This window comes from Protopterus annectens, chromosome 3.part1 (genome assembly GCF_019279795.1).
Source record: "Protopterus annectens isolate FY-2018-M chromosome 3.part1, PAN1.0, whole genome shotgun sequence".
In the NCBI taxonomy this organism is placed as follows: domain Eukaryota; kingdom Metazoa; phylum Chordata; order Ceratodontiformes; family Protopteridae; genus Protopterus; species Protopterus annectens.
In genome coordinates this window covers 96,358,530-96,502,708 of record NC_056732.1, presented here as the reverse complement: position 1 = coordinate 96,502,708, position 144,179 = coordinate 96,358,530, and positions in this window count along the sequence as shown.

Below are 144,179 nucleotides of genomic sequence, written 5' to 3'. Positions count from 1 at the left end.
ATAGGGGTGGGTTAAGTGAGTTAGGGTTAGGGAGCGATAGGGGTGGGTTAAGTGAGTTAGCGTTAGGGCGATAGGGCGGAGTTAAGTGAGTTAGGGTTAGGGGCGATAGGCGGGTTAAGTGAGTTAGGGTTAGAGCGGGTAGGTAAGTGTGCGATAGTGACGGACCTTAGGGTTAGGGTAAGGTTTAGTGTGGGCTTGTAAGGATTTTGGTGTGCTTGTGTTGTGTGTGTGGTTTGTGGAATGGGGATGTGTTTTGTTTTGTATGGGGTTTCGTGTTTGTGTACCGTCGGTTATTTCGTTGTCGGTTATGTGTGGTTTCGTGTTTATGGACTGTCGAATATGTGGTGTCGGTGATGTGGTTGTCGGTGTTGTGTGGTTTCGATTATGTCAGGTAGAACCATCTAGTTACATGTTAGAGAATAGTGTAGGCATGCAGGCACCACAGAAGAAGCCTGATATTCAAATAGCTTCAGTTCATTTGCAAAACAATGACCTCATCAGTGTGTTGAACCATACTTGAAGGCAGACGGTATAATGTTGTAATCATGTGCTCTTACTGATGCCACACAAAACATCTGCAATTTGAAGAATGGAAACATTCTCCCCCAACCCATTTAACAAATGTTTGCATCACTTTCCCTCTAAAACATTGAATGGCCATGTTCCAACCCATGACACTGATTTTTAAGCATTAATTTACACATTTGTGGACATAGTATTACCTAAAAAAGCAAACTTTTTTATGTCATTACATAGCAAACAGTGTGCATAGCTACACCCTTGTGTAGCAATGAAGTTGTGGTTGTGAAAGTTGGATGTAGAGGATGATGTAGTCATCTATGATTTTAAACATTTATCCAGAATACATGTTGATTGAGCACATGCTCACCTAACTGTAAACAACTTCAGATACACACACACGCACACACACACACACACACACACACACACACACACACACACACACACACACACACCTTCAGTTTAGATATTGAACCTCCTACCTATGTTAATCTAAAGAGCAATGCACTAGTCGCAAGCGTCACAGGAGAAGTCTGACTCTTCAAAGGAGAGAGTGCACTTTTGTCAAAATGACCTCATCAGTGTGATTCATACAGGATGCTTATGTAAAAGTTGGTATAAGGGTGCTGCATGCACATTTAAATGGATCCTCTTCAGGGGAAATAAAGGCAGTAACAAGTGTTGCACACACACAAGTTTGCCAGAGGAGTTATCAAACCTCCTACCGATCTAGGTTAAACAATCTAGTCAGTACTATACTAGGTGCAAGAAACACAGGAGAAGTTTGACTTTTAAAGAGAGAGATTGTTCTTTTGTTATGATGACCTCATCAGTGTGCTTCAGACAGGATATCTTTGTAAAGGAGTTGCTTGCACATTTAAATGTATCCTGTTTAGGGGAATGGTGAGAGCAATAAGCCTTGCGCACATACGTACAAGTCTTTCACTGGGGGTATAAATCTCCTGCCTATACATGTTATACAGTATAGAAACCACTGTACTAGCTGCAAGTTCCACATGAGAAGTCTGATTCTTATGGGGAGAGATTGCACTTTTGTCAGAATGACCTCATCAGTGTGTGTCACAGTGGATGTTTCTGTAAATATTGGGATACGGTAGCTCTGAGAACAGTTAAATGCATTATTCCATCAGAAGTGGGTATGCCACAAAGTGATGCACACAGTCACATATGCACAGACACACACACACACACACACACACACACACACACACACACACACACACACACACACACACACACACATCTTCCATTGTGGGTCTTGAACTCAACCTTCTATCTATTACTTTATACAATCTAGAGAGCAATGTACTAGTTGCAAGCACCACAGGAAAACACTGACAACACCTGTGTGAAATTGGACACTGGAATATTTACAAAACGCAGTGTTTGAAAGAGATGGTACTGTACATCACAGGTTATGCAAAAATTCATATGTGTGCAAAGGACAATGTAACATCACTATGGTTATCACATGTAATGACATTGTTTTATAATGAAATGCAGATACTGTCCTTACTGTACATTATGTTACTGTAGGGACACTGACATGTTCCACATACTGGGCTGACATATGCATCAGCTGTTGCACACCAGTGGATTACCAATCAAGCATTGTAATGACTTCATGCAGAGATGACTGCACAATTGTATTGTCTCTTACTTGCACTATGTGCATTGTCAAGACAAACATGCAAGACATACACTGGACAGTGCAGTGCAGAAAGACAATGATGGAGTTTGTGAGAATAGGTTAACCAAGCTGGTAACACAGTGAAAATGTAAACATTATATAGCAGGCATATTACTTTAAACCCATACATCCAACTCCTCATCTTGTTCAAAATTACATTAAATTGAATAAATATAGCTTAGCACAATGCCATGAAGTCAGACAGAGTAATGCAGATGAAGGCAATCAAATCCAAAGATTTTACCATAAGCTGTATATTTCCATATAGCCTTCTTTGCATATATTGCCTGGTGCCAGATATTGCGCATATGTCGAGGTGGAAGAATAATGATACAGAAGGGAGGAGCTACATCATTGGGGTGACATGGGGGCAGGGACAAAATACATTATTACTGAAGAAGATAATGGTGGTTGATAACAATATGTAGCCAGGGATACACCTAAATTAGTGAACCAAAAACACTAATTAACACAGCTAATGGCTGGATTAGGACTCTTGAAATTATTCAGACATGTTTTCACACATTTGAGCATTAGCTCATCATGCCACAAAGGAATCATTACTTTGCAGCATTAATATAACACTGCTTTAGTACACTGACATATTTTTGAAAAAGGAGGGATGAACAGAGAGAGTAAGAGACAGATGCAGAAAGAGCAACAATATGTTTTGTGGAATGTGTACGGACATATGTATGGTGTTTTAATCTTAATTATAAAATCCACTTTAATCTGTCAGGCATTGTACAGATTGTTAAGGTATAAATAAGTGCTGGTGGGGATGTAATAAATATGAATACCTAACCTGGATAAGGTCGACTTACTAAGTCTCCTTGTTGGGGCTGCATGGTTTATGACAATGATGTCTTGCTGCACTTTTCCAGTGTTATATTAAGAAAATGTGTTATACGTAGAGAAACACAGACATTTCCAAGTGAATGTATGCTAGGAATATGAACTGTCATGAAGTAATAAATTGACATTTATCTGTAACTGAACCCAAAGCACTGTAACAAAACATCAGGCTACAAGCAGATTAATTATATCAACAAACCACACAGGAACTCCTATTTTAATACAGACAGCAACCTAAGAATTGTTTAATTAACTTTAACATAGTACTGCCATTATTATGGCTTTACTCTGCTTTCCCATAGCACAGCAGATTTAAACACAATTGCTCATCTGTAACTGGGCCACTGTAAATTAAATAAAAGCCTCCAGCTTTTGTAATAAGTTAAACAGCATTCACCATCACTCAGCTGTACTATGCCAAACTCTATGCAAATGCTGAAAATATATGAAGACTTTTCCAGATGCCATTTCTGTCCATGTGTGTTGTGTATTAATATATTTTTTAAGCAGATTAATGTGTGAAAAAGTAGTGAATAGGACAGTGGTGAAAATGGGGTTGGCAAGCAGAGGGTAGCACACACGGAAAACCTTGCAGGAATTTGCAGGAGGGCTGTTGGAGAGCACTATAGCAAACCACTTCTTCACAATGTATATGTATAATTGTACACACAATTGTATGACTTTGCAATGTCACCACACCAGTGATGGGTAACAACAACAGAATAATGTTGTATAGCCATTTGGACCAAATCAGTTGTGTCAGGATGACACATAGGTGACGTGGACAGCTATGTATAGGGCATAATTCTTTTGTGGGATAGGTCCCCATTTTTTGGGTGGGGGTAAAGGAATGTTGGGAAAGGTGCTTAAGCATGAGAAGGTTCGGTAGGTTGGACAGGTTCGAAGGCATACACAGACATACAGGAAATACAAGACAAACAGGGATGGTGATGGAGAAAATAGGATGGGGGCACCATTAATAAGGTTAGGTAGGGAACATCAGATGCATACCCACATCCATCTTGAGGATAGTGAGAATCTAGTCCTCACCCTCAGAGCTGTCATCATTGTCTCCTGAAGCAGCTTCCTGGGTCAGTGCTGAACATGGCATCATCATTATTACAATGCAATGCAGGATCTTTAGAACCCTACTAATACCTGCACTGAGGCCTTCTACATTATATCCTCCACCAGCCCTGTCAGATCCTGCCTGGTGACCAAATGTCACTACCACCACTACTACTGTTCCCAGAGGGTACCACTGCTCTAACAGCCAGGATAGAACTATGTGATGCAGGTGGAGCAGGTAGAACAGAGATTGTTCAGGCTACTTTGACAGGTTGTCACCCTGAAGTGCTGGGTGTCTGTGTTGCCATCTGTGTAGGTATGGTGGGTTGAGCCAAAGTGGCTGATGTGCCTCAATATGCTATTGATTAATTTACATCAGCAAGTTATGCAAACAGCAGATTGTTAATAAATTATAACCCCCAAAAAAGTAAGAGAAGGGGTGGGGGAGACAAAATAGAACATAGATAATTACATACATAGCATATTACAGTACTGTATATTTTAAACAAACTTGGTTTGGCAATACATAAACAATTATGATAACTTACTATTGCTCAATTTTGCAATATCCATATATGATGAAAAGGGATTTGTGTATCATTTAATAAACACATTTTAGTGCTTTGAAGTAAGAAATGGCTCCCTTTACTTCACTATGATAGACTGGAATTATACATTCCAAATTAATAATTACAATTACCATAATGTATTTTTGTCTGACAGACAGCTGCTAAGATCTTACAAATAATTATCAATTAAAAAAATGCTTCTCCTGGGTAGTGAACACACACACAGTTAAGATGGTATTCTAATTACCTAATGCAAGTATCAGGAGTTATTGGTGAAGGAATGTATGCTTGAAATAAAGGATGACATACACCTGCTCAAAATGTTGGTTTTTGAGGGAATGAAAAAAACATTATGGCTTGAATTATTACATGAATCATACATACCATGTGCCTCGCTGAGACAAGTTAATCTCTCCTGGTGCACATTGTGGTTTGCAACTATCTCCTCTGCATCTGTAGCCATAAAATGAAAAAAAAATATATATATATCTATATATATATATATATATATATATATATATATATATATATATATATATATATATATATATAAATATATATATATCTATAAAAGCGTAATGAGTAACTGCTTTAGCCGGCAGGTTATAGGTTAGTATACCTCACAACTGGGGGTGTTTGCATTCCAGAATTCAGCCTGTCCTTGGCTTAGGAGGTCCTGATTTTGCTTTTTAAGGTCATTATAGTGGTGAGACATTGCTCTCTATGGTGGAGTCCTAGTTGCAGTGAAGACAGTCTTGGCTAAGCTATTTCAAACCTTAGCCTTACACTGAGACCCAATGTAACCCCCCTGCAGAAGCCTGTAGCTGTAGTACTTCATGAGGAGTGTCACAAATATCTTGAATTCCTCAACACCCCACCTTTGTGAGCTAAATTTAGCACCATTCTCTCCCTCTCCAGCCATGTCTGAAAAATTCAAGCTAACAAAACATGTCTGAACTGACATCTGTTTCAGATCTCTTGTGTCACTGGTATTGTGCAAAGATGCATGGCCTTCTCAACTGCATTTGCACAATTGAAATCAGACAGATTCCTTGGCAGACAGACTGGCACCACATATAGCACATACTGGTAAAGATATGAAACATGGTATTGAGCTGTGTTACATGCAATGCTCCACCCATTATAACAGGTTTCAGTGTTTAACAATAGACTGCTAATGGCATGCCTATTGAGTGCTGCACTTTGTAAAGTGAAATATGCTGAATGTTTACATATTGTCATGTTGGAACTTATCAAGTGTTAAAACTGTAATGTACCAAATGGAAATTAAATCCATGGGATAAATGATGCAAAAATCGGAACTTAATGTATTAACTGACATTGCCACATGAAAACTACCTTTTCAGCTTGGACGTTTGACATATAATGATTTCTGAATGAATGTAGAGCACTTTAGAGAGGCTTATATATGTGCAGTTTTAAATATGTCTTGGAATGCATTCCTATGTAAACATCATTCTTTCTGCAAGTAATTATGATTCAGGTGGATGCAGTTAAATATTATGATTAATATAGGTTGGTTTATGTTACATATCTTCTTTACAAGACATAAAAGTCTTACACATAGTTGGGTTATGTGAAGAGTTGTGATGATTACAACAAAAGTATTGATCATACATTTTCAAGTGAATTCTTTGTGAAATATATTCATTATTGTGTCTAGGAAAGTGAGCACACATTAGGTTAGGTTTATCTGTAAAACATTAATCATATATACTAAATAGCACAGTTTCATTATGCAAAGCTTACTGAAACATTGCAACAAACAGGTTAACATTATAAATTTTATGTAGTGTTACAGTCCTATTCAAAATGTGTGAAATGGGCTTCTAACAGCCTTTAAAATGTATCTTGTACCTGGATTTAAACTTTTCAGTTGTCTGTATTATTTACCTAAAGTCACTACCCTTACACCTTATGCTACAGGGATAGTTCCATGGCAGTTGGAATTTCTCTTGTCAGTACTGTCCAGTCTGCTGAGGAAAGCACACTGTTGCCAGGTGTGTTTGCACTGGTTTACTATCAAAATGTCACCAGTAAAAAAAATAAATAAATAAACCCGTTCATAACACAGACAAAAAAAAAGCAAAACAGTAAAAATATATAACAGATCACAATGTCGAATCTGCTGAATCAATTCAGCAGATTCAACATTGTCACCAAACAAATCACATGATGTCCATACACTTCACATCACATTTTTGCATGAGAGCAAGCCCCCCTGTGCCCCCCACACCACCTGTTAACTATGTACTCCAACTCCGTGATCGCACTATAGTGAGGAAAGGGATGAATGTTCCAAACCGTACTGTACTGCGATCTCTGTGCAGTACTGAGTTCATATCAGCAAATGCACTGTGCATTCACTGATATGAACTTTCGAACATAGAGATCTTCAGCAACATGGAAAAATCAAACATCTGTCTATTGATTTTCCATCTGCAGAGCATCTCCATTGGTCATTTTGATAATAAACCATTTGCAGTACCTAATACCAGCCTAAACTAAAATTTTCACATTTTCCTTAGATACTGGACCCTGTTTCTGCCCTGCCAAGTGGAGAGCAAATATACCTAAAATGGTAAAACAAAACTGGAAAAGTAAATATGAATAATTGCAATGTGATCTCTAAAGAGGATTTAAACAATGCTTCATGTGCCTTACTTATCTAGATTCCCCTCAGTTACACCTTGTGCCACAGAAATAGTTACCTGACAGGATTATTTTACTCAGTAATTACTATCCAGAGTTCTGCCAGCCATGCAATGCTGCCAGGTGTGTTTGAGCTACCTAAGGCAGCCTAAACTATTTTTTTTACTTTTTTCCTTAGGCAGTGAACTCTATTTGGTGCTGCCAAGTAGAGAGCAAATGGACTTTAAAATGGAAAAGAATTTGGAAAGTAAATATTGTGAATAATTGCAAAGTAATCTCTAAAGAGAATTTGAACAATGCTTCATGAGCCTTCTTTTCATTCACCTCAGTTACACCCTGTACCAAAGGGAAAGTTACTTGACAAGTGTGTTTACTTCAGTGCTTACTATCCAGAGTGCTAATGGCTTTACAATAACACCAGCCTTGTTTGAGCTACCTAAGGCAGCCTAAACTAAATTTTTAACTTTTTTTCCTTAGGCAGTGAACCCTGTTTGCAAACTGATAGGTGAAAAGAGCAAATGTACCTTAAAATGTAAAAAAAATTGGAAAAGTAAATATTGTGAATAATTACAAAGTGATCTCTAAAGAGGATTCAGTGAATGCTTCATATGCCTTATTTCTCTCATTTCACTTGTGTTACACCTTGTACCACAAAAAGTGACATCTGTCATGTGCATTTACTGAAGTAAGTGCTCTCCCTATTGTGGTGGGCGGCCAATGAGGTTAGCATGCTTGATCTACCTAAAGCAGCTAAAACTAATTTTTTCACTTTTTCTTTTAGATAAGTGATGCCTGCTTGTGGACTACAAAGAAGACAGCAAATGGAGAAGACATTAGAAGAGGAATATATGATAGAGAAATTACAGAAAATAACTGAAAATGCAATGCATGGGTATATGTAGCAATGACCATAGCAAGGGGTGCATTCAAGTGAAAAGTTCTTCCTTCTGACATCTTGCAACATCAGACATTTACTTTATGGAACACATTATCAGACTTGTAGTTAATGCTAAATAATATGAAAGTGGACAGACTAATGATATGTTATTAGCAATAGTGACACAAGTTGATTTTTATAGAAATAAATGGTATCACAGAATGTGATAAATATGTAGTCAGACAGTCATCTGTAAAAGTATCATATAAGTGGATTTGAACATTATATTAGATATCCTTTATCTATAAGCTCACTGCACTTATGCCTTGTGCCACAGAGAAAGTTAGTTACCTGTCAGGGGTATTTTATTTTACTTAGTACTATCCAGATTGCTGATTGCCACACAATGCCACTGGTCTGGTTTGCACTACTTATGGTAGCCTAAACAAAGTTTTATTTTACTTTTTTTCCTTAAACCATGAATGTGGTTTTCATGCTGCTGTGTGGCACATAAATGCTACAAGAAAAACATTATTGTAGAGCACTTACTTTACATGTATAAGTACATTTGATATGTTGCAACAGAGAACTGTATGGATTTGAATCCTCAAACAAGGGTATTGAAAACAATCATTTCACTCTATGTCATCATTTCACTCTATGTCCTAGAGTTGCCAAGACAAAGGCATATATTAGCAAGGTGATAAAGAGTTTAGGTGTAATGATGATGTGACATTGTATCAAGTCACATTGAAAGTGAAACAGAAACAAGTTATGAACATTGTAATTTCACGTATAACAGTGAATGTCTGAATGACTGAGATATTGTAAACAGTTAGCATAGGCATGTATTCACAGGATATAAAACAAAGACTGTAAAATCTGCATGTTTATCCCTTTCTTTCTGTGTGGTGCATCCTTTCATTATCTATGCTTTCATAATATTAATTCTATGTCTGTTTTATTGCAATATGTTCTCTTTAATAATGGTTATAGTACTCCATTTAATATGAACAACATTTTTACTAGGGTCCAGTAACTGTGGTCATTTAAGCCATCATTGAATGCTAGGACTGTCAATTTCCTACATTAGTCAGTGCACTTTCAGTTTTTTAATTCTCTTCTCCCAGCTACATCTTTACTAGGTGTATATCAAAGAAGGGAGACTATGAAAGCTGATTGCTCCCGCATTCCAGGTTATCAGCGACACCTGCAAGCCATTAATAGGGAACACTTCTTTTTTGCTCTTCCTTGCATAGTAGGGCATATACATGTAATAGTGTAGGTCCATCTACCATGTTTACATTCCCTACACTTAGTGCAGCTGTTGGTATTTGGGAATGCTAATGATTTTGCACCTCATTTACATACTCACACAATGCTCTCAGGGCTAACTATGCATATCTTTAAAGGCAATTGTGCAGATAACACCCTTGTATTGCACTGGGGAGAGTGTTTTAAATCACAGACCTCGGTCCTACTAGTAATACATGACTTTGGAGATTTATCTGTTTTATATAATGCTGTATTGTCAAGGTACATTGCTACTTCTTAACTAATGCTTTTACTTTAACATTAAAGAGGAAAGTGCATTGACTGCTGAATAGCATTTGTATAATTTTAGATTTACTTATTTTTATCCATTCCTTTTGCCACAGCCATGTTTGCATTTCTACAATTATGCTACTGAATGGTACATGACTAGTTTATTATTTTATTTTCTATGTCATGTATTCACAGTTATTGCAGATGATTATATTGTAAGTATATAAGAAAATCTGGAATTTTTATTTGTGTTAGCAAGAAAAGAGAAATTTATTCTATTTGTGTATTTCTACTAGACTGATCTCCGCAGTAGTGGATATGGCAGTCGTAACAGTTTGGTGTTACTGTTCTAATGCTGCATCTATAATTGTTATTGTTAATACAACAATATTATAAGGTTTAAACCTATATTATCTCCATTACAGAAATGTTATAAAATTATATTTTGTTGTGGGGGGCTAACTTGTATACAGTAATACTGAACATTTAACACATGGAAATTATTTGTGTGCACATTTGATGCATATAGTCACAAAGAACTGAGCTCACAGCCATCCTGTCTGTTTTTTTTTGTGTGCCTGTTTTCTGTTTCATCTCATACAGGGATATGGCAGCCAAGAAGACATTTGTATCATGTAAGTCACCATATAGTGATGTAGAAAATTCTGTCATTATCCAGGCCTTACATCACCATGGAGCTTTTCTGTTAGAGAAAGGTACAGGTGACAAATCTGCTTGAGACAGTAGATGCAGCAGGTGGTCAACAGCCTTAATGTTGTTTGAGGTCATGGGAAAACCTGCTCCCTGATAAGACATTGGGCAACTGACATGATAACCTTTTCTCACCATAGGCCTGATACATTTGTTCAGGAACACATCGATACAGGGATGGTCCTACTACTGAACCAACACTTACTGAAACTGAGGAGTTCCTGTCTATTATCAGTGACCAAGATACCTTGTCAGAGGGTTCCACCAGACTCCTTGACATTGGTGCAGATCTGGACAACAGACCCAGAGTGTCACAAGCAGACCTTCCTGTTATGAAAGATGGTATGAAAGATGCAAGTGTCATTGTTATGCCTTTATATGCATATATTTAACATGTTTGATATATGTGGGTGTGTGTGTGTGTGTGTGTGTGTGTGTGTGTGTGTGTGTGTGTATATATATATGTGTGAATATATATATATATATATATATATATATATATATATATAGAGAGAGAGAGAGAGAGAGACAGCAATTACTGTATGAGTCAGACTATAGTTATACAGAAAGAGTGGAGTTTGCTTCAGGTTTGGGGGAACCCAACTTTTCATTAACTTTTTATGAGAACCTTTTTAATCTGCACTTGAGAGGGGACTGTTTGCATTGTGATACATATATAAATATATATCCCAACAAACCAAAGACAATGGAGATAAGCCACAGCAGTCAAGCTTAATGATAAACTCTATGAAGACTTAATATAATTCACTAGTCTCACAAAAAGTCAATATGCCACAATGGACGGTAGAAGATAAGAATTTATTATAAAACGTTAGCGCTTTCAAGAAACAAGTTCTCTTCCTCAGACGTTATAATCAAACATAAATCACAGATCATTTATAGGTTCAAACAAAGCAAGTACTCACATCACTTCCTGTTCACTGTAGACAGACTTAAAGCGACAATACATCCCTAACCCTAAGATACAGACCAAAACAAATATATATACTTGAGAAATAATAATCATCTTATAAAGTCATAAAGGTCACCATATAAATCAAATAAACTTTTAAAACACTTGAGGAAGGGCATCAATTAATTAATTAATTAAAAACGACAAAACATTAATGCACAGGCACAAAACTAAAAACTAAAAATAATATATACATAGATGCAGGTGAAAGAAGGCTAGTTTCATAGAATTACAGAAAACAAGATATCATTATTTCAATGAACGTGCTTTCAAAATGGGTTTGAGGGGGACATGATCGTTAAGTCCTACCCCTCTATGAGCTGCCAGCCGGAGTATCCATTTAGTTTCCATTTGCTCCGTTAGGTTGACCAAATCTCCACCACGTACATCAGGTTTCATGACCTGTAGTGCTTGGAACCGGAAAATATGGCCCCCATGCCTAATCATATGTTTAGATACAGCGCTATATATCTCATTGCGTCCATATGCATACATATGGTCCCTTATTCGCTCTCTGAGGGACCTGTTAGTTTTTCCCACATAGAAGCTAAATATATATATATATATATATATATATATATATATATATATCATATATAAATATATATATATATATATATATATATATATATAGAGAGAGAGAGAGAGAGACACACGCACACACACACACACACACACACACACACACACACACACACACACACACACACACACACACACACACACACACACACAACTACAAATAACAAGTACCAAACAGAGATTAATATCCCAGTACAGGACAGGGCACATTACATTAAGCACCTTTGTTAAATTACCAGTTAAGACATAGGCAAGTATTCATTAACAGAAAAGAAAACAAACCATATTAAAGCTTCCTCCATTTACATACATTATTCATCCCATATCATTTCTTTATGACTATCATCAATCCATTACATAAATTGCTCACTTCCTGCCTTCCCTTACACCTCACTCCTTCTCCTCCTACTGAACATTATTCTGCATGTATTGCTTCCAGTTTTCATTTATTTCTATAGAATTTGATTCTTCCCTTTTCTGAAGAACTTTCTTCCAGTTCTTTTATTTTTTATAATATTCAATCCTTCAAATACAGTTGGCTTATACTTTGATCACCTTTTTCTAGTAATTGCTTTTCTGACAGCCAACAGTATTAAACTTAACAAGGTCTTACTTTAGATAATTCAGATCCTGGTTCCCAACTCAAAAATAATTACTTCCTTAGCTACAGCAATTTGGTTATCCAATACTTCTGACAGAGTATTCAGTAGGGAATTTATAAAAATCTGCCAAGTCATTACGCACCCAAAACATGTTTCTCCATTTACCTCTTTCTGCTTCATCACACCTCCAACATTTGCTATCCAACTAAGGAAAACATTCTTTGAAGTCTGCTTGGAGTATAAAAATACCTATGCAAACACTTCCAGATAACAAGCACCATAACCATTTGAGCTTTGTTTCATACTTGGGAGCCATATATATACCTTCCAATTGCTTTCTTATAAATTGCTTTTCCAGTCTCTCTTCCCAGTCTTTTGTAAAATTCTCTACTTTCTTCTTATAGTTATTGTGCAATGTTTTATATGTCCTACAAATTACCCATTTTTTTATTCTAGGTTAAACTAAAAACTCTACTAGAGCAGATCTGTCACTTAGGATTCTCCTGTCCCTTTCTGTTTGCCTATACTTTGAAATCAATCCCTGGTAGAGAAGGCAGTCTCTAGCCTGCAATCCAAGCATCTTTTTGGCCTCATTCTGCTCTAATACCCTTCCTTCTGTAGTTATTTGCTCCCAATACCTTGGTTCCTTTACCAGTTTTCTCCTGTAAATTCTAGCCTCCTCTTCCTACTTTCTGCACCCCTAATTGCAGTCATCTCTACTGACAAAATCTCTTTTCTCCATTCTTCATGTCGGTTTAGTTCTAATGTACTTTCTGTTACTTTATAAATGTAATATTCTGTGTGGTTGTTATTATTTCTTTAAGGAACTGCATCTAAAATCCCACTCTCTCTTTCTTTCTCTATGTCTTGAACTTCCTGATTGCATCATCATCATCATCCCTTTCCACTTTATTATGTTAATGAGCCTTAATTCTGTAGCTCTAAAATATCCCCTCAAATCAAGTAATCCTAAATCATCTTGTTCTATTAGAAGGATCACCTTAGCCCAATTTACTGTTGTCCTGTCCCCCAGATAAATTAATTCAACTCTTTATTAATTATTATCCACAACTTCTCTGGTTGATAAAAATATGCCTGACCTGTGTATAAAACTAAAGGGAACAAAACATTTTCATTGCTTGAATTTTACTGCCCATATCCATAAACAAGAGCTTCCGGATTCTCAGTTTTTGTATTGTTTCTTTAGTCTCTTCCCACATATTCTTAGCTGTCATAACAGAAGCCTTTTTAATACATACTCTTAAATACTTAATCTTATTGTTTTCCCATCAATATGGGCATTGTTGAACCAATTCATGCGTAGGTACATAATTTATGGCTATGGCCATTGTTTTATCATCAAGAATTTAATATCTCCAAAATACCTGAAACTGTTTCAAAATGTTTCACAACACTGAGATGTCTTTTTCTAGATTTATCAGGTGCAAAATTATATTATCTGCAAATAAAACCATATTACCATACCAATCACATCCTTGAATTTCTGAGTCCTTTATTTTCTATTCCTGAGGCTCTAAATATAAAACAAATAACAAAGGGGAAAGAGGACACCCTTGCCTGATCCCTCTGTTCAAATACAACTTCTCAGGAGACACCCTCCTACTTAAATTTATGCCTCTGATCCTTCATATATCCTCCTAATTAACCTTATTATTGTATCAGAAACTGCAAATACTTCCTTTGCACAACTCATAAAAATCTCAAGTTACTCTGTTGAATGCTTTCTCTGAATCAAGACCCACCAGCAGCATTAGTATTTTATTACATTCTACTTCCCTCTGGATCATCATTGTAATGTTAGAGCTATTTGGTTACTTATACCTTACCATTTTATGCTGCATTTATTAATTGGTATGTATGTTAGCTAAGAAGTCAGCCCCTAAAAATGTTAAGTTGCCATATCTGTTTTAGCAAAGGCATAAATCAATCTGATATAAGCTGATTACCTGAGGAGAAGAATTAATTGGAGAATTACACATTTTGTTTATTGATTTGATTTAAGCATGTGAAATCTGGTTTCTTTTTCAGTTTTTGTTAAATTAAAATAGGGCAAAGTAGTTTCTATCTGCCTCTGTCTCTGACTGTGTATCAGTCTCTCTCTCTCACTGTATGTCTTTTTCTCTCTATGGTGTCTGCAGTACAAAATATCTATTATTATTATTCAGACTTTGTTGTTAAGCATGTTTTACAGTTATAGACAGCTATAAACTAATTTCAACAGCATCCTTCTGTTTTCATAGTGAAAATGGGGCAGTGCTTACCCTGTGCATTCATGACAGAAGACTACTGACATATGACCAGACAGATATCATGAGCAGAACTAATCTGCCCATTGCTTCATAATCAGTAACAATAGCACTTTATAATGCTGTCTTATAGACTGTATGTATATGATGGAAGGAGGGTGACAGTTCAGCATTCAGACATATAACAAGTAAATAGGAAGTCATCCCTTACAGAATCTGTAAGAACAGTTATACCATGGGTCCCATTCAATATGAGTGGTAATGAATGAGTCCATCATAAGATCTTACAGAATGGGAACTAAACTGTAGCAAAGACATAGTGCTGAGAGTGAATTCACACTTACAGAGCAAGATCCTACCACTCCAGGTTAATATCTTCAAGGAGCATTTACTCCTTCATTTGGATAAGGTAGCATGACTAATGGAGGAGAAGAAGGAGCCATTACAGTACTTAATGGTAAGTGAAACCATATAAGTTTTGGGAGATTTCAATCACTCTCACATATGTAAACGTTTGGGTCTGTGCTGTAAATGGTGGAGAAGGAAGAACAACAAGAGTTCTGCTCCTAAGTATGGAGACAGTGCCTCCACTTGGTTAACAGTGCAAAACACTTCTTTGTACAAGGATATAAAAATCTGATGCAAGTGACAGGGGGGGGGTGACTAAGCTAGAGATCAGCCATATTTTAGTAATGACAAGCACATATGAGGTTTATGATGTATGATCTCATCCTTAATAAAAATAGTTTAAAGACCAAATCTTTTGCAATGTCTAGCTCTGGGGTCATACTGAATATAAGGGAGTGGGATGCTGGCAGAGAGAGATTATTATTGGTTTCTATTCCCACAGTGTGCAGGAGGTGGTAGAATGAGAGACAGAATCTGAAAGGATACCATAAGGAAGAATTAGCAGAAAAAAAGCACATATTTAGCATACTGAGTAGTGTATGGGCTTTGTTTTGTAACTTAGTGAGCAGGGAGGGATCTATGATGGCGAGGAGAACATGAGATAAAAGGGAGCACTTTCTACACACAGTTATCCATCACTCCATGCTTATGAGTCATAGCAGATAGCTACAGTAACCCAGTGAATAGCCATGAGGCAAGTAGGTGGGGAGTAGTTTGCCAGACCTTACTTCTGAATATGATATATGGACTATTTAGAAGTTGCCAGTCTACCTACCACATGTCTTTGGACTGTAGGAGGAAACTGGATCACCTGGAGCACATCGTAAAGACCCAAATAAACACAGGGAGAACATGCAGACTCTACACAGTGAGTACCTCAGCCAAAAACCCAACCAGGGAGCCTTCTACTGTGAGGCAGCAGTGCTACAGAGCGTGCCACTGTTCCACCCCCACACAGTTATACAGTTATGTGTGGCTGTATTTCACTATAGGTTTAATATACTACTGACTCCAAGCAGTAATATATACAGTCTACATGCATTCTTATGTATATGGCTTAATGCAACACAGAGGCAAGATTTCAAATAAATAAATAACAGAACTCAATAGATTAGACTCAACAACAAAACAAACACAATTTTCATTGTTCAGCAGAACAGCAAAAGCTAGTGTATAAATTTTTGTTAACATTAGTGTTATCTTAGTTTCTTCTATTATATTTGTAAGCTTATTGTCTAGTTAGGTAGTTTATTTACTGCAGTTTTTGTTTTATATCAGGGATGCTTAGATTTTAACCCATAGAACTGTAGATAACTCCTAGTACCAGGGAAAGAAAAAGCTAATTACTGAGTAGAAGTACAGTCTCAATGTCACAGAAGATAAAGTAAAAAAGCACAATCCACTTCAAGGAACAACACTCAATCAGGTTGGATTTCGGCAATAAAGGCTGTACGCAGCTTTCCTTAAAACCAGTTTATTGAATACAAGATGTCATTAAAATTCCAAGATAAAAGAAAACCACTTCATTTGCAAACAATGTTAAGCGCTTTCATCCGCCATCAGGCAGACTTCATCAGAACAATTTACTGTTGCTACTGCTCCCTTTTTATTTCAAATTCGGCGCCAAAATAGTATGACTAATCTTTAGTTAGTGAAATTTAAAGCCACAGACACTTACATGCATTTTGATAACTGCTATTCTATACTTCGTATTGATTGTCAAAACCTTGTATTATATAAAAAGAGATATATCTGTTTATACCCAAAAAACTCACTTATATTAACCCAGAAAGTTAATAACTCTATGAAACTAAATATATTATATAATTAATAACTTAAAATTATACTTATATTAGTGAATGAATGAATATACGATGTCATGTTCATAACCATAGGAATTCACTTCTAAATTCATCTGCATATAATGTATATAATTCTCACTATACTGTGTATCACATATTACAATATAATAATAATATAATAATCCATATGATTCAGATTCATAGTGCATATACTAATACTTACATATTCTTAATAATTGATTAAATATAATATAATAAATACAATTGAGTGTTGTTCCTTGAAGTGGATTGTGCTTTTTTACTTTACCTAGTTGGTGTACTCGAATATGGCTGGGAACGGTGAGGAAACGCAGGAGGTCCCGAATGGTGAGGAACTCAAACTGTTGAGAGCGGAAGTATCTGGGCTCTATACGGAAGTGAAGAAGCTTACGGAGATGTTTAACAGCTTAATGGAAGCATCAAAACAGACTGCAGGTATCGGAAACATCCCTCATGCTTCTTCCGGTAATCATTGCTGCTCCAAAAAAGAGATTATATTGTCTACAGACACTAGCATCGGCTTGGATATACCTAATGGTCAACGAGAAGTAGAGAACAGTGTACTGAACACTCGGCAAGCATCGCTGGAGATTTTACCTACGGAGGACAGATTTGTGCTTTCCCCCGATAAAGATTTTACATTTGATTTCAGCCTGTTGCACAACCGTGCTGAAACAGAGAGCCGTGGAGCTAAACCTAAGACATACCCTATCTTTAAAACTTACTCGAGTTTGAGTAAAAAGGACACATGCACAAACAAAGGTACTGTAAAAAATCAAATGACTAGTCCCATAAAGGACGCTTGTTGTGTTAAAGAGATACAATATAAAAAGAAAAAAGATAGAAAAACAGAGTATTCTAACAATGATGTATTTAACCAATTTATTAATGATGAATGTAATTTTGACAAAGTTTACCAAGTACCTTTATCTATTTCTAAGAATAAGGACAAGAATAGTATAAAGGATATGATATTTAATTTTGGAAAAAAACTTTCTTCTATAAAAAACATTAAAGTGGATAATGCTTATCTATCTAAATGTATAGATATACAAGTAGTACCTAAGGGTCTTCGATTCTTCAAATTACCTATGGGACTTACATACAGTGACAGTGTAAAATTTGAATTTAATAATTTGTTTGATGATTTTGGTTATAAATATATGAAATTAATAATGAAACATAATGATGAGAAACTGTCCATTCTCATCAATGAAGTAGAATTAATCAATGAAAGCATTTTATTACACAGTGATTTTCAGGCGTGGAAAGATTTATATGAGAAACAATTTTTTTCAGCAGATAAACAAGCATTCAATATACATAACAGGAAGAATGGTAAATTGGATCGTGATGTTGAAGCATATAGATTACAGAAAGCATATATCTGGCCACAGGAAAGGAAGATGGTATACATGGATAGGAGATTCAGTGAGAGAGAAGGGAGAGAGGGGAAAAAAGGAAATTTTCAAGGGGACAGATATCACCCAGAGTTCAGGAAGAACTATCACGACCAAAATCCTATATACAGGAAATATTAAACAAGAGTATATCTCAACCGACCCATACCACCACTGAATTATCCCAGATGCATATACTGAACACTAGTGGGGGGAACCACCAGGATGTTGATATAGAACATATATTAAGTACTTACAATGGTTTTAAGGTTTATAATTATTCCGATTATGTTATACAAACTGAGTTTTATAGTCTTTTAGCAAAAGGTATGAAGTTTATACCAAATTTTAAATTTTCACTGGTGGATACCATTAAACAAATCAAATTATTTTGTCGAAAATTAAATCTTGCGATACAATTTGATAAAACAGGGGATAAATCAGTTATACCCACATGTGAGATAAAGAAAAAAAGTGCATACATGCCTATAAACAATCCCAGTATATTGAATTATGAAAAGATAGTATGCAAGGAAATATATTGGTACAACAAAAACTACGTAAGAAATAAAGATAAGAATTATGAGTATGAGGACAACCTGACAGTAAAAGAAAGGAAATGCCTCAATGATTTAATCAAAAATAAAGATATCAGAATAATGAAACCCGATAAAGGGGGTGGAGTTGTTATATATCCTAGTTCAACATATAAAACAGCTATTTTGAATATTTTAGAGAAATCAGGAAATTATGATGGTATATCCATGAATGAAGTGATTACAGGATATAGATACATTGATTCAGCTATTGAAGAATATTACATAAATAATAGACTTACACAGGACATCTATGAATTTATTTGTGTTGAAAATCCTATTCTAGCCCATATAGTGGGTATACCGAAAATACACAAATCTATACACAATCCACCATTTAGACCGATTGTATCAGGGTCCAAATCAAAAACTTTTAATATAGGGCAAGTAATAGATAGATGGACCAAGCATGTATACAAAAACATTCCACATCTTACTATAGATTCATGGGATTTTTTAGGAAAATTGACTCCACTTTTATGGAATATGGACTACAAATTCATTACGATTGATGTTTGCGACCTATTTTCCAGTATCCCTAAGGAAGAAGGTTTGGAGAGTTTTAGTAACAGCCTTAGGAACCATTCAACATTAAGTTGGGATAGGATAGTCTTAATAGCAGATATGATGTCCTTAGTCCTGGATCACAACTACATAGTGTTTGAAGAAAACATATTCAAACAAAATAAAGGGGTAGCAATGGGTGCGTCCTGCGCACCTGTTTTTGCCAATTTGGTTATGCTGGATTGGGAAACTAAATATGTATTGAATAACAATGTGTACAGCTCCAATATTATGTTCTACACTAGATTTTTAGACGATATTTTTATTTTGTGGAAGGGATCAAATGATGAGATTGTCAAGTTTATGGAATACATAAATGGCACCACCAGTTATTTTAAATTTACATGTAACCACAGTGATAGGGGTATATCATTTTTAGATACATATATTTTTAAAACTAACGATAATGAATTTGCCTCTAAGGTATTTAGGAAAAGCACCTACTCCAATGATTATGTATATTATACTAGTAACCATCCTAGATATATTTTTAAGAATATTATAAAAGGACAATGCATAAGAGGGGCTAGGATGTCATCTACAAAAAAGGAAATGGAGGAAGAGATGCAATTAATCAAAAAACTTTTCCTTGATAGAGGATACCCCAGGTTGCTTATTGATGATACGATCAACTACGTATCTAAACAATGGAATGATAAGTATATTTCATTATTAGGGAAGTATGAACATAAGGTAAGGGAAGGATCTACCAATAGTTACCAAACAGGTAGAGTCTGTGTCCTTACATACACACCTTATGTTGACAGTATAAAGGAGATTTTAACAAGGCATTGGGACATAGTCACGGTTTCAAATACGGACATGGACAAGATAGGATCGCACCCGAAAATAGTATACAAGACAGCTCCTAATATAAAGAAATTATTGGAAAGAGCAGGGTACGAAGAGGTTCGTAAAGAGCTATCATGTAACCCCACTAAGAAATGTGGGAGATGTAAGCAGTGTTATTACATCAACACCCAGTCTTATATTAAATTGGAAAACATGAATGGGACAAAGATTAAAAGCTTGAATGGAAATTGTTACACAAAACAGGCGGTCTATTTAGCGAAGTGTATAGAATGCTCTGCATTCTATATAGGAAAAACAGAGAGACAATTGAGACAACGAATTTACGAACATTATTATAAGATTAAATGTAAAGATATGAATAATGCACTCTATAAACACATCAGTGAAGCAGGAGAACACCATCTGTTTTATTTTACAATTATAGACAAAGAGTACATTAACCCATGGGGAGGGGACTGGAAAATTAGACTTGCATGTAGAGAGAGCAATTGGCAAATTCTTACTGATGCCACAACGAAACCTGGTCTCAATGACTTTGTCAGCATAAAGCCTTTTTTATTAATGAGATAATAACTAGCATAATATTATATTCACAAGTGTTTATGTATTAGCTTAACAGACAATGAATGTAAACAATTTAAAATTCTATTTAAATTATTATTATAATTATTTTAAACCTTATGAGTTTTTAAGTAATAACCATAATGGATTTTTTTTATCAATATATATATTTTTTATGTATATATTTATAGAATTGTATTTATTATATTATATTTAATCAATTATTAAGAATATGTAAGTATTAGTATATGCACTATGAATCTGAATCATATGGATTATTATATTATTATTATATTGTAATATGTGATACACAGTATAGTGAGAATTATATACATTATATGCAGATGAATTTAGAAGTGAATTTCTATGGTTATGAACATGACATCGTATATTCATTCATTCACTAATATAAGTATAATTTTAAGTTATTAATTATATAATATATTTAGTTTCATAGAGTTATTAACTTTCTGGGTTAATATAAGTGAGTTTTTTGGGTATAAACAGATATATCTCTTTTTATAATACAAGGTTTTGACAATCAATACGAAGTATAGAATAGCAGTTATCAAAATGCATGTAAGTGTCTGTGGCTTTAAATTTCACTAACTAAAGATTAGTCATACTATTTTGGCGCCGAATTTGAAATAAAAAGGGAGCAGTAGCAACAGTAAATTGTTCTGATGAAGTCTGCCTGATGGCGGATGAAAGCGCTTAACATTGTTTGCAAATGAAGTGGTTTTCTTTTATCTTGGAATTTTAATGACATCTTGTATTCAATAAACTGGTTTTAAGGAAAGCTGCGTACAGCCTTTATTGCCGAAATCCAACCTGATTGAGTGTTGTTCCTTGAAATGTCACAGAAGAAACAGAACTTAAAGAACTGAATGGTAATGCAAGGTAACCTAATGTAATTATCTGAAATCATACTTATTACTGTTAATGGAAAGGAAAAAAAAATAGCAGCAAAACAAAAATAAATGTAATTGTTCAGTAGGAGAGCAAAACTGAGTATATAAATCACTGTTAACAGCAGTGCTATCTTGGTTTTTTATTAAAGGCCAAAACATGCATGTCCACAGCCAGTGGGGGTTGGCTTTATTGGCCTGAATGCAACAATAAAGACTTAAAAGTAAAAAAAAAAGTAATGGACATTCAGAAGCCATATAGCTGAAACACTTGATGTCCTGAAGGGGTCATTTACATATATTCCATGAGCCTCCATTACAGGAGGTTTAAGGTATCACACAGTGAAAATTCTAGCTTGTCTGGGTTTTCTTTGCAGTTTTTACTTAGTGGAAAGAAAAAAAAATAGTAGAAATAAGAGGATGGGATGAATGATGCAAAAAAATTGTCATAGTAAGTATGTGAGGTGAGCACAGACTGTTAAGCACTAATGCTAAGATTCAGAACGGTTTGCCACAATGGTCATACCTCCATAGGTTTCTATGTTGTGTAAGCCTGTGCAATTCATGGAGTGTTCTCTCACCACTGTTTTCCTCTGGCAGAGGCTATAGTGCAGAGAGTGGTCTTGTAGTAAAACTGCATGTAAATACAGCATTAGGGGAACTGCTAATGCAAAATTAGCCACAAGATCTCCCCCTGGAAATGGCATTGTCAGCTAATTAATGAGCTAGAGTGATAAAGAAAATTGCTTCATAAGAAGGAAAATGTGAAAGCCATCTTTTGATGGCATTTACCCAATTCACCCCATGAGGCTGGTTGTAACTTGTACCACAACTATAGGTAGGTATCCTAAAGTCATTGGAGTATGAATGTGTCCATTTCTGCATGTCTGAGGGCATGCAGTGCCTGTCTATAAGGCCATGAATGCAGTTGCATGTGTGTGTTTGTATGTATGCACATTTGGGTAGTCAGTCTGCATGAGATAAATATCAGAAGCCAGCTCTATATGTGTGTGTGTGTGTGTGTGTGTGTGTGTGTGTGTGTGTGTGTGTGTGTGTGTGTGTGTGTGTGTGAGAGTGTATGTGTGTGTGAGTGAGTGTGTATATGCGTGTATGCATGTATGTATATATGTTTGGTGTGCATGCGCGTGTATGTGTGTGTGTGTGTGTGTGTGTGTGTGTGTGTGTGTGTGTATGTTTGTATGAGTGCGTATGTTTGTGTGTGGAGGGGGCGTATATGAGAGTCTGCATGTATAGGGAAGTGCCTGTGCTACTGCTATGAATGGGAACTTGAGGAGAACACTTTCACTGTCAGTTTTGATAACACAGTGGCATGTTAATTAAGCCATTAATGAGGTGCTTCTCTGTGCAGCTTTACCTTGTCTCTGAATCCAAAATTCTCACAGTCATGCTAACTGACCAATCCATGTTAGCCAATAATCTCTGGCAGTAAGAATTTCTTTGAATTCCAGAGTTAGTACTTTGGTCTGCAGGACAATACTGGGGACAGTTTCAGTAAGCTGTGAAACTATAACATCACTGTAGTTTTTGCAACAGAGTACATTAATAGGGGCTACAAACAGATCTGGCAGCCAGACAAAGAAAATAAAATTGTCTTATAATTTTTACAAGTTAATCTTTAGAGCATTTCTGGACATACCCAAACTAGTGTAGAAGATTGCAACATTCTTTTAGCAGTTCCCTAATTACAGAAAGAACACCATTCAGCAGTGTCTGTTTTAAGAAATGAAGTTTTCTTTTCTGCTTTCCTGGAATAAAAAAAAATGTTTGCTGTTCACTCCTAGAAAAGCATTTATTTGTGAAAGACACATAGTACATAGATACATGTTGGTATTCATGGTGCTTTTCAGAAATAGTGAGTGCATTACTTCAACAAAATATGTATAGCCAGTGAAATATTTGAAACATTTCTTTGTCTTATATCACACAGTTTTTAGGCATGAAGCATAGAAAAGCAATGCACCTTGGAAGATTTGGAAGATCATATACCAAAAGCCAATAACTACTGTTTGACAGAGACTTTCTGCACATTACAGTTTTTACAAGTTTCACAACTTTAGAAGAGTGCAAATAAAGCAAGAGGGGAATGGGAGGTAAAGGCCGATCACATATACACATGGGAGGAGGGTTCTCTGGAGCTTCTTTAACAGTCAGACATATTGGCTTTAGTTACAAAATGTATGTGACTTTTGCAGTTTTCCCAATTATATTCATGTAGGAAAAAAACTTAATTTTTCCAGAACTTTCTTATGTTTCTCATACTAAAATCTTGGAAAACAAGTATGAAGGGTGAGTGATGAGTTTTGTTTCATACTTTCATAGAATTATTATACATTTCTGCGCTTTTTAATTTGTCATGAAGGAAATTGTACAATATGGCCAGTGAGGACATGGGTTCATTCGGAAACTCCTGATGTGCTATAGAAACCAAACTATGTTAGCCAGATTCCATAACATTTGTAGAACTCAGTAGGTTTGCGGCTAACTATTATGCAAATATGCCCCAGTCTATGGAGAATACCTCAGAACAAGGTAGACATAACAAGAAAGATAATGTTCTGTGCTGTAGCTAAAGTCTTGCCAAACCAAAATAGTCCAAATCTTATAGAAGAAAGATTGGCAAGACAAGGCTGTAAAATTAACACTGTTTTAATAAAAACAACAGCAAATACAAACTCCAAATAGTGGTAAGCGCTTTCGGGTTCACCAACCCTTCATCAGACAAATAAAGCAACACTGGTCTTTGCATTTAAACATACTAACAACCAATCAGAATCCAACATTACTAGTATCTTACCCGCCTATTCTGTAAGGCAGGTTTTAAAGGAACAATTTCATTTATGCCTGGATATCTGTGTGATCCTAGTGTTATAATCCATTTGGATTCAAGTGGCATAAAAAGCACTTTGGATGGGTTCATCTCGACATTACATAAAAAAGATTGTTGGAAGAACCATCTATTATCATATGATAGTATGCACCCCCGCTATATGTTCCCCAATATAGTCAAAAGTCAAGTGTGTAGAACCTCTAGGCTGTGTTTAGAAGATGAGGATTTTAACAGAGAAATAGGAGAATTAAGAGCATGTTTTGACCAGAGAGGTTATAATGAGATTATGGTCAACACAGTGGTAGATTCTAGTTCAAAAGAACGAAGTAATGGATATAAACCTTGGTTGAGGCAAAGTCAAACAGAAGGTACAAAACATCAGAAGAAGAAAAGGCCTGATGGTGTTAGGCTTTATTTCACGTATAGTAGTGACATTAAAGATATACAGAGTATAGTTAGCAAAAATTGGAACATATTAAGAAGTGACCCCAAATTGGATACCCTGATCAGTGAAACACCAAACTTTGGTTATAGACGTAATAAAAATCTAAAGGATCTACTCTGCAAAGAAAAATCAGCCTCTGACAAAAAATTGTTGATAACAAAAGCAGGGACGGTAGCCTGTGGTATGTGTAAGGCTTGCAGTAGTATTAATAGGTCCAATACTTTCAAACATCCAACAACAGGACAGTTATTTGAATTCAAGGCCAAGGCCACGTGTAGAACATCTAATGTGGTTTATTTGGCCGAATGTACACAGTGTCCGGTATATTATGTAGGGATGACAAATAATATGTTAAAGGTCAGGATCCTACAGCATTTGTCCAGCATTAGAAACAAAGATCAGCATAATGCACTTTATAGGCATTTGATGAACAACCCCACACATACTTTTTTATTTAAAGTCATTACTAATGTGAGTTTAGGAGTGAGAGGGGGGGATATAAAGCTGCTTACGGAGACACTTGAATCCAAATGGATTATAACACTAGGATCACACAGATATCCAGGCATAAATGAAATTGTTCCTTTAAAACCTGCCTTACAGAATAGGCGGGTAAGATACTAGTAATGTTGGATTCTGATTGGTTGTTAGTATGTTTAAATGCAAAGACCAGTGTTGCTTTATTTGTCTGATGAAGGGTTGGTGAACCCGAAAGCGCTTACCACTATTTGGAGTTTGTATTTGCTGTTGTTTTTATTAAAACAGTGTTAATTTTACAGCCTTGTCTTGCCAATCTTTCTTCTATAAGGTAGACATAACCTGTGATGTCAGTGCAGCTACTATCAGTCATATCAAATATGTATTCAAACTCACTCATAAAGAAATATATGTATGGGCATTGCCAGATCACATCTGTGAAAGGTATACAAGCCCAACAGAACTTTTAGTAATATGAGGAAATTACTAAATGAAGACAAATGGTGCTGCAACAGTTATTTTTGAAAAGTGAAAATATCCACAAACAGTTATGGATATCCTTGCAATACATAGGCAAACATATATAAATACAGCCATCACAAGTTTGCAGAATCTGGCATAATCTGCCAAATTTCTAATAAAAAAAATTAATTAAGTAAGGTGAAGGGTAATCACAGCCACATCTCCATGGCTAACAGTAACTAACAATGAATGCAGGACATGAGTAGGAACACAAGTAATGCACACACACACACCCAAGAAAACAGGCTGATAGAAAACAAGATGCAGGATGAGGTTGAAGAAGAGGGGTACATAAGAGGAATGATGATATAGGAAGGTCGGAGGGAGAATCTGAGGGATGTGGGCAATTTTTTTTTTGTGGGACTAGGCCCAATTATTTAAAATGCTAACAAAGTTTATTGCACACTTCCTAAAAATAAATCTGCATTATGCTTTCATGCTCCATCAAACAAATGAAGCAGGCTAACCACTGACAAACCTGTATAACAAAATCTAATGCTTTAATGCTCACATTTTCATTCATTCATCTGTAAAAAAAGAATAGTGTTCAGGGGCTGTGATACTATGATCTACTCCACTGGCCACCAATACATTTAAATCTGTTATCTCAAAATCTTAGTATCTTATAAGCTGACAGCAACAAGATGTATGGTCTCCCAAGTCAGACCACTGGTGCTAAACAAATTTAAAGTTTGCAAAAGGTGCACGAAAATATGAACTGCTAAGCAATTATTTTAGAGAAAAAACAAACCAGCAGGAAGTCAATCACCCAACATTTATTAGTGAATACAAAATACAAAAAAGCAGAGCTTTTGAGTCACACCAAGTTTTTATCAGTGTTATAAAAGACATTCACTTCATTTTAACATTTGTAGTGCGAGCAGCTTGGCCTCAAGAGCATAGAGGAAATATACACCACTGTTCTGTGCATGTATGGACCTTCACTATCCATACCTAAGAATAGGTTTCCTTCATTGTTCACTTGCCTAAAGTAACTGAACTTTGAATAATTTCTTACATTCACACACACACACACACACACACACACACACACACACACACACACACACACAAAGTGGTAGCTAGCTAAATTGGCACCCTGAGCAGTTCCGTAGTTCCTAGACTGGCATTCTTTCAAACTAATGGTGAGGAGCAAAAAAAATGCAATTTTTGTTACACCTGCATTAAAATACTGCATCATTCATTTCAGTTAATTAAAGAAAAAAACTGTACAACTGTGATTGTTTAAATGAATTTACAGATTTACAGAATGACATATTATAATCCTCATTGAATGTTAGCACTCTACTTCCACATCCACACTGCTGTTTGGATCAAACAATCAAATTACTCTCACAGCAGCTCCCTTCACCCTACCTTTGCTATGTTTCTCTCTCTCTCACACACACACACACACACACACACACACACACACACACACACACACACACACAAATAGTAATGACAGTGTATAGCACACACACACACACACACACACACACACACACACATAATAATGACAGTGTATAGCATGCACACACACACACACACATACACACACACACACACAGACACACACACACACACACACACACACACACACACACACACACACACACACACACACACACACACACACACACACACTAATTTCCAGGAAAGCATGACAGTGTATAGCAGTTTGGTCTGACCGGCTAGAGGTGGATGTTAGCAACTTGTCACCATTTAGCATTTAGCAATAAACAAGAGCCAGAAAAAAAAGAGGCTGTTGGAGTGGCTGCTGCAGGCCCGCATGTCTGAAATAGGCCCTACTCCTGATACTCCCAGCTAAGACTTAAAATGCTGTGCTCTTTCCATGCCAGGCAAATAGCTCCCCTTTTAACTTTTAGCTCCACAAGAAACATAATCCAGCACTAGAAATAAATACCCTTTTATCAGTCAATAGGTAAGTAAGGTCAGCTGCAATCTTTTAAAAACTGAATCAATACATTTGACTTAAGGAAGAATGAGTTTCATAGTACAGTTTACAGTTAAAATAAGACATATAAAAATATGGAAGGAAAGAAAAAAACGGGGTTATGTTAAATCAGTGAATGCTTAAAAAAGCGAACGCTGATTTATTGACCTTCTTTAAGTGAAAGCTTAAAATCCCAAACACTCAGAACAAAAAAAAAAAACAACAACCCCACCCCCCTACTTAAATATACCAACTCCGAGATCGCACCACAGTGGAGGAAATGGCAAAGTCCCAAAGTCGGATCAGCGATTTTTTTCCATGGGAAAAACAAAATCGCTGTTCTGAGTGTTTGGGATTTTCAGCTTTAACTGCGGTGGTGCTGCTGCAGTAGCGTTGTCACCTCACAGCAAGATGTTGTCCTGTTCTATTCTCAGCTAGACCATCTTCTGTGTGGAGACATGCGTGAATGGGCATACCTTTGTTGAAGGTTGTGCATCAGGGCTGGCAACTCGGCACATAAAAATCTACTGCCAATCATTAGCGGACCAGAGTTCTGCTGTGGCGACCCCTAACCGGGAAAAGCTGAAAGACACAACAACAACAACAACAACTTAAAGAGGGTTGATAAATCAGCGATCACTTTTTTAAGCGTTCGCTGATTTAATATAGACCTGAAAAAACAACCCTTTTGAACAAATATATTACAAGAAAGAATATGTCTACAGCTAGACTTTTTTATAACTCTTCTTGACTGAGAGAAGCACTTAGTCCTAAGCTACAGTTGTTGAATTTCCAGAATACACAGTCAGAAAAAAGGTGTAGAAACCACTCACAAGTCACAAGCTGCAGGACAGTTCTTCTACTTTCTTTTTCCAGTTCATCAGCTATTTGGTTTATATCTTTTTATACAGATCACAAATGCAACTGCACAGAGTTTCACATTTACAGAATAATTAGCTTGCTTGACTGCAGTTTTACAAGTCTAGCTAACAGGCTTAAGAACAGTCACAGATGTTTTGTAATCACATATCATAACAGTTAAGGTTTACATGTGTCTGCTATACATTTCACATTCTATGTAAAATTGCTATATTATGTAGTTATAGACATACGTAGTTTATATTTCAAAGAAAAAGTTCTAACATCTTTTCATGCCACTGAGAAACACAAATATTGCAGATTAAATCATTAGTTTATCAGCTACATGTTCTATAAGGTTTAAGTACAGTTCATTATCATTTATATTCTTTTTTAAATTACTTTATTGAATTTTAAACAAGTAAACAAATAACATTTAATTTAATAAAGAAATATTTGACTAAAAAAGGGAAAATAAAAAAAAAATCATTTTCAAAAACATAACTAACCAACTATGTACAAGGGTGTCTACTAAACAACAAGTAATCTAAAATGTTTCTAATAGATAGCACTTGTTTTATGAGTATCAGCAATTATTTATTTAGTAGTTCTATAAGATTTTTCTACATGTTATATGTAGAAATTATTCTGGAAGACCTTGACTTAATGGCAATAATTTCCAGTTGACAAAATTCAGTTACAATGTTCAAATGTTCATTAAAAGAGAGAGAGTAGATTCGTTTTTCCAATTTCTGGTTATAACCTTTCTTACAATTGTCAGAATAGAGCCTGTAAAAAACATTGACTTCATTCCAATGTGGTTTAAGTATAACACAATCAAAAACATGTGTTGCCAGTCGGCTTTAAGATCTAGTTTACATCTCCAACAAACCACCTTGCTTTTGGACATTGATTCAATTCTATGTGGTGTAAAGAAAGATCTGTACAAGAACCTCCATGAAAATAATATCCATTTAAGTGAACAAGTAGTTTGTTTTGATGATGATAATATTATTTTTTTATTTTCGTCATTAGGAGATTTATTATTTATGAGCTTAAAATAATTCCAATAGCTTTCTTTATTATATTACAGCTCTTTTTTATTGTTTTATATATTTTAGATAAAATACTTTTTCCAGATATTTTCTGTTGCACAGTAGAAATAATAGGTCAATTAATTTAGAAATAGAATCTCTTATTCTTGGTTGCATAATAATTTTACATTCTACAAATTGTCTACAGTTTTACACATACAACCACATATCTTCATCCAAATCATTTTTTTTAATTATATGTTGAGCAGCATACCTTTTTTCTTTATCCACTAAGTGAAACCAATAAACCAGATCATTTTCTTTAAAAGTAATCATTGTAGATAAATTTAGAGTGGAAATATTATTTTGCGTGAAAACTATTGGAAAGATGAGAAAAATCCATGCTTTATACATTGAATTTCTGTAAATAAAATTTCTCAAAACATTCATTATAATGTAAATATAGGAAGAATTGATTAGCTCATTAAAGTTTTTAAATACATACTCTATTAATAACCAGAACAAGGAATTGTTTGAAATTACAAATTTGGAAGTCTAAGACAGCTTGATTGTATATAAAAACTTTCTTGAAATTCTTTCCACTTATCAGTATAATACTTGTTAGGCCAAAGAGCTATTGTTTTAATGATAGATGATAGAGAATACAATTCTAAATCTGGTAAGCCAATACTACCAACTGACCAGTCTCTAATATGATGATTTAAAGCTATGCTGGGTTTGTTAGGTAACCACAAACATTTTAAAATTAAAGAATTAAACTCTTTTACAATTAAACTCTTTTAAAAACTGCAAAGAAAACCCAGACAACTTCTAGTAGGAGGGAGAGATACTGACTACATAATATATAGGATTTTTGGTAAGATAATCATTTTAATTAAGGAAAGTCTCTCCTCTATTGTAAAAAAGAAATGATTCCATTTATTGATAAACTTCTCTATAGAAGTTAAACTATTGTTATAATTAATGGTTATTAATTTGCTGATGTTTTCAGCTATAGTTATTCCTAAATAATTTGTCTTTTTTCATGGTCAATGTATTTATTAAATCTTTTTTCCATATCATTAAAGTTATAGTTTATAGGTAAATGTTTTGGTTTATTTTCATTAAAACAAAGTCCATTTGTTTCTGAAAAAATTCCATTGAATTAAAGACAGCAGAAAGTGAATTATTGCATTCATTCAAGGTCATTAGAATATCATTTGTGAACAACTGAATTTTAGATGTTAAATTCTTGCCTATCTGAATACCTTTAACAGTTGAAGTTAATCTTACTAGATTAGTAAATGGGTCTACAACTATGATAAACAGTAAAGGTGACAGTGGACAATCTTGCTAGGTTCATTTGGAAATCTTAATTGATTCTGAAGTGTATGAACCTATTTTTACATAAGCATAAGAGTTTCATAAAGAAGACTAATGAGATATATAAAATTACTTGAAAAACTACTTTCTTCTAGAACCAAAGATAGATAATTCCACAGTATCACAAAATACTGGAAAAAGTTAGTCCGTACACCACTCCATATAGAAAATGTTTAATCCACAGAATATATTAGCACTTTCATCTTAAAAACCTTTAAAACTTCATCAGATACATTCTGTTTTAAATTCTCAGTCATTTAAATAAATTCAGTTGGTCATGTGACATTCCCAAACACACAATTTAAAGTAAAACTAACATTATACATACAAAATCCACTATATACTGAAAAAATAGAAAATACTTAATAACTGTATTATTACATATCAAGTTAAAATGTATTTACATAAAATAAGCAACTGGATCCATATAATGAGCAGAACTATCTATCCCATGATTTTAATTTTAAAACTGGAGCTATACTAACATAATCATTTCACCCCAGAAATATATATGCTTCCAACTGCAGTTGCCATTTAAATTCCTACTCTTCTAAAATTACTCTCCATGGGCCACCCCTCATATCATTATCTACCTTTTCCAAGATGCTAAACTTGAAATTGTGTTCAGGGTGTTCATCTAGATGCCTAAAAAGGGCATTTGTGTTTTTTTATTTTTTTCACATCATACAAATGTTCATATATTCAGTTACATAGCTTTTGCTCTGTTTTTCTGATGTAAAATCATTCACATACTTGGAATCTCACCACATAAATTATCCTCATTGTATCACAGTTAAACCATCCTTTTATATAGAAATTTCTTGCCCCTTATATTAATTATGTTCCCTTCTAGTATGTTTACAGTAATTGCATCTACCACATTTAGTCATACTAGCATTCAAGGGGTTTGAACTTTTCTTCTTTGCTTCTAACATATTCTTAATATTACACCCTTTCCTGTATATAATGGTGGGTACATAACCAAGATCATTAATCATGTTTGTGTTTTCATAAAATACTTCTCAGTTTTTATTCATAATCCATTTAATATAGGCACTTGCTTCATTAAAAGCAGTAATAAATGCCTTATTATAATTTCTACCAATATTCTTTTCTTTTCCTATAATTTCACTATGAACCGTGCTTCTCTTTAAAATAGGTAGGTAAAAACCATTCTCTCTTTTTTTGTTATGTCAGTTATTAACTCATGTACCATTTCAAATGGATATCCACTTCTTACAAACATTCCTGTTAGGGTCTCTACTTCCTTAGAAAATTCACCTTCCAAACTATTCATTTTAGCTGCCCTTACCAGTTGGCCTTTCACAACCGCTCTTTTTTGCTTGTAAGGGTAACAGATAGAATAAATCAAAAGCATATTAGAGTAGGTAGGCTTTCTATAAACACTTGCTACATATTCATTTTCTTCATAATCTTTCCTAATCAAAACATCTAAATATGCCATCTCCTGCATGTCATATTGAAACGTGAATCTCAAAAATTCAGTACTACTATTGATGTAATCCATAAATTCCTTAAGGGTAGCCTCATCACCTCCCAAATAAGGATGATATCATCCAGATATCATAAATAAAATGTTATACTTTGGACGTAAGGGCTATTATGAATTAATTTTCATTCCCACTTCAACATGACCACATTAGCCAAAAATGAGCCTACCGGGGAACCCATAGCAACACCTTCCTTTTGTTTATAAATGCTGTCATCAAAGTAAATGAAATTATTACTTAGAACAATTTCTAATAATTCAATCACATTGTTAACTACTACTTGGTCCATATTTTTATTTTCCAGATACTCCCTAGGCCATTGTAATGCTATCTGATGTGGGATCACTGTATATAGCTCCCGTACATCAATAGTGGCCATGATATCAGCTTCGTTAAATACTACTTTATTCATTTTGGCCAAAAAATCCCAAGAGTCCCTACATATGTACAGTTCCTGTGCTAAAAAATGTCCACATTTAGTATCTATGTACTGTGCACATGGAACAGTGATAGAGCCCCTTCCATCAACTATATGTCTCATAGATGGGGCATTGATGGATTAATGAATCTTGGGCACCCCAAAAATTGTAGGGATTCTGGGTGAAATAATAGTCAGAAATTTAAATTCTTCCATGGTTATCCTTTTTTCTATGAACATATGAATCTGATTAGTGATGTTCATATATGCTCTATTTAATTCAGATTTACTACTCATTTCATATGTTTCTCCACGAAGCATCTTTTTTATACTGCCCTTATATGTCAGTTGTTTCATGACCACAATACCCCCCCCCCCAAAATCAGGCTTCATGACTCAAAGCTCATTTAAATGTATATATTCCATAATAGCTACCCTTCCCTTTGTTGACCTTTTCTCATTCCAAACATATTAAGGATGGGGTAAAAGGATGGATTATGTAGACAACTAATTCTACGTGGTTCAAGTACACTGTCATCCTGGTTAAACATCAACTGAAAATGTAATTTACATACATAGATTTTGAAGTACATAGATTTTTAAATCAATCAGGACATTAGTTAAATTAACATCACTTTTAGGCACAAAATTCATAACTTTTGCGAAACAATTCGCCATGCCAGTCCCAGTTATAAGTCCAGTGTAATTGAAATGCTTAAAATCCTTTTCTTCATTATAAACAAGAATCGGGCCTTGAGCTGAAAAATTTTCTGGGCTGCTTACATGATCTAATAGTCCGTGCAGTTCATGATAATTATTTAAGCTCTCCTTGCACGATATGGGGGTGCATTGTCCTGATTATGTAGTCCCATTGCACTGGAAGAATCCCTTCATTTGGTTCTTCCTGTTGTTGTACCTTTTCTGTTAATTTTGAATTCGTTCTGATCTCACTGAGCTGTGGAAAATCCTGTTGGTAATTTTGGTTGGCAGATGAAAAACCATCCTCTTGCCAGTAGGTGTCATCAGAGCTCCTATTTTCTTCAGTATTGCCATGGCTCCCTTGTACAGGCCCTTCCATGTTGGTTTCCTGGTTGCCATCATTTTTATTCCATGTTTACGAATTAGGAGGTGTGGGATAGGCTTTACCAGCTTCGTAATCCCTCCTATCATGTTTGTATTTTTTCAGTTTATAACCCTTAGATTTCATTATACTTTGTTCTATACTGCAAAAAATATGACCGTGCTCAATTTTAAAGTTAGAATAAAGGTTATCACCAATGATACTTTTATTAAGCACTGTCACTTCTGCAGCTAATTTATCTATGAGCTTAAGGTTATGGTATACAATTTTGTTTGTGTCTTTTGGCTTTTCCCAGTTAGGGGTCGCCACAGAGGAACTCCGGTCCGCTAATGATTGGCAGTAGATTTTTTACGTGCTGGCTTGCTGGGCCTAACACACAACCTTCAAGGAAGGAATGCCCATTCACGCATGTCGCCACACAGAAGACAGTTTAACTGAGAATCAAATGGGCAACATCTAACTGTGAGGCGACAATGCTACCACGGTATACAATAAGCTCCATGAACTCGCAGCCTTGTTTATCAAAGAGTGCGATAAGTTCTTTATGTAGCTGTGAACTGCTCTTTGTACCTGTTGGGTATCTCCATTGTCTGAAGCCTCTGTACTCTGTTGGCTTTGATATTTTCTGCCAAATAAAAGTTCTCTAATTGCAGCTTTTTCAGTTTAAAAAGTTTCTGATCCAGTTGCTCTAGTCTGCGTGAAATGTGAGCATTATCTGACAACACATTATCATTAGTAAAGCCAATTTACTGAGTCAAAAGCACTGTCTATATCCAAATTTACTAAGGTTAACATTTCATTTGTGCTGTTTGTGTAATCAATTATTGTTAGCATTCTTTTGATGTTGCCATAATAATTTCTCTTTAAGATAAAAGCAGTTTGGTCACCACAGATCAAAGATGGGAGAAATTGGTTTAATCTTTTAGCATGAATAGACATAAATAATTTATAATCTATATTTAATAAAGAGATTGGTCTATAAGAAAAACATTTTACAGGATCTTTGTCTGATTTTAAGATTAGAGAATTAAGAGTATATTTCCAGGAAGAAGGGACATTTACTAATTCTTTAGCTAACTTAAAAACCTTAAGTGGTATAGCCGAGGCTTCTTTTGGCATTATGCTATAAAGTTCAGGAATAATGTCCTCATTATCAGGCCCCTTATTGGATTTTTATTAATTTGGACTTTGAATTCAAACAGTGAAACAGGCCTGTCAATAACTTTCATCTCCTCTTCGGTTAATTTTTTCTTAGTATTATTTCTATAAACTTTTTAAATTTTCTCTTGAGAGTCCATAGTTGGATTACTGTTGTTTAATGCATTAAAATGATTTCTAGATTCTGTCAAAATATCTTCCAAATCAGTGACCTTTGTCTTTTTCTTTTTCTTAGTGGCACATATTTTCTTAATATGATTAGATGTATTAAATACTTTTGTTCTGGCAGCCGGCTAATAATTTTGGGTATGGGTGGAGAATTTCTCTACAAAATAACCACTCCTTTTTTTTCTGATTATAATGACAACTAGTTAGGACAGAATATGATTTAATATTAAGTCTATCTATATCAGTTTGTTATAAGTGTGTCTCTTGAAGAAAAATAACCTGGAAATTAATTCGTTTTAAAAATCTATTTAGGCTCCCTCTCTTGCGACCATTATTTAAACCATTAATGTTTAAACAGATGCATTTAAAATAAAACATATATTTGGGTTAACAGGTCTCCATAAAAAATTTATAAATTCCAAATAGTAATTATACTTTTGAATTACTTTCCAACACAAGAACTGCTTGCATGAAAAAATATAATATTTAAAAATTTGACTGTTTGCAATATGTATGATATAGTAATATTAGACACCCCATTAAACAAATTACTCTCATTAATAGTAAAAAACACAATTATAAAACCCTTCAGACCCCTCATGGAGTCTAAAACTCCCTGTTTGAAGAGCATAGCTAGCTATCCAAACATTCCCTTCCATCAACAAATGTGAAAATTATCCTCTCTGCTATTATCAGAGTAAATTTTCACTGCAGAAAAGAAAAAAAAAGGAAATGATACATAAGAATTAGAATGGTGAAAATGCAATTATTAAATCTTAGCAAGCAGTGCCATACAGTAGAGTATCATGTTTTGTATATTCAGTCTTTGATATTTTACTGTCAATACTGTGGACACATGAGGATTACTGCAAACAGGAAGAAATTACATTCAAACCTACAACCTTCACTTATGTTCACACTGAGTACCAGAACCATACCTGCCTAGCTAATCAATCTTTTCTGTGGTTGCACAAACTGATAGAAGTCAAACAACTTACATCTGCGTCTATGCAGGTGAAGCATTGCACACACTAAGAAATGTGCCAACATAAGATGACACTGTGCAAGTGTACAAATATACCTAACCATGTGAACAAAGACCTACAAATGTATACAGTTATTGTATGCTAAACTTGATAGTATTATGTCATAATCAATCAAATTGTGTACATATGCAAGAAGAAAAGGAAATTGCAAATGCTGCCATGGGCAGCACATAAGCTGCTATACACATTTATCATCACATTGTACATTGTGCGATGTGAGCTGCTGACATTCATGCAACAGAAGCATTACCATTCATAACATAATTTCTGAAACTCAGGCATGTAAGAATATTGAAGCTAGCCAATGATATATGCAATGTCTGCACTGGGATTTAAACACCAAAATTATGTAATTGTTACTGCATACCATCATATTGCTTACAGCAATAACCCTCAGCTATAACAGTCCAGGTATCCAATTTTCATAGTTTGCAAGAAAAGATTTGTCTGCACTTGAATTATTTAAAATATTCAGTAAAGGAATTAGTGTACAACTGTGAGATTTAAACCTACAACATGTAAAGTAGGTAGGAGGGAAGTCAGTGAAAAGGGTAATGGATTACAACACACTGTTGTGAAATTTAAACTTTAGAGGTAACATATGTATGTATTACTCAGCATTCAGACATACATCATTCTTAACAGAAGTCTACTGTATGATGCTTCTAGAAGTTTTGCAAATAATGCAGAAATGTGTAGTCATCTGCAGCTTAAGCCCTATGTGTCAGTGCACCCCAGTCATGCTAAATGTTTAAAATCTTTAATTTATAAGTTACCAAACAGCTATAGATCCCCCACAACAGACTATACTGAGATTTGAACCCACACACAGTCAAACAACATTTAGATTGCCCTATGGCTTTAACCATTTGAACTAAGGGACATCACATTGCTTTCAATATTGTAAAAGTCTATATAATACAAAAGCAATGAAAGGCATGCATGGTATAAAACTAGCATGTGACAACACGATGTGTTTAACTTTCGTAGCTTGTAAGAAAACATTTGTCTGTACCTGAAGCAAATAAATAGCCATTAAAGGAAATTGTGTACAAATCTGGGATTCAAGCCTGCACATTTAAATTAGGTAGGAGGGCAGTTCATCATTCCACATGCAGTGCTAACCTTACAGCCATAACACTAAGAGAGGATTACAGATCGTCACTTCTTGCACTTGAATTGTTTTTACAAGGCTCACACATTTTTCAGCCATGATGACCTGCATTGTTCTTAAATTCATTAAACTGATGAAAGAAGAAATGGATTAGAAAAGACTGTTTTGAATTTTAAACTTTAGAGTTTACTAATGTATGTATTACTCAGCATTTGCACATACACAATTGCTCTGTATGATGTTTCTAGGAACTTTGAAGAAAACAGAGACGTGCAGTCTAAGTGTTATAGGCTTTAATGCATGATGGCCATGTGAGATGTGTAAAAATCTCTACTGTATATGTTACCAAACAAATGTAGATCTTTGATATGAGATGTGCAATATTAAATTAATTACTGCCTATAATTTCGCCAAAATTGAATATATTTGGATTTGAACATACACATAGCCAATCAACATTCACTATGCTAAACTGGTTAACCACTTCAGCTAATGGACACCATAACTACTTGGATTTTTAAAAGTAGATATTATGGAACAGCAATAATAAAAGTATGTTTGACATCCGTATTAATATACAGTTATAATAGACAGTCCTGCATAATGTTTACACTGGCACAGTATAACTGTGGGTAACTTCAGAATGTGTCAATATAATGTTTACTTTAATGATTATAACAAATTATTCTTCTCTGTAAATTACTATTAATAATACAGATAATCATATAATTCAATTGAAACACAGTGCATCACATAAACAAATATTTTTACTTCATGTGTATATGATAATGTAGGTGTTAAGGTATGGAGTATGATATATAATGTAGGTGTTAAGGTGTGGAGTATGCAACTTGCTATAGGCATCAGATGGCTGGCATCAAGACATCTGTGACTCTCCAGCAAAGATCCTCTGTGTCCCTCCAATGTAGGTCATCATAGCAGTGGTGGACCTGCATGCTAGCCCAGTTCATATATGGTGCTCTCTCTCACAATCCAGTTCCAGATGTCTATCATCACAAAGGTCATGGGGCATGCTTGCATACTCTGCTCATGTCCAGCAGAGACAGTGAGTATCTGCCTTGTCTCCTTGTCGGTCCAGTTTGGCACCCAGACTCACTGAACCCCCCTCTTGGTCGACATCCTTGGTATACTTATAGAAGTCTTCTTTAAAATGCCTTCCAAAAAATGCTAACAGAGGTCCCACTTAGTTTGCAGGTAGCAATGGTATGATAAGAATATGAATCCATATTACATTTTAAAGTAGGTACATACAGGATGGTGACAGACAATTGGAGAGCACTGGGCATGTGTTACAGATATTGCCATTTGTTGATACCAGTTGGGCAGTTGGGCTGAGTACTGCACACTTACATTTTGCTATTGGGTAATGCACAGATATTTGAGAACTTACATGGATGTTCGCTAATGGTGTTTCAGAACACTGAATGCTAAATGAGGTTTCAAAACAAACTAATTTGTTCAGGGGCATCTTGGCTGAGGGTTAGAGTGAGTTAAATGGAGTGGGAGTGGGGGATGTGTTGGGTGAGGGGGTTAAAATTAAGGAAAATAGATAGTTTTGACCAGACTTTGGGAAAGGATGGGTTAATTTGTTAAGTGGACTTTAAAAGAGGTGAGTAGATGTAGGGTGGAACTTAGGTTTTATAGTACTGCAACTGGGAAGAAGAAGAATCACATTTTGCCATGAATGTGCAACAGTGCAAACTTATGTCCAAGGCAACCTGTAGGTACTGCTGTGGTGAGGTAGCCCTTGGATTAATAGCTGCTTGCATGGAAGAGGTGGGTAATGTTTTTTATTAAGGGTTAGGGGATGCCTGGTTGTTTTTGTTTTGTTTGTTTTTTTTTTCACTCTGGTAGAGTACAAATGCAGTGTAGTTTATGGGACTTGATTAGGTTATTATGCATTGTGCCTTAACTGCTTCTGCTAGTAACAGAGTTATAGGACCTTGGTGCAAAAGGTTTGCAATCATTAGGGGGTGTTAGTACTGTACTTTAGTTTCAAGGTTCATGAACCTAGCACTTGGCTAGTAATACTGCTATTCGTTTGATGGGTGGTGTTTGTAGACAGTTGTCGGTAGACTGATTTATTTTCCGGATATGGTATGGCTTGTTGGTGACCATGAGAATCATTGGTGGTGGCTCATTGATGGCTTGGCTTGTTAGTGGGGTGCTTTCACCCTACGATATTTTGTTTTTTGTCTGTTGGCCAGCAGATGGATGTTGGTGGTGATTGGGTAGTGTTTTGTGTCTTTTGTGAGATGGATTATGCCCCCAGAGCTAAAAGTGACAGTCTTTGGTTGTTTTGCAGGTTCTGCTTATGACTGGGCAACTAACCTGTGCAATGAGGTTTAACCATTATGAGATAGCAGGGTAAAAGCAGTGAAAGTCAACTAGCTCAGGGAGGTTTTTATTTTTATAAAAGGATGGTGGAGTGTTGTGGCTTTTGTAGGTAGTTAATCTATGAGCTGAGTATGGTGGTTATGTTTTTTGTAGGCTTGTAGCCACTATGTGTAGAAATTCATTACTACACATGCGTGGTGTGTACTGTTGGCCATTAAGGGGGAGGGACAGGGGAATGGTCTGTATGAATGCATAGACTGAATAATGGACAATCTTTCTCTGTCTTGCATACCTCTCAACGGTCCATATTTTCACAGAATGTCCAGATTGTTGTCTCATATTTTTGGTCTAATCCTTTCTGGCAAATCACTGGGATCTGAGGACTGACATCTCTAATCAAATAACATTTGAGTTTCAGACTTTATATCAGTCAGAAAATGTATGTTAACACAAACTGTGTTACTCTAGCAATTATCCAAGTTTATAAGAGCAATATTTAAAATCTGTCCTTTTTTTATGGGCCTTTGTCCCCCATTTTGTCAGGCTTTGCTTGGATTTATGCACTAAGAAGTTGAGAGGCATGCTGTCATAGGTTCATAGGTAGGTACTAGGCTATCGGCCCTGGGGCCTATACAAGCCCAGCCAAAAAGGTACCCTGGCTTTTGCCAACCAAGAAAATTATTTTCCTGTGCCACTGTTGATCAGAGCCACAGAGGTGATCCTCGGGGTGAATTTCTTATTTTCCATCCAATCATCAAGATTTTTCTTGAAGAGTGCTAATGAGGAGCTTTGTTTGATATAGATAGGTAGTTTATTCCAGACTATGGGAAGTCTCTGGGACAGGAATCTATCCCTCCGGCATGTTCTGTTTATGGTGGTGACGAGGCTTAGGTCCCGAGAGCATGTAGCTCGGAGGGATTGGGATTTCTTTAAGTGGAGCTTGTCCAACAGCTCTTGGTTTGACATAGCTTTGTATATTAGGCAGAGATCACCTATGACTAGGCGATATGTGACGGAGTAAAGCTGGAGTTTTTTGAGACGGTTTGCATAGGGCATCTGTTTGAGGCCGATAATCCTCTTTGTGAGGTATTTTTGTGGCCTTTCCAGTTGTTGTAGATGTCTTGTGAGGTACATACCAAAAGGGGCATTGTACTCTATAATGGGTCTAATGAGTGATGAATAGAGGGGAACAATGACCTCTTTTTTTCTGGATGAGAAACCTTTTGTGATGAGGTGTGCCATGTAGAAGGATTTCCTGACTACTGTGGCGATGTGATTATCAAAGTAGAGACTACTGTCCACCTGTGTCCCAAGGTCTCTTATCACACTTTCAATGTTAAATATGCTACCGCCTATGTTGTAGTTCATGGGTACAGAGTTTTTACCAAAGGGGGTGACAATGCACTTTTTGGCATTGAGCTTGAGGCCATGGCTTTGACACCAGGCATCTGTCTCAGTGAGGCCCTTTTGTAGGATGTCCACATTGTTAGGAGTTTCGATTATGGCTCCTAGTTTGCAGTCATCTGCCAACTTCATTAGCCAAAGACCTTCTGTGTTAGCCTGTACTTCAGAGTAGATACTAAACAGGAGAGGACCCAGGACTGAACCCTGTGGTACTCCACTTGTCACTGGTCTGAAGTCGGATTTGGAGTCTGCTACTTTCACAGTGTGGGTTCTGAAAGTGAGCCAGTTGGCAACCCATCTTGTGACATAGGGATTTATACCTAGTTTAGTGAGTTCATCTATAATTCCAGAGTGAGAGATGGTGCCAAAAGCCTTGGCAAGATCTAGATCGGCTATGTGAACCACCTTACCCTTGTCTACGGCTTTGGTGACTGCTTCAAAGAAGTCTATCAGGTTTAGGAGACATGATCTGCCTTTTACAAATCCGAACTGGGTGGGGTCCAGAGTTTGGAGATTACCAATGTCTTTGTTTATACGTTCCATGATGATATGTTCCATGGTCTTGCAGCCCAGGCTCATCAGGCTAATGGGGCAGTAGTTCCCGGGGTCCATGGTGGCTCCCCCCTTGTGGAGTGGGATAACTGTTGCTGTGCACCATTCAGCAGGCACAAAGCCTGAGGTGAGGCTGTGATTGAACATGGTACTTAGGTGGGGTGCCATTTCATTCTGTAGATTGTGTAGAACGCAGCCTGGGATGTTGTCTGGTCCTATAGATGCTGTGTTCTTGGCTTTGGAGAGTGTGGGTTTTACCTGTGCAGCTGTGATTACAGGAACTTTGCATTCTTCTGGTATAGAGATGGGCTCTTTAGGAGGTGAGAGGGGGGTAAAGTTAGCACTGAACCTATCTGCCAGGATGTTGGCAATATCAGTTGGATCTGTATATTTAGTGCCATTGTGCTGTAACTCAGAGCAGATCTGAGTGTTGCCATTGAGATTCTTGACATAGCTATAGAATGCTTTGTGGATGTCTTTAGAATCAGTGGCAATTTTGTTTTCATAACTAGCTTTGGAAGAATTTATCAGGGATTGCAGCTTCTTACTGAGGCTGATCAGGGAGCTCCTCCACTTGTGGGATTTTACTCTCTTTTGCAACAGTTTCTTCCTTCTGTTGCACAGTTTGTTTATGGCAGGCCACCAGATTGGCTTCCTTTTTTAGAAGGATACAGTCTTGGTTCTGTTTGGGATAGCACGATCCATGCAATCATATAAGTGCTTATAAAGTGCAACTGTGTAGAATTCAGTAGTCATAACTGTATTGTCCATCTGCATGGGTGTCATGAAGTTCACCACTTCTGTCTTAAGAAGCATGAAGTTGGCTTTGGAGAAATTTTTTACTATGGTTTCCTTAATGGGGGGTGGGGAAAGGATGTGGATATCTAGGGTAATTAACTTATGGTCAGATTGGACCAATGAGGCGTTGACTTCAGGTGTGGAACACCGGTTACTCATGTTGGTAATGACTAGATCTAGGATATTGTTGCCCCAGGTGGGAATGTGGATAAGCTGATCCAGGGCATTAGAATTTATGAATTCCAGAAAGCACTGAGCAAAGGAGTTGGTACATGAGTAGTTTTCCCAGTTAATGGTGGTGTAGTTGAAATCACCCATTATTAGAGTGCTTGGTTGAACCCTAATATTTTTTAGTACATCAAGAAAAGAGGAGTGGGAATCCTGGGGCATGGTGGGTGATCTGTAGCAAGCTACAATTTGGATTGCAGTTTTACCCAGAGTTTGTTTCACTTGGATAACCTTGGCTGCATTATGCTGAGCAACTAGCCTGGAGGTGTGGATATCCTTAATAAATATGGACACACCTCCGCCTTTGGTATGCCGGTCCAGGTTACATGGCCAAAAAGTGTGGTATGAGTTATAGCCTGGTAGTGCAGGGGTGCTCTTTGGAGCTTTGAACCAGGTCTCAGTCACTGCACAGATATTGATGTTCTCCATTTTAAGGAGTGCCTCGAGTGAGTACATTTTGAGATTTAGACATCTAGCATTGAGTAGCATCACCCTCAGTTTTTGCTTGCCTGTTCCTGTTATGGTGGTGAATTTGTCATTTGAACCTTGCCTAAAAAAGGCACTATAGGGTGGCAAGAACCTTGGCCAGTATCCGGAATCCCATGGGTGACAGGTGCAGGCCATCTCTGCAATTGTGCTGCTTGCTCAAGTATCTATTTTGCAATCATTGCATTATGTGCCAAGTGCACTCTTGCCTTTTAAGCAATGATGAGTGCATGCTATGGCGGTCAGAAGTTTGTCACAAAAAATGATAAAAATCATTATTAAGTATGCTGTCTTGATGTCTCTTTATCCACACCCTGGTGGGGAAGAAATTTTTGCAAGCTGTCCCTGATTTGGCACGTATTTTGGCTCTGTCCCTATTCTGAAGTGGGTGTATTTTAAAGAAAGGGTGGTGGATTTCAGCTCATAAATAAAACAATAACCAGGATAATGGATCTGTTTTTATGGCAGAGGTGGAAGGCCATTGTAGCACAGGTGGAAGAGCTCTTCCAGGAGGTGCCTAATTCTGAGTCTGGGATGGCAGATGATGCAGGCAAGTCCATCCAAAAGAGATGACTTCCAGCAGTGAAGACCAGGTCGGTGGCCTTTGGGAAGTGAGCACGACAGTCGAGAACGGTGGTTGCAGTAGATCTTCCAGTAGCTGGAGTAGCTCAGGATGGAGTGACAGATAATGACATGCTGTTTGGAGCCCCATTAGGTAGGGCAGGTTTGGAGTGTATTGGAAATGACTGTGGGGTAGTTGGGGACATGGTGTATCAGGGATGGGTGGAGGTGTAGGGTCTAATGGGGGTACACAGAGATGTCATGAGCAGGGACAGGGTGAAGCCATCAGTGGGGTGGATAGCATAGGGTTGTCTGTGGGGAACCTTGGGCTCATTTGTGGGTGGGGTAGGATCATTTTCTGATCTTGGGTTGGACTTTGGTCTATGGTGGGGTGATTACTTAACTATGCAGGCTTTAGGGCAAGGGACAGGGACAGTTTTCCTGACCCCTCACATTCCATCCTCAGTTAAAGAAAAGATTTGTAAGGGAGAATATGTTGATATCATTGAATTAATTGATGCAGAAGGGGTAGAGCAACTGGTGAAATTACAGACAGTGAATAGAAAGGACCTTTTGGCAGCTTTAACAGAAAAAGGGAGGAGTAGAGTAGGTAGGGTGTGACCTACAATGTGTGACAGTTGGGTGGTAGGTTTTGTCTACTACATGTCAGTTTGGCTGGCAAAGGATACTTTATTGGCTTTGCCACTCTTGGCTTACTTTCTTATGATTCGGAGGATCAGTGTTTGTGGTCAGGTACTGCTTGGTTATGATATGACCAGAGGTTTTGGAAGCGGACAGCAGTTGTCACTCTTTCCCCTGGGATGTTGGACAAATGGCTAGCTACCATGATGGATAGCTTTGGGGTGGTTATTAGAGGGGAAAGGCAGGGGGAGAAGGGGGGAGTATGTTGGGCTATTAATGCGGGATGTTTCTCGTGGGTAGGTTGTAAGTTCTTGCATATTTTTTCAAAGTGTGCAGGGAGTCATCCGGTGGTGCAGCGTGGTCATCGGGAGCTTAATTTGGTGACTCCAGATTTGTTTTCAACTGATGGGGGAACTTTTCCTTCTTCCTTCCAGGGGTTTCAGAATCTCTGAGGTAGGGAGAATTTTTGAGGGTTATGGGGAGGGGTGTTCTTTAGGGGGCAAGAGGATGGCTGGTGGATGCATTTTCCTGTTAAGGTGTAAGTATTGCTGTGCATGCTCTAGCAATTTCCTGATTCCTTTTTTAAAAATAAATAGTTAAGGGCTTTTCTGGTGGGTTCTAATAAATCAAGGATGGAGGAGGATGGGGCAGTCTGTAAGAATTTACTATCTGTACTGGGGAAGGAGAATATATTGGATGACTTGGTCTAGAAGGAATGACAATCAAGTAGGTTGTTGGGTCCTTTTATAGCCCCCTTTTGAGAGCTTTAAAATTTCACAGCTGGGTTTGCTTCCTAAAAAGGTGGCCTGTGAGTTCAGGCTGATTCACCATTTGTCATACCCAGAAGGGAGCTCCAATAACGACTTAATTTCAGTCAAAGATGCCAAGGTCAGTTATGCATCTTTGGATGATGCTGTGAAGGTTATTCAGGGGTTTAAGGATCCATGGTTAATAAAGGTGGGCAAACAATCTGCCTTTTGCCATTATTAGGCATCGTGGTTGGGATCAAACTTTACTTTGATAAGGCTATGCCAATGGGATGCTTAGTAGCCTGCTCTACTTTCGAAAATTTTAGCTCTGTACTTCACTGTGTTTGGCAGCAATGGGTGGATACACAGAGGGAGGTGCATTACTTGGATAATTTCTTGCTAGTAGGTGGTGGGTTTGAGGGAGAATTTTAAGGTTTGTGAGAGTTAGTGGGGATGTGTAATGAACTGGGGTCCCATTGTCTAGACAGAAGTTAGAAGGCTCAACTAAGGCACTGGATTTCTTGGGTTTATTGGTGGATGCAGAAGTGGGTTGTTTTGCTTGCCTCGTGATAAGATAGCTCAATTGAAGGAGAATATTGGACAGGTGATGTGCAAGAATAAGGTGCGGATTAGAGAGGTTATTGAACTTTTAGAGCTTCTGAACTTTGCATGTCAGGCAGTTCATCCAGGACATAGTTTTTGTAGGTCAGTGGCCTATTTATTGTAAGGAGGGAAGAGAGAACATCATTGGGTTAGGATTAACAAGTTCATGCGGGCTGATTTGCCTGTATGGTTGTCATATTTGGAGCAGTTTCTTGGTGTCACTTTTTGGCAAATGGACTGGGTTGGTCAAGAGGAACTGCAGTTGTTCACAGATGCAGCTGGGGGTCTGGGAATGGGTGCATTTTTTGGAAGTGAAAGGTTTGCAGCTCATTGGCCGGTGGATTGGAAGGAAGAGTGTAAAAGGGTTGTTGTCTTTTTGGAGTTAATGGCAACTCAGGTTGCATCAGCATTTTTGCAAAAGCAATTGAGGGGAAAGAGGGTAATTTTTGATTTGGATACTATGGCAGTGGTGTGAGTTTTGCAATCAAAGACTGTGAAATCTGAACTGTTGCTGCTAGTTTTAAGTAGGTTAGTTTTGCAGAGTTTGATAATAAATTATTTGTTCACAGGTGTGTATGTGGCAGGGGTTAGGAATGAGATTGCTGACAATTTGTCTCAATTTCAGTTTTCCAGGTTGCATCAGTTGGCCCCGGGGATGGAGGAGGTGCTGATATTGTTGCCAGATGAGGTGTGGCATCCTGGGTTGACATAACCATGAAGTTAGTGCAGCATTCATGGGTGGCATCTACCAGGAGAGCTTATGGTCAGGCCTTGTGTGATTTTGATACATTTATTTTGCAATTGCCTGAGGATGAAGAGGTTTGGTTGGAGGAACTATTATTGCAATACTCAGCTTGGGCATGGGGGCAGGATAAGGCAGTGCAATCAGTTGAGGGGTACTTGGCACTGATTAGTATTTTTGCACAGGAGGCTTGGCTGCATGATTTTACAAGGTCCTGATGGTGAGGTGTATGTTGAAAGGATGGGGTAGACTGGTTGGAGTGAATATGGCTATATGTTGTTGGCCGTTGATGAAACAGGTTTTGAAAGTTTTATTGAAGGGTTTAGCTTTAGTGGTGGATAAGTTATTGGATTATGTTTTGTCGGTTACTTTGCATTCACAGATGTATTTTGGGGAATTTTGGGTGTCAGAACTGTTAGGGTCATTAGTCTGGAGAGATGTTATGGTCTTTCCATGGTCATAGCACATTTGGTACTGTAGATCTAATATGGATCAGTTAGGAAAAGGCATGCAGGTAGTTCTTAGAAAAGATAGGCGTGTGGCGTTTTGACCAGTGTTTTCGGCTGCAGGATTGATGCAGACTTATGTGGGTAACCCTCACGATTTGGTTTTTAAATTAAGAGGGGGTAAGATGATAACAGGAAATCAGTTTGTACATGTAATAAGAAGGGTGTTGTGATGTATGGGTTTTCCAGGTGACAGATTCTCCACTTATTCTTTTTGTATTGGTAGGGCTTCAGATTTGGCTAGGGAAGGCAGATCCATTGAAGTCATACAGAGAGTGGATAGGTGGTCTTCCAATGTCTTTTTATTTTATAGTAGGTAATGCATTCAATTGATAATTAATATGTTTTTGTTTTTTGTCTTTCAGGAATGGAGATTGTCATCTTGGGCCATTCATATATCCCACGGATGATGAAGAGGGCAGCAGTTAGGACAGATGGAAAAGACTTGGGTTTGCATTGATTGGGATGGACATTTAGTTGGCACAGGATTAGAGATCTTAGGTGGACTCAGTTTATTGATGAAATTAAAGTGACATGGATGCAGATAGGGTTTCTTTGAATACTGGTGATACACTTGACAGGTAATGATTTGGGAATAATTCCTAAGAAGCAGTTGGTGTATAATATAAGGGAGGATCTGTTTATGTTGCAGATGTTATATCCAGGCATGTGCATTGTATATTCAGTGACAGTACAGTGTTTGTGTTGGAAAAATGCTGCTAGCATTAAGGATTTGGAGTGATCGTGGAAGTTTGCTAACCATAGGCTGGCATGTCAGTTGCGGGGAGTTGAGTATGTATACGATAGACCATAGGGATTTTGATGAAAAGGACCCAGTTTGATTTAGATCTGATGGGGTGCATTTGAAAGTGTTTGGTTTAGATTTGTTTAATGTACATTTACGTTTATTTTTAGAAGGTTTAGTGAAAGTTCTTTTGTAAAAAGGGAGAACAGCCTGTGGTCAGGCTGCTGGGTGGAGAGGAGGAGCAGGCTTGTCCTTCTTCTGTCCCCCCTCTTGGTGTTGGGTGTTGATGTAATGAGTTTTGAGGATGAAAGTGAGTTGTAGGACGCTGCTTGATAAGAATAAGTGAGTGGAGGATGGATGCTGCTTATTCAGATAGGGTGAGCAGGTACGCTGCCCTAATGTATAGTATAAGGATTTTCATGTTGTGGTTACAAGGCCATTCCGGTTATAATTAATATTTGAAAATAATGTAATGTAGTTATGGGTGAAATTAATAAAAGTCATGAAATGTCATTTGGTATCATTTTGTTTTATTGAAGGGCACCAGGACAAATGAGGCTTGGGAATAAACCAGTTTGTTCAAGGACATCTTTGGTTTGGGTTAGAGTGAGTTAAATTGGGGTGGGCGTGGGAGATTTGTTGGGGAAGGGTGTTAAGATTAAGGAAAAGAGATAGGTTTGAGCAGACTTTGGGAAATGATGAGTACATTTGTTGAAGGGACTTTAGTGGAAGCGAGGTAGATGTAGGGCGGGACTTAGATTTTATAGTGCTACAAGTGGGAAGAAGAATCACATTTTGGCATGAATGTGTAACCCACTCTCCATCCCCTTTCTTCTTTTGGTTAATTTGTTTGGTCTGGTTACGGAGTAGGGTATTGGGTGCAGAAGAGGGGCAGGCTTGTCTCTCTTCTGTTCCCCATCTTGGTGCTGGGTGTTGATGCAATGAGATTTGGGAATGAAAGTGAGCTGTAGGATGCTGCTTGACAAGATTAAGTGAGTGGAGGTATGGACAATGTTTATTTAGACCGGATGAGCAGGTACACTGCCCTGAAGTCTATTATAAGGATTTTTATGTTGTGGTTACAAAGTCATTTCTGTTGTAATTAATATTTGAAAATAATGTATTATTGAAGGGATCGGGACAATGAACCTCATTGCTTATATATTTCACAAATGGTACTTAAAAACTGTGTATGCTTAGATTTGTAGCAATTCTTCTCCTGCTTGAATGTTAATAATTTAAGTACGTACGTCGCAAATGTCTATGGATTTGCTCTTACCAACCAGATTCCACAAACCATTCAACATACACAAATGCATCCAGTAAAACATTAGACATGCTTCTTTCTCTCTGAGCCCTAACTATAAAAAAATATACATGTTTCTAACTTACTTTCAGTGGTTTGCCTATCCTACTTCACATCTGATTGTACAGCTCAGTGATCATGTGGTACATTGCACATGCCTGCTGACTTCAGACAGACTGCTAGACTATTATAGTTATAAGTATCAATAAAAGTTTATGTGCAGATTTGTTGGCTTTGTGTAAGGAATGAGGTTGGCAATTGCATTTAATTAATTTACTTTATTAATACATTCAAAAAGAGGGCTAACTGGAATCTGTATTGATTTTATTATGAGACAGTCAACTGCAGTTTATTTAAATTAGATAATAATGTAGCATTGACGTTTTATTCTGATTTCCTTCATCAGGATGCTTTTATGCTTATTTTGTACTTTAACAACAAGTTTGGCCAGGAAATAGAAATACTAACTAGTGCTTACCTCTGTACCTTATCCAAGCAGAAATAAGACAATTTGATGGCGCCTGGCAGAATAGTGATACCCTTTAATAAACATATTCTCTTTTTAATAAAATTAAAGATAACCAGATGTTGTTGTGTCATATGGGGACAACATTTTTAAAAATATCCAAGTTGTGAGCTAGTTTTCTAGCAAAACCTTGCAAAGTAATATCATACATCAACAACACAAATTAAATTATATCTTGGAATACTATAAAAACACTAACCTGCTAAACATAGTATTAAAACTTACTCTGACATTTTCTGATGATAAACATTAAAATTCCCCACAATAAAAAACATGTTATATTTATTTTATGTTACTTTGTTTTATTTATTTTATTTATTTTTTAACTGGGAAAACTTATTAGATACTTGTCTCTTTACAGGGTTGATCCAGGAGCACTGTCTGTTTCAGTAACATTATAAAACATGACATATTCACAGTCACAAAGCAAATAAATAGAAGTTGAGGGAATCGAACCCTAGAATAGTAACTCATAGTTTTAATCTTCTGTTGTAGAATGCCAGACATGCGGACAAAGCGGATTATTTGTGGGTTGTATTGTAACGTGGCGATGTGGTCTTCATGAACTTGAACACTGCATGTCTACAACTAGTGCACTGTGGCTTGTCTGGCCCAAATGTACCAGTAGGGGCTTAAAAAAAAAGTAAAAAGTCATGGGCATTCAGAAGCCATGTAGCTGAAACACTAATATGTCCTTATCAGGTCATTTCCATGTATCCCATGGGTCTCCAATTCAGGGGGATTAAGGGATTACGCAGTGAAGACTGTAGCTTTGCTGGGTCTTTCATCATGTTTTAATGAATGGTTAGTCTGTGTGACCATCTTATCATTTGGTTTGGATGGAAATGGATGAAAAGATTTTTAGGCACAATGAAAACAAATTATCAACACCATAGTATATGAAATTAACAGGTTTTCACTCCACACTACATTTTTATGTTTGGCCTACATGCCATTCTAGCTCATGAAGGCTGCATTACCATGTTACAATACAAACCACAAACAGTCAAATTTACTAGTATTGGTTATAATGAATTCCTTTGATTACTTCTTGAACAAGATATCAGAATTCTGATTCATTTTTCTACTATGTAGTTGAAATATTTCATCTTTTTACTACACGACAATCAGACTTTCCTAAAATTGGTCTACAGTAGAGAACAGTAAATATAGAGATGCAAGTCTACCAGCTCAGTCGATATACACTCAGTTACTTCATTATTTAGCATAATAAGTACATGGTTTCAGTTGCAACTCTTTAACAGCTTTGACACAACTTATTAAAAACACATTCATGAGTCAAGACTGTTGTACTCTGAACATTTTAGTTATAATAATAAAACAACTGCAAATAAGAGCCAATGTCCAAATCTCATATCCAAGCAAAGTAATAAGTCTGTTTCTGAGATTATGTGATAATCTGTGAAAATAAATTCCTGTGTTTTATGTAATGATTCAGGGCTGCTCTTCCTGCCTCTCTAACTCATCATTCTAGACATCCTCTAAACTTGTTTTTCTGTCTGGTGTATCAGCTATTAGGCCGAATGTAGATCCAGTCTCCTGCCCTGACCACTGCCTGACTCATTTTGTGGTTAGGCTTCCCCTAGTGGATCTACCTAAATGTGAACTAGTGCAGTGCATGAATTGTAAGTCAGTCACCCCAAAGCTCTTTGTCAGATTCAACATCAGTTTGTTGCTGGAACCACCATGGGTGGTGAGAATAGAATTATTGCTGACCTACATTATGGCTGATGTCTTCAGCTGACCTCCCTTTTGGCATACATCTGATCTCTAGAGAATTTGATATTTCATGAGCTCTAGCATGATTCTAAACTCTGACTGCTTTGCAGGCCTGGACAAATGCTCAAGTGATGATATAGTGTTGTGCTGTTTTACTGTATGAGAATCTTAGAGCAGATGAATACTACGCCTAACACTGATGGGAAATTATCCACAAGAAGGCAGTATTTCTGAACAATGAGATTCCACCTTGGCTAACTCAATGGTGGTGCTTTCATGAAAGCTGGGAGGCTAAGCAGGTCAGCCTTTCCTCCCTCACAGATGAAGCTTTCAGAGGGATCATGTGAACTTGCTGCTCAGTTTTTGTGTCTAAGTTTTTGTTTTTGTTTCCATTCAAATTGAATGCAGTGCCAAGAGTAGTCCCCTTAAATGGTAGTGATCTATACTGTTACATAGCACAGGACATTCATTATTTTAAATACTTACTACTAATGTATTAATGTAATCTCATTTATGCACCAGCCAAGACATGATACTTATCCCAATAGTACTAAGTTTGTCATATCTTGTTAGTAGATAGAGGGGCCAGTCTTCTTTAAGTCTGTCAAGTCCTCTCTGGAATCAGGTATCTTTCCATCTCTTCTATTAGAGGACTCAGTGACCCTAGTTCTGCAAAAAACTTCATTGGACCGACAGTCACTAATGTTGCCACCATATTTCAAATCATCAATTTATCAGTAAAGTTCTCAAGAAAATGGCATATGCACAACTTGTTTCCTTTGTTAAGGAATTCAACTTCTACAGTACATTTCAGATTCTTTTTGAACATAAAACAGTACCAAGAGAGTCTTCACTAGAATCTTTAATAATTAGCTCATAGCTTGAAATTAGAGATTTTATTCAGTCTTGCTCCACCTTGATCACATGATGTTTAAGAAGGCCATTCATTGAATCCTGCTGGAATGGTTAAGAAATTGTTGTGATCCCTGGGAATCTGTCTTCAACTGGATTGTCTCCTTCCCCTCTGAGTGCTCTAAGAGACTATTTTGGGAGTGATTTTTCTTTCTTTCTGTTATTCTCTAGACTGTCAAATGAAATGGGGATCCATCTTGGGTCATTAACCTTTCATCATATTTCTACTAGCCCATGTCAATTCCATTGGCATACACTGATGGAGCTATGACTATGACCAAGGTGTGATCTTGGTTGGACTAGCATCTTAGGTGCCAGTTGAAACTGGGATGTGGAAGGAGAAGTTTGAACAGGCTTTATCCTTCTTGCCCCCTTTGGTGGTTGTTGTGGTGGTGGGGAGCTTGGAAGGATGTGCCCAAAGAGAGGCTCCATGGTAGAATTCACCAGTAGAGACCTGGGATTCAAACTGTCTACAAGGGGTAAGGCCATGATTACATTGCATGTAAATGTGTGAATGTCATTCCTATGACCCATTGTACAACATCTCTTGGCCAGTCCAGAAATGCACATAGGATAGGACTAAATCAAGACAAACCACTGTCTCTTAGTTGGTAGTGACGCTGCTCTAAATTTCCTGGCGTACTTTCCAGAAGTAATGAATAGGACACAAGGCTCTTGCCTCCTAATGGACCAAATAGGCTAATGAAATGAGTGGAGAGAAGAGTGCTCGATGGTCACCAAGATACTGAGGGAAAATGTATTTCTATTGTCTCTGAGGGATACTACTAAAAAAAGTAAATAAAAGTCCATGCACACAATATCTATATATACCTACATTGCCACAGGGTGCCTCTAGCATGGCTGTCTGTGCTTGCACACAACTGCTAGTTTTTAAATATTAAAACCAAGACTGCTGTACCTAAGACTAAGGGGAATACTCCAAGATATTTACTGCTTATCACGGCATTTTATTATGCCTGTTACTGATTGTTTCATTCCTCAGTATGTCAAGTGTTTATCACTTAATTTTCATTTGGAAACTGAAATACATGTAACTGTTTCATCTTATCCTCATGGCTTAGGACGTGACTGATAAGGGTCCTGCTCCAGCACCCTCACCTAATTAACAAACACATAATAAAGAAATACTGCGGTTTCAACCTATATATATTTTTTTTTTTTTTTTTTTTTTTTTAAGTGTGCATTTCAGCCTTGCAAATGAGAATCACAGTTGCACACTTTGGAGTTTGAACTTGAACTCCCACAGTTGCTACTACATTGCCAAGGCACAGCTGTGTCTCTCCATCTCTTAGTGTTCTGTGCTGCTTCTGATTTCTTTAGCAGACATCTTTGTATCATTAATGGATGCTTAATGACAGGTCACACTCAGTATCACTAAGTCATTACCATGACTCTGCATGCCACTTGAAGTAACTAAACTTTATCATCACTGAATACCTTGTTAAGCTATGAAGGCAACATACTTTAATTACTACCTAAGGTGTGTGATCTTGGAGTTATCTCTTGATGACAACCTGAGACAAAATGACCAGGTATAAGTTGCCTTTAAGTCATCATGCTTTCACCTTTAAAGCATTGTTCATGCCAATAACTTCCTTCCACCTGATGACCTGGCTGTGTTTGCATATCCAATAGTTTTCTTTTAATTTCAGTACTGCAACATCTTACAATTTTCACTTTAGGGCTGTGATTTTGATCACAGGCATCTACAGAAAGACACTGTTTTGCAATTAGTAACTGGTGCCTCATGGTGCCATAGCATTATACCATTTCTTTAGAGACTTCTTTGTTGCCTATTTTGTAATGAATCATCCACAAAGTTTTTTTGACCTAACTTGCCCTGTATGATATATAGACTTTCTTACCAGAGACAGCTGACCGAGACCTACTGAACTGTTTACCCATCTGGTCTTCCATGCAGTAAATGTTGGCGATTCTTAGAGTACAGTTTCAAGCCTCAGTCATCCATTGGTTTGCTTATCAAACCAGTACCTATAGAATATATTATCTAGGTGGTTGACTGTGGTTCCAGTAGTCAATATTTTAAGGGGTCCCTTGAAACTTACATATTCCAGCTGACACTTTAAGTGCATTGTTTCAGTCAACATCTCATTCGCACAGTTATGCATTACATTAGTATTTTTTTTTGTTTTTTTTATTTATAATTCAATATTTATGTCAACACTATTTATTATTTTACGTAATACTAACTGGCATGAACAGAAGAAATAAATCTGAAAATGAACTCAAAAATGTAACTAAGGACAGCAAATTATATAGAGGTTAAGAATGTATTCAAATATATTTATCTTTTGGGATATTCAGTCATAACTTCAGTGGTCTAACAAGATATTGAAAGAGCTTTCAATCCAACATTTGTGTTTTTATTTTTGAAACCATGTTTCATTACAGATTGAATGCAATCAATAAAAATGTTACAACCAAGTTACTCCTGAAGTATATACCTAACTTTTTACATATAAACTGCAATGCATTATCCAAAATCAACACCAGCCAGTTACAAAACGAATAGCCATAAAATATAAACTTTAGCTGTAAGACTAGAGTTATTTTGAGTTTCAAAGTACACTTATAAAGAAATGTAGGAATTAACATTCCTTTATTTGTTTTAATTACCTACTTCATCCAATTGTGTCAGTGGGAAGCTGGAACCTGTTCCATCATTCAGTGGGCACAAGGCAGAGAAACTAATTCTGGAATGAACACCAGCTCATGAGAAAGATGTAACATCTTAGCTAAAAATGCGTCAATTGACTCGCAGTATCACAAGAAAGAACTGAAAGCTATAGTTCATCAGGAGCAAGCTGAGATCATGCACAGTGAATCTTCCTTTCCAGATGTTGACTCAAGATTTCATGAGAATGAGCAGCAGATTAACTTTATTATCAAAAAGAATTAAATAATGTAGAAATTTTGATGACCATGGAACTGGATTAAAAAAGTAGTGAAAGGGCAGATGGAAGAAACAGTTAAATAAGTGACCACCTAGATTCCCAAGGTGATAAGCCCACCAGAACCATTATCTAACTCTCCATAAAGAAGCTACAGATGAAAACTACAACATTAAGCACAATGAGCAAAAATATCACAAAGTTATCATCACATTACTTTCACACACTATTAGTGGTGCAGGTAAAGTGGTTAAATCCTTGTATCAAGCACTGTGTTGGAAATAAGGCAGTAGGGAAGCAACATTTAATCAAACTTCATGACAAGAAAAGCGTATTAGCCCATCATCTGTAAGAAACTGCCATCTAGCTGTCCAAATATTAAGATTTATATGTAGTTCAGTACTGAAACAAGGATATGTGATTGCTTAGATGCCATGTTAACATATTTAAAGAATAACACAAGTAAATTACTAAAGCAGAGCATTGGACATGTGGCAGCTGTCTCATCCTGGTTAGAAGAGAAGAAGGATCTATTGTAAACAGAATGCATTCCTGAATAAAACGTTAAAACTCCCATTCTACTCTAAACATAGAAAACAGTGCCTATAATAACTCAGGGCTAGTGCCCAAAATACTAATACCCCTATCTGTAGCCAACATGCTGCATGTTCTATACCTATAGCACCCACTGGTCTTTCTTTCCAGTACTTAGCGAGAGTGCTGTATAGCATAGAAGGAGATGCTGTACTCCTGAGCCACCATTCTTCCAATAAGGTATTAAACAGAGGTCCCATCTGCCTGAGTTGAAAGTAACTTTTGTGGATATAATAGATTGCAAGGTACTTATTGCAGCCAAACCAAAGTATGAAAAGTTTGCACAGGTAAACCATAAAGTAAAAACTACAAGAAAGACACAGCCAAACTAGAGTATTAGCTTGGCTGGATTTTATTTTACTTTTTGCAGTTTTTAAGGTACTTACTGAAAATTTGGGGGCAATTTTCATGGTCCATTGGCCAAAAGTCCTAAATATAAATAATGTCTTGGTTTTTCCCAGTAAATATGCCATGCCTAGTAGAACTAGCCCAGTTAACAGTAAATAATTAAGTAACTTAATGTAAAGGCATCTCCTATAGTTAGCCAACAAGATTAAGATTTTGAGCTGTTATTGAAGCTCTTCTTGTAGTCAGGAATAAAGGGTTAGATTATTTCCACCTCCATTTATCTCTAATTGACTAATCAGACAGTGTTCCTGGGTCACCCCTGAAGAGGAACACTCCTGTCCAGCAAGTTTACCCAGTTAAGAAATGAAAAAATATATATGGATTTTTTTTGTCATAGCTTCAGTCAGTCATATTCAAAATATAAAATCTGCATTAAAATGTATATAATTCTGCAGCCCCATCTTCTATATCCTCTTTGAAATGCACAAATCTTATAACTATAATCCAATTAGAAAGCATTCTGGGGACTTACACTGTCTACTGCTTCATGTTAATATAAAGTGCTTTCTAGGTTAACATTACAGCATGCTGACAGCAGTGAAACATTAATTGTGTAGGAATGTACAGTTGTTTATAACTCCTGGTTATACTTTGACTTGCATAATTATCTGACTAGCTTTTATTACAGTGTGAAAGGAAATGTGTGCAAATCTGACAAACCCTTGTATGTCCCTCACAGTTTACTGACAACATCTGTTAGAATTTCCTGCCACACTATTCTCCCTCTCTGTGTGTCTCTTTCGGTCTCTGTCAGTTTCTTTACTTTTATATTGTTTCCATATTTTTCAGTCAGTAGACCCAACAAACCCTTACACCATCTGTAAGAACAGTAATACTATGGATCTTATTCAGATGAAGTGGTTAGGGCCTAGTTTAATACAGGACCTGTTTGAATTTTTGGATTTATCCTGGAGGAATTGTAACCAAACTGCAGAAGAGAAGTATTCCTAATGATGAATTCAGACACACAGTGCAAGAAGTCACAATTTTAAGATTCTGTCTTCAAGGATGGCTGATTCCTTTATGAAGCTAAAGTTGTATAACTGCTGGATGAAAAGAGACAGACACTAAATCCCTCCAAAGAAGGTGAAGCTGTATCAGAATTTTTTGGGAGCATTTTCCATTCTGCCATCACAGATCAATAGATACTAATAATTTTAGATCTATAGTAATCTTGTCTCCCCTCTCCAAAATACTTGAAAAATGTATTCAAAAACAATTGCTAGACTATCTCCTGCAAGAAAAACCTCTATCCCCTACAAGCACTGCCCTTCTAACCTATATAGATATTGTCAATAAAGCTAGAGATAATAGCAAACTAGTCTCTTCCTGTTTTTTTAGGCTTTTCTAAAGCCTTCAACACAGTTTGTTACAGCAAACTGCTTCTTCTTCAAATGTCCACACTAGGTCTCACTCAATCTACCCTTCTGTGGTTCAAAAGCTATCTGTCCAGTAGGTATCAGTCAGTAAAATGGCACTCCACTCTCTCTTCTTAACTCCCAGTCACCACCGGTGCACTGCAAGGCTCTGTCCTTGGTCCTCTCCTCTTTAACATTTTCACCTACACCCTCTATACTTCCACACAAAACAGGCTATCATAATATAATGCACAGACAATTCATTCTCATTTGCACATCTGACAACATGGTACACCTCCAGAAAATTACTCAGGAAGCTTTAACGGCCACTGAAACATGGCTTTGTAACTGACAACTCATGCTCAACCCAAAAAAGACCAAACTACTGTTTTTTTTTTCCAAAATCCTCTCTCATGAAAAAATAAAATTTAAAGTCCTCTCTCTTGATAAGACAGACATTGAAGTCACTTCTCATAGCAAATTATTAGGGGTGATAGTAGATATTAATCTTACATTTGACCTGCTTATACAAAATTGCATAAGAAAAACTCATCAAAAACTAGGGATGCTTTATAGAGCCAAAAACTTTCTCACCATTGCAACTAAAACGACACCTGATACCACTTATCTCCTCCCAACTCATCTGCATGGCATTCCCAACCTTACTAACTTCCAGGCTTCACAAAAATTAAAACTTGAACAATGTTATAACAAAGTTGCTAAATTTGTAGCACATACCTCGTTCAGAACCTACCACTGTATAGCACTGAAAAGCTTTATTTGGTTAGAACTGCCACATCAACTAACATATACACAGCTTAATACCTTCTATAAAATTATCCAGCATCCATCCTAGACAGCAGGTAAGTTCCCAGTCAGTCATTGTGATCCAGTGACCAAAAACTCCTGTATCTCAACCAATCTAACAAATCGGCTGGGCATTGTCTGTACTTGTACAAGGTTGCCACAGCTTGGAACTCCTTATCTGTATCCACCTGGTCCATACCCTCCCACCTATCTTTCAAAACCACTCTAAAAGCTAAAATATGGCTCTGTTCTTGCTCAAAAAAAAAAAAAAAAACAGGATAAACTATATCCCAAAATGTGAGCAAGTATATTTTCAGTCCTTATACCTCCTTACTCTCCCTTCTTCACTTACTTCCTTACTGCTATCAAATTATCTTCCCTGACTTTCTCTCAAAATATATCATAAGCCTATTTTTTCCTCACTTCATATTGCAATTCCAATTTGTATTAGACTAGCTTACCTTTAATTTCTCTACAAACTGTCGAAAATATCTCTAAATATTAAATGATTGTCATATACCTTGTATCAATTCTTAATCAATGTTTTATATAATGTCTAATTTGTTACAATTATTTAAACTGCAGATGATTTTCTTTTAATTTTGAAGATTGTAAAATTATTGTTCTTAAAATGTTTTGCAATAATTTGATGTTTTTCTGCACGGGCCTTCGCTGAAAGTGGGCTTCTACCCAGTTGGACTTTCCTGGTGATCAAATGTCCATAAATAAATAAATAAATCCATATACTGTGAGATCTAGCTGCAGAGCAGGAGAGGGGCTAGAGAAGTAGTGAGAAAGGGAGAACAGCAAGAATTCACCTTCTAAAGATGAAGGCCACCCCACAACTTGATTTGCAATATGAAACTATTTATATTCTGAAGATATAACACTTTGATGCAAGTGATGGCAGGACTACTGAATAAGATTTCAGGCATTTATCAGTTATAACCAACATGCATTAGGCTTATTTCACACATTACTACCCTTAATTACATCAGTATAAGAAGGCTGCTGCCTGCATTTATATCACCAATGTTACATCCTGCTCTTGGAGCATATAGAAAATAAGGAGGACTTGGCAGAGGAGAATCTGTATCTGGGTCTATTCCCACAGTCAGAAGGAGGTGAAGCTGAAAGGAATACCGTAAGGATAAAGACAGCAGAAAAAAGAATGCACATCTGTATATTGAGCAGTATTTAAATTTGATATGTAAAGAACTATTGTGATGGTGGTGGGGGGTATGAGAGAAAAGGTTCCACTTTCTACACTCAGTTATACATGGCTGTATTTTACTATAGATTTAATATATTATTGACAAGACAGGACAGTGAGGAGTGAGATACGCATTTCTAGATGTCTAGGAAAGTGCAATTATGAAATATAATTGCCAACAAAACCAAACAAAAACCCACAGGTAACAGTGAGTAGCTATTGTTTCATTGTTCAGCAGAACTGCAAAAACTGGTATACACATTTCTTGCAACATCAGAATTGCATTGTTTGTTTCTTCACATAATTTATTAGCCTTACTGTCAAGTTTAGCTAGCTTATTTACATGTGTTTCTCTTGTATATTAAAGCTGTTTTTTAAACACATAGTAATATAGATAACTTTTGGAAACGAGAAAAAAAAAAAAACAAATTGCAGAACACTTATATGGTGCCACAGGAAAAAGAAAAAGAAATTGAATGTTAGAGCAAAATAATAACTTTTTTGCATAGCAAACTAAAATCATGTTTACTTATGGGTGTGTTAATAGGAAGAAAAGGAAGTAATAAATGACACAAAGCAGAAGGAGAAATATGTGAGACCAGCTAAGACTGATAAGCACTAAGTACTTAAGTATATTAAAAATATGCAAAATAACATTTGTGACAGCTTCAGTGAATTGTGAAAATCAACAATGTACTTCTTTATCTAAATACATTTGTTGAGGTTAAAGATAGAGGTCGAAATTTACTTTCCAGGAATGACAGTCAGGCAGAAATGACACATTCTTCTTATGGTTTGTAAATGTTATGGACATAACAATGGTGATATACAGAACTATGTCATTTCAGCAGTTCCCAGTTGTGGAACCTCAGTCAGCAGTATTTGTTTAAAGAAGATGAAGTTTTTAGTTTCTTTCCTAAAAGATAAAAATATAATTTGCTGTACAGTCATGGAAATCCGCTTATTCTTAAAATAGAGGTAGTACATTAACCCATGTTGGTATTCTTGGAACTACATTATACTTATTAGCAACAGAAACTGTATTGCTTTAACAAAATCTGTCCTGTCAGTAATATAGATCAGTATATCGTGATACATATCTTAGACAAAATGCAGCATAGAAAAAGTATAGTTTGGGAAATTACACACCAAAAATAGCAAGTACCATTTGATGAAAACCTTTTTCTGTTTATATAAAATTATGATTGAAATGGGTAAATAGGTTGGAGAAGAATCACAGCAAAGCTTTCCACCCATGTAGTCACATGGGCAAATGATTCTTTGGAATTCTGTTCCAAGGCAAAAAAACTAATGGAGGCATTATAAAGGGCAGAAATGAGAACAGATGTTGGTAACATTTTAGAATCTGATACACTAGTTGAAACTAATTATTACTTGATAATTAATATAATGGGTGAGACACTTTGTGTTTATTTACTGTCTGTGTTAAATAAAAGTCTCTCATTTATACCAACATTTAGGCTTCTCATTTATACCCACATTTTTTTTCTTCTGCATGTTTGGGTAGTACAAGACTTAAAAGTATTGTGCAGAAGTGTAAGTCTCAAGCATTGGTTCGGCAGGAATCCTACAGAACACAAAAATGGCAATACAAAAGGTTGTAAATACAAAATAGTCTGAATTTTTTCCTCCATATCACCCAGCTATTAAAACATTTGCAACAGCAATCATGCATGATTTGCACAAAAATCAATCTAATATTTTCAGGAATTATGTATATAATTTGTGTTCTGATCAGAATCATGCATTAGCTAAGCAAAAGATGAACAAGCAGATTATAGTTTGTTAAGCTGACAAAGTGGGTGTGGTGTATTTATTGCCACATGAATAATATGAAGCAGAAGTTATTTTACAAATTCAATATTTCAATGCATCAATGTTTTAAGGTCTTAACTCTGAGCCTTCGTTTGAACTTTCAAAGAGTCTCCTTCTTTTAAATGTAGGATCAAATACCATATCCCTCAATCAAGCATCCAGATCTTTGTTAAGGAATGCTAAGGAATTAAAATTTCTGAAAATGCAGTGGTACAGAAATCCACTACCTTCCAGCTCTAATATGAAAGTCATAGCAAGAAAGTTAGAATTTGGTTGTGAAACCATTACTAATTTGTTTGTATTCCTAAAGTTGAAGGATGGAGAGGAAAATTAAATCCTTATTGTAGCTTTATAAATAGTGTTGTTAAGTACTTTTTTAAATCAAAATTAAATCCCTTTGTAGAGGTCTATAACTGACTGTGAATAGATAGTGATTGTTTTTTTAATCTTTCACCCATAACTCAGATGCTTCACATAATAAATCTGCCTTGTGAAACACCTTTGGATTCTTTAAAACTGTTTATAGCTTTATTATTGTAAATGCATATGGCCATTCCATATTCCAAGATAGGTCTTATAATAGATTTGTAGATTGAGAACAATACTGCAAGTTCCCTGCTGCTGAAGGTCTTTAGTATCGTTTTTATTTCATAGTAGCACTTCTTAATGACATAATTCATATGAGAGCAGTAGAAACCATCGTATCTATCAGCACTCCCAGGTCTATCATAGGCTCTACTTCCTCTGAAATATATATCACCGATTCCATAAAAGTAAGGATTATTTGATTTACCAAAGTGTATTACTTTAGATTTTTTGGGCATTAAATTCCATACTGTTAAAGTAATCTCGATGTACAAATTGATCCAACATATTCTGCAGCTTAAATTGATCATTTACTGAGTTCACTATAACTTCTATTTTCATGTCATCTGCAAACTTATTAATAGCAATGTCCTTTATCAGCAGACACCTTGACATAAAAGTAATAAACAATGTTGTACCATGCACAAATGCTTGTGGGACTTGATTTATTTTTTAACTGTCTGAATAACTATTGCCTATTTGAATTTTGCTACTCATGTTCTCAAGTCAATTTGTTATCTACCTCAATAGAAATCCATTCCATTTGTATTTATACAAATAGCTCATAATTCCACTATGAGGGACAGCGTCACACACCTTTGTCAAATGAAGGTAACTGCATCCATTGTCAAGCCCTGATCCTTAACTTCTCAAACATATTTGTAGAAGTTTGGTAAGTTTGTAATATATGATCTGCTTCCTTTAAAGCCCTGTTGAAAAATATCTTTGCACATGTTTACTTTATTACCTTACAGCTCTATTACTATTCTTTCAAAACACTTACTCAAATGCAGGTAAAACTTAGGGGTCTGTAACTGTCCAGAGAATTAGCATCTCACCCCCCCCCTTTTGAAATAGGCACAGTAAATACCTTCTGCCCTAATTTATGGATGAGCAGCACTTTAAGGATTCCTGAAATAGCAATAGTAGGCATCCATTTATACCATGAGAAATATTTCCCAAAAAATCTCTTCATCTAATTGGTCCTGCTAAAGTTGCAGTTTTTATTACTTGCTTTTTTTAAAGATTGATATGGTAACTACAGGACATACATAATTGCCTTCTAATTCAACTGCATCATTGCAGGTACTGGTTAATGGCTGATTTCCAGTGCATTTATCTCTAAACAATTTAAGTAATGCACTAGTCTCTATTACTAAACAGTTATTTTCAACAATATTTAAACCAACATTGTTCTTTTATACTGTATTAAGTGCTTGAAAAATGTATTTGTGGCATGTCTTTGCAAGATCTTTTTCATACCTACAGTGTCTTTTCCTAACAAGTTTTCTGAATTCCAATTTGCCCTTATGATATTTATACAAATTATACTCTGTTGGATGGGATTTACATCTTCTCCCTAATATATTTTCCCATTTCTCAAATTTTGAACTGCCTTATCCACAATATCAAATCTACATTCCTTTCCTTTAACTGTACATTTTGCACTAACCTTCCACATTTCTAAATATGACAATATAACAAAAACTATTTACTGGAATCTGCAATAGCTTGTTGTCCCATGTTACCTTTCCATTTACATTTTCTCAGATTGTTATTTATAGAATGAAAGTCAGCTCAATAATAAGATTTATAAGCTTTATATTCTGTCTACTATAACTTTCTTGTTTAGCATATAATCACATATTACCCATAAGTAAATTAGTTTACAGGGAAATGCTCTGACCCACAGAGTTCAGATTTTCTCCTTCACCTAAATCATGTCCAGAATACTGTTGTCCCTTGTTGTTTTCTTGATAAGTTAAATATAGTCACATCTACTACCTAAAACTATAATATGACTTGGAGGACCATGATATGTAGACAAGTCCTTCCAATTAATGCTTGGTTCATTCGAATTTCCAGTTATGATGTCAACATTTTTGGTAAATAAACCTAACCGTGCTCTTATAAATTACCTCTTTATTTGTCAAAATGATTGTTAATCCCACTGATTTATTTAAGAAAAAGTTGGATGACTTTATGGAAGAGGAATTTTGATGGGCATTATTTAGTCCAAATTTAAATACCAGTTGACTGTGGCTGCCCTTCAGAAACAATTTATTTATTTTTCTACTCAAATTACATAAGAAGTGTTGCCCCACTGCCAGTCAGCCCCATTGTTTCTAGCAGAAATTCACTGACAGAACTTTGCTCAGATTTAGTTATTGCTTTGGCGAATGGAAAAGTCTGACTGAGCAGAAAACCCATTTTCAGCAGCAGCCCAAAGAAAAAAGCTTTACCACAAACAGAGAGAAAGTAGCATGCACATATACATAGTGTGGTGAATCATTTATGTATATGATAAAGGGGAAAAAAAACAATGATTGTCTGAGCAACAATAGTCAGAAAACAAAAACGCCAACAAGATATATATGAAGAGTCGGTATACAAGCAAATCATAATCATGATACAGGCAATACAGTGAAAGGCAAGACCATACAAAGGTAGGTCACAATGGTTGTTTAGACTAGCAAAGTTTAGATACATAATATTTTATCATAAGAGGACAGTGGTAAAGTGATCTTTCATAACAATGTAAAGTTGAGGAGAGTACGGTACACTGTATCTGACCAAGTGGACATAATAGAACAGGATTAGAAGATTACTGGACAAGTGGTCATTTTAGAGTAGGATGGGATAGAGTAGATCAAGATAGTTTAGGAGTATTAGCCAGGTGTGGTACATAAGCAAAGCCATGAGACCTTTTGGTGTTTTTTCAATAGTAGTTTGAAGGATTTCAGGTTGTTAGTTTGAGTGAAAGGAGAATGGAATTCCAAACTTTAGAGATGTGACAGGAATACTGTGAGTCACCTGCACTAATGTTTGATTTAATAAGGGGCATTAAGAATTTGTCAGTAAAGCAGTGTCCTAGATGAGGAGCAAGATTAGATAATATTTTTTAGTGTTTGACATTTTTCATGCTAGAAAATTAGACTGTGAACTGTTTTCAGTTGTGTGAATATTAGATACAGAGGCAATTCTAAACAATTTATTTGCTTTAGTACCTTGCAGTGAAGGCATATATAAGCCATACCAGCTGCAGATTGGCTATTTTGTTGTAACATTTTTCTCGCATGGGTATTCAAGTACCTTGACGGTTGACAAGTATAGGAGCAGCATATGGAAGGGGGGGGTAAAGTAGAGCAGAGGCAATGTTTTGCTTAGCTTGGTCTGTCACGTAAGATTTAGCTCAGTATAAGGTATCAAGTTTAATTGTATTTTTCTGATAGCTTTTTTTTTACAGTGACCATATTTCATGGCATCATTTATAACTAAAATGCCATGCAGCAAGTGTAGAAAAGCAAAACAAATAACCAGACTGAACACCGCATTGAAGAAATTATTCCACAAGTAAGCCAAGTATAGGCACTAAAAAATCATGTTATTCATTAAAGATCTACAAAAAAGTTAAGCACTTTTGTCTTATAATATTTAGAACAGGAACTTCATCAGAAGTAAACAAAAAGGCACTAAGGTAACATAACAGGTAACCTCACAAAATCTTTATTAATCCACAATTTGATGAATGAAGAAATAAAAAAACAGCAACTTGAACTGACTAAGCACTTTCACCCTCATGGGCATCTTCAGAGTCAGTTAACTTCAGTAAAAACAACCTTTAAATACAGCTATTAATTAGTGCTTGATTAATCAATGATGAAAAAGCAGGAGGGTAGATAAATTAAACAATTATCCCCTAAAGTTCCTGTTCACCAAATCTTAAAGTCCTGCTCAACAATACCTTGTTTGCTAGAATCTCAAGTAAGTAATAGCTACCCAGAATAAATAAATAAACCAAAATAAAACATCATAAAAGCAGTGTGTGCAGTAATAAACATTCCATATAAAACAAAAAACATATCTGTTAAAATATTTAAATTTACATAGTTTTATATTATATAGAAGCTGCCTTGTATCTTAAAATACATGCTAGGGATAGTGCATCATTGATACCAGGAGCATTGCTGGCATCAAGTCTCAGTTGCCAAAGACATTCCCTTATTTCCAACATGGTTTTAAAGTCCCCCCCAAAATCCTTTGTATATAGCCTGTCAATAACAAAAAAAATAAACTTTTTAAAGTTTGAACAATGATTCGTGTGTACATACAATGAATTAGTGGTTTTCTTGTTTTTTATGTCCCTGTAATGTTCTAATATTCTTTGTCTCAACTTCCTGGTAGTCATACCTATATAGAACGCTGGGCAAGATAAACAAGTGTCAGCATAAATGACCATACTTGTGTTACAGTTGCAGTAACCAGGGCTCTTCAAAGTTCTTTTAAAATTACTTAGACAAACATAGGGACCGTCATTAATAAATTTACAGGCCTTGCAATTGCCACATTTGGCCATAGTAGCTGGTCTTTGTCCAAAGGATCTAGGGGTCTTCTCTAGTAGGTCTTTTAAATCTGAACCTCTACTATTAATAAAAGTGAGACATTTACCAAGTATGTTGTGTATGTCTGCAGGGATGAGGCTTTCCCAAGCACCGTAAATAACATCTTTAACTTCAGGTGCTAACCTATTGTGTTGTAATACCATTCCTGTTGGCGTATTGTTTCTATCAGGCACATCTTTATGGTTGGTGACTTTGTCACATAACCTGTGTGTGTCATGCAAAATTGGAACAAAGTCAGTAGACCTTCTTCTAAATATTTCATGTTGAAGCGACAAAAGTATATCAATGGGATAACCTCTTTGGACAAATAAGTCCTTCAATATGTCCAGTTCAATTTTAAAGACATCATCCTCACTAATAATACGAGACAACCTGATCATTTGGCCCTTAACAACATTTCTCTTAACATAGGCAGGGTGACAACTACTATAATGTAGAAATGAATTGCTGTAAGTTTTCTTTCTGTATAATCTTGATTCTATTTTACCATTTTAATATATAATTGTAAATCCAGATAATCAATACTCATCTTGCCAACCTTGTGTGTAAATTTTAAGAATGTTGTTGTGTTGTTCAAATATAAAATAAATTCTTCCAGTTCGTCAAGTGCGCCCTTCCAAAAAAGCAAACTATCATCCAAAAATCTAAAATAGATAGGCATCTTAGCATTATAATCAGATGTCAACACAAACTGGTCTTCCCATTCTGCTAAAACAAGGTTGGCATAAATGGGTGCACATTTAGCACCCATAGCCACCCCTGTGGACTGCCTGTAATACTCATCCTCAAAACCTACAAAATTGTTCTCCAGTACCATTTGCAACAGATCCACCAATAGGTCCTTCTTGGTCCAGTGCAAGTTGGTATGTTTGTCCAAGCTCTTCCTAAACCAGTCGAGCCCACAATCATGGGGGAATCACTGAAAATAAATTGATAACATCAATAGTGACCAACAAAAAATCCCCCAGATCATCATGAGACAAAGTTCTGAGGCAGTCTAAACAGTGCCATGAATCTTTTAAGATATATGGCAACCTTTCCAAGATGTTCTTGGTCATAATGTCTATGTAGGAAGCTAGAGGTTCAGTTTTTGATTGTCTGGCTGCAACTATGGGTCTAAAAGGTGGGTTAACTAAATTTTTATGAATTTTGGGTATGCCAAAATAGTATTCAACAGAGAAAAAAAACCAAAAAAAAAAAAAAAAAATTATTTTTGCAAAAAAAACAAAAAAAATATTTTTTCTGGCATGTAGTAGATGTTTTTGAAGAGTACTCTACATACTGTGAATCATCCATATGTGGCAGAAGTACGTATCTATATGTATCTGTACATGTGCACAGGGCAAAAGACATACTGTAACTGTTTGTGAAGGGTATATATATATATATATATATATATATATATGTTGTTGGAGGTTGTTATGTGCATATTTCTATGTAGGTTGTAGTGTGTGGCAAGGAAAACAGCATGCAGTGCTGGTATATGACATGTGGTGGTTAAATGCTGTGGGTATGCTCTGTCAGTTTTGCAGTGTTGCAGCCAGTGAGGCCTGCTAAAGCTACATGGGTGGAGGACACCTTCGATGCAGTCTGCACAACATTGTGCAATATTATTACATAACTGTATATTTCACAACTGTCACATAATTGAAATTCCCACCATGAATAGTGGACTGTATATGTGCCTATATGTACATCTATATGTACAACAATGGATGTATATATATATATATATATATATATATATATATATATATATATATATATATAAAGAGAGACATGGGGCATACTTACTGTGACAGGTGCCTGGTGACCAAGGTATGGACTGAAGCTCAGTGCTGACACTGCAGTGCCATTCCTTCTTGCCAGAACACTGTACCCATTAACTAACACATAGGTGGTAATCTACCTAACACCAAAGGTGTGATAAGGGAACAAGGGACACAAGTGGACAGTAGCCTCCCCTTTGATAATCACAGTGCCACACTAGTCATGTACTCTGTCAAAGTGGTACATGTCATCACAAAATGTTTGTCATCTAGGGAAATATCTACTCATCACACTTAAAACCCATTCAAGAGTACAATGCCCCATGTGGTATGTACCTCACATGACAACTACAGCAACTGGAAAGGCCACAGACATACCTCACAAAGAGTAATACCGGCCTCAAACATATGCCCTATGCAGACCGACTCACAAAACCACAGCTACACTGTGTTACATACCGCCTACCCAGAGGTGACCTCTGCCTAACATACAGAGCTATGTCACACCCATGTTGGACATCCTCCACGTAAACATATTACAATCCCTCCCAGATACATGCTCTAGGGCCCTAAACCTTGTCAGCTCACTAAACAGCACACGCTGGAGGGATAGATTCCTATCTCAGAGACATGCCATACTCTGAAACAAACCACCTATCAATAGCAAACAAAGCTCCTCATTAGCAGTTGTCATAAATACTCCTGATGACTGGCTGAGAGATAGGAAATACACCCCAGGAATCACCTCTGTGGCTCTGGTTGACAGGGGCAAGTGAAATTAAATTACATGTGTGTCAAAGGCCAGGGTAGCATATGGCTAGGCTGTTGTAGGCCCTAGGGGCAATAGCGTATTACCTACCTATGACACGATGCACACACACATGTACTTAGTGCAATAATTGCTATGTGAGGTTGACTGAGTGTGATGGTGAATGTGTGCGAGGTCTGTAAAGGTGTAATAGCTTAGTGTGAAATTGTTTCTGTCATGGTAGTTTGTGTCCTAGCTGTGATCCCAGCAAAAGATGTGTATGCTATTGCTAGGCAGAAAAAGTAGCATGGCATACGATGTGACATAGTCCCTTGCTATCAACTGTGGTGTCCCATTGTAGGCTAAAGCAATACATGCATGCTTAGTGAGTAATACTGCTGGTGAATCCAACTCCCATATGAGCTGTAGTACTACCTGAAGCTGTAGGCCTAAACAGTACAGTATGGCGTATGTTCACATTGCTTGGAAGCACTGTTTGTGTGTTCCCTGTAGTCCTCACAGATTACATACCTCAGGCATAAGGTTTTGTAAGTAGTGACACACAGTACTGTATGGTACACAGGTAAAGCTCATCTGGGTTGGCATACATTTGTGTGTTGTATGAATGTCTGATGTGTATGTAATTATGGCTGTACCATGCCCTCAATCATATCTGTGTTACAGGGTATACGTGTTTATCTAGCAACATGTATAGTCTAGTTCTAGTACATCAGTATGCTACCTATATTAACAACTGTGCACATATGTTAGGCAGGGGTTTGGCATCAATGACTACTGTGGTATACTGGTAATACTGTAACTGTACTTTACATTCATTGCAATGGATGACATCTTTCTTTATGCATTAGCTTGATATATACCTCCTGTGGTTAGGTGGTACATTGTGTCACATACAGTGAGCCATGTACTGGTGTATAGTCTTACATACTGGCTTCTCTTTGCTGCTGTGCAGAACATGGTTTGATATATAGAGCATGCCAGGCACTGTCAGCCAGTTGTGGCCTGAGCACTTATATGTGTTATTGAACATGTGTATCCTCTGACAACCAATCGGATGCTAAATATGTCAGTTAATTGATAACTGTACTTTAGGATGTTAAGTGTGCCACATGACTTGCTCACACATCTTGTTTCATTGTCTTCCAGGGGCATGTCCCACCAAAGAAATCTGTGTTATACAGCTGCAGAGGAAGCCGAAATACACAGCAGCCTGGTGCAGCACTACACCCTGCTGTTCTCCAGGACCAGCATGAGCGGACTGCATTGTGGCAAGATCTTGTTCATCGGGTAAATGACATAGGCATGCATAACTGGACATATGAGCAGGTACGCCATCACTGCAGTGATTTAATTAGACATGTCCGGCGGCGTGCGTCTGATATCCATCGACAACAGCTTGCCACAGGTGATGGGGTAGCCATACATCTCCCCCTCACCAGAGTGGAGGAGCTGCTCCTAAGCATGGTGGCTCCTGGTCAACAACAGGAACAGCAACTGGCATGTGTCATCATGGAGGCCGGAGCCACCCAGCATGTTGACATGGAGCGTGCAGGTAACATAACCTATCTGTAGACTACTGTTATCTGTATTGGTAGATTATGCATATGTGACATGTGTACTGTGTGTTTAGTAGTTGTGCTACATAGTGTTGTGCAATACTGATATTTGGAATATAATCTGTACGCCTGTGACTGTTGACTGTTGTACTACTGTAGTTTAGCAAACTCACAGTAGCAATGGCACAGTCATGGCCACTGACAAACTGTCTCATATACTTGTAGGCCCCCCTGGTGTGACAGCAAGGCTGCCGGTCGATGCTGGTGAGTGTGTTATAATTTTAATATTGCTAATGAAATGTTAATGTCATAGGTGAGGTGTAGGCCATGTACATGTAACACACCTACGCATAATGCATGCAGTGCATGTTTGCTGTGAGACTATGCACATCTCATTCATGACAGTAGCTGCCTCAATCACATGCAATACACAGAGCATCACACACAATTGTGGCAACACCATACTGGACATTGGATAGGCATAGTTGATACACATGCACACAACATACACAACTTTGTCATACGCAGTACACCTTACATGCTACACATAGCATATCCAGACACCCGCTGTAAGGTCACACTTCAGTATCCCACATGTCATCCACACAGCACACATAATATAGCTGAGGGGTAGAGGCCTATCATTGGGCTGTGCAACACTCTTCAACACATAACACATTCATGTTAGTCAATGCTCCCTATTGGGCACCTTACAAACCCATGTAACAAGTGGCTGTGTAATTGTGACTGTAGCCACAGTACTGCAGTTCAGGTACAGCATGCTAGGTAGCAGTCTGGCACACATTAGTAGCCTTGAGTAACCACATGATGCATGATGATGATGACTCATGGTACTACACCCCATCCAGTTACAGTGACCACAGTACTACATATAGTAGTCATTGCTATGCACCTCAATGATGTGTGTGTGCAAACATATGCACCTATACACAATATGCATAGCAATCACCATTTCTACAAAGTGACACATATATGTCTTGTAATGCTATTGAGTGTATAGGTCACATGACACACATTGGGTATGTGTGATGTTAAATGTTGCAGTCATGCTGTAGCATGCCATGTCATGGCTGGCACTGGCATGTCCACAATATGTCCTACACTCACCATACCCACTGTACAATGGCCATGTTGAGCAATGGCATTCCATCATGTATACATGCACCACTCATCCTGTGTGTATACATAGCATGCATGTGCTAAACCTGTGTCTACAATTATCTGCTACAGACACAGACACTGTAATCAGAAATGGATATCTATGTGACACACAGATACACATACAGCCATGGTATGTATACCTGTGAGTGATGGTGCACAGGACATTGCAGACCTTTTAATACTTGCACAGCAATGTTGTGTCCATGTACACATTGCATTCCAGGGTGAGGCCAATCACTGAACAACAACACACATGCATCAAAGCCATGTATACTGTTATTAACACAGGCTGTCTACACTCGCACTGCATGGTCTTGAGCAACAAACTTTCTGCATGCTGAAATATGTGATATTACCGTTTGCCTTGTGATACTGTAACCCACCTTCAACCCTTTTCAGGGGGGAAGGTTTCAAATTTAAAACTAACTTGCCCCTTTTTGGTAGGGATTCCCCTCCCCTTACCCCCCAAGGGGTTTCCAAATGTTTTTTTTTGTTGTTTTTCAAAACTTTTACCCCCCCAAAAATTTTTTTTTTTTAGAAAAAATTACCTTGGAAAACTTTTCATTTGTTATTTAGTTGACATTTGTTTGGAAGTTTTTCAAAATTTGAAAAACCCTTAAAAACCAACTGTTAAAATGTTAAATTGGGATGTCCCCCTTTTTCGTGAAGAAAATTAAAACACTTTTAAAAAAATTTAAATCATGCATTTCCCACAACAGTTTTGGTTTAAAAAATTTTGTTAAAGGGGGAAATTAAAAAGGTAAATCCAATAAAAAATCTTTTCGGGAAAACCCTTTAAGATTGTTGTGGTTTGCAAAACATGAGGGTGAAAAGGAACCAACCACACGGGAAATAAGTTACGGAGCTTTTAAAACCCCCCCAACATATAAAGGAAAAAGGGAAAAATTTTTGAATGGGGGGGCCTTTTAAATGTACGCCGGGGAAACCCCCCACAAACAAACCCCTTTGTTTTGTTAAAATTTTTCTTTTTTTTAAACAATAGCTGACTGAATTTCCTTTGTTGTTTGTTTTTTCCCAAAATTGCTTTAGTTTTTGGTTAGAAATTTTTAAACCCATTGAAACTGAAAAGAAATTGTTTTGAAAAAAAAAACCAAAAAAATTTAGCTTTTTCCATTTCAAAAAAAGGGGGCATTCGGTTCTCCCCCACCGTTTTTTAATTTTAGGTTTTTTGTTTAAAAAATTCCTCTTTGAAAAAATTTAGTAAAAACATTGAAAGGCCTTGTATTATTTAACAAAATGTTTTTATTTTTTAATTAAATTTTTTTTTAAAAGGTTTGGCGTGGTTTTCATATTTGGGCTTTGGTAAGCACCCTAAGGAGAAAAGTGAAGAAAAAAATTTAGCAAATATTTTTTTTAGCTAAGTTTTTTTCCCCATACCCCTAAGTTTTTTTCCCTAAATTTTTTCCCCTTTATTAACGTTTTAAACCCCAAGGCTTTATAATTTTCCCTTTTTTCCACATTTTTAAAATTTTTTTCCCCAAAAATTTGAAATTTTTTGCTTTCCTGGGGCTTTTGGTTTGGGGCTTACCCACTAAAACTTTTTGAACAAAACCCTCAAATTTCTAAAAACAAAACACCCCCTCCTTTTCGGGAATTTAAAAAGAAATTAAAAGGTTCGCCGGAACTTTTTGAATTTTAATAAAGTCTAAAAACCCTAAGCCTTTTAAAAACTTAAGCAAAAACTGCCCGGGTTTAACTTAAATTATTTTTTTTGGGGGGTAACCCATTTTTTTAAAACCCCAGGTTTGCACAAATTTTCAAAAGGCCAACAAAAATAATTGGGTTTAAACTATTTGGCCCCAAAATCTGCCTTAACTTTTTAGCTCCCATTTTCCTTTTCAAATTTTCTTTCTAAGGGGGCCCTTTGGCCAATTTTTAAAAAATTGAATTCCAAAATACATTTTCTCCTTGTTCCCCCTCTTTTGGGTCAAATTCGGGGCCCGTTTCGGGGATGGGGGTAAAAAGGCCCAGGGGTTTGGGAACGGGGGGGAAATGTTCCCCAGTGCCAAACAGGCCCCTCCCTTAAACAGGTTCAAATAGTAAAGAGATAAAAAGAAAAGGACCTCTAACCAAAACGGGGCCCATGGGAGAAGGGTCCCCACCCCAATTTGGGTACCATGGAAATTTTAAGAAAAACTAAAAAACCAAAAAATATGGAGGCTAAAAATTTTTAAAATTTACTTAAAAACGGGCCTAAAAGGGCCAAAAGTTAAAAAAAACAACCAACAACCCCCCAAAAAAGGGCGGGGCCACCACCCCCCCAAGGGTTAAAAAATTTTTCTCTTTTTATTGTTATTTAAAATTTAAGGGGGTGAAAAAAAAGGCCTAAAAAGGTGTTGTGGGCCCAAAAAATAAAAAAAAATAAAATGCCCTTGTAATTTTGAATGCCCGGGGTTATATAAAAAAAAAAGGGGAGCCCGAAAAGAGTGGTTGTAACCCATTAAAAATAAAATAAGAAAAAGAAAAATATCTTTCCGGGAAAATTTTTTGGGTTTTTAAAAAGTGGAAGCCGGGGAAAAAAGATTTGGAAACCTTTATTAATGGGTTTAATAGGGGTCTTGAAAAAGTCCTTTTTAGGAAAGGTAAAATCAAAAAATAGAAGCCCGGGAAAAGTGGGTAATGTTTAAAAAGGGTTTAACCTAAGTGTGTCGTTCCTTTTTTGGGAAAATTTGTTGCCCCTTGTTTTTAAAAAAACCTGGTTTAAGGGCTGGAAACCCCCCACACATCCCATTTTTTAAAAGGGAAAAAAAGGAATTTTCCATATTTTAAGGGATTTTAACACCCCCAATTGGTTAATCGGGCCATCCATGGAAATCGGGGGCAAGATGCTTTTAATTTTGTTCCCCAGAAATTTAAAAGGTCGGGAAATTTTGGGGGTTTCCTGAAAAATTTGGGAAAACATGAAACTCCAAAACCATTATTTTAAATTAAATAAAAAAAAAAAAGGGGAGCATAAAAACCCGCACCTTGGAAAAAGTTTAAAATTAAAACTAAAATTTAAAAAAACTAGCCAAACCCAAACAAAAAAACTTTCCTAGTGTTTTAAACATGGGGGATTATGCCCCAAAGGAATTAGGGGTAAATAAATTTTTTAAATTTAATGGAGGTTTTTTTTCCCACCCCCCCAGGCCCAAAAACCAATGAAAAACCTAAAAAGGGAATTCTAATTCTCAAAACAAGGGGTTTGGGACCATAATGAAAAATTGGTTTATAAATTTTCGGGCATTTCCAAAATGCATGGCCCTGTTCCCCAAAAAAACCAAACCCTGTTCCAAACACCGCAGCTGGGGGAAATGCCATTTTTTCAAAAAGGAGGAAGCTTCTGTTAAAAAAATTTGGGAACTTTGTTTTTAAGGGGGAAAAATTACGCCCCCCTTTAAAACCTAAGGAAGCTTTGGGAGGAAAATTAAAAAACACCAAAACAAACATAAGGCCCCCCCATTTTGGAAACCGGGGTCCCCCCCCAGTTTGGCGATTGGACCTCCCCAAAATCCTGCCCACCGGCCCTTCCTTCCTCCATTGGTCCTTTCCCCCCCTTTGGGGAAGTTTTTCCCGGGAGGGGCTCCCCCCTAAAGTGGGGGGAAAAGGGCCCCTGCCCCCCCAAAAGGGGCCACTGTTTGGGGAGGACCCCGGGGCGTTCAGTTGGGCTAACCCCTAAAAAACCCAGCTTAAAAATTCCCCTACTACGGGTAGTCCCCTCCAAATGGCCCCAGAAACGGGGCCCACCCCGGGGGCCTTAAGGGCCCGGGGGAAATTTCCCCCCATGGGGGGGACTAGTTAGTTGCCTTGGGGCTCATGGGCTTTTTAAAAAAACTTTCCCCCCCGAAAATTGGTTTCCACCCACCCCTTTGTCAAAAACCCCTTTTGAACCTTTTTTGTTTTTCTTTAAAACCCCCCCAAAACCAAAATAAAATATCCCACCCTTTCTCCCTTTAAAACTTTTCCACTCCCCCCGGGAAAAAAAAGGGGCAACCCGTTAAAAAAATTACCCCCCAAAAATTACAAACGGGCCCAAAAAAAACCCAAAAGGGGGGTTGCTGGACCATGTAAACTGAAATAAAGGGGGCCCCCCAAAAATTTTTGTCCTACCCCTTTTGGGTTGGAATTTAAAAATTTTCATCCAAATTAACTAGGGCCCCCAAGTTTAAAGAAATGGGCCAAAATCCCCTTCCCTACACCACCCTTTAAAAATCCCAAGTTTTTTTAACGGGTCCCCTTTTTTTTCCCCCTTTTTAAACCACTTTCCAATTTCCCCTTTTTTCCCAAAAAGGGGAAAATTAAAGCGGAAAAAGGTTATTGGGATGGGCCCCCTTTTAAGAAATTTCCTTTGGGCCAATTAAAAAGTGGTTAGAAATTCTAATCCCCCACCCCCCCGGGGTTTCAACTGTTAAAAAGTCCCTTTATTCCCCCTCTCCCCCTTTGTAAAACCCCTTTTTGGGTTCCTTCCCCCCTCAGAAAAGAAAAAAAAACCCCCAAAAGGGTCGGGGTCTCAAACCCCAACCTTGGAAAAACTAGACTCATTGAATACCCATTTAAACCCACAGTACATACAAAAGTTGGGTCAAATAAATTAAGGGCATTAAAATAGTAAATTAAAAAAATTTTGGGGGGAATTGCCTAACACAAAATTTGTTCTGGGGGACTTTAAAACCAGGGGTTTTTGGGGAAATTTGAATTCCAGCTGTGGGGAGAAAGAATTTTTAAAAGGAAAAATTTAAGTGGGGGGACTTTTTCCCAAACCCCCACAAAACAGGGGCAATAAAAAAACCTTGGGAAATATCTAAATAAGGGGGGCCCAAAACCCCATCGGGGGCTGGTTTATTTCCCAGGGAATGCCCCGGGAATTCCTAAAACAAATGTTAGCTTTTCCTCGAACCCCTCTGAAAATACTGACGGGGCAAAAAGGGGGAAATTACATTAATGAATAATGTCAAAAAATAAGAGACACTGCTTGCATGTCAGAAAAGGTGTATTAATACATATGCTCTGATTCTCCAAGTCTCAACTTAATGTCTGTAATATATTACAGGTGTACCTCACTTATATGTACCTTTCCCGAGGCTGTTCAAATATATACCTGAGTGTATCAGAGGCCTGGCAGAGGCAGAAACACACACCATTTCAGCTTTTCTGCTGTTACCCCTCTGCAAATAGCTTTGGAAGAGCCCCACAAGCATATTATGTAGGAGTACAACACAGAAATATCAAAGGATGTAGCCATGTCCCGGTAGCAACCAACTGTGACAATGCCATTGTTCCAGTGCGAAAAGACCTGTGGTGCACAGACAAAGAATAATAGGCTGACCTCTGGCTACCATCTGGATATGTCCACGGGTGGGAGCTAACAAAAGACTACTTGCCATAGACTAACAGGTACACAAAAACCCCTGTATGTTCAGCAAGATAAACATCACACAATAATAAATAATGTCTCACTTCTCCCCCTACCCAAAAGAACAATATACCTGTGTATTCGGGGTCTCCCAAAGGGAATGTAGGTAGGCATACTCAGTACTGAAATTTGTCCAGTTGTCTTGAGCAGCCTGTGCTAATGTAAACCCAAAAAAAAAAAACCCAGAAGTGAGTAATTAATATTTACAGTATAGTAGTTCACAAACAGTTCATGTGCCAAAGAATACATTCAATAATTACTTTTGTATGGCAGTTAATTGTCTAATTAGAAAAAAAACATACCCCCATGTATCTTTTTAAAGCATTTGGGGGGTGAGTAAAATTCTACACTGACAATTTGTACTAGAAGCAGCAACATTCAGGTTTGAGTACAACATGCAAATCACTGGTTACAACCCTAGCTTCAGAAAAAGAAGTATACCAACCTTCTGACTGACAAAAAATTGTCCACAGCAAACAAGCATGGGCCCCATTTTGGGAAACTGAAAGGGCAAACCTACCTAATTTAGCATTTTAAAACAGTGGGCTGTTATAACAGTAAACTGCAATTACCAACAGCAGGCTGCATGCAATTATTAAATGGTGGGCACCAATTGGTGCAGAGGCCATCACATGCCATGTGCAAATACCTAAAAAAAGCAGGCTGCACTTGCTGTCCACACACAAAATCTCATTGCAGCAAGAGAGAGAGAAAAATAGAGAGAGAGAGAGAAGAAAAAACACAGACACAGAAAAAGAGACAGAAACAGAAAACACAAAAAAAGAAAGCAACAGCAACAGAAAAAACCCAAACCTTAAAATTTAAAAAAAAAATTATTTCCTTTAAAACAGAGGGAACAGAGAAATACAAAAAAAGGGTATGAACACTTTTTATTTTCTGGCATGTAGTAGATTTTTTTAAAAGAGTACTCTACATACTGTGAATCATCCATATGTGGCAGAAAGGGTATCTATATGTATCTGTACATGTGCAAGGGAAAAAGGACATACTGAACTGTTTAAAAAGGGGTATATATATATATATATATATATATATATATATATATATATTTTTGGGAAGGTTGTTATGTGCATATTTTATGTAGGTTGTAGTGTGGGCAAAAAAAACAGCATGCAGTGCTGGTATATGACATGTGGTGGTTAAATGCTGTGGGTATGTTTCATTTTTGCAGTGTTGCAGCCAGTGAGGCCTGCTAAAGCTACATGGGTGGGGGACCCCCAATGCATCTCAAAACCCTGTGCAATATTATTACATAACTGTATATTTCACAACTTTTACATAATTGATATTCCCACCATGAAAGTGGACTGTATATGTGCCTATATGTACATCTATTTTACAAAAATTTTTTGGGGATTTTATATATAAAATATATATATATATATATATATATATATATATATATATATATTTTTTTGAGAGAAAGGGAAAATATTTACTGTGACGGGTGCCTGGTGCCCAAAAGGATGGACTAAGCTAAATGTTGACACTGCAGTGCCACCCCTTCTTGCCAAAACACTGTACCCATTAACTCCCACATAGGTGGAAATCTATTTAACACCAAAGGTGTGAAAAGGGGAAAACCATGGGACACAGGTGGACAGTAGCCCCCTTTGATAATCACAGTGCCCCCTAGTCATGAAATCTGAAAAATGGTACATTCATCACAAAAGGTTTCACCCGGGGAAATATCTATCATCCCCTTAAAAACCCATTTAAATACAATGCCCCATGGGTATGTACCTCAAAAGAAAACCCCCTGGAAAGGCCACAGACATACCTCACAAAGAGTAACCCCCTCAAACAGATGCCCTATGCAGCCCGACTCACAAAACCACAGCTACACTGTGTTCATACCGCCTACCCAGAGGTGCCCTCTGCCTAACATACAAAGCTATGTCACCCCCAAATGTTGGACATCCTCCACGTAAACATTTTACAATCCCCCCCAGATACATGCTCTAGGGTAAACCTTGTCAGCTCACTAAACAGCACATGCTGGAGGGATAGTTTCCCTATCTCAGAGACATCCATACTCGGGAACAAACCACCTATCAATAGCAAACAAAGCTCCTCATTGGGTTTTAAAATACCCTGATGAGGTTGGGAGATAGGAAATACCCCCGGGAATCACCTCTGTGGCTCTTTAAAGGGGCAAGTGAAATTAAATTACATGTGTGTCAAAGGCCAGGGTAGCATATGGCTAGGCTTTTAGGCCCTAGGGCCAATACCCTTTACCTACCTATGACACAACAAAACATATACTTTTTGCAATAATTGCTATGTGGGGTTTGAAATGTAAATGGTGAATGGGGTGGGGTTTGTAAAGGTGTAATAGCTTAGTGGAAATTGTTTCTGTCATGGTATTTGTGTCCTAGCTGTGATCCCAGAAAAAATTTTTATGCTATTGCTAGGCAGAAAAGAGATGGCATAGGTGTGACATAGTCCCTTTTTTCAACTGGGTGTCCCATTGTAGGCTAAAGAAATACATGTATGCTTATTGAGTTACTGCTGGTGAATCCAACCCCCTTATGAACTGTAGTACTACCTGAAGCTGTAGGCCTAAACAGACAGTATGGTGTATTTTCCACATTGCTTGGAAACACTGTTTGTGTTTTCCCCTGTAGTCCTCACAGATTACATACCTCAGGCATAAGGTTTTGTAAGTATGACAAAAGTACTGTATGGTACACAGGTAAAGCTCATCGGGGTTTGGGCCATACATTTGTGTTTTTATGTATGTCTGATGTTTTGTTTATGCCTGTACCATGCCCTCAATCATATTGTGTTACAGGTAAAATGTATCTAGCAACATGTATAGTCTATTTTAACAGCAGTATGCCACCTAAAACAATGTGCACATATGTTAGGCGGGGGTTTCCCATCAAGACTAGTGGTATACTGGTAATACTGTAACTTTTACTTTCATTGCAATGGATGACATTTTTCTTTATGCATTAGCTTGATATATACCTCCTGTGGCTAGGTGGTGCATTGTGTCACATACAGTGTGCCATGTACGGGTTTATATTTACTGGTTTTTGTTGCTGTGCAGAACATGGTTTGATATATAGGGGTTGCCAGGCACTGTCGGGCCAGTTGGGGGGAGCACTATATGTGGTATTGAAATGTGTATCCTCTGACAGCCAATTGCTAAATAGGCAGTTAATTGATATCTGTACTTTAGAATGTTAAGTGTGCCACATGACTTGCTCACACATTTGTTTAATTGTCTTCCAGGGGCATGTCCCACCAAAGCCCCCCCATACAGCTGCAGAGGAAAAAAAACACACAGCAGCCTGGTGCAGCACTACCCCCTGCTGTTCTCCCAGGGACCAGCATGAGCGGACTGCACTGTGGCAAGATCTTTTTTCCATGGGGTAAATGACATAGGCATGCAAAACCCTGGACATATGAGCAGGTAGCCATCACTGCAGTGATTTAATTAGACATGCCCGGGCGGCTCTGATATCCATGACAACACCCCACAGGTGGGGGGGTAGCCACCATCCCCTCACCAGAGTGGAGGAGCTGCTCCCCCTGGTGGCTCCTGGCCAACAACAAACAGCAACTGGCATGTGTCATCAGGGAGGCCGGAGCCACCCAGAAAGTTGACATGGAGCGTGCAGGTAACAGGGATCTGTAGACTACTGTTACTGTATTGGTAGATTATGCATAGGGAATGTGTACTGTGTGTTTAGAGTTGTGCTCCCTAGTGTTGTGCAATACTGATATTTGGAAAAAATTGTGGCCTGTGACTGCGTTGTACTACTGTAGTTTGCAAACCACAGTAGCAATGCCACATTTGGGCCACTGACAAACTGTCTCATACCCTTGTAGGTCCCTCTGGTGTGACAGCAAGGCACCCGGCCCATGCTGGTGAGTGTGTTTAATTTAATATTGCTAATAAATGTGCATGTCATAGGTGAGGTGTAGGCCATGTACATGTAAAAACCCCCCGCATAATGCATGCTGTGCATGTTTGCTGTGAGACTATGAAATCTCAGAAATTGAGTAGCTGCCTAAAACACATGCAATAAAAGAGCATCACACACAATTGTAAACCCCATTGGATAGGAAAGTTGATACACATGCAAAAATACAAACTTTGTCATACAGTACATTTAAACATGCTACACATGGCATACCCAGACACCCCTGTAAGGTCACACTTCAGTATCCCACATGTCATCCACACAGCACACATAATATACCTGAGGGTAGAGGCCTATCAGGGGCTGGAACACTCTTCAACACATAACACATTCATGTTGGGCAATGCCCCCTATTGGGCACCTTACAAACCCATGTAACAAGGGGTGTGAAATGGTGAATGTAGCCATGGTACTGCAGTTCAGGAAAATGCTAGGGGGGTCTGGCAAAATTAGTAGCCTTGAGGACCACATGATGCATGATGATGATGGCTCATGGTACTACACCCCATCCAGTTACAGTGACCACAGTACTACAATAAGTCATTGCTATGCACCTCAATTTTGTGTGTGTGCAAACATATGCACCTATACACAATATGCATAGCAATCACCTTTTTACAAAGTGACACATATATGTCTTGTAATGCTATTGGTTATGGCACATGACACACATTGGGTATGTGTGATGTTAATGTTGCAGTCATGTTGTAGCATGCCATGTCATGGCTGGCCCCATGTCCACAATATGTCCTACACTCACCATAACCACTGTACAATGGCCATGTTGAGCAATGGTATTCCATCTATACATGCACCACTCATCCTGTGTGTATACATGCATGGGGCTAAACCTGTGTCCACAATTATCTGCTAAGACACAGACACTGTAATCAGAAATGGATATCTATGTGACACACAGATACACATCCAGCCATGGTATGTATACCTGTGATGATGGGAAAAATTGCAGACCTTTTAATACTTGCACAGCAATGTTGTGTCCATGTACACATTGCATTCCAGGGTGAGGCCAATCACTGAACAACAACACACATGCATCAAAGCCATGTATACTGTTTTTAAACGGGTTTTACACTGCACTGCAGGGCTTGAGCAAAAAATTTTCTGCATGCTGAATATGTGATATGACTGTTTGCCTTGTGATACTGAAACCCCCCCCAACCACTAGGTAGTTTTGGATTGCTGGTGGTGTGGGTATCTGTGTGGGTGTGTTTTGTGTGTGTGTTTGTGTGTGTGTTTGTGTGTGTGTGCATGTTTCATGTGCATTGTGTTTTTTATGCATGTTTTCATGTTTTCATGTGTTTGTGCATGTGTGAAATGTGTTCATGTTTTCATGGGGCATGTTTTCATGTTTTCATGTTTCATGTGTTCATGGGGCATGTGCATGGGGCATGTGTTCATGGTTCATGTACATCATGTACAGGTGTAAAGTGTGTTTTTCTTCCCTCACAGGTGCTTGGGGCTGGTTCACTGCAGCAGGGAAACTGATGTCACTAAACCCAAATAGTGATAATAAAGATAGGTGTGTTGAGGCACAGGCATGTTTGCCAGGGTCTGTCATTGGGCCACCAATCGACAGTACACAGTTCCACCCCATCCATGCATACAGTCATACTGCCAATACATCCATCACCAATGCCCTTAGCTGAGGGACAGGTACAGTTGGCTTTGGGCCAGGACAGTGTGGTATCCATGGCACATGCATCCCAACACAGCAGCCATCCCCAGATGTCTGGAAGGGTACCACATAGGCAGATGTCCAGGGGTTCTCAGGAGCACTGCTGCTCATCATGCCACTGGCAGATGTCCCCTTGAAAAATTCAGCATGTTCCAGGCTGTCATGGAGGCACAGGCATTGGAATGGTACACCAGACAGGGACTAAGGGCACAGAGGGCACATAACACCTTTAACAGTATCCTGACCTAGCAGGTGCCATCCTCATTACACGGGTCACTGATAGACTTTGGGGAGAGACATTAGATTCCCCCGCAATGTCATGTCCATGTGTCAGGACAGTGCGGGATGGTTGAGACGTGGCGGGGAAAGGTATGCCAGCAACATCAGCAGCTGGCAGTCCTGGATGTCCCTCAAGCCACAGCTGCTCCCGTGGCCAGTACCAGCCCCAGCAATGTTGGGGTGGGCTGTCCATAAAATTTCCTAGAAGACCACTGCACGTGGCTCTGGACAGTCCCAGCAGGGACCTGTGTCCAGTGTACATCCACCCACCTCTGGGGATAGTACCCAGTCTGGCTTAGTACCTGATAGTGTCAAGCACCCCTGCCAGGCACAGGTCCCGTACCCGTGGCCAGAGACGGTGATCTGTAAAGCCTGCAGGTACAGTCTGTGGCTGTCCCACAAATACCTTATATGGCAGCCACATGGTGGAACTGTGTGCATGCAGACACACACACATACCCAGACACCTAGGGCTAACACATCCCACAAAATTACATCAACATTGGCCCATTCCAGTATTCTTCCCCCACAAAACACACACACACACAAACACACACACACACACACACAAAAAAAAATGTCAATTGGATGGCTCACTGTAGGCCTCTGGCAAACCAAAAACACCCTGTGCATATGATGAAACCTGTGCCACCTCCTGTCATCTGTAACATCGATGCAGGAACAGGCTACCATGGTGCTGATGCACAGGGTGTCTATATAGCAGTATAGCAATGTTAGCATGTTGTCAGCAGGGGTGTAATGATATGCTTGAAGGTGTAGCTGAGCAGGCATGATGCATTAAAGCTATGATTGTCATTGTAGTGTTGTTTACACCAGTGTTGGTTCCAATGTGTATTGTCCACCCCAGGGCCACTTGGCTGATGGGGCAGTATTGGCAGCATGTTTAGAGGGACAGTATGTGGGGGATGTGTGTAGCACAGATTTGCAGGTGTACAGTTGTGAACATGGTGGAGGTGCACTGTCTGCATGTAGGGCATAGTGGACACAGGGGCAGGGTGACATGCTCTGTATTACACAGTAACACTCCATAGTTTCTATTGGTGGCCAGTATGCATTGTACTACAAAATTTGGGAACCTGACTACACATGTGTGTATGACATGGTTTGACACTGTGCTGTGGGTGATACTGTTACTATCTGTCATTGTTTTGCTTTCTGGTAGTATACATGACCTCAACACCCTGACCATAACCAATCTTAGTTGATGTCTTGACAACTGACACACAGATGTAGGACACACAGCAACATTTGGATCCTTCAGGTACTATACTATGCCAGTAACCACTGGTATTCACCTGCACCCATTACTGAGACCACTCCTGTTTGGCATATAGCTCTTTAGGTACAAGCAATCACAGTAGGGATATGCCCGTCCAGTCTGGTAATGCATACTGGGGCCCTATAATGCATTCTCCAGATGACACACACATCCTCCACAAGGGTATCATACAGACAGATGCCTGTTGTCAAACCCATGCTGTAAAGCTATAAGCCAAACTAAGCATAGTCATCTCCCTTTTAAAGGGAACATATTATCCCCACAGTACCACATAGGTAGTAGCCACCAACATGATGAACAGGTACCGATGTGTACATGCAACCAAGTGTTATGTCATCTCTCCTTTGTTAATCACATTTCCAAAGGTTTTTTCCCCCGGGGAAAAAAAAAGGGGGGCCCCCCGGTTTTTAAAAATTAAAATTTTTTTTTTTTTAAAAAAAAAACCCCCCCCAAACCCCCCAAAAAAATTTTTAAAAAAAAAAAGGGCCGGGGGGTCCCCGGGGGGGAAAAAAAAGGGGAAAAAAAACCGGAAAAAATTTTTTTGGGGGGGGCCCCCCTTCCCCCCCAAAAAAGGGGGTTTTTTTTCCCCCCAAATTAAAGGAATGGTTTTTAAAAAAGGGAGAACCCCAAAAATTCCCCCCCCAAAGAAAAAAAAAACCCCCCAAAAAAAACCCCCCTAACCCAATTTTTTTGGGGGGTTAAAAATTTTTTAAAAAAATTTTTTTTTCCCCCTTTTTTTTTGGGGGGGGAAAAAAAAGGTTTTTTTTGGGGGGGTTTTTCCCCCGGGGCCCCCCCCAAAAAAAAAAAAGGGGGCAAACCCAAAAACCCCCCTAAAATTTTTTCCAAAAAAAAATTTAAAAAAAGGGGTTTTTTTGGGGGTTTTTTTAAGGGAATTTTTTGACAAAATTTTTTGGGGTTTTCCCTTTTAAAGGGGGGTTTTTTTCCCCCCGGGGCCCCCCGGGGGGAAAAAAAAACCCCTCCAAAAACCCCAAAAAAAATTTAAAAAAAGCTTTCACAAATTTTTAAAACGGGAATTTTTTAAGGGAATTTTAAAATTGGGAAAAAACCCCAAAAAAAATTTTTTTTAAAGGGGTTTCCCCCCCAAAAGGGCCCCCAAAAAAAAAATTTTAAAAAAAAAAGGGAAAAAAAAAAACATTAAATTTTTTTTTTTTTTGGGGTTTTTTTTAAATTTACAATTTTTTTTCCCCTTTTGGGTGTTTAAAACTTTAAAATTTTTTGGGGAAAATTTAAGGGGCCCCCCCAAAAAAAAAACCCCGGGGGAAAAAAATTTTAAAAAAATTTTTTTTTTTCCCAAAAAATTTTAGGGGCCCCCTTCCCCGGGGTTTTTTTTGGGTTTTTTTAAAAAAAACCCCCCGGGGAAAAAAGGGAAATTTTTTTTTCCCCCCCCAAAAAATTTTTTGGGGTTTTTTTTCCTTTTTTTGGGGGGGTTTTTCCCCCCAAAATTTTTCCCTTTTTCCCCCAAAAACCCCCCCAAAAAACCCCCCCGGGGGGGTTTTCCCCCCCAAAAAAGGAAATTTTTCCCCCCAAAAAAGGCCAAGGGGGGTTTTTCCCCCCGGGGTTTTGGGGGGTGGGGTCCCAAACCCCAAAATTGTTTTTTTTTTAAAAATTAAAAAAAAATTTTTTTTGGGGGGGGGAAATTTTTTTTTTCCCCCTTTTTTTAAAAAATTTTTTTTTTGGGAGGGGGGGGGGGTCTTTTTTAATTTTTTTTCCCTTTTTTTTTTTTTTTTAAAAAATTTTTCCCGGGGGGGGGGGGGAAAAAAATTGGGGGTTTAATTCCCCGGGGGTTAAAGAAATTTTCCCTTGGGCCCAACCCCAAAAAAAATTTTTAATTTTAGGGGTTTTTTTTTTTTGGGGGGCTTTTTTTTTTTTTGGGGTGTTGGGGGGGAAAAAAAGTTGGGGGGTTTTTGGGGGGGGTTTTTTTTTTTTTAAATTTCCCCAAATTTTTGGCCCCCCTTTTTTTTTCCCCCTTTTTTTTTATTTTTTCCCCTTTGTTTTAAAAGGCCCCTTTTTTTTGGGGGGTTTTTTCCCCCCGGGGGGGGTTTTTTGGGGGGTTTTTTTTTTTTTTAGTTTCCCCCTTTTTAATTTTTGGGAAAACCCCTTTTTTTTTTTTTTAAAATTTTGGTTTTTTTTGGGTTTTCCCTTTTTTAGTTTTTTTTTTTTTTTTTGGGAAAAAATTTTTTTTTAAAAAGGGGTTTTTTTTTTTGGTTTTTTTTGGTTTTTTAAAAAAATTTTTCTTTTTTTTGGGGGGGGGGGGAAAAAACCAAAAGGGGTTTTAAAAAACCCTTTTCCGGGAAGGGTTTTTTGTTTTGGGAAAATTTTTTCCCCCCTTTTTGAAGGGGGGGGGTTGGGGGTTTTTCCCCCCGGGTTTAAAAATTTTTTTTCCTTTTTTAAAAAATTTTTTTTTTACCCCCCCCAATTTTTGGGTTTTTTCCCCCCCCCTTTTTTTTGGGGGGAATTTTTTTCCAGGGGAAAGGGGGTTTGGAAAAAATTTTTTTGGGGGAAACCCCCATTTGGGGGGGGGAAGGTTTTAATTTTCCTTTTTTAAAAACCCTTTTGGGGGAAAAAAGGGGGGGGAAAAAACCCCCTTTTTTTTGGGGGTTTTTTTTAAAAAGGGGGGTGGGGGGAAAAAAAAATTTTAAAAAAGGGTTTTTTTTGAAACCCCCCTTTTTTTAAAGGGGGGGGGTTTTTTTTTTTCCCCCCTTTTTAAAACCCTTTTTTGGGGGGGTTTTTCCCCGGGGGTTTTCGGGAGGGGGAACATTTTTTTTTTGGGTTTTTGGGGGGGGCCTTTTTTTTTTTTTCCCCCCCTTTTAAGGGGTTTTTAATAAAGGGGTTTGGGGGGGTTTTAAAATTGGGGGAAGGGTTTTCCCTTTTTTTTTAAAAATTTTTTGGGGGGGTTTCCCCCCGGGGGTTTTGGGGGGGTTTTTTTTTAATTTTCCCTTTCCCCCCCCCCTTTTTTCAAAAGGGGTTTCCCCCCCCGGGGGTTTCCCCTTTTTTTTTAAAAAAACCCCCCCCCGGAAAAACCCCCCCTTTTAAAAATTTTTTGGGGGGGGTTTTTAAATTAATTTTTGGGGGGGTCCCGGTTTTTTTTAAAATTGGAGCCCCCCAATTTTTTTTTAAAAAAAAACCCCCGGGGAAAATTTTTAAAACCCGTTATTTTGGGGGGGGGGTTTTTTTTTTCCCCCCCCAATTTAAAAAATTTTTTAAATTTAAGGGGGTTTTTAAAAAAGGGGGGTTTAAAAAGTTTTGGGGTTTTTTTTTTTCCGGGCAATTTTGGGGCCCCCCCTTTTTTTTTGGGGGGGGTTTTGGGGGGGAAAAAAAAACCCCGGGGGAAAACTTTTTGGGGGGTTTTTAGGGAAACCCCCCGGGTTTTTTTTTTTTTTTGGGTTAAAAACCCCCCCCTTTTTTTTTTTTTTAAAAGGTGATAAAACCCCCCCCCCCACACCTTTTTTTAAAAGGGGGAATTTTTTTTTTTTGGGGAAATTTTTTTGGGGGCCCAATTAAAACCCTTTTTTTTTGGGGTTTTAAAAAGGGGATTTTTGGGGCCCTTTTTCCCAAAAAGGGGGGTTTTTCCCCCGGGCCCCTTTTTTTTTTAAAAAAAAATTTTTTTTTAAGGGGGGGCTTTCCCCTTTTTTTTTCCCGGGTTTTTTCCCGGGGGAAAAAAATTTTTTTTTAAAAAAATTTTTTGGGAAACCCCTTTTTTTTTTTTTATTTTTGGGGGGATTGGGGGTTTCCCCCTTAAACCTTTCCCAAAAAAACCCCCTTCAATTTTCCCCCCCCCTTGGGAAAATTTTTTCCCCCAAAGGGGGGGTTTTTTTCCCTTTTTGGGGCCCCCCCCCCCCTTTTTTTTTTTTTTGGGTTTAAACCCCTTGGGTTTGGGGTTTTCCTTTTTTTTCCTTGGGGGAAACCCGCCTTTTTTTTCCCCAAAAAAAAATTTTTTTTTTTAAAAATTCCTTTTTTAAAAATTTTTTTTTTTTGGGAAAATTTTTAAAAAAAAAAAGCGTTGGCCCTTTTTTTTCTTTTCCCCCCCCCTTTTGCAAAATTTTTTTTTTAAAAAAATTTTAAAAGGGTTTTTGTTAAAAAATTTTTAAAAGGGGGGGGGGCCCCCGGGGGCCCCCCCCTTTTTTTTGGGGGGAAAAAACCCCTTTTTTTTTCCCAGGGGGGGGGGTTTTTTTCCCCCCCCCCCAAAACCTTGGCCCTTTTGGGGGGGGGGGGTTTTTTTTTCCCCTGGGGGGTTTTTTCCCCGGGGGTTTTTTTTTTTGGGGGGGGGGGCCCCCCCCTTTTTCCCCCCCTTTTTTCCCCCCCTTTTTAAAAATTTCCCTGGTTTTTTTTTCCTTTTGGGGGAAAAGGGGGAAAATTTTTGGGGTTTTTTTTCCCCCTCCCATTTTTTCCCGGGGGTTTCCCCCCCAAATTTTTTTGGGGGTTTTCCGGGGGGGGGCCCCCCCCCGGGGGGAAACCCCCCCAAAATTTCCCTCAAACCCCCTTTTGGGGGGGCCCCCGGGGGTGGGTTTCCCCCCCTTTTGGGGGGGGGAAAAAAAAAACCCCCCCCGGGGGGGGGTTTTTTGGGGGGTTTGGGCCCCCCTTTGGGGGGGGTTTTTTCCCCGGGGGGGCCCCCCCTTAAAGGGGTTTTTTTTTGGGGGAAACCCCCAAAACCCGGGGGAAAAAAATTTTTTTCTTAAAAAAGGGGGGGGGGGGGGGTTTCCCCTTTTTTTTTTCCCCCCCTTTTCCCCAAAAATTTTTTTTTCCCCCCCCTTTTTTCCCCCGGGGGGGGGTTTTCCCCGGGTTGCAGGGTTTCCCCCCCCCAAAAATTTGGGGGCCCCTTTTTTAAAAACCCCCCCCCTTTTTTTTTTTAAAAAACCCCCCCTTTTTTTCCCTTTTCCCCTTTTTTTCAAATTTTTAAGGGCCCCCCCCTTTTTAAAAAGGGGTTTTTAAAAAAAACCCCTTTTTTTTTTGGGGGTTTTTTTAATTTTTTTTGATTTTTTTGGGGTTTTTGGAAAACCCGGGGGGGTTTTTTAATTTTTTCCCCCTTTTTTTTTTCCCAAGGGGGGTTAAAATTTTTTTTTCCCCCCCCCGGGGTTTAAAATTTTTTTTCCCCTTTTTTTTTTTCCCCCCCCTTTTTCCCCCCCCAAAAAAAAAGGGAAAAAACACCCCAAAAGGGTTTAAAAAAATTTTTTCCCCAAATTTTTCCCCCCTTTTTTTAAAAATTTTCCCCCCAACCGGTTTTTTAAAAAAAAACCCCCCCCCAAAAGGGCCCCTTTTTAAAAAATTTTTTTTCCCCCCCTTCCTTTTTTTCCCCCCCCAAAAATTTAACCCCCTTTCCCCCGAAAAAAAAAACCCCCCCCCCCAAAAAGCTTTTTTTTTAAATTTTTTTTTAAAAATTTTTTTTTCCCCCCCCTTTCCTTTGGGGTTCCCTTTAAAAAGGGGTTAAATTTTTAAAAAATTTTTTTGGGTTTTTTTTTTTTTTTTGAATTTTTTCCCCCCCCAAAATTTAAAAAAATTTTTTTTTTTTTTTTTTAAAAAAAAAATTTTAAAAAACCCTTTTTGGGGTTTTTTTGGTATTTTTTTGGGTGTTTTTTTTCCTTTTTCGGGCCAAAAAATTTTTTAAAAAAAATTTAAAAAAAAGGGGTTTTTTTTTTTTTCCCCTTTTAACCTTTAAGGAAAAGGGTTTTTTTTTTTTTTAAAAAATTTTTTTCCCCCTTTTTTTGGAAATTTGGGGGCCTGGAAAATTTTTTTTTAAAAAAAAAGGGTTTTTTTTTTTTAAAATTTTTTTAAAACCCCCCCCCCCCGGGGGGCCCCCAAAAAAAAACCCTTTTTTCCCCCCTTTTTTAAAAATTTTTTTTTTTTTAGAATTTTGGGAAAAAAGGGGGGAAAAAGGGTTTAAAAAAATTTTTTTTTAAAAAAAAAATTTTTTTTTTAAAAATTTTGGGAAAAAAAAAAAAAAAAGAATTTTAAAAAAAAATTTTAAAAAAACCTTTTTTTGGGAATTTTAAAAAAAATTTTTGGGGGGTTTTTTTTTTTTTAAAAAAAGGCCCCAAAAAACCCAAAAGGGGAAATTTTTTTTTAAATTTTTTTTGGGGGGGTTTTTTTTTCCCCCCCTTTTTTTTTTTTGGGCCAAATTTTTTTTTTAAAAAACCCAAAATTTTTATTTTTTAAAAAATTTTTTTTGCCCCCCAAAAAAAATTTTTTCCCTTTTTTTTAAAAATTTTTTAAAAAAAAAAAATTTTTTTTTTTTTTTTTTTTTTTTTTTAAAAAAAAATTTTTTTTTTTTTCCCGGGGTTTTTTTAAAAAAAAATTTTTTTTTGGGTTTTTTAAAATTTTTTTTTTTTTTTTTCCCCGGAAAAAAGGGGGAAAAAAATTTTTTTTTGGGGGGTTAAATTTAAAACAAAATTTTTTGAAAAATTCTTAAAAAACCTTTCAAATTTTTTTTTTTTTTATTTTTTAAAAATAATTTTTTTTTAAAAGAGGGAAAAAAAAAAATTTTTGGGGGGAAAAAGGGGGAAAAATTTTAAAAAAAATTAAAAAAAGGAAAAAAAAATTAAAAAAAAAGGGGGTTTTTTTTTTAACCCTTTTTAAAAAAAAATTTTAAAAAAAATTTATTTTTGAAATTTTTTAAAAAAAGGGGGTTTTTTAAAAACCCCAAAAAAAAAAAAAAAAAAAAAAATTTTTTTTTTAAAAAAAAAAGGGTTTTTTTTTGGGGGTTTTTTAATTTTAAACCCCAAAAAAAAATTTTTTAAAAAAAAAAATTTTTTGGTTTTTTTTTGGGGTTTTTTTTTTAAAAAAGTTTTGATTTTTTAAATGTTTTAAAAGTTAAAAATTCCCCCCAAAATTTTGGAAAAAAAAAAAATTTTTTAAAATTTTGGGGCCCGGGAAAAAAAAAAAAATTTTTTGGGGGAAAAAATTTTAAAAAATAAAATTTTTTTTTAAAAATTTTAAAATTTTAAAAAAATTTTAAAAGGAAAAAATTAAAAAAAAATTTTTTTTTAAAAAAAAAATTTTTACAAAAAAATTTTTTAAAAAAATTTTGTTTTTAAAAAAATTTTGCTAAAAAAAAAATTTTTTAAAAACCCCCCCAAAAAAAATTTAAAAAAACAAAAAAATTTTTAAAAAAAAAAGGAAAATTTTAAAAAAAAAATTTTTTTTTAAAAATTTTTTCTTTTAAAAAAAAGGAAAAAAAAAATTTTTTTTTTTTTTAAAAGGAAAAAAAAAAATTTTTTTTTTTTTTTTCCCCCATATTAATTTTCCCAAAAAAACCCCCATAAAACCTTTCCTAAACCCCAAAATTTTTAAAAAATTTTTTTAAAAAAAATTTTTTTTTAAAACCCCCAAAAAATTTAAAAAAGGGGAAAAACCCCCTTTTTAAAAAGGGCCCCCCTTTTTTTTTCCCCCCTTTTAAATTTTTTTTAAACCCCTTTTTTTAAATAAAAGGGCCCCCCTTTTAAAAAAAAAAAAATTTTCCCCTTTGGGGGGTTTAATTTTAAACCCCCCCGGAAAAAATTTTAAAAAAATTTTTTTTTTTAAAAAAAAAGGGGGGAAAAAAAAAATTTAAAAAAAAAACAGTTAAAAGGAAAATTTTAAACCCTTTTTTTAAAAAAAAAATTTTTTAAAAAAAAAAAAAAAAAAATTTTTTAAAATTTTTTTTTTTTTCCCCCAATTTTAAAAAAAAAAATTTTTTTTTAAACCAAAAAAAAAAAAAATTTTTTTTTTTTAAAAAAAAGAAAAAAAAATTTTAAAACAAAAAAAAAAATTTTAAAAAAAATTTTAAAAAATTTTTTTAAAAATTTTTTTAAAAATATATAAAATTTTTTTTTTTTTCCCAAAGGGGAAAATAAAAAATTTTTTTTTAAAAGAATTTTTTTTTGGAAAATTTTTTTTTTAAATTAATTTTTAAATTTAAAAAAAACCCCCCCAAAAAAAAAAAAACCTTTGCTCAACTTTGGCCGACCTTGGCCAACATTGCACAAGCAATTTTGTTTACATATACTAGATATTGGTAAAAGCTGCTTAGTACTGCTTTATATTGCTTAAAACATGGCAATCATGCCTCAGATGGTGCTGCAGGGCTGCCTATGTCAGATGCACATGCTACACTCCCTATACATGTTTGGAAACAGGTAGCGTCAAGTTAGGCATCCCTTTTATTTTATGTGCGAGTCAGTGAGAGGTATCATTTCCAGGGTGCCTACTGTGCCAGTGTATGTGCTATGCATTGCCTCTTTACCAAGGACAAGGCATACTGGGCATGCCTCCTTCTGCCTACTGGGGCAGGCTCAGGTTGTTCCTCCTCTGAGTCATGCTGTGCCTGTGCAGGCCTTGGCAATGGTGGGGGGCTGTTTGGCCCTGCCCTATGCTGTTCCTGCTGCAGCTGTTTTCACAGGATCATATTGTGTAGCATGGAATATACCATAACAATTTGGGTACATATAGTTGGTGAGTACTGCAAGGCTCCACCAGATGTGTCCAGGCACTGGAACCATGACTCGAGCATCCCAAACACATGCTTGATTACATTTCATGTTTGTGCATGTGCCTCATTATGGAGTTCTTGTTCAGGTGTGTGTGCATTTCTGATGGGTGTCATCAGCCATGGCTCCAGTGCGTATCCAGCATCCCCCACTAGGTGACCATCAGGGATGTCCCCATTTACAAATGTCTGGTACAGCTGCGACAGATGCCAGATATGGGAATCGTGGTAGCTTCCAGGGCTGCCAGCACACACATGCAGTATTATGTTCTGGGCATTGCACATGACCTGGCAGTTGATGGAGTGGAAGCCCTTGCGGTTAATGTAGGCCTTACCCTGCTCACCGCTAGTGCTTTGATGTGTATGTGCGTGCAGTCAATTGCGCCCACTACCTCAGGGTATTCCGCTATTTGCTGGAAGAGATGCATATTGCTGGCCAATACCTCATGGGAATTGGGAAAATATACATGATCACCGACATGTGCTGACATGGCATTCAGGAACTGGTGCAGTACCCTTGATGCTGATGCCTGTGAAATCCCCATCATATCACCAGTTGGTCTCTGGAAGGTACCTGTTGCTAGTATTCTTAGGCTAACACATACCTTAGTTTCCACTGGGATGGGTTCCCCTCTGTTGGTTCTGTGTGTGAGGCGTGGCCTGCACAGCTCAACAATTTGCTGCAGGAACTCTATGTCCACTCTATAGCACTCCACTTTCTCCAGCTCATGTAGCTCCTGGTAGGTTACCCTGGGTCTGTACACTCTTCTCCATCCCCTCACTGTGGGTTGCTCAGCAGCATTCGCAATGGCACCACCCTCAGCATCTTGCACATGTTGCCTTATAACAGCAGTGGCAGCCCCTAACATTTTTATATGTCTCAAGTTTAAGCTTTTTAAGTTTTCACTTCTCTTTGTTGACTGCAGTGTTGCAGTGTTTCTGAGAAAAACATGGGGGAATGTTGTTTGCAGAGATTTAGGTGCTGGGCTGGGCTGGGCTACTGTACTGCCTGTGTAACTGGCTGATTCTGATTGATTTCACCTGGCAGCTCTGCTAGTTCTCCTTGGTTAACTTCCTACTACTTCCTTTGCTTCCTTTTCCCAGTTCTGTTTCCACAGGGGGCAGCACCATGCAAACAAGTGCAAACACGTGCACACGCACATACACAGGCTTACACAGGCTTACACGGGTTTAGGCGGGGTGCGCATTCATGTATACTAGCTTAGACGACCTAACACAGGCTTACACGGGCACACACCCATGCACGCAGCCTTAGACGGGTTTACACATGCGCACACATGTGCACACAGTGTCAGCAGCTTTGCAAGAAACTTTAGTGATAACCACGGCATACACCTTCAGTTTCTTGATATCAGTTTAGACAACTGTAGACACACCTTTTTTAGTCCTGAGTTACTCACAGCAAACACATGCCACTCTGCTCCAATAAGCTTACAGTCTTTTTGATACATACCCCTCATGATGTCACCCATCTCCTACTCTGTTACTTCCCTTCTCCTACTCTTACACTCTAGGGACATGGTTCACATAGCAGGAAATATTGGGATTCACTATCCTTATCCTCATTTGCATAGAATTGCCTACTAATGCTTGATTACATCGCTCAGACTGAGCTTTCCCCCTTAGCAACCTCTAATCAGTAGCCATGTTGTCTTCAGCCTGCCATTCACTTGCATGGCAGATTAATATTTTGAATAAAATCCCTATTTGTGGCTTTTATTTTTTGATTTTCTGGTTTTTAGAGTGCAGCACGTTTTTGTGCGGCGCTGCGCTACACTTAAACATTGGAGATCGAGGTAAAAAAAAAAGTATTTTTTTTTATTTTGCAATGGAAAAAAATGCCAATGGTCGTATATTTGGCCATTGGCATGCTTCTTCAACTGGATGCATCCTTTATTTGGAGCTGTCATGGCTCCATTTTGCTATGTGCAGAATGGTACTCAGTTGACAACTGATCACAGTTCTGCAAATAACACTACTCTTACTCGGACAGATTAGTGTTTCCTGGATCGCAAATTTACCTCATTTGCATAGCTTTCAGCAGCAAATGAGGTAATTTGCATAACCTAACCCTGTCCGTGTAAGAGTCATTTTAGGAGCTCTCTTGCATGCCCCTGCCGGCTGTTCCTGGATCGCTCAGCAGGCATGTTGGCTGCATGGAGTCTTACTCTAGTCTTAGACTCCATGCAAGCCTTCGTGAATCTGGCCCATAGTCCTTTGTTATTGATGTTTTAGATGTGTCTGTTACCAAACTCATAGATGGGTCAGTCTGCACTTCTATGCATAGAAAATCTTTTTTCAAAAAATCACTGTTGACGTACAACAGTTATTATCCTACTCACATGAAGAGTAACATTCCAAAATATCAATTTCTAATGTGTAGAATTTGAAGTAAGAAACAAGTTATGAAAGGAAAGCTGAGGCTTTAGAGCAGAGACTTTTGATGAGGAACTATGACTATAACATCATTGCACAGGCCTGGGCAACTGCTACTTCTTTTGGTAGAAAAAATAGCAGGCCAAGAATCAAACAGAGGTGACCAGCCTATCAGATTTACTACTGTTTATGATTTGAACAGTTTTTGAATGAATGATGTCATATTGAAACATTGGCATCTTGTTTCAGATGAGTTTCTTTCAGAACCTAGCTAATGACAGATGTGTCAGCAGTTATCCCAGAGGTAGAACTTTGAGACAGCCCCTAACACATTTCACAAGTGTGTGACCCAGACAATTAAGGGCTGTTCATCCTGTCAGAAATTGCAGATTTTGTGAAGTAGTTTGTAGGATCAAACATTTTACTTCTGTTACCACTACTTAGATCTTTGAAATCTGTTCATATATTACATGTAGCAGAGACTGGATTATTTACATGCCAATCTGTCCACGTGGATCATTCTATATGGAACAGACATCCTTTCTATAGGGTCTGTGGATAGCAGTGCATTTAAGTGATATTAGGTACAACAGGCACAGGAATGCTCTTTTCAGATGCAATTAGATTCACACCATGGCATGGTTCACCTTTATTTGTATAGACAGGGTTTGGTTTCTGACCAGTTTTATTCTATAAAAGAAACATCTATGGTATGTAAGTATTATGTATTTATTTATTTATTTATTTATTTACGTATTTATTTCTTCTTTTGTGAACAGGGAAAGTCGACTGGGTAGAAAATCCCTTTTCAGTGGAGGTCTGAAGGAAATGAATAATCAACATACAAACATATAATCAAGAAACAGGCAATACAGTAATATGAGAACTCATTAAAATATAGATCAGAATGAGTGTTTACCCTAACAAAGTTTAGACCCATAGTATTCTATAATAGTAGGACAGTGGTAAAATGAACTCTCATAGCAATGTAAAGTTTAGAAGAGGATGGCATGTGTGTGTCCAAATAGACGTAACAGTACAGGATAAGAGAGAACATTACTGCCAAGTAGTCATGTTTAGTGCAGGATGGCATAAAGTGGATAAGGATAGTTTGGGGGGAGGTTAGTTAGGTGTGGTGCATAATCAAGGTCATGACACCAAACATAAATTCTGGGATCATGAAAGAAAATGATGCATCATTCTTTTGGGTGCAGTACTTCAATTGAGATGAATGAGGGGTTTTAGGGTATTTTTCCATTAGCTTTTAGTATATGTTTCCCAGGTGTGCATGAATCTAGACTTGAGTAGCATCCTACATTCATCAATCATGATGCCACAGTACTAGGAAAAAATGATTGACATCAACAATTGGCTTAGCTTCTGGTGTCATAAAAAATGGAACCAGTATCTGTCAACCTGGGGAGAAATGATACACAAACCATAATGCTTTGTCACCAATGGTTAGCACTTGTCACCACTTAAATTCTGGATACTGGCAAAACTTTATCTATCTGCATAGTGTCTTTTTACGCTGTGCCAAGTTGTTAAACCCTCCAGCATAACAAAAATCACTCATGACTACCTAAAGCTACTGCTGCTCAATGCTAGGAGTTTAAATAAAAAAACTGTACTCTCTGGAAGCACTCCTCACCCTGAAGTATGCAGACATATGTGCAGTCACAGAGACATGGTTCAGAAACATGGAGAGCACCCAGCTATCAAAAGCTGCAATGCCTTTCATACATTTTGATCCCCCTCAGCTGAGGATAAAACAAAGGCAGGTTGTGTCTCAGTGTTCATAAAGGACAAGTGCACTGCTAGAGTGGACCAACAGCATGTATTGCTTGAGCTGCTCCATACTCAGCTACCCATTGGTGCAAACCCCTATCATATCCTTGCTAGCTACAGACTCCCTAACATGAGTCTGGAAAATCACACCTCTGACCTAAACCTACTGGATTCTCTTAACATTCAGCCTAACACCATAATTATGGGTGACTTAACTACCCCTCCATAAACTGGAAGAGTTCTATGACCCATAATTCACTTCCTCCGAGGTTTTTGGACTTTGTCAATACAAACACCCTGGAGCAGCTAGATAGTTCCCCAACTAGAGGTACAAATATCCTAGACCTAGTACTCACAAACATGGGGGATGCTGCTCCCTCCAATGCATTAACGCCTCCCTGATAAGATTTCACCACAAAATGATCTCTGTCAGTATTAAAACTAACCTAGAACCCCCCATCAAACTCCAAACTTGTTAAGAACTTTGCTAAGGCCAGTTACCGTAAACTAAGTGACAGCTTACTAAACTTCCAAGTCCCTCTGAATATGGATGACACTGAGGCCTACTCTGAGCTGTACACAGAGACAGTGTACAGCCACATTCCTAGCTGCATAGAGGAGGAAGTACCTTTTTGAGTTAAACCTATGATCACTGGCAAAAATAAACCACCCCGGTGGATCCCTAGTATAAATAGGCTATTTAAGAAAAGGAAAAAAATTCTCTCCAAAGCCAAGAAGGAACAGACAAAACACTGCAAAAAAGACACTCACCAGTCTAAACAAACAAATTAGAGAGCTGGTCAAATCAGCCAAAGCAATCTATGAGGCAAAGATTACCTCCCAGTTGAAAGATAACCAGAAGGCTTTTTTATTTATTTTTGTAACCTCAGGGTAAATGCTCAGCAATGTACCAATTTAATCATGAATGGCAACACTTTCACCCAGCCTGAAACTATAGTAGACCTGCTGACTGACAAGTTAAGTTCAAACTCCCCCCATCAGCTCCCACCACACCCAAAGAAATACTAGCAACCATCCACCTACTAGTCCTTACTAAAGCCAAAAACACAGCCTCCATATGTCCTGACAACATTCAAGGATGTTTTTTAAATAGCTCAAAACAAAATTTATTAAAGCTACTAGAAACCCACATTAACCACAGCCTCCAGATTTACTTTGTCCCAGAGGAATGAAGAGCTGCAACAGTCATCCCTCTGCACAAGGGGGGCCATCAACTGACCAAGGAACTACAGACTCATAAGCTTGACTAGTCTTATCTGCAAGGCCATGGAGAGAATTATCATGGACCTGATCAATAATGATATAGGAACTCTCCAAACACTGGACCAGATCCAATTTGGCTTTGTTAAAGGGAGGTCTTGCCTGTTCAATCTGGTGGACTTCTTCGAGAAAGTCACCAGGGCCATGGATGAGGGTAAAACAGTATGCAGCACTTATCTAGACCTGACCAAAGCTTTTGACACAATCCCCACTCCAGGATCATAGATAAACTTACCCTAAACCCCTACATCATCAGATGGATAGCCAGCTGGCTAACTGACAGGACATATGTTGTCTGGAGAGGTGAATACACTTCCAGTAAGAAGCCTGTTATTAGTGGTGTCCCACAGGGCTCAGTGTTGGGACTGTTCCTGTTTGGTATCTACTTCTCTGAAGTGAAGACCAATGTTGGGGGCCTCTGGCTCACCAAGTTCACTGACTCCCCAAATGATGATGACATCCTACAAACAGGCCTAAAAATGACAAACAACTGGTGCCAAAGCCAAGGTATGGGACTAACTGTTAAAGTCAGTAATCATAACCTTTGGTAAATCAGATATTCCTGCAAATTATAACACACCCCTGAAAATAGACTCAGAGATGAGAGACATAGTAACCCAGATAGTAACCTATACTCTGACTACCAGGTAGCTATGGTAGAGAGGAAATCCATCCATGTAGCTCAGCTTATAAGTAAAGGCATGGCATCAGGATCAAAGGAAGTCATAGTGCCACTGTACATGGCTCTCAGGACCATAATTAAATACAATGCTCCCTTTGGCATGTACCTAACCAGGCACTTACACCAACTGGTGTGGCCCCAGAGGTTTTCTCACTAAAAAAATACAAAGCATAAGATGCATGTCTTATGCAGACCAACTAAAGGCCCTATCCCTTTACGCTATGTCATATTGTTTGCTGAGAGGGGACTTATGCCTGACCTACAAGGCATTCTTTGATCCAGCCCTGATGAAAATATTACATATTTACAAGGAAAAGTATACAAGATACATGATCCATGGAACTGAATCTTATTTGTGACTCTAACAGAACTTGCTGAAGAGACAGATTCATATCCCAAAAGCTACCTTGTTTATGGAATAAACTTCTCATCTTTGTAAAGCAAAGCCCGTCCCTCACTCTCTTAAAAAAATATTGGATAACTGGACACGGAACCATAAATTCACTCCTGGGGTACTGTCCATGCTCCTTATGGACATAGGCAGTCTGTAAAATGACTCAGGGATCTAACACCCACAGACCTACGGCCCTGATACAAACCCATCCCATATCTGGGGAATTAAGTTATAATATTGTCATACCCTCAATATTATTGGTTAGGCCTGTAAATGGTGTTGTGCCATTAGCCTAGTAATCATCTATGGACCTGTGAATCTATGAATTTTAGGTATTAGTGTTTCCCTTACAGTTTTATAAGTAAGTTTACTTCTTACAATAACAACACATTTGTTCTGGCTGTATATTTTTCCTTTTGCACCCTTCCCTCATTTGCCTTTGTGCCTGCTGTGAGAGATTTATATAAAAATGACACAATGGATTTGCTACTGAATACATTCATTTTCTTGCATTTTGTGTTTAGTTTTGTATTTTAATGTCATTTTTTTCAAGTGATTGTTTATATCTTCTTAAACTTTCCGTTCATGATTGTTCATATTTTCTTAAAGTTTCCCTTCATGTCCTATGATCTTACTAAGATATATAATGGTCTGATAGCACTGATACAGCTCAATTGTATAATCCAGAGTCTGTCGTGAGATGGGTGAACTTATTCATCATTATACAGACTTTTTCAACTACATTTGTGCTTGAGTGTTTTAACATTTTTCCTGTGCTTGGTAATTTCATGCACCATTTGACAAACTATGTGTGTGTGTGTGTGTGTGTGTGTGTGTGTGTGTGTGTATATATATATATATATATATATATATATATATATATATATATATATATATATATATATATATATGTGTGTGTGTGTGTGTGTGTGGATCCTAGTCAGATCACTGAAATTCTACTACACCGAAATACAAATCACTGAGACCAAAAGTCCAAAAGACCAGAATAATGAAAGAGCACTATGCCGAAGTTCATTTAACTGGAAAGAGGAAAGACAAAGCTTTTATTTACTGTATGTAGTGTTTGTTTACCTTATGGTACAACTTACTGTTCTGACAGTTCTACAGCATCTGTGCTTTTAAATGGAGATCGCAATAGAGTGACAATCATAAAACATACCCTTTCTATCACTGTAGTGCGAACTTGGAGTCAGTATACATAATTAGCAGGGGGTGTGGGGGCACAAAAATGTTTGAAGCTATGCTGCTTTGTTGTTTTTTGCTTGTATGTATTGTTTAGGTGCTGTGTGTTTAGGTATAGTGCTCTTTCATTATTCTGGTCTGTCAGACGTTGGGTCTCGGTGATTTGTATTTCGGTGTAGTGGAATTTTGTCAATGTGACTAGGACCCATATATATATATATATATATATATATATATATATATATATATTCAGAATGTATATAGCAGTCCGTTAAGTCTTAGTGTTTCAAATTAAAGTTATGGGAAATTACAAAAACAGAACAGAAAAAAAATTGATTTCCCATCATCTTTATATCTTTTCATATAAATGTTTTGAAAAAAAAAAGAAAAAGAAGTGTGAAGGGCAAGAGATGAGTTCTGTTCTATACTACCATACCATACAGTTATATCTACTTTTTTTTATTTCTGTGCTGCTGGAAATTGAATATTACTTCCATATTTTATCTTAGTTTAATTTTTCTGTGTCTTTTTGGGCTCTAATACCAAGACAGGAATGGATCCCATTCCTAAGACAGGGTATGATTATTGCTTCAGTCTTTGATGTTAGCCAAAAGTGCTCTTCACAGCACCTGCAATGAGTTCAAAACTGATGCCTTCTGTAATTCATAACAAGTTCTGTATATCTGTAGCATATTTAAATACAACTATAAATTATTTTTTATTAGACCTGTTGTTCCTCCTACTATTGGAATTGTCTGTGTATCTTTCTCCCACATTGCTCTCATTCCTGCCTGCAAATCTTGGTATTTAATGATTTTGTGTCTTTGTACATGAGACATTGTAATCACCGTGTGTCACAATTTCAATGATCAATGCTACTTTTGTCTTCTTTTTCTTGGACTACCATATCTTGCTTTCTTACATCTATTTTTGAATTGTTGGTAATGAATGTTCCCGCATAAAATAAACGTCATCATTTTCTACAATGCTTTGCGGTTCATATTTCTAATGCTTCTCAACTACTTCAATATTGTAGCAGTTACACAATCTCCAATGCAACAGTCTTGCCACATTATTGTGCTTTTCTGTATACAGGCTCTCTGCTGTGAATGTTTCACACCCAGCAACACAATGTGTGACTGTCTCCAGTTCTGATTTACAAAACCTGCATTTGTCTGTTTCTTCCACATGTTCAATGGACTTTGTAAACCAGCATGTATGTAGTCCACTGTCCTGGGTTGCCATTGCTAACCTTTCATCTTTTGGTTTAATTTCACCTCTCCGTAACCATCCTTGTGCAAATCCTGGTCAGCATGAGCTTGTTCAATGAATGCTCTATACTTGCCACCATAGGGAACAATGTGATGCTGAGGTTCCATTGGCTGATCTTCCTACAAGTGAACTAGTGCAATGCAAACATTTAAACCAGATGCTGAAATGTTCTTTACCCTTTTCTATATCAGTTTCTTGCATAACCGGTGTAGCTGATTCAGATGGACTTGTATTGACCTAAAAATATAACTAAGACTTCTTTGGTGTCTCCCTTATTTGTTATATGCACACAATCTCTACAGAGCTTGGCAACTCATGAATTCTGGTAAAATTCTGAACTCTGATCCTTGTGTAGGACTTAACAAAGGCTTAAGTGATGATGTGGTGGTATACATTTTTACCAGATGAGAAGTTTAGATTAGGTGAGGAATATGGCTCATATGGATGGGAAATCTTCCATGACATGGCAGTTTTTCTGTTCAGGAGGACTTCCACTGTAATTGACCTGTAGACAGTTCTTGTCATGGTGGCTAAGAAGTTAAGCAGTTATCCTTTCTTGCCACCCAGAGGAAGCTTATATCTGGAAAATGTGAACCTAGAATGTGAACTTGCTGCTCAACTTTCTGTGGCTTAACCTTTTTCCATTCTTGCTGAATGCATTCATTAGAGATCTTCTTGAAGAGGGGCTTGGTCTGGATGACACCATGATTGCTTGATGAGCTGAGCTTATTTTGTCTGGTTACTAGGAGTATGTTTCTGTAGGCAGAGGTATTCATCTTTGAACCTGATACTTGTTCCAGCAGACTCACTAGTCTTGGTTGGAGGTGCTCAGTTCTGTCCTGTTCAAGGTCATTAAGTCCTCTCTGAAATCATGTATCTTTCCATCTCTGATAACAGTAGATACAGTGACCCCAGCTCCATAATAACCGTTACTGAAGCCTGACAGTCATGATTTATTTCAAATGCTTCCCTTATCAGCTTTCTTGATGAACATAGTTTCCATAGTCCCATTTTAGGCTGTGTTTTGAATGCAGTACTATACTGGGATAGTCCTCACTAGGATCGTTAATAATCCTTGATACTCATAGCTTGGGATAAAAGCTTTATTCAACCACTCTCCTGCCTGATTCACTTCATTGAATGCGTACCAAAGGTTACCTCAAACACATCATCTCTTCCCACCACTACACATAACCCACCACTGTCACATCCCCCCACAAAAGACCCATTGCCTCCACCCTCGACCTATGACCCACTCTCTCTCTTCCACTCCACTGCTTCCTCAACATCACCTACTTTCTCACTACAGCCTGTCTCTACCAACACAATTAAAAAGCTTCTCCTCAAACTCAAAGCCTGCACCAACTCTCGTGATTACCTTCCTACAGAATATCTCAAGATTGCGGCTGACATCATTGCATATACCATATCCATCCTCATTACTAGATCTATTCTAGAGGCCTACTTTCCAACTCTCTGGAAAAAAAATCCTTCATTATGCCATTACACAAAGGTGACAACTAAAATGAATTGTCCAACTACAGACACATTGCCTTACTGTCAGCCCTTTCCAAGCTACTTGAAAAATGCATCCACTCACAGCTACTCCACTACTTCCTAACAAACCACTCATCACTTCCACAGCATGGCTTTAGGCCTGGACACAGTACTAACACAGTTCTATTATCCTTTACTGACACAGTTAATAAGGCTTGAGACTCAGGCAAACTTGTTTCCTTTCTGTTCCTTGACCTATCTAAGGCTTTTGTTACTGTTCCCTGTCACTGTCTTATACAAAAGCTCAATAACCTTGGAGTTTCCCCTTCCAACACCAGCTGGTTCAATAGTTACCTCTCTAATAGACAGCAGGAAGTTAAATGGTTAGAATCCCTCTCTGCTTTCCAAGGCACCTCAGCTAGAGTCCCCCCCAAGGCTCTATCCTTGGCCCCCTCTTATTTAACATCTTTACTAATGACTTATATACAGCCTCTCAACAGAGTACACTAATATAACATGCAGATGACTCCACAGTCATCTGTTCATTAAATTCTATATCCCGTCTCCAATAAATCACCCAAACTGCTTTTACATCCATTGAAAGCTGGTTTTCTAATAATCAGTTCCTTATCCTTAACCCAATCAAAACTAAACTTATACTCTTCACCCACTAAACATGCTCTCTAAATAAAAAATAGTTTTCTATTCTCTCACAGAACAGCACAATAATAGAACATATCTCCCACACAAAACTATTAGGTGTCACCATTGATGAACACTTTAATTCTGACCTACACGTATGAAATAACATTAAGAAAACACACCAGAAACTTGGAACCCTTTACCGGTACAAACATTTTCTAGACACTCACACTGAATGCACACTAGCCGCTATCTACCTCTTACCCTCTCTGTTATATGGAGCCCCAGTTCTCAACAAGCTACAATCCTGCCTGAAACCAAAGCTCACATCTTGCTACAACAAAATTGCTAAGTTTGCTACCAATGAAAAATAATCCACTCTTCACTGCATACCCCTCCACAAACTCAATTGGCTTGAGCCTACAAACTACATCACCTTCATCCAGCTCAACACAACACATAAAATTATTCATAGATCTGTGGCCTGCCCAGCCCTGAACACAATCTTCCACTCCTGCATACCAGGCAGATCTCTTAGGCCAGAAAACAAACAGCTTCTACAAGAGCATCGTCCTAGGAAATCAGCTTGTAATAGCCTATACTCCTTCTCCATAGCCAAAATCTAGAACTCCCTCCCCTTATCTATACACAAATACACAAATCCTTCAAGCTTGTACTTTAGGAATACCTCTCTAAATTCTGGATATGCTCCTGCTCAACCCTGGTCTAATATCTCAAGGCACTTCATCACACCTCCATCTCCCTCCTCTGCTACTCCTAACTCTAACTTCCAGTTCCACCTTTCTATTCCCTCTTATTTTACCCTCTCTCTTCCACTGTTCCTTCCCCTACACCCCCACCTTTCTCTCTAAAACAACCTTCTCTTCTACTTCACATCTTCCTAATGACTACCCCTATAAATATACATAACATTGTGAATAGCACAAACTCCAATTGAAAAATACACTGCAACTATTCTATATGTACTATGTCTGTAACCATTTGTAATATTTGAGCTACTGTTATGTTGAATATTTTAGTTAATGTTAAGTGAACACTTATGTCTGTACTACTTTTAATCATTTGGCTAATATTACTCACATAAACTGTTGTCTTATGGAACTTTTCTCCCTGGGCCTCCACTGAAAATGAGTTCTCTATGACCCAGTTGGACTTTCCCAGTATAAATAAATGTCAAATAAATAAATAAATAAAATAAAATGAATTATTCCATGATGGATTTTGATATGGCTGTTCACTGAATCTTGCTAGAAATAAATTCTATTGTTCTATGGGGATCAGTCTTACATAGGTTTTCCACCTTCCCTCTGTGTGCTGCAACAGGCCGTTTTGGGTTTTCATTTTGTTTTCTCTTACCTTTAGACTATGAAGTAACACAGGGTTCTGTCTTGGATCATATGCTTGTCATCGTATATCTACTGGCCACATGTACAAAAGGAGAGGTTTCCAATGCAGATCCCTACTGGATTTGTGGAACTTGCAATTGTGAGTCCAACAAATACAAATAATTAACTAATTACGTAACTGAACTAAACAACTAAATTGTTTGTGAATACCAGGGAAATAGAGCAATTCTCAAAACTTGCCATAATTCCACTAAAGCATTTTTGAAAAGGCGACTCCCTCCGATCAGAGTTGTGACACCTACATCCATGCCTGTGTATGTTAAATCTAAGCACAGAGGATTAAGAGTATGACCTGTTGCTGAACTGTATCCTGTAGCCTGGTGTTTGATTCCCCATGCCTCTGCTTGCCTACTATGTGACTCTCAGCAGATCACCTAATCACATAGTGCTGCTGGGCATCCCTAAAATGGGATATTGGAGTCCAGTGGGCTTACTTGGTCAATAACAAAATAAAACAAAATAAGTTAAGCTTGCTTTTATAGTCTAGCAGTTGTGACACTCAAAGTTTCAGACCTGGAATTTCAGTATAAATCCTTGCAATACTGCAGTTCCTTTGACAACTCACAGGAAAACCTGTCTTTCCCCGAATAGTTTGTGTTTATTCTAAATTCTTTAGAAGACATCTTTGCCTGCATCTATTAGTAGATTCTTAGCAGCAGCTCATACACAGTACTGCTAAGCTATTACCATGGGGCTGCATAACACTCTCTGGGACTAAATAGTTTACCCTTGAACCTATATATCCGTAGATAGACTTTAGCTCCTGCTTTAGATGTATGATCTTGGAGTTAACCTTGCTGGCACCCTTGTAGCATGTGCTGTCAGTTGTCATTATGTCGTTATGCTTTTACCTAACAAACATTATGTAAATTAAGCACCTCCAATCACCAATCACCTGGCTGTATTTGTATATGCTGTCCTTCCCATGTGCCTTTTTCAATTTAGACTTCTGGACTGTAACTTTGATCACTTGCATTTAATACAAAATTCAGTTATCCAGTTACAAACTAACTCCGCAAATTACTGAAATTTAACTCCTGTATTTTGGAGTTTTTCTCTCTGCCTCTTTCATTGTGTGTCATCTAGAAATGGTAAACATCAGTAATGTTCATTTATTCTGCCTAACAATTTAATTTCATCATGTTAATTAATTACTCGTTCACATGTTTCTGTTGGTTCATAGGTGCATAGATGTATACTAGGCTAATGACCTCTAAGGCCTTTATAAGCCTAGCCATGAAACCCACATTTGTCCCACAAGTTATATGTTTTAAATGTTTGTATAGGGAGTGATTGTTGATTATCATATGATTTACTCTCTCTCTCTCTCTCTCTCTCTCTGCCCATCACAGACATAGAAGCCAGACTAGGGGTGAATTTTTGATTTCACATCCAGTGATCCAAGTTATGCTTAAATAGGGTTAGGGAGGGACTTTGTTTCACATGTATGGGGAGGCAATTCCAGGGAATGGGAATTATCTGAGATACATATCTATCTCTGCAACATGTCCTACTTATGGCACAAGAAAAAAAATAGGCCTTTAGGTCTAATAGTTCTGATGCTGTTTGTTTTGTAGATGTGCAAAAGGTTCATCAGAGTGGGATCCAGAGATGCCTTGAATGCCAGGCATAGATCATCTCTCAGTAGTCTGTAGGAAACCGGGTATAGAGATAGGGCTTTGAGCTGATCTGCATAGGACATTGTGCTTATGCCCTAAATTCTTTTTGTAGGGAACCTTTGTGAACATTCCAGTTATTGCATGCGTCTGGTCAGGTATATATTGAAGGGAACATTATACTTATTGATGGTTCTGATGAGGGTTGAGTATAGTGGTATGATGACTTCCCTGAACCTAGATATCATGCCTGTACTTATAAGTTGAGTGACACAGAAGAATTTCCCTACTACCTTGGATACATACCTGTCAAAGGCCAGGTTACTGTCTACATGTGCGCCCAGATCCCTAACTAGTAGGTCAACTCTTAAGAGTTTTTTAGCAATGACGAAGTTTCCCAGAGGGGCCAAATTCCAAAAACAAACTAGAATGAATTTCTTGGCTTTGAGCTTTAAATTGTGGCTTTGACAACAGTAATTTATCTGTGTTAGACCCTTTTGAAAGATGTTTGCTTCTTGGGGGAATTCTGTGACTTCTCCTAGTTTGCAACTATCTGTGAACTTGGTCAGCTAGAGGTCATTGACACCAGCCTTGACTTCCAAGAAATAGATGCCAAAGCGGAGTGGGCCCAGCACAGAGTCCTGAGAGTCTCAACTGGTTACTTCCCCCTTTGTAGAGGTGGTCTCACCACTCCTAACTTCCTGGGTCCTATCTGTGAGCCAGCTGACTACCCGGTGCATTATATAGGTGTTTATGCCTAATTCCGTAAGTTTGTTAATAATGCCCAAGTAGGTTATTGCATCAAATGCCTTAGCCAGGTCAAGGTATGCAGTATGCACCATCTTACCCTCATCCATTGTCTTAGTGACCTTCTTAAAAAGTCCACCACGTTCAGTAGGCATGGTGTTCCTTTGACAAAGCCACACTGAAATTGATCTAGTGTCTGAAGATCTCCTGTGTCTTGTTTATTATTTCCATAATAATTCTTTCCATGGCTTTGCAAATAAGACCAGTCAGACTAATGGGGCTATAGTTTCTGGGATCTGTTGACAGACTACCTTTAGGAGGGATGACTGTTGCAGTCCTCTATTCTCATGACACAAAGCCTGTGTTGAGACTTTTAATTGCAACTACAGTTGCCTTGACAGGACATATTTGTCCTATTCAGGAGGCATTCTGGGATATTATTGGGGCCTACTAAGGCTGTGACCTTGGCCTTTATGAGCATGGCCAGGACGTGGTCTCTACTTATTTTTGGAGGAATTATATTTGAAGGCATTTCCTGAGGGGTGGGTAGGGGTATATTTTCTTTATATTGTGTTTAGTGTTAACATAATGTATTATGTATATTCTAGTCCTTAATAAATAGAAGTTAAATAAACCTGAACTGCAAAGGATATTCAATCTAGGAATGGATATACACATTTCTGCTATGTCCAGTCTTGACTTTGGTGCACTGACAACACAGTATAGAGCTCTGAACACATCATACCCATTTTTATTTTTAAAACAAAGTTTAAACACAGTTTGAGCTAAGTGTGTGAACATGCCTTTTATTATTTATTTAGTATATTTATTAAGTAGGGTAGTCCACTGTGCATAAATTTGCCCCTTTCAGATGGAGTCGCTTAATTAAGGCACAGCATCATGAGAAGTGTATATTTCTTCAATACATTAGGATTTAACTAACACTCATATTTATCCCATATGCAAGATGAGCAGTGATGACCAAACAGTTTGAGAACCAGCAGTATATGTTATGACCAGCTCTGAAACAATGGTTAGCAGGAGGCTATGCTAATGATCATACAATCAGACATGATGTTCTCTAATGAAGCAAAAAAAAAAAACATGGTTGAAAAATTCAGAAATGTATAAAACAAGCACAAACATGTTGCACTTGCTTTAGCTCTGAATTATACAACATACGTTTATACAGCCATAGGAAAATTTAAAAAAATGTTAGGGGTTACCACAGCCATTATAAGTCTGTATCTGCAACCTGAGAGGGGGCAATCATAGCAGACGAAGGGTGGACTCAATATGCCATGGCACGGGCTAAGAGGCAGCAAATTGCATGTACACTCACCACTTAATAAACATGAGCTAATCAAATACAAACAATAGCACTGATTTATACAAATCAGACGTTGCTTACCCATGCAATGGCTACTGTGAGCATCATACATACGTAGCCCAAGGCTAAGACATTCTCATAAGCACTAGCAAATATGTATGATCAACCTGTCATGAAGAAATAGAAAAAGGCATGCTAAACCTAATAATGCAACCTATGTTTCATCTCGAGTGCTCATATGACTATCAATATTAAGAGCACACTTTTGATGCACATGGTGTGAAATAAATAGTACATGTGCAATTCCACTACAAAACAGAACTAGGAAGGTAAAATGCAGTTAAATACAAAGAGCACAACAACACAAAATTGCTTCAGTGGCATACGTGCATACTGATGAAGTTACACCATGAGGTAATAGTCTTATGAGGTTAGACCCTCTTGTATACTCCACCAGTCGATTTCTGCAAAACTTTGTCTAATATCCAGCAATTGTGACATAAGTTAAAACAACAGCACATCATGCACATTGACAAAGTTTTCTGTTATTATAATGTGATTTTAATAATTTGTGTGATAGCTGGCATAGAGCACTGTCAGTGGGCAGGAATGACAATACAGAAATGCATTTATATTACGCTGTCGAAAACTCAAACTGTCGACAACGTAATAATCGACACAAATATGTCGAACCCCCCGAACATCGAACACACAAAAAAAAAAAAAAAACACCCAAACACAACACAAATTGTTATCTGCAGGGGGGAAAGCCCCCCTGCACCCATCACACCCCTGCTACTTAAATATACCAACTCTGAGATTGCACTACATTGCAGTAAACAGAAATCTCCCCTTATGGAGATTTCTGTTTACACGGGCGATTACTTTTGCTTTCGACATTTTGGTGCCAACAATATCAGCTTCGATATTGTCGGCCTTCGACAGGGTGAAGTAGACCCTACAGAAATTACACTTCTTTTTTTTATTGAATTATCACTTGTGACATAGGCAAATTTACATTTATACAAAAGTAATCAAACTGTATTAACAAATTAACAAATTAACATTAGCAAACATTATACTTCACATATATTGCTGTATATCATAGAACCTAAGCAACATTACATAAACTATTCAATTCCTGCCCCTTTTTTTTTTAAAGAAAGAAACATCTTTATTAAACCGTAGCATTGTCGCCTCACAGTAAGACACTGTCCGGTTCGATTCACAGCTAGAGCGTCTTCTGAATGGAGACATGCGTGAATGGGCGTACCTTCATTGAGGGTTGTGCGTCAGGGCTGGCAATTCGGCACATAAAAATCTACTGCCAATCATTAGCGGACCAGAGTTCTGCTGTGGCGACCCCTAACCAGGAAATGCTGAAAGACACAACAACAACAACTTATGACATAAGCAATCATACATTTACATAAATGAAAACAAACCACACCAACACAATCCTAGTTGCAAGCATTTTACATCACAAACCATACTGACCTACTGCTAGTTGCAAAGTCTGCCAACCCACTGCACAGCAAGAAAATATGTCCCCAAGTACTTCTATCTTCCCCGTCACACCTCCAACATTTCCTGTTTACCTGAGGAAAAATTCTCTGGAGTCTACTTGGGGTGTAAAAATATCTATGTAGACATTTCCAAGCAAAAATCCTGAATCTTCTAGATTTTGTTGCATACTTGGGAGACATATATATATATATATATCCTCCCATTGTTTCTTTGTGAATTGCTTATCCAGTCTCTCTTCCCAATCCTTTCTAACCTCCTCTGATTCTTATTGTTATCAATCAATATTTTATATGTTCTACTAATTATTTCTTTTTTAATGGCAGCTTCTGTTCTAGATTTTACTAAAAACTTTACCAGTGCTGGTCTTTCATTTTGAACCACCCTATTTCTTTCTCTTTGCTTATACTCTGATATTATCCTATGGCAGTAACTCAAAAAATAATTTCAAATGCCATCAGGTATGCAAATATGCTTGGCTTCAGCATGCATCAGTTAGCAGTGAAGATATTAAAACAATTAATACAATTAGAATGTATTTCACATAAAACCATCTTTGAAATTATTAATCCAATAAAGGAATACTTTATAGTACAACAGTTACAGAGTTGTCAGACATAGGTATATTTCTATTCTTTTGCATATTAGTATTTCTCGACTTACACACTTGGAATATAAGTTCCACTGAGGCATTGAAAGCTAATTCACATAATTCAGAAGTTCATGTCTCATTTTTGTCATGAGTTTGATTCCAAGGTGATATCAGTAACACTTGTTTCTGTCATGTGACACAAATCATGCTGTAATTCTGAAAAAAATGTATATTAGGGTGGCACAGAGGAACAGCATTGTCATGGAGGTGATTTCATATGTGTGTGTCATACAGTTCAAGTTATAAATAGTATAAAACATGCCACAAGCTCATGCCCATAGGTGGCAAAAAAAAATCAGTTTAAATGTAATTGAGATATCATCAGTAGCTACCATGAGTTGGAATCATTGTACAGCATGAATATGTACTGATCAGCAGACAAGGCCAGGTGTTACTGACATGGTTGTCATCTAATTGGACATTGAAGAAACAGTGCAAACACATAACTGTAGCCTAGTTTTGTGTCTTCTATCACAAAAATGCAAATTTCTGGGCTGTCCATCATTGCACACAGGCAGGTGCACGGGAGATTCTCTAATTTTTTCCTGAGATCTTTAAAGAGAAAACATGGTAGATGATGGCGAGGGTAATGCTCCACTTAGAACACAGAGGTGGTCTCAGGAGGAGTCTAACATTTTTGTAACCCTTCTGGTGAAATATTACATCTGGAGGCTTTTGGAGGGTGACTATATTGGGGCTTTATACAAGTCTGAGGCTTGGAGTCAGTTAGCCATGGCTGTTACTCATGTTACTGGCATTCTCCCCCCACCCCCACACAGGTGAATTATTCCTTCATCATTATAGTGACTTAAAAAGGCAAAAACAGAATCCACTTAGCTGTGGGGAGGAATATTCTAGGTCCCATGACACAGCTCAGTTGTGTAAGTATATTGGCCCATAACCATGCAATACAGTACCAGAACTTGGCAATATACATAAATGTTCATTCATTTTTTTAGTGCTATGTGTAACTTCTGCCGAGATCAAAGGAAACCTGGAGGCACATCAGGAGAAACTGCTTTAGAAAGGCACATGGTTAGTATGGGTTCAGGCATGACTGATTCCCATTTCATAAAAGCACCGATTTTACAAATAAGTTAGCAATTACCTGGACATTATTTCATAAATGTTTGTTAGATAACTTCATGAATATTGATACTCTACATCTGCAAATTGTACAGAACTGTGTGAGTAGCTCATGTCACATTGCAGTAGTCAATGATTAGGTAAAATAGATGACTGTAGGTTCAAATCAAGACATCAGAAATTAGTCTGTTGTTGTTCTTCTTTTGGCTTTTCCCGGTTAAGGGTCGCCACAGCAGAACTCCAGTCCACTAATGATTGGCAGTAGATTTTTCTGGTGCCAAGGTGCCAGCTCGACGCCCAACCTTCAACGAAGGCACGCCCATTCACGCATGTCTTTCGAACACCACTCGACCGCAGGGAGGACATGCAGACTCTACACAGAAGGCGCTCCAGCCGAGAATCAAACAGGAGAACCTCTTGTTGTCAGGCAACAATGCTACCGCTGCACCAGTCTGTGATATTCATTATACAATTCAGTACTTAGTAACTCCAATTATAATGTAGAATAGCACATATTAATTTCAAATAAGCATTCAATGAAATGTTCTTGATAAACCAGGTTTCAGATAGTCACACTTTCTGTAGAATGTTTATAATTGTGAGAGCCCAGCAAATGATTCAATGTAACAGCAATTTATAGACTCACAGAGTCACATCTGGATGTAAGGAATGTTAAAAATATATGTGGTATATGCAGTGACTACCACGTACTAAAATTGAATGGGCTTTATAATATTTTCTCTTATTTTTGTCGCTCCCCATACCTTTTCTCCCTATCATTTGCATTTGTTTTCTTCTTTTTTTCCTTAACTATCATTGCATTTGAACAAACATTCATACTACATCACAACCACCAAGACTGGGATCAGGACTGGCTACAGGGACTCAGACTGCCATCCTTCCACAGATGGCTGCAATGGCACCTTCACAGGCAGCACTGGTGCTCAGCACGTCTGAGTCATAACCTGCCAGAGTTGTCTCCACAAGTGCTGCATTACTTGCACCATGTTTGTCAGGTAGCTCTGTCCCAGGAGCTCATGCAGTGGTACCCACAGGAGTAGGGCCAGTGGAGGTGGTGGTTATATCACCGTACAAGAGCTGACAGGGCTGGTGGTGGAAAAGATTACCGAAAGGGGCCTCAGTGCCTGCATCAGCAATATGGAAAGAATACTGCTGCAAATCACCAAATTGTTGCCTATCTGCCATTGCCCCAGGTGTCTACAACAGGAGACAGTGGTGTCAGTTCTGAGGGGGGTGGACTAGATTCCCCCTGTATTCACGCTGAATGGGGATGCACCTCCAAAGTCCCTTACCTCACCCCAGTCATAGTGTCTTGCCACACTCTTGTGTCCATCACCATCCCTATTTTTCTTGTATATCCTGTATGTCTACACCTGCTACCTACCCTACCCTACATACCAACACCTCTTATTCCTATATACCTCCCCCCACATTCTTCTTTCTTAAGAAAAACATGCTAGAACTTTGCCATCAGTGACACAAATGAACTTGGCAGTAATGCAAGTTAGTAAGTAATTCTCCCAGATTGAAAAAATGTAAATGGCCTCTAAGAATTGTATGTCTTATTGCATTATTTTATCCCTGATATGAGAAGTCCATTGTAAAGCAGTCGGTGTACTACTGTATGTAACTGAGTGCGGGAATTTCTCACATTTTCTCCCAGCTGCATTCCATTGAACTGGTACAATTACAAACATATTACTAGACAGGTATTAATGTGTGCAGGGGAACATCTTTTGCATTTATGCTTTACAATTACTTTGCACACTGTACATACATCAGAGAGATGTCACTGATGCACACATATACAAGACTTTCCTGCAGTTATCTAAAGATTAACAGTTAGGAATGCAGGGGTAGCACTCCCCTGGGTGACAGCTGTCTCTTTCACCCAGCATCTACCTGCTCAATACACCTGACTGTTACATATATATATCATTCCCTTTCATGACACTTAATGTGAAGTAGTAACACATATTACTTCAGAGACGTCGACATAGTTTGAGTTAACACCATAAATTAACTCTGTCTGCTATCACTGGAACATATTTCAGTAAAATCAACTGACACTTCATATCTTTAAGTCTAACGTGCTCAGTAGTTTAATGTACTCCTGATGGGATGTTTGAATAATCAATACAGTATGTTGTGAGTTGTAATTAATACATTGTTGATGTCTGTTTGACAAACCGGAATGCCCATTCCCCCATACATGTGCTTCCTACAAATAAGTGCTGACTGACGCTTGTAATAAGTCTTCTTCTGTGGTGTTTTCTGTGGTGTCTGTGGTTAATGCACAGTTCTAGAGAAAGTGTGCTTAAATCCAACAATATATCCTAATATGAGTGTGTCAGAAAATAGTAACAAGCAGTACCTGCTTATCCAATGAATCGGACTGCACAATTCAACTTAGTGATAATATTTACACAGGGAGCGGGATCCTCAAAGATTTGTACTCCTATTTAGGGAAGACATATGCTTTCCAACACACTGTCATGTTATAATTTCAAGTGCATGCTTTCTGGCAGCTGTAATATGACTTTTTCTGTGGCATCAACAGTTAATGACCAGTTCTAGAGAATATAGACATATATAGGCAGGTGTTCAAATCTCACAGTGTGTTAAGAAATAGTATCAAACACAAATATGTCAGTCATGAGGCTCTGCAGCCAGTAATAAAAACTGAGCAAAACATCATTGAAGTAACACTCCCTGCACTAGAGGACATCTACAACAAAAACATTTTTAGGTGGGCTCAAAACGTTATTATGGACACAACCCACCCACAACACAAACTGTTTATGCTGCTACTTTCAGGATGGAGTTATATGAGCATGGCGGCCAGAACACCTAGGCTGAAAGACTGTTTTATAACTCAAGCTATTAGACTATTAAATAAAACTCACATACCCTCCAGTATTGTAAGTTGGTTCACATTTGGAGGGAAGCAAACTTTTTTGCACAAATGTGTTCTTTTCCTCAGTTATATATATTTACTGATATTGGTATTTATATTATTGTCTAGTTGTTATCTTAGGTTACTTCTTTTTAATTGTCGTGGTTTTATATGTTGCTGGATGATTTGCAGAATAAGAATTTCATTGTACTTTGTGATGCTGTCTCTAGTAAATATGACAATAAAGTTCAATTGAATTGAATGAGGTGTGGTATGTATCATTCTACTAGGGCTTAACATTACCACAGGTGAAAGGTTTAACTCTCTAAGTGTTGTTTTTCCTCTTAAAGAAGCCCATATACATACAAACATCTTGCTTAAGATATTTCTTTTAATGTTTCCGTTCTAACCACTGTGATAGGATTGCTTCTGTGCTGGCAATAGTTAATTGTATGGCTTAGGGACTGTAAAGTTAGGGAGGCATGATTTCAAATCCCACAGAGTGAAAGGAGTATAATGTATATTACCAAATGATAACAGTTACAGCAGGCTTACTCCACAGATGTTATGGGTACAAGTCCACTTAGTTCTAACATTTACATATTCGGAAGGTTATGATTTCCCAGTAGCTTTACTTTCCCTTAAGGGGAGCCATATGCATTATAACACACTGCTGAAGTTATCCCTTAAATCATGTGGTCTCTGACAATTGTGATATAAGTTATTGTAAGGCATTGGCAATTAGTACATAGATAGGCAGATGTTCGAATCCCATAGTGTGTGACTAGTAATAATGTGTTTAAATTCATGTGGGTATAGGCAAGAATGGCTTACTTAACAGATGTCAATGTGTACAATGCTCCTTAAAGGGTAATGCTTTCAAGAGGCCAGAGTTTTGATTGTCAGGTGATACACTCCCTTTTAAAGCATGCCATAGAATGCTACCGAATAGAACCAAGATGCTCTCCTCCAAAAAAAGGAAGCCAATCTGGTGGTCCCCTGCCATAAACAAACTCTACAACAGAAGGAGGAAACTGATGCGGAATAAAGTGAAGGTCCAAGACTGGAAAAACTCCCTTATCAGCCTCAACAAAAATTTGAGATCCATCATCAAATCCTCTAAAGCTAGCTATGAAAACATAATTGCAGAAGATAGTAAAGACAGCCACAAGGCCTTCTATAGTTATGTAAAGAATCTCCATGGCAATACCCAGATTTGCTCTGAGATACTGCACAATATATTGCCAATATACTGGCCAACAGATTCAGTGTCAACTTTACCCCTCCCCAAAGGACCAGTCACAATATCAGTAGATTGCCAGGCACCCAGTATTACTGCTGCACAGGTTAAAACAGCACTGTCCAAGGCCAAGAATACAGCTTCTATGGGATCTGACAATATCCCTGGCTGTGTTCTAAATGAACTATAGAGTGAAGTGGCACCTCACCTGTGTGCCCTGTTCAATCACAGCCTCACCTCAGGCTTTGTCCCTACTGAATGGCACACTGCTACAGTCATCCATCTCCACAAAGGAGGAGTGACTGCAGACCCTGGGAACTATCGCCCCATTAGCCTGACAAGTCTGATATGCAAAGCTATGGAACGCATCATCATGGGCCAAATAAACAAGGATATAGGGAATCTCCAAACTTTGTATCCCACGCAATTTGGTTTTGTGAAGGGTAGATCATGCCTGCTCAACTTGGTTAACTTCTTTAAGTCAGTCACTAGAGCTGTGGATGAAGGCAAGGTGGTTCATACAGCCTACCTTGATCTGGCCAAGGCCTTTGATACTATTCCCCACTCAGGAATCATAGAAAAACTCACTAAGCAAGGCATAAACCCCTATATCACTAAGTGGGTTGCAAACTGACTCACAGGTAGAACCCACAGTGTGAAAGTAGCTGACTCCAAGTCAGACTGTCATCCAGTCATGAGTGGAGACCCACAGGGTTTGGTCCTTGATCCTCTCCTGTTTGGTGTCTACTTCTCTGAAGTCCAGGCCAACTAGAAGGGACTCTGGCTGACAAAGTTCGCAGACGATTGAAAGTTGGGAGCTATTATTAACTCCCCAAGTGATGTTGACCTCCTACAGAAAGGCTTCATTGAGACCAACGACTGGTGTTAGAACCATGGCCTTAAGCTCAATGCCAAAAAAATGCGTCATCATCTCCTTTGGGAAAAACCTGGTTCCCATGATTTACCACATCGATGATAGTCCACTGAACACAGAAGGCATTATAAGAGATTTGGGAACACAGGTTGACAGCAACATCTCTTTTGACCACCACATTACCACTGTGGTCAGAAAGTCCTTCTATGTGGCACATCTCATTACTAATTGTTTTGCATCCAGGAATAAAGAGGTCATTGTCTCCCTCTACTCTTCCCTCATTAGGCGAGTCATTGAGTACAATGCTCCATTTGGCATGTATCTCACTAAATACCTGCAACAACTGGAGAGGCCACAAAAGTACCTCACAAAGAGGATTCTAGGCCTTAAACATTTGTCCTATATGGACAGACTCAAAAAACTCCAACTATTCTGTCGCATATTGCCTATTTAGAGGTGCTCTCTGCTTGACTTACAAAGCCATGTCTGACCCAGCTCTGTTAGGAATGCTACATCTAAAGAAGTTCTAATCCCTCCACACCACATGCTCCAGAGACCTCAACATCATTTCCACAATCAACAGAACATGCTGGAGGGACAGGTTCATAACTCACAGACTGCCCATGCTATGGAATAGGCTTCCCATATATGTCAAGCAGAGCACCACACTGGACCTCTTCAAACGAAATCTTGATGAGTGGATGGGAAATAGAAGATTCACCCCAGGGATCACTCCAGTGGATTTATTCGACAGAGGCACTGGGAACTAAGGTCGAGTGGCATGATGCCAGGGTAATCCTTTGGGCTAAGCTTGTAAAGGCTCCAGGGCCATTAGCCTAGTACACACCTATGAACCTATATGCATTCAAACACACTGCTCATATTATCCCTATAGCTATGTTTCTTCTTATCCACTGTGTTATGAGATATTCTGTGGCTTTAGCAGCTAATTCACAGGTCAACAGTGTGTAAGCTACATAGTCATTATTCACATACAATATTGTCAATATTATGTAAAATAAAACAATAAATAAATGCAAATCAATAAAATAGAGGACATTGATGACATGCTGGAATGGCTTATCTCAATGGATGTGATGTCTGATACTTTACTGTTTTTAATAGGTGGGTGATCTTGATCCCATAATTGTATTTCTTTGTGAGCATGTCAATTTAAATTATGTTTGTTTTGCATTTTCTGCTGCATGACTGTTAGTATAAAGCATCAGAAATAATCAATGCTGAGGAGTATTAATTGCCATTTCTTGTTCTGTGGCAAAAACTGATGAGAATTTGCCTTTCTGCCACATGGCTGTGCTGAAGTCATACAACGGACGTTAAGGAAGAAGCCCGGAAGATACCAATAGTGTTACTGGCCTAGTGCAGTTTGCACATTTCCCTGTCAACCTGATGTGATATTGCAACTACTTGTGAAGTATGTTGAATGTTGTGCTACAGCTATTATTACTGATGTATGTTGAAAGCTGCTCAGTTTAGTAGTCATTTTCCAATACTGTTGTCACAAACTCTTCAGATGTACTCTTTCTCAGTTGTATGATAACTATTTATGTGTGGCAACATGGGGTTGTACACATGTAAAGTGATTTTTATATAGATAAACAAGCTTTCCACACCCATCTGTTATGCAATGAAACAGTATATGAAGCTATCTTTGCTACCCAATACTGAATTAATGCACACATGTTGTGATTATTTCTCCTTGGATGCAACACTTTCATAGGTGTTTTAATCATGTCCATATTCATCCACATCTCTCATGTACATACATCATAATAATGTATTTGCTGTCACACATAACATATGTGTTTCTGAGGCATATCCTTGATAACTGCAATCTATGAAAATGATTAGTTCTATGTCCGACTTCCTACCCTTCACGACATTCATGCTGCTGTCACAACTGTTATTGTATCCATAAGTTTTTGTATTTGTCCACATATTTATGGTTTGTTTCTCCACTGTTTCTGTATTGGGAGTTTGAGACATGCACCCCTGTGGAGTTCAAAAGCTTTTATTATCGACATGAATTTTCTAACAGCACATTTTCCTCCTGAACATTTAACGACTGCTTGTTAATGTCAATGGCAATGGTGCTGATTTTCTGCATTTCCCTGAATTCACACAGTGCAATGTACAACAGTATATACCTTCCTTGTCCACTTGTTGCTAGGCTTCTCCATGCTTATGTATTCCTGATTTATCTAACTGTTGCTGTGAAGTGTGTACACATTTGCTTCTGAAGCTCTATTTTTTGTGTTGCACTAATTTGTTTACATCATGCACACATAGATTGAGCATTTTCTTACCACGACTTGGTCACAAGCCTGTGCTCTGGACTGTATCTGAGGCTGTCACTCGTGTTGTGTGCCTTAGCATCTTTCATATTTGATTATACTGCTGCTCCTCAAGCTAACAGAGTTAAATCAGATTTGTTTGGCATATATACAATGTTAATGTATCCTCAGGCTCTTCTTTCTCTTTTTTTTTCTTACAGAAACCAGAATTTATTAACCAAGATCAAAGCAGCTATCTTTAAGTTGAATAATAGTTAAATCAAAACTTGGGCTGTAGGATTTAACTCATTTTGAGTTATAAACTATAAATAATGCAATGCAGAAATTAACATTAACATTCCATAAGGATCTGTTCAAGGTCCTTTTATCTTCTCTTCTCTTCGCTTCGCTTATCTTTTCACTCCACAGATTTCTTAAGTGATCTTCCCTGAGAATTCCCTTGTATCAAATAAGTACCGTATGCAAATTATATTATTCTCTTTAAAAGTAGTAAAAAAACATCTCCAATGCATATAAAATGAACTTCAGAGTGGCTTCAAAACTATCTAGAACTGGTTCTATTCTAATACGCTTTTAGTCAGCTCTCACAGAAGTTCTCTAATGCTATTTGGGCACACCAAAAATTCAAGCACCAACAAGTTTTCTCATTTACAGACCCCTCAGGAAATCAAATCTCCTGCCATATGTCACTGAACAAAAGTATGTTGGTCTTATATATGGCAAAAATCGCAACTTTCACAAACACATTGATAGCTCATTCTTAAAGTCCTAACTCAACTTAAACTTAAATACAAGATTTTGCTCTTTCTGATTGCTGAGGCCCATTGTATAACAACCTTTAATGTTCTACTTTCCTCTCTTGAATATGGACTGCCAATCATTGTCCATGGCTCATCACAATATACCACCCATCTATAAGCAGCCAAACACCCCAAACTGAAATTAATACAAACATCATTGTCTCATTGTCCATTGAGGTAAATGGCTTCCTGCTAGAGACAGGGCATCCCTCCATCTTATCTCACCATTAAAGTTCCCAGTCAAAAATATTGCCTCTCTTACTCAATAAATTGTGTATCAAAAGCCCCTTTTACTCACTCCACAATTCCAACTGCCTTCTTCTGTCTAGGACCCCCTTTACTCTTGCAAACTATGAAAGATCCTTCTTGGAATTTGCCCCCTGCCTATTGGAACTCTTTATCTGAAGAAATTTAAACAGGCAGTCTTGCATCTTTAAAGAAGGTTCTCCATTCTAATTTACCATGAGAAATGCAACCACTTTAAAGACACTGGTTACGAATATCTTTTTAGCCTGACTTGATCCCCTGCTTCCACTTCATTAGAATGACTCTCTAATAAATGTATGGGCGTGGTTAAATTAACATCATGGGGAAAGTTTTAAGTTCTGAAAATGGCTATCATACTGACTTTTACCTTCCTATGTACTATTAATAGCATTTTACACTTAATGCTATTTTCTTTTACCATAATTTGTATAACGTATTAAATGTCTCTTCATCAGCTTGAATAAGAATATGTTATGTTTTTCTGTACTTCAAAAAAGCATTGTGTTGTGTTTATATATTCAATATTATACTTTGCATTTACCTAAATAACCTGGGATCTGACTTAAAATTGTTTTTGGACCAGTCCACTTTCCCAGTTAACAAACATTAAATAAATAAATGAACATGCTTTATTGCGTTTATTATTTGATTACCAGCTTAATAACTTAGTGTCACAGGGGAGCTGAAGCTTAAGCCATCACAAGATAAGAGAAGCATATCCTTAAGGGAGACATCAGTCAGTCACAGAGAAGTTAACATCTCATACAAAAATACTTCAGATTGCCTGTCAGGATCACAACAAGAAAAGCCATTGTTAGTCAGTATCGAGCTGAGATCATGGACAGTAAGTCACTTTTTTCAGATATTGACTCCAAATTGCATGATAGTGAGCTGGATTAAAACATTTCTATCAGACAAAATCAAATCATTTCAGAAAGACATTTAAACCATGGAACTTGGCCAGTGAATGGACAGAGGGAAAAGATGGTTAAATGCTTGACCACCTATATTTCAAGGGTGTTAAGCCTTCAAGAACATTCCTTTATCTTAATCTAGAGAAAAGGCCTATAGATCAAAACTCTAAAATCAAATATTCAAAGGAAAATCGTAAGCAATTAATGTCACATTACTTTTTCACATGGTGATAATTCATGCTACAGGAAAATTGATTAAATTCTTCTATTAACACAGTGGTGAAATAGCCCAGAAGGACAGCAACACCAGCAAATTTAGTGACAAGGAAAGGATACTCGCTCTTAAGTAGGACACTCCGAAGAAGGACATTTTATATCTTTCAAATAGTCAAAATATATTTAGTTCAGTAATGAAACAAAATATCTTACTGTCTAGACTTTGTTTTGACATACTTGGAGAAAAATGAGTTAGTAATCCATAACAAGAAATGTTTTCCTTCCAGTCTCAAGATCTCTCAGATTGCTTAACCTGGTCCACAGAAAGCAAGAATCCATTCAAGTCAGTGCATCCTGTCTGAAAATGTTCAGCTCTCTTTGCAGTTTAAAGACAGAAAATAAAGTTTAAAAGAAGTCAGTAGTTAGTGTCTCAAAGGGTAATACATTTGCATTTGATGTGAGGAGGACCAGGGAATTGTGTTCTAGTCCTTCAGCACTGTACTGATGCAGTCCTGCAGCATAAGATGAGTGCTGCATTCCTGAGCTGCCATCTTGCAGATGAAACCTTAAACCAAGATTTCATCTGCCTGAGTTGAAGATGAAGGATCCCACATTTCTTACTGAAAACATCAGCAGATTTTTTACTGGTATCCTTATCAAACTTCTTTCATATGACCACCACCCTGGGTCTCCTTGGAAAACATGACAAGCCTAAGGAGAATCACATGGATAGCACAAGTAAATAAGTATGTTTTATTTTATTTATTTTGAATTTGTTAACTGGGCTACAGCATTGATCCCATTGGCCCTATTCCAGTGTCAGCCTGGGGTAAACACAATAGATAAATTACATTATATAGAGTGAATGCTAATTGCAATATATATGCAAATTATATACATTGTGAATATCAGAGTTGACTTGAAGGTATAAAGACAGTAGATGCATGACAATGTAAATAGAGTGGCTGAAAACACAATTTATAAATGCATTTTATATATATATATATATATATATATATATATATATATATATATATATATATATATATATATAGTGGATATGACAGTTGTCATGCAGAAGGATTCATAATGGAAAGTAGAATCAGACAAGGTATGTACAGAGAAGGAGGCTATGAAGAGGTTGTTATATGACTAGAGAGATAGTACTTGCATTTTCTTAGAGTCTTCTAATGTGCTTTCAGTTCGGATCCGAAAATGGGGTATGAGGAATGATCTTTAAGAAAAGAAGGGGAAGATTCCCTCAGTTTGAGACCAAGGGCTGAGAAAACATGGTCTGTGCAGTGAAGCCTGGTTTGTGTAGTTTGAAAGAGAGGACCAGAGTGGTTAAGGTTTCAAAGGCTGTAAGTTGGTGCATGTCTGAATGGCCTACAGGCTGGAAGCAGGGGAAGAGAAAACATGGTCTGTGCAGTGAAGCCTGGTTTGTGTAGTTTGAAAGAGAGGACCAGAGTGGTTAAGGTTTCAAAGGCTGTAAGTTGGTGCATGTCTGAATGGCCTACAGGCTGGAAGCAGGGGAAGTCTCATTCTTGATAAGTTTAAATAGCTGAGAGGTGAGCAGAAAATCAGCATGTTGTTTCACAGGTAACTGTTAGACCTTTTCAATGGTTTTGGATTTATGTTAATTTCTTTGGGAGAGAGTAATGAATCCACATATGCAGGTTCAGATGTTTAGAATAGTGGATGCATTTCCTTGAACATTTTCTTATAATATTTTTTTTCATTTTGTTTTATTTATTATATACTTAACTATGGAAATATTCCTACTGTATTTCTACTTAATTATTATTAGCATAAGAAATTTATGTTAAAATATGTGTCATTTGCAATCATTAATTCTGTATTTTGTATTATTCAGAAAAATAGAAATCGTGCTTGCCATAATGCAATTAGAAATCATTACTGTACTCTTATAATCTCAAATTATTTCATGATGACATAAAGCATTTTTATCACATGTACTATTTCATACTGACATAAAGTGTTTTCTAGTTAAGTATTATAGCATGGTAAAACATTAATTCTGTAGGAATGTACAGTTATACATAATTTCTGGTCATACCAGACTTGTCAAATTGTCTGCTTAGCTTTTATTGTCATATAATAGGGAATATGCAAACATTTGAAAAAAATTGACAGTCCCTTTGTATGTCCTTTCCAATTTCCTGCTGACACCCATCAGAGTTTGCTGCTACATTATATCTACTGCTTGCAATAGCATTTTGTAGCATGTCTACCATGGTGTGTGCATTACAGTATTCTTGATTCCTATCTTAGAACTAAATGCCATGCAAACGTAGCCAACTAATTCTGTCACCACCAGCTAAACACATTAAAGTCTTTACCCCAGGTTAATCACATTATAGCAACCAATACACAATTTGCAATTAAAAAAGTGAGTCTCCTTACAGTAAGCAATTTGTTTAAAGCCTTTGGAGCTTTCCACTAATACTGTAATTTTAATCAACTTTCTTGATAGAACGTCAGAGTTAGGAGTACTAGAATAAATGTATTAAAAGAAACAAAACACTTTACAGTAAAACATGAGTGCACTGGTGTTCATTAACATCCTTTCCTCCTGTTCATCTACTTATCCTCAGTTTGTCTTACATGCACCATTCTTCCCTTCTCTTTAGTCTCAGTCTCAACATGTCATTCTTAAAAAATACTGATTTTCATCTGTCATGTACTTTTACATCTCCCACCCACAAAAGTGTTTAATTGTTGACTTGTTGGGAAGAAATCAACATGAAGCAGAGAAATAATAAAGACTGAGCTATAGTGTCTCGAGGCTGTCATTAATGGATAGCATTTCCTTAAAGGTCCCACATGAATTTAAATGTGTCGATAATACTACATGCCTAGATGCAGCAAGCTGATATAGGGGAGGCATTTTTCAGAAAAACAGACAGATGTTGCAGGAGGCCATTGGGAAGGAGTTAGATAAATAAACAAAAAGAAAGACTACAAAAGCCCCCAATATACAACTCTAAAGCGAATGATGTCACTGCTCTTAGCAGCTGACATTCTTCTCTAAGAGGGAATGAATGGGCAAGCTTGCTGTCTCCCATGGGAGAAGTGAATAGGTCAGTGTTTTAAAGGGAGGCAAGAGGAGGCTTAATGATCATTGCAAGTATGAGGAACCCAAAAAAATGAAAAAATTTTAACAGGGTGGCTCACAACAGGGCAAGATGGATTAGTAGCATGTCCTCCTCCCAAACTTATATTTGTTTCCAGTTGTAGTGCAGAGTTCTTATCAATAGATACATGACAAAAAACGAAAGAAGCATTAGGTCTCATGTTTGTGTAATTCATGTTTGTCTTAAATCATATTTTTGCTGCTTTTCAACATTTGAATGTGCCCTAGGGCGCATAAACTTTAGAGTGGCATACCTATACTACATTTAAGGTTTCTAATAACATATAAGTGCATTATAATCTATGAACACTTAGATTGGTTTTTAATTTTATTTAGAGTTTTTTTTTGTTTGGGCTGCTACTTCTCATCATTAACCATGGGTTTGTGTTCTTCAGTATATATAAAATCCTTTACTGGCCTTCTTTAATAATGGTATGCTATCATACAGTTGTTAATAGGGGTAAACTGAATTATGAAGAAAAGCAAAGTAGCCTTGTCAAGGATAAACTAATTTCAGTTCCCCCTTCCATTATTCACAGCACTTCCCTTCCCCATGACTATATTTATGTTGTTGCCCATTTTCCTTTACAGTGGTCAGTTCAATTCAAAAACTTAATTTATTTTTCCAGCATCTAGACTCTGTCATTCCACTCCCCCAAATTCCATAACAAGTTCGTAATATCCTCCACACCTGAAGTCCTTGACTTGTCCACTGCACAACATTCATGTATTGGACCACTTTCCCAAGTACAACTTTTTTTTAGGTCTTAATGTCTGAGATGGAGCCTGTCAGTCAGCTCCGTTTCTGAGTAAGATAGCTTTTCAGATAGGTCACTTGCATTAATATCTGGCCTTAGATCATACAAAAGTTACATTGGTTATTTACTTATTAAATAAATAAATAAATAAATAAAATATATGTGGTGTATAAACTATTTATGAGTAGTTCACAATTGCTGATCCCATTGATGTCCTGTGTACAATAACTCTTGGCTCAGACTTACTGGTTTCTCCCATTCCTCTTCACTCCAGTAGATTCCTTTTTATTCTTGCTATCCAAATTGTAGGAGATTCATCCTATGCTTACCTTCTCTGTCATCTAACTCTTGGTATATGAACTCTTTTCCCCTTTTCAATCCATTCTTTTTCTTAGAGTGCTGGGTTGATCTTAAGGTCCCTTGTGTCTCTCTCTCTCTCTGCCTGTATCTTTACTAACTTCTGAATATGGCATAGATGTCAGTCCCTAAATTAGGTTTTGTCATGTTCTTTGTCCCTCCCCTCTCATTTGTCTACTACACCTTCTCCATACATTAAGCTATCGATCCTTTTCTTTTGTTATTCTTGGTACTAACATCTTATTTAACCAGACTTTCCATTACTCAACCCATTGATTCAGTCAACGTTCAGATTTACACAACCAATTGCTCATTTTCCATACAATGTCATAAAAATCTCCTTTTTTTTTTTTTGAATTTCCCTGAATCATTAATCTGTCTGGAACTAATGGTCCCCAATAGCTTATATCAAAGCACTGTTGTGTCCTCTCTGAGTTTAATCCACCAACTGGTATCATGTGATAAAGAATGCCATTCCAAACATGAATTCTGCTCCCTGACCCTCACAGTGGATCACATTCTATAGCAAAATATTATGATGACCCACAATTCCATATGAAAACATCACATTTGGCTTGTATTGTTTTCAGCTGCATATCACCTGCAGAAGGAGGAATATGCCTTAAAATACTCTTCACTGATGGCTGAGACTATGTAATCTGAAAGCTCACAACCACATCAATGCTGCCTACAACATCTTCTCTATCCCAGACAGACACCCTTCCACTAGCCAGTTACTAAAGTGGAGCACCCTCCCACACACACATTGACTTATACTCAGAAAACTGAGCTCACAAAACCAACACCTGGTACTCACTCACAAATCTAAATATTATAATGATAATTATATATTCTCTGCACATGTTGCTAAACTATAGGACATGATCCCAAAAGAGATCTGAATTACCTCATCTTACTAATATTTAATATTTCTTTGAAGATATACCTTTCAACAAAATGATCCTACACTTGCAAATACCTCTCAAGAAAATGGACTGCACTTGCAATACCCTATTTCTAAGACCCATTTTATTCTAAATTTTGTCCCATCTGTAGTTTATAATCCAAATGAAATTATGCTTATCAGTAAAACAGATTTCTCATTGCACTAACCATATTACTAAATCTCCTTCTTATGCAGAAAATTGAAAGAAATATTGTAAAGTTCTTACACTCGTACTATAGTAATCACCTGGTTACAATTCCCATGTGAATTTAACTGTTTGGATAAAATATGTATATGCCTAATTTGTGGCCTTTATGCTAAAATTACAAAGGGAGTACATACATACATACACTGTAAAATCATGCTGAATGTTTTACTGGTGTTTGTGAGTTAAACATTGCATATACCTTATGCTGAACAGATGTTTCTGTGCTTAGCATGCTGTAAATATACAGTGTATGTAACATGGCGATGCATATACCTCATGCTGAACAGATGTTTCTGAGCTTAGCATGCTGTAAATAGACAGTGTATGTAACATGGCGATGCATATACCTCATGCTGAACAGATGTTTCTGAGCTTAGCATGCTGTAAATAGACAGTGTATGTAACATGGCGATGCATATACCTTATGCTTAACAGATGTTTCTGAGCTTGGCATGCTGTAAATATACAGCGTATGTAACATGGCGATGCATATACCTTATGCTGAACAGATGTTTCTGTGCTTAGCATGCTGTAAATATACAATTTATGTAACATGGCGATGCATATACCTTATGCTTAACAGATGTTTCTGAGCTTGGCATGCTGTAAATATACAATTTATGTAACATGGCGATGCATATACCTTATGCTTAACAGATGTTTCTGAGCTTGGCATGCTGTAAATATACAGTGTATGTAACATGGCGATGCATATACCTTATGCTGAACAGATGTTTCTGTGCTTAGCATGCTGTAAATATACAGTGTATGTAACATGGCGATGCATATACCTCATGCTGAACAGATGTTTCTGAGCTTAGCATGCTGTAAATAGACAGTGTATGTAACATGGCGATGCATATACCTCATGCTGAACAGATGTTTCTGAGCTTAGCATGCTGTAAATAGACAGTGTATGTAACATGGCGATGCATATACCTTATGCTTAACAGATGTTTCTGAGCTTGGCATGCTGTAAATATACAGCGTATGTAACATGGCGATGCATATACCTTATGCTGAACAGATGTTTCTGTGCTTAGCATGCTGTAAATATACAATTTATGTAACATGGCGATGCATATACCTTATGCTTAACAGATGTTTCTGAGCTTGGCATGCTGTAAATATACAATTTATGTAACATGGCGATGCATATACCTTATGCTTAACAGATGTTTCTGAGCTTGGCATGCTGTAAATATACAGCGTATGTAACATGGCGATGCATATACCTTTTGCTGAACAGATGTTTCTGAGCTTAGCATGCTGTAAATAGACAGTGTATGTAACATGGCGATGCATATACCTTATGCTGAACAGATGTTTCTGAGCTTAGCATGCTGTAAATAGACAGTGTATGTAACATGGCGATGCATATACCTTATGCTGAACAGATGTTTCTGAGCTGAGCATGCTGTAAATAGACAGTGTATGTAACATGGCGATGCATGTACCTTATGCTGAACAGATGTTTCTGAGCTGAGCATGCTGTAAATAGACAGTGTATGTAACATGGCGATGCATATACCTTATGCTGAACAGATGTTTCTGAGCTGAGCATGCTGTAAATAGACAGTGTATGTAACATGACGATGCATATACCTTATGCTAAACAGATGTTTCTGAGCTTAGCATACTGTATACATACAGTGGCTGTAACATGACGATCACCTGTTGTATTGCATAGTTGTGAATGTTATAAGTACATTTTTACAGAGAGCTCATGACCTCATTTTCTTCCTTGCCAGAATTTCCTACCCATGTTATCAAGACACCCAGTTTAAGTAAGAAGGCAGAAAGAGGGAACGCTTTGTCCTCATTTCCATTGTTAGTTATGGTGAGGTCCATCTAGTGTTTAAACCCTAAAAGTAGTCTTATAATACAGGGCTTCAACTCATCTTCTAGCCTCAGGACTGTTCCTATCTACTCTGCTATGTCAAACAGTAATTGCCACTCAACTGACTTTTTTTCGTGTGTGCGTGTGTTAGGTACCTTACCTTGTCTTACTTTACCTTGCCTTAGATGAGTTCCGTTTTTGGACCTTATTTACTGTCTGTAAAACTTTCACTAATCTGGTTGCTAAGATTTTGGCCAAATCATAGAATCATTGTAAATTAATTGGGAATATGAGAATATGTCATAGGATTCATGATGTCCTTTTCTTCTATGGGACGAACTAAGATACTGGCTAACTCAGTAAGGATTAATCCATGGCAGAGGACATTAGAAAACAGGTTTAGTAATTTAATGGACGTTGGTGTAACAGCTGAGAAGGTTAAAAAGTCAATATTAGAAATGAAAGGCAGCAAGACAGGAGTAAATGATGCATTAACCATTACTGAGTTAATGATCGCTTGTTCAAGAACTTTATTTATTTAATTTTATTTAACATTCGTTAACCGGGAAAGTCCAACTTGGAATGAAGTGAATTTTCAGTGGATGCCTGGGGAAAAATGCTCCAGATGCATGTCTTTGTAACGTGGTGGTTTAAAACTTCACCATTTCTTCTCTAATGTCCCTGTCTCTCTCTAATACTAATGCCTTTTCAGTTTTCCACTTCCATATTTTGTTTCCTCTCTCTTCTTTATTCTCCAGACTAAATGATTTCCTTAATTTTCATCATCATCATCAACCCCATTTTTCTAATTTTCTACATGGTCAGCCAACTGTCACCATCTCTCTCTCAATTCAATGCCACTCTTCTACCTTCTTCAATAACCATGCCAAACTGTCACAGGTCCTCTGTCACACAATCCATCCAACTCTGCTAGATGCCCTTGTTTCTTCTTGCCTAATTAATTTCTGTCTGAAATCTTCTTCACTAGAATGTCTTCTTCTTTCGTGCACGTGCCCAAACCACCATAATATGTCATTTTAACCTTCAGTATAATTGGAACTACTTTGGCTTCTGCTCTTACAGTATGTTCTCATTTCTTCATCTGCCCCACAGTGTCCATCCTACCACCAATCACAGTAACTTCATCTCCATCACCTCTACCCCCAACTGTTTTGTCTTTACCGCCCAAGTTTCTGTACCATACAGTAGTGCTGGTGATGCCACTGTTTTGTACACTTTACTTTTCATCTTCTTTGGCATCCTTCTGTCATACACCACACCTGACACTCTGTGCAGGTGGCTGTAGCTCATAACTTCCCTGACTTTTCATGATGACAAAATATTAACATTTCAACTTCTAGTTCAGGCATTTCCATCTTGGCCATTTGGCATTTTAATTGTTCATCCTTTTCTTCCACTCAACATATCTGTGTTTACCATGTCCACATTTCTTATTTTTCTCTCTCTTTTCTTAATCAGCCTCACTTCAGCTCCATGTTTTCAATGTCAGTGATGACTGCTTTCTTTTTTACCATACCTACAAGATATCCTGTGATTGCCAAATTAACATCTACCCAACATCCAGTACTACAAAAGTAGATCTCCTTTTTGTTTTTCTAAATGATGGACTTGCTTCTCTTCCTGAAACTGATTTTCCACTATGGTTTCCCCTTTTTTGCCTCCCATTATTACTACATGTTCTCCCTTCTGTTGTGTACTGCTATCCACATTCCGATCACCACTGGATTTGATCAAAAAGTGCGATTTCACTTACGTTAAAGTATTTTAACAATTTACAATGTCTCTCCTAGTGACTAACTAGGCAGGTGCACTCATCTGAGTTAGTTTCATATCACACTACTTAATATGTTTTCTTCTCCAGATGTCCATCCATTATCTTTTATGAATGTAATAAATTAATTCCTTTTGCTTTTGTTTATTGCTTGCCCTTTTCCCTTATGTTTTTCAGTCTTGTCATGCAATACAGTACTATAGTCTGCTTGTATGATCCATTGCCAAATTCTGGTAATCATGGACACACAGGTAAAAAATGCACTCTCCAAAGCTAAGAATACAGCATCCATTGGACCAGATGACATCTTGGGCTGTGTACTATATGAACTACAAAATGAACTGGAACCTCACTTAAGTGTCATGTTTAATCATAGCCATACCTCAGGCTTTGTGCCCACTGAGTGGTGCACACCTACAGTTATCCCACTCCACAAGGGGGGGGGGTCCACCTTGGATCCTGGGAACTACTGTCCCATCAGTCTGACAAGCCTGATCTGCAAGGCCATGGAACATATCATCATGGAACTTATAAACAAAGACATTGGCAACCTTCAAACACTGGACCCCACTCAGTTTGGGTTCATGAAGGGCTGATTGTCTCTCCTGAACCTGACTGACTTCTTTGAATCAATTTTCAGAGTTGTGGACAAGGGTAAGGTTGTCCACACAGCCTATCTGGACCTTGCCAAGGCCTTCAACACCATCCCCCACTCTGGAGTCATAGATAAACTTACTAAGCTGGGCATAAATCCCTACGTCACTTGATGGGTTGCCAACTGGCTTGCAGACAGAACCCACACTGTAAAAGTAGTTGACTCCAAATCCAGATCCAAACAAGAGACAAGTGGAGTACTTCAGGGTTCAGTCCTGGGACCGATCTTATTTTGCATCTACATCTCTGAAGTACAGGCCAACACTAAGGGACTCTGGCTAACAAAGTTCACAGATGACTGCAAACTGGGAGCCATTATTGAATCCCCAAATGATGTGGATATTCTACAAAAGGCATTACAGAAACAGATGCTTGGTGCCAGAGCCATGGGCTCAAGCTCAATGCCAAGAAGTGTATAGTTATCCCCTTTAGGAAAAACCATGTACCCATGAATTACCACATAGGTATCAGTACACTAAACACTGAAAGTGTGATAAGAGACTTAGGAACACAGGTGGACAGTGGTCTCACCTTTGATAACCACATTGCCACAACAGTCAGGAAATCCTTATGTGTGGCACACCTCATCACTAAGGGCTTTTCATCCAGAAAAAAGGGGGTCATTATCCCACTGTACTCATCCCTCATTAGACCTATCATAGAGTACAACACCCCATTTGGTATGTACCTCACAAGACATCTGCAACAACTGGAAAGGCTGCAGAAACACCTCACTAAAAGAATTGCAGGCCTAAAGCAGATGGGCTATGCTGACTGACTAAAAAAACTCCAGCTATACTTTGTCGCATATCGTCTACTCAGAGGCAATCTCTGCTTAACATACAAGGTCTTGTCAAACCCAGAGCTGCTGGACATGCTACACTTAAAGAAATCCCAATCCATCAGAGCCACATGCTCCAGGGAACTAAACTTTGTCATCACAATGAACAAAACATGCTGGAGGGATAGGTTCCTGACCCAGAGACTCCTCATGCTTTGTAATAGACTACCCATACATGTCAAGCAGAGTGCCTCCTTGATCCTCTTCAAAAGAAACCTTAATGACTGGATGGGAGACAGGAAATTTACCCCGGGGATCACATCAGTCACCCTGCTAGACAGGGGGTGCAAGGAAGTAAATATTGTAGGAAGAAATAGCAAGGGAATTGTTATGGCTAGGCTTGTTTAGGCCCTAGGGCCGATAGCCTAGTACCAACCTATGAACCTATACCTCTCAGCTGTATAGATTTTCACAGAATTTCCACATTTATGCCTCATAATTTTGGCTTGTTTCTCATAAAATTGTGATTTTTCTAGAAAATCATTGGAAAATCATAGAGGGTTCGAGTCAGAAAATAATGCCAGACCTTTGAGTTTCAGACTACATACTCCTTAGATAGTTCATGCTAATGCAAAACCTGATATTCTATCAACTTTCTAAGTTTGTAAGAGCAATATTTAAATTATGTTCCTTTTTTGGGGCCCTTGTCCCTGCATTGTTTATTGCTTTGTCCAGAATTCTTGCTCTAAGAGGTTGAGAGGTATGCTTGTATCATACCTGCCTTTGCCTTTTTGAACTGTTCTCCCAGATATCACAGAATCTTTTGCAGAAATGTATTCCATCTTGATTTAATGCATACATGCCTATTGTCCTACATAATCACTCCTCTGATTTCCTTTGTCATTGAAGTTACCCTTACCTTCCTCACTTCTGTTAATCTCCTGAATCTGTATTCTTAGCCCAAATATGAACATGACTCCAACCTCCTATATGGACTATGCATAACTCTGGTAAGTCTTTAGTCCACAGCTTAACTTCCTTAATTTTCAGCTCTGGTCATGCAGGGCTCCTATTTGACACAGCTCCCTTACCAGCCCTATACTATTCTTTTAACTGGATTTCAGGTCCCACCCCAATACCATGTGACAGCTCTAAGTACATTCAGCTCCTGTCATCATCCCTGCATCTTTTCACTTTCCTTTCCTTTCTTCCAAACTTCCCTCTGCCTAAAGTCCAACCTCCATTCTCTCCCCACATCAGATAGATCTGAATAGTTGTTTTCCCTCTGGTCTTAGGAGCAGGAAGTGCCTTCAATTAAGGCCTTCTCATAATAGAGTGGCCAGTCATCTACAACCCTCTTCCACTGGAAAAATACCACAAGCCAAATGAACAGTGATGCATTCCTACCTTCTGTTTAGCTTCAGCATCCTGTATAATAATAATGTCTGGCCAAGAGCAATGTGATGAGGTAAAAGCAAAATATATCATGGAAGAGCCACACCATGAAATCTATGCCACCTGCACATGCATACAAACACAGACAAGTTCTAGGCTCTCCCTTATGTGGGAGTTGCTGGATTGCCTCTACTTTACTGCCATCCCTTGCACTCTGCCACTGTCAATATAGATATTTATATGATCTATATATGTTTCATGCCAATAATGTATATAAAGATTGTCAGGTGAAAAGTATACATATGAACTTCCACTGAAGCTATGCATAGACCTTTGACTTTTGTGATTGCACTGAAATAACTGTAAATTAACAAAGCCCATCAACAGGTAGTCACTGGAGGAGCAACCAATGTCCACTCCTTCCAGGATGAACCAAAATGGATTTTTTTTCCTGTTTTGTGTGGCATAGCTCCTCACTTGTAATTTTATATTTTATTTTGAATTTGTTAAAGAGAGTAGAGCACTGCTCCCATTGGACCTATTTCATTCTCATCCAGAGGACAAACATACAGTGGATACATAACATTATATACAAAGTAGAAGATAAAAAGCAATATAGGCACATATTGCATACAAAGTGAGTATCACAGTTGACTTGAGGATATAAAGACAATAGATACATGACAATACATACAGTGTGACTTGTAAGATGCGATATATTAAGTTATTGTATGCAGAATGGATGTCATTGTTGGCACACAGAAAGAACTACAACATTAGAGTCTGACCAAGCTATGTAGAGGGAAACAGGGTAGAAAGAGACCAGATGACCAGTATGACCAGAGAGAGACAGCAGAGGTAAAAGGCATGATCATTAAGAAAACAAGGTAGAGTTTCCCACAGTTTTGGACTAAGGACTGAGAAAGCATTGTTTGGGTACTGAAGCCTAGTTTTTGGGGTTTGGAGGAGAAAGCCTGAGTGATTAAGACTTATAAAGCTGTGTGTTGGTGCATCTCTGAATAGTTTGAATAGTTAAGCTTGAGCTAAACAGCTTGTTTAAGAAGCACATCTCTAGATGATATTTGCCTCTGGCACCTCACCCATGTTTTTCATGTCCCTGTGAGGCACTGTGCTCCCACTTTGACCAATCAGATTTACCATTCCGAGCATGTCTTGGGTCTTTGGGCTCCTTAAGAGCCTCCACCACTTCATGCTTGTTACCATGTGATGCTGTTAATGTGGCAGCATCAATTATTCTAGTATCCTTTTGCTTGCCCTGCTATGGCTCTCCCTACCATCCCGAAATTCCCTGTTACCATAGGGGTGTCTTTGAGTGCTTCTTTTCTGTCTTGTTTGGACCTGGTGATGAAGGTTACCTTTTCTCAGCATCTCCCTTAATCTCCGGTCTACTTGTCAGGCTGATATCCCTTTGTTAATCATCTCATATGATGTATCGATATCATTGCATCTAAACAAAGCAGCTGAAAAGTCCAATAATAATTTAATGTTGTTTTTCACATTGTATATTAATAACATTTCCTTTAGACAGATATGTGTGTATTCCTTTGCCATTTAATTATCTCATCCTTACAGTATGTGCTTTGACAAGCTCCCTTTCATTAATGCTTTTACCTACTTAGTGGTTTCTTTCTCTCCCTGAGTGTAGAAACTGGGTAAGTGAAGGTTCAATTGAGTGGATGCAAGACTGGCTCATGGAATAATATTTTAAGTCTTATTTTATGACATGCCTTGGTATGCCTTTAAGGCACAATTTCTCATGTTTAAATCTCTTCTTCTGAAGTATAACTGAACCTTTAAGTAGATTACCTCATTGCACAACATTTGGATTCTTACCATGCAGGCGACTGGCATTATTTAAACGTCTGTAATCTGTAATTTTACTCCTCATGTAATGACTATCTTTTTTTACTGATTCTAAGTAACCTTGCAGCTGTTTCCTTATAGTGCTGAAGTATTTAGTATCCACTATAATATCAAGTAAGATGGATAAGATTATTGGCATTTTTCTGGCTATTTCCTACTGTTGCTCTCCTTCTCCATCTGAGATGTTCTGTAACAAGTTAGTAGGCATTTTAGTGCCTTTGAGTAATTTATATGCAAAATAAACTGTGGAATTAATGTAGGTTGGATAGAGCTTTAAAGACACGCTTTCATAATAGCCTGCAGTTCATGAGATTACCATTATATGACAAGTAGAAACAGTGGGTAAAATATCCTTTTTATAGTATTACAGAAGTCAATTCCATATCATACTAGCAATTAATGTCTTGTTTAGTTCACATATTCCAGTTTTCATACAGGAAAATAGGCAAAATTATTTATGGAGATTAAAAATATACTGAGGTGTCCAATCAATCTGTGATCAAATGAACGCATATACAGCATGTTGACACATGTTGACTCTTGTTGAGGGAATAAAAAAATAATCTGTAATACAATAGGAAAAGACTCCCTCTCAGCTGTCCCTGATTTTCAGGGATGTCCCTGATTTTGACTCAAATTTTAACTCTGTCCCTCTTAATCCCTCCTAAAACTAGTGACTTTTGGAGGAAAGGTGGTGAATTACACTTAATGAATAATGACAATAATTAAGAGTTATTGACTTCTTTTACTTCAGAAAATGTGTATTAATTCATATGCTCTGATTCTGTCAATGTTTCAAGTTAATAGCACTAATATTTTGAAAGTGTCCCTGATTGTCCCTGATTTTTTCTTGACTTGTCCCTGATTCTGTTGAAATTTGTCCCCAATTGGTTGAGAGGTCTAAGTACCTTAACATAAGTGTCCGTTCATTTGTATTATACAATGACAGATCATTGTTACTCAAAAACAAAAAAAAATTATTGCCCAGCCCAGCGAGTGTGTCTGTTATAAATCTAGCATATGCCAAAAGAAAAAAGTTTGGCAACTGAAGTATCACTGAGTGGCCAGACTTTTAGGTTCATATGTGTTTACTAGGCTAAAGACAACAGGGTTCTTTTTATGACAACAGGGTTCTTTTTAAGCCTAACCACACACGCAATTTTCTGACAAGTTCTGGTACCCTTGATAAGTGTAAGTAGGGGCTTGGGAGGTAAAACATTTACATGCTGCCTGTGTCAATTAGAGACATAGCTGCCAAACTAGGAGATGAATGTCTTTTTCTTCATCTAATTGTCCAGGTAACACTTGAACTGGGTTAGGGAGGAACTCTGCTTCACATTGATGGGGAACCTGTTTGAGATAAGGGGTAGTCTCTGGGATACATACCTGTCTCTTCAGCAGGTCATATTTATATCAAAGGCAAGGTTTAAGCCTTTAGAATAGGTAATCCTAGTGCTGTTTGTTTCATGGATATGCAAAAGGTCCATCAGAGTGGGGTCTGACAATGCCTTGTATGCCAGGCATGGATCTCCCCTTAAACAGTTTGTAGGAGATGGAATACAAGGATAGGGCTTTGAGGCAGTCTGCATATAACATGTTACTTATGGCCCGTATTCTTTTAGTGAGAAATCTTTGTGGGATTTCCAGTTGTTGTTCATGCCTAATTTGGTACATACCAAAGGGGGGATTGTAACCAATGATAAGTCTGATGAATGCCAAATACACTGTAGAACAGTGACTTTCTTGGGCCTAGATGACATACTTTTTTACATTGCACAACATAGATTGATTTCCTCAGTACTGCAGACACATGATGGCCAAAGTCTAGATTACTGTCTATGTGTATCCTTAAGCCTCTGACTAGTGGGTCACCTCTTAGGCGAATGTTATCAATATAATAGTTATAGGGGTGGTTAACTTCCCGAAGGATACTATTATGCATTTCTTGGCATTTAGTTATAGTCCATGTCTCTGACACTGGTTGTTTGTCTGTCAGCCCTCCCTGGTGAACATTTATGTCAGTGGGTGATTCAGTGATGGCTTCTAATTTGCAATCATCCGCAAATTTAGTCATCCAGAGGCCATTGACATTGTCTTGACTACAGAGAATTAAATTCCAAAAAGGAGCACTCCTAGGACTGATCCTTCACAGATTCCTGCTTGTGACTGGCCTCTTTGTAGATGTGGACTCTCCAGTTCTAACTTCCTGGGTTTTGTCTGTGAGGCAGCCTGCTAATTCATTGGATGACATAAGGGTTTGTACCTAAATTCTTAAGTTTGTCAACAATGCCCAAGTGGGATATTGTGTGAAATGCTTGGGCCAGGTCAAAGTAGTCAGTATGAATCATTTTGCACTCCTCCACTGCTTTGATGGCCCTCTCAAAGAAGTCCACCATTTTAAGTAGGCATGACCTGCCTTTGATAAAACCAGACTGGAGTGGGTCCAGTGTCTGGAGGTTTCCTATGTCATTATGCATTATGTCCATGATAATTCTTTCCATGGCTTTGCATATGAGACTAGAGATACTTATGCGTCTGTAGTTTCCAGGGTCTGTAGATAGCCCACCTTTGTGCAGAGTATTGACTATTGCTGTTCTCCACTCATGAGGCATGAAGTATATTTGAAGGCTACAGTTAAATAGCAATTCCGTAGGGCTTGATAGGTCATGCTTCATGCTATTTAGAAGGTTTCTTGGGATATTGTCTGGACCCATTGATGCAGTGTTCTTGACCTTAGAGAGAAAGCATTGAAGACCTATTCTCTAGTAATTTTTTGTTGATAAATGCCAATACATTTCTCATATAATTTTTTTCTGTTGCCTACCCACAACAAGAGTTTGTTACATCTCTTTTTGTCTCCTTTTTCATACAGCTCTAGCTCTACTTCACTCGTGGCTCCACCCTCTACCCCCCAGTGAAGGATTTCTGAAAATTATCCAGAAAACAACTAAAGACAAAAGGACTCACTGCTGGGATTTTTACTCTCTGAAATAGTCTCATCTCTAGTTCTACTTCACTCATCCCCCCTTTCCAAGTGAAGAATTTCTGAAAATTATCCTGCAAACAACTAAAGGCAAAAGCACTCACTAGTGGGACTTTTACTTTCTGAAATCTTATGTAGGTGTATTCCCTGTTAGCTAATTACTAGTTGTTAATGCTTTTAATTAATTTTATTATATTGGCATAGTGTGCACACTTGCAAGGTCTTTTCCCCTTTTCCATTCCTTGTCATTGCAACTAACTGCCACTAGGTGGCAACAGAACACCATTAAACAACTGAATCTTAGCCTAGATAAACAGCTCATCCTGTAAGCAGGACAGTGCTCTACAGTTATTTAAATTCTCCAATATTTCTGTCTACTGTAAAGTCACCAAAGTCCTTTCACAGTAGTTATTTTTCCATTCATAGTGAATAAATAGTGGAAGCACAGTAACTGGCATAATCCCTGTGATTAAGGTACAGCACTGCTTTCCTTCATTACTTAGTCAGACTCCTGATACTTTTTTTTCAGCTCTTACCTTTTAGGTAGGGCTCTACCCGCTCCACTCCTCCTCATTTCGCCCAGGCTCGTTCCATTCCCCTGCCCTACCCCCATTCCTACCCACCCCCAGCTCATTTCCTTTATACCTAACCTTACCACACCCAAACCAAACCCCCTTCCCTCAGCCAATCATGCTAACAACCACCATCATCCCCTCCTTTGCTCTCGTATTACACACTCTACACATAGTACCTCCCCACTCACAAAGTTGCTGCAGTACATCCTATCATTATACAATCAGGTCCCCTACACATTCCACAGGGTTATTTCTATACACTCTTACTACTTCTAACAAACCAAACATGTACTCCCATCAAATAATTCGAAAACTAGCATTCACCATCACAGCCCTATCTAACCTCACCCTACTTCAACAACATTACAATTCCCAACATGTCACCCCACCTCAGTCTCACTTCTAACATTCACTAACTACTACTTACTCATCTCACCCTCACTCTTTAACCACATCACCTATGACCTACACCCCTACAAACCCCTCCATTATGAAAGCAAATTGAGCGTATCCATACATTGTGACTTAGCTTTCTCCAAGTACCTACAAACCATAATAAACATTGCCTCTCACCTGCTATGCAGTGATGATATCAACCCTAACCCAGGTCCAGTAACAAGTCCAGCAAATCATCAAAATCAGCCTAGACCCAATACTAGCCTACATAGGAAAACCTCCAATATTCTAATAATAAATCATAACATAAGAAGAATCCTTAACAAAACCATTGAGCTCCATGCAACCACAGCATTATACTTACCTGACATCATCTTCCTCACAGAAACATGGCTTAAGCCACACATTGAAGATGAAGAAATACTTCCCCCTGGTTATAGCATACTACAAAAAGACTGTACAGCTAAAAGATGAGGCGGAGTCGCTCTCCTATATCAGAGCAACATCAATGCTGAATTATTTAGCATAGAAATTCCTGCATTTAATAATGCAGAAATCTTACTTGCTAAGGTAAGGCTAAATATACAAAAACAACTAAATATCCTCGGATCATATATCCCTCCAGGAGATAGCATCAAAACTCTAGAATCTCTTCTCCACTGGACATCTGAAACCCTCCCCCATGAAACCAATATACTAGGTGACTTCAATATTGATTGGACCTCACTAAAATCATCCCACCCCTCAAATCCAATTAACCTTTATGGCTACTCACAGCTTATACAAACCCCTACTAGGGTAGATAAAACCTCAAAAAAAGAATCAATACTAAACTGGATTGTCACCAATCACCCATCTTCCACCCATAATTTCGGTACAATACTTGACACTCTAAACAACCACCTCCCAACCTTCTTCATCAGAGACCAAACTAAACTCACTAGAACTGGCTCTCTTAAACACATCAGATACACTAAAAACTTCAGGGATGATGACCTTAATACAGCCCTTAAACACTCTACCTGGTCCCCTCTTTTAACACTTCCTTTAGGTGAGGCAGTTAAGTATTTCAATACTATCTTCTTAGGCCTTCTGCACCAACTTCCCCCACCAAGACAGATCCGCACTAAAACCATCTCTATGCCCCATGGCTTATCAAGACCACTAGACAACTTATGAAACAAAGGGACAAAATATGGGACACCTGGTTCTCCTAATAGGCAAACATTCTTAGAACGATGAAACACTGTAAAAAAAACAAATCAGACTAGACAAACAAAAATACTATAGTGAAATTCAAACTAAGCATAGTACCAACTCACAAAAGTTTTGGGCCACTTTAAATAGTATTCTCCAACCAGGTAAATCACCAACTCCTCATCCAATCATAGACACCACCTCTATGAACACAACCACTCAATTCAATGAGTTCTTTACCAACTCTATACTAAAGCTGTCAACAGTCCCACCCTCCTCAACCCCCACTATACTCTATAATCCATCAAACAATGCCAATTCCTTCACTCTTCAACTTGTACCAACTTACACCATCTGTAGACTTCTAACCAAACTTAAACCCACCACCCTAGCAGTAGACAAACTACCTGCCAAATTCCTACAAATAGCTGCCAAAGCCATTTCCAACCCAATCTCTATAATCATTAACAGATCAATCTCAGAACAAAAGGTGGCACTTCTCGGGAGAATCTCCTATATTATACAAATAGACAAAGGGGGCACCTCCACTGACCTAAACAACTACTGCCCTATAGCTATACTTTCCCCACTGGCTAAAGTACTGGAAAAATGTATCCACACCCAGATCATAACACATCTCTTCTCCAACAATCTTCTTGCTGAAACTCAGCAGGGATTCCGCCCCAACCATAACACTAGCACTGCACTTGTCCATTTTAGTAACCTAGTAAATATGCAATGCCACAACAGCCAGCTAGTATCAGCAGTTTTCCTGGACTTATCAAAGGTGGTTGATAAAGTTGCCCATACAAAACTTCTAACATCACTCTTAGAATTAAAACTAACTACCCCCACTCTATTATGGTTTCAAGACTATCTCTCCCAATGCCAACAAGCTGTTCAGTGGAAAAGCTCCCTTTCCCCCTTACTTCCTGTAAAACTAGGAGTACCCCAAGGATTAATCCTAGGAACCCTATTTTTCACTATATTTACAAATAATCTTCATAAACCCACCCCTCTAGCAAGCCTGGCTCAATATGCTGATGGCTCCACCTTAATCTGCTCTGCCCCCACCTTCCAACAACTTCACATCAAGACCCATGAAGCCTTTACAGCCATTGAAACTTGGCTAACATTCTTTCAGCTAATACTAAATCCTAAAAAGACCCAACTTATGGTCTTCCATCCTTCCAAAGCAGTAGTACATACTCCCCCAGTCTCTATTTCTGCTTCAGATAATACCCCCATCTCCCCTGTCACACAAACCAAATTACTAGGGATCATTATTGACAATAATATGAAATTTGACAAACACATAGCTCATGCAATAACCAAAGTCAACAAAAAAATAAGTACTCTTTACAGATGTAAAAACTTCCTAACCAGCAACAGTAAAGTTACCCTAGCTCATACCCATCTTCTCTCTACCTTACTGTATGCTTCTCCTGTCCTAATTAATCTAAACAAGAGTGATTTAAACAAACCATCAGTATGCTACAACAAAATAGCAAAATTCGCCACAAACTCCTCCTACTACAACCACCACTGTCAAGCCCTAAAACAGCTTTCCTGACTAGAACTCCCTAACACCTTAGCTCTAAACCAACTTCTTCTAGCTCACCAAATACTGTACCAACCTGACAAAACTCCAGCCTTACAAGACCTGATCACCCTCTACTCCAATAACCGAGAACTTAGATCCACTAATAAGGCTCTAATCGCAATCTCCAAAAGCCATTAGAGCTCTGGTGACTCCCTGTAGTCTAGCAACATTGCCAAGACTTGGAACCCCCTCCCACTACAAATCAGGGTACAACCTAACAACACTTTCTACAAAAACCAGCTTATTTCCCACCTAAACAACTCCTAGACATGCTACTGCCCTACGCACTATCCAACCTCTTCCTTAAAACTCCCACAGATGAACTATATATTATCACCCATTACTTACCAGCTCACCGCCATCTACTTCCCACAGTCCCATCTATACCCACTAACTCTCCCCTAGACTAAGTTGAAAAGCTTTCCCTTAAAATGTCAATGAACCTCATATGAACTTGTCTACATTCTCCTCCTTTGACAAACTGGCTAGTATTTTTAATTTTTCCTTTCTTCTCTTATCTTCACTACATCTTCAAGATTATCTCTGCTTAACATACTGTATGAACAACAATAATATGTTACTACTTTTAATTGTATGTCTAAACCACTAGGCTTATGTAAATATCTTATGCAATCATATGTTATTATCTGCTATATTTTATAACTGTATGTCTAAACCACTATGCTTATATAAATATGTTATGCAATCATATGTTATTATCTGTTATATTTTATAACTGTATGTGTAAACCACAATGCTCATGTAAATATCTTATGTATAGTATGTTAGCAATTGTTTCTGGAGCTTTTCTCCCCGGGCCACCGCTGAAAATGGACAGCTTTGTCCAGTAGGACCTCCTCGGTAAACAAATGTAAAACAAATAAATAAAATAAATAAATACTACAGAGGGCAGCTAAAATACAAGAAAAATCAGGTATGTTCTGCAAAACTAAAGTAATGAAAATGTACCTGATTTTCTCTGTATTTCTTTGCAGTCTAAGTAGACTGTTGTACCTCTGAACTGTCTGGATCACATTTTTGCCATATGTCTGTATTACATCTTTAGCAAGGAAAAACAAAAGGTCATTAAACAGATGTGAGATTTGCAGACA